This window comes from Ceratotherium simum, chromosome 29, assembly GCF_057802395.1.
Source record: "Ceratotherium simum simum isolate JZ-2026a chromosome 29, ASM5780239v1, whole genome shotgun sequence".
NCBI classification, from domain to species: domain Eukaryota; kingdom Metazoa; phylum Chordata; class Mammalia; order Perissodactyla; family Rhinocerotidae; genus Ceratotherium; species Ceratotherium simum.
Window position 1 is genome coordinate 36,700,114 of NC_141928.1, and position 144,179 is coordinate 36,844,292.

Sequence of the window (144,179 nt, forward strand, 5' to 3'; positions counted from 1 at the left end):
CACTCGAGAATTCTTGGTAGGGAAAGCGGCTATAAGGGGAACTATTGGGCCAATACCACATGCAGCAGATGTGTCAGTTGGAGTGTGTGAATACGCAGCATTATCCCATAACCAGAAATATCCAGCAGGTAATCGTGAGGGGGTAGGAATACTAACAGGGATAGTCTTATTACAATAGAATGGAATATATGTACAATTAATACAGTAACATGTAGTGGAAGTCACTCCTGATATGGGCATCGTTACTAAAGAAGGAGGAATAGTAACTTTAGCATGTAACACATTAGGTAAAGTAACACCTAGACCCAACAGATTAGCTTGCAGAAGTCCAGAAGGATTATTACTGTTTCTGAGACAAAAAGCAGTTTCATTAAGAACTGTATGAGCTAAATGTAACCACAGATTAGTGTTTTTAAGAGGAGTAGTGGCATTAGGAAGGATGCTAATAAATCGAGTTTCTTTAAGAAACGGGGAATCTGGATTTCCCTTCTTCCATTTAATACAAGAATACCAGCCCCCATCACGGAGGGTAACAGAAGACAGAGCAATGGAGAAATTATAACTAGTTCTGTGTGACTGGTCAGATATAGGCTTGTACCGAGAGATTGCTTGATGTTTCTGAGACCAAATTTCTCGGCCATTCATAGTCTAGGTTATAGGTCCCACTGGTGTAGAGCAGTTGGTCCAGCAGTGCAGGGTCAAAGGTTGTCCTACGGAGACATTAGTTGGCATGTAGGTCTGCAGCAGACATGGAAGTGCAGCACAGCATAGCAAACACAGCAGGAATATCTATTCACGCAAAGAAACAGAATTTTTAGGAACATGATATAATTGTTCATTTCCTGGATACATTACTATGAGCGTTGCAGTGGGCCCTTGGGCCACTACTTCTGCAGCACGTGGAGCCGCATTGGGTGGATGTGTCACCCACACCTTTGCTCCAGGTTTCCGTCCATCTGTAGACCCAAATCCTTGCATTCCTCTTTTAGTTAATTCACTTGGAGGTTGTCCTTGTGACACATTTGGAGTCAGGAGGGGAAGCACCAATAATTGTCCCACTCGTTCCCCAGACTCTACAGTTAGTACTGTGTCACTACCATTATATAACATAAATTTTATTTCTCCTTGGTAATCTGGATCAATAACTCCTCCTAGTACATCAATACCTTTTGCTGCCAGTCCAGAGTGTCCTTTTAACAAACCAAAGGTATTTTTGGGAAATTGTACCCCTATCCCAGTAGGGACTATAGACTGCTTCTTAGGGGGCAATTGAATAGAATGAACAGTAGATAAATCCAATCCAGCCGCTCCAGCCGTGGCACGAAAAGGCGGTTTAGCAGACTGAGTCAGGGGCCAATAGGTTAAGGTCATAAACTCATGGGTGGCAGCTGCCACTTCTGTAATCTTTGCTGGTAACAACCTTGACAGAGGAGTCTCATTAGGGCCTAGTGGCCTGTTATTTAACACATTTAGAGCAGTACTTAAATGGTTGTGCCACCCCTTTAATGAGCCATGACCAAGTTTCCTCAATTGTTGTTTAAGCAATCCATTCATTCGTTCTATGAGGCCTGCAGCTTGGGGGTAATAAGGTATATGATAAATCCATTCTATATAATTCTCCTTGGTATAAGTTTGAATCAACTTACCTGTAAAGTGGGAACCGTTGTCACTCTGAATTTGCCTTGGTGTTCCATAATATAACTTGATTATATCTAATAATTTTATGGCACTCTGTTGGGTGGCCACTTTAGCTGGTATAGCCAATAAATAACCAGAATATGTATCAACAGCAGTGCAGGCATAAGTATATCCACAAGAATTTGGCAATGGTCCAATAAAATCTATTTGCCAGGTATGGGCAGGAAATAATCCCTTTTGGATATGACCTTGGTAGGGGTGTGGAACTCCCCGTTTATTTAACTGTTGGCATAACTGACACTGTTGTACTGCAGTGGCAATATCACCGTGAGTGACAAGGATTCCCCTTTGTTGTGCCCACCTGTATGACGCTTGTTCTCCCAAGTGTCCACTCTTTTCGTGGACCCATTGTGCTAAGCCTGGGTTGTGCATTGCACGAATCTGCACCAGCTGATTAGCATGAGAATTATGCTTTCGTTCTGCAGAAATTAAAGAACTGTGAGCATCAACATGAAATACAGTAACAATTGTGTTTTGACACCATAACCATATGTCTTCCCATAATTTCTTTCCCCATATTTCTTTATCATTAATTTTCCAATCATGTTTTTTCCATTGTGGCATCCACGTTGCCAAACCTTGTGCCACTGCCCACGAATCAGTATATATATGACATTGTTGCCCCTGTTCTTGTTGAAGTGCCTGATACACCGCATAGAGTTGAGCATATTGGCTGCTCATATTATCTCCGGTGGTGACAATTGTTTGTTGGGTGGATGGGTTATAGGCAACTGCTTTCCATTTCCGTGAGCTTGATATCATTTTGGCAGAACCATCTGTAAACCACGTATGGTTTTGTTGTTCTTCAGTCAATTGATCATATGAGACACCCCATTTAACAGGAGATTCTGTTATATCAGTCTTAGGTGACACAGTTGGCTCACTGCTATGTTGAGACACTTGTTCATGCAATAGAGACAACCCCTTTGGGCCAGGTTTGGCCCGGTCTTGAATATACCATTTCCATTTGATAATATTAAATTCTTGTGCTTGTCCAATTTTATGAGTAACAGGCGTGCTATGAATCCATTGCATGATGGGTATTTGAGGTCGCATAATTACCTCATGTCCCAGGGTAAGGCTTTCTGAGTCTATTAGAGCCCAGTAGCAGGCTAACAACTGTTTTTCAAAAGGACTATATCTTTCACTGGAACAGGGAAGCTTGCGACTCCAAAATCCCAGAGGATAACGTCGGGCACCTTGTTTTTGCCATAGACTCCAGCTGGCATACTGATCAATGACATCTACCTGTAACTCAATGGGTCCCGGTTTAATTGGCCATAGATCTAAAGCAGTCTGAATAGCATACTTGGCTGCTTCAAAAGCTTCTTTTTGTTCCATTCCCCATTCAAATTCATATTTTTTCCTGGTAACTTTATATAAAGGTGCAAGGAGCCGACTTAAATGTGGAATATGTGCCCTCCAAAATCCAAATAATCCAATAAATTTTTGTGCTTCCTTTTTGTTGCGGGGTGCTGCAAAATCTAATATCTTTTGTCTAGCTTTAGGTAAAATTTCTTGTTTTCCATTATTCCAAAGTACTCCCAAAAATTTAACATTTGAACTCGGGCCCTGAATTTTAGCTGGATTAGTTTTCCATCCATCCTCCTCAAGTGTGTCCATTACTTTTTCTAACTGTTGTTGTACCTTTTCTTCTTCATTTCCTTGGATCATAATATCATCTATATAATGTACTATTTGGACATCATCAGAAGCAGGTACCTTTGCCAAGGTCTCAGCAACCTGTCGATGGCAGATAGTGGGACTATGCACATATCCCTGAGGAAGTCTAGTAAAGGTATATTGTTGTCCCAGCCACGTGAAAGCAAACTGTTCTTGGACACTTTTAGGTATAGGTATGGTGAAAAAGGCATTAGCCAAGTCTATGACTGCATACCAAGTGCCTGGATAACATTGCACTTTTTCTATAAGAGTAATCAAATCAGGGACGGCTGCTTGAATAGCCGGAGTCACTTTGTTTAGCTCTCTGTAATCTACAGTCATTCTCCATGTCCCATCACCTTTTTTAACAGGCCAGATAGGATTATTCCAGGCTGTAGTTACTCTGCGAAGGACTTTTACAGCCAAATAATCTTCTATGGTCTCAGATATTTCTTGTTGTCCTCCAGGGATGTGATACTGTCTTTGATTGATCACTTGCGTGGCAGGTGGAATTTCTACTTCATGATGCAAACATCCCACAATTACAGCATTAATATGAAAAGACAAAGCTCTAATAGCAAATTGGTATTGTCCATCAGCCAAATTTAATGTCAATCCTTTTAGAATATCAATCCCAATTATATATTCTGGTATTGGTACAATCATAACTAGATATGTGCGTGGGGCTAGTTGCCCAATTTCCATAGAAAGATTAGTGGTAACTGCCTGGATTTCTTTTCCTCCCAATCCAGTTATTAGAATTGATGTACCTTGAAACTTAGTTGGATTCCCATAGATAAGGGTGGCCTCTGCCCCTGTATCTACAAGTGCCTTCACACTAGTTGTAGATCCATTCTTCCAAAATATTTTAATTGGTACATGTGGTCTAATATCTTTTCTTATAGTGGCACTAATCGATACAGAGGTTTGGCCTTCCCCTCAATCACATAAGTCAGCAAGAAGAGGATCCAAGGGAGGAGGTGGTGCACTAGGTGCAGTAGGCACTGGGTTGGAAGCATTCTCTATACTGTCCCTTCTGTTCACTTGTTTTACATTCAGCCCTTTTTCTTTATATAGTTTCCATAATTCTCTAGTGTCAACTCCATCAATCTGGTCTTTAGGTACTCCTGCCTGGAGTAGGGCCAAAAACATATCACCTCGAGTTATTTTATCCTTTTTAAAGAATGTTTCTCTTTTTTCTCTTCTTGGAGAGTTTTCAGTTGTCTGCCAGTCTCCCAAGTCTGCTAGCTGCATAATCTTATCTGCAAGTGTTGATATAGGGCTTTCAGTTTCATTCATGAAAAGGGTTGTAATTATTTGTTTGTATGCCAGAGGTGCAGTTTTTATCAACTTGTTTCGCACCTGGACACTTAAAGTCATTTCATTTAAAGCTTCATCACACCCCAGAAACACAGCCCGTTTCATGGTTTCTTCTCTCATCTTTTGGACACAATCTTTTAAAGTATACCATGGTCTATTAGTGTCTGGCCACATATCATCCGTGGGGTATTTATCCTGAGCTCCTTTTACTGCAAGAGCCAATAAAGTTGTACCATCAGTGTCTTGTCCACGATCATTTGGGGGGTGAGCGTTCATGCTCCAGTCTCTGAAAGCTCCCCGTATTACTGGATCATTGGACAAAATTACAAATTTAAAAGCATCTCCTGCATCCAGATTAATTCCTGTAGCGCCCATATCATATAGGCGAACAAGCCAGGTTATAATGGCTTCTCCAGGCTTTTGTGTAGCCCGGGCTAAAATATCAGAAATTTCTTGTTGGTTAAAATCCTCAATCACATCTTTCCTTACAGGATGATTACCATCCATTTCCATCCGCCGACGGCGAAGAGGACGTGCCTCTGTGTGTTTGAGTGGTTTGTCCTCTTCCTCATAATCAGTTTTAGAATCATCATCCCAGATATCACCATCCCATGTGTCTGGGTCCCACTTAGGACCGGCCGATGCTATGGCCATGTGAACTTTTCGTTCATTTACCTTTCCTCTCCTCTTTCTATATTTATATTTGGCAACTCTTACAGCAGCCTTTTCTGCTATAGCTTGGTAGTTACGAGCCTGATCTCCCAGTGCATGATATTGACATTGAATCATAGCCAAGTGAAACTGCAAATCTGAATTTTCTTTTTCCAAGAGTGCCTTCTCTTTCTGTATCTTATCCCTATCTTCTATAGCCCGACGATAAGCAGTCAGCAAACACCAACCTCGCCGTGCCAAAAAAGAAACATCATCTTTCTTTTTCCTTTCCACCGTCTGCAAAGCTTTGGTCACATCCAACGGTTCAAATCGTCGCAGATGAGCATCCCAAGCTTCACATAACCCTGACCTACGAGCCCACTCCCCAGCCAGAGTGCAAAAGGGAGGGTCCTCCCATCCTGGAATTTCTTCCACCTGGGCTTCAGTTACCTTTCGTTTGAATAGGAAAGGCATCTCCTTAATCGAATCCTGCTCACAGCGCCAATTATGTTATGAGAGGTTCGGGGATTCGATCGGAGACGTAAAAGACACTTTCCACTCCAAACAAATGGACTGAAGGTATATTTTATTATATAGAGGATAGTAAAGGTGACAGTCTGCAAACAGATCCAAATAGGTCAAATATTAAGAGGGAAAAAACATCAGCCCGACTGGAAAGGGAAAACACCCACATCGGCTGAAGAGAAATGACACAAATCAACCAGAAAGAGAAACACCAGGTTAACCGAAAAGAGAACACATCAAATCAATTACTTCATATCAAATCAATTACTTCACATCAAATCAGTTACTCACAACATCCACGCCCCACTGCCGGGAGAGCTCTGTCAATCGACGCGGCTGGGCAAGGATCACACGTCCTGGGCAAGGTGTCCCTTCCACAGGTGGAACTCTCCCCGGGGCTCAGTTTCCAGCAGTTTTTATACCATCAGTAATTTTCAGAGTAAGCAATTACAGAGTTTGCAGAGCAAGCATTTAGTGTTCCCATGCACAAAATGGTTATCAGTGGCGTACGTGCACTGAGCCCCCTGGCTAACATCCCAGCCCAGTAGTTGTGTACGTGCATTGTTCTCTCTGGTTATCGTCTCAGCCCGGCACAGATGGCCAGTCCATTCCGGGCTACGACACTCCAAGAGCCTTGAAATATTACAACTTGCAACTCTCTCCGTGGGAGAAAGGCCTGTTCCCGGGAAAAGGCCAGTTCCCACCACACAGAAAGCAGCCTTGTATTTCTTTTTTGTGCTGGTGGCTGTAGGTCAATGGAGCGGCCAAACATGGCTGTACTCATGTCAAGACAGTCACCTACCTAATATTTTCAGGAGAAAGGTTGTCCAGGCGCATCCTTGGCCCTCTCTCCCAAGCACACTTTCCCAACAGTGTATTTCCTCATTTTTTCATCCCTTGTATCTGGATTGGCTCGGAACCTTCCAAATAATCAAGTGCTGGTCCCTTTTTGCCTAGCAATTTGTTCCTCAATTTATGTCTTTCCTCATACATTTTACTATAAGCAGAAAGGAGCTTTGCTTGGAAATCTCCTCAGCTAAATATCCAAGTTCATCGTTTCTAAGTTCTGTTTTCCACTGAACAAAAGAACACAATTCAGCCAAGTTTTCTGCCACTTTATAATGAAGACTACCTTCTCTCCAATTTCCAGGAATATGTTCCTCATTTCCTTTTAAGGCCTCACCAGAAGCACCTTTAACATTCACTTTTATACCAAGATTCTGTGCATGAATAACAGGATGATCATGATGAGAAACTTTCTCTACAGCGCTTCTCACTTCTTTCTGAGCTCTCACCAGAATCACCTTTAACATCCATATTTCTACCTTCTCATCAAGACACTCTGGGCCTTTCCTATCACCAGCCTCAAAACTCTTCCAGCCTTGACTCATGACTCAGCTCCAAAGCCACGTGCACATTTTTAGGCATCTGGTATAGTGGCACCCCAGTTCCCAGGACCAGAATCTGCATTAGTTTCCTAGGGCTGCCGTAAGAAATTATCACAAGCTCGGTGGCTTAAAACCATAAAAATGTATTCTCTCCACAGTTTTGGAGGCCAGAAGTCCAAAATCAAGGTTTTGGCAGGGCTAGGGCAGGGTTAGTTCCTTCTGGAAGCTCTGAGGTAATCATCTCTTCACCTCTCTCCTGGTTTCTGGTGGTTGCCAGCAGTCCGTGGCATTTCTTGGATCGTAGATGCATCGCTCCAATCTCTGCCTCCGTCTTCACCTGGCGTTCTCCTGTGTCTCTGTGTGTGGCCTCTTCTGCTTCTTAGAAGGACAGTCTCATTTGACTTAGAGCCCATGTTAATCCAGTAGGATCTCATCTCGATCCTCACCTTAACTACATCTTCAAAGACCCTGCTGTCAAATAAAGTCACATTCTGAGGTTCTGGGAGGACATGAATTTCGGGGGGACACTATTCAACCCACTACAGTTAGTTATACTTCAGGAAAGCTACTACTAAAAACAAACAAACAAACAGAACTTGCCCCGAGCTTGCCCATACAAGATAATATTAAGGCATCTTTCTCCTGCTGAAATTTTTGAGTGAGCTCATCTAGCCTGTTTTGGCCTGTTTTAAAGTCGTGTTATCCACACAGTGATGTAAACTAATCTTTCTTTCTGTCAAGTAAATTAGAATTTTTGTCTCCTTATGCTCCCAGCATTGAATTTTCTTTTTGATTTGGTTGACTTCTAAAGTAACCTCACAGTTTGTTTTGGTACTTTGAACATATAGATGTTGTTTCATACATCAGGGCTTATGGCCCCTGAGGGGTTTCTATGATTTTCCCAGGAATCTTAGCAGCAACTTTCCTTCATATTTTTACACCATATTTACTATTATTTCCTAGACTCTGGCTCATTTGACCAATTTGTTGCATTTTCACTGATGTATAAACGCTAATTTCTCCTCTCTCAGTCTCCCTGTGGAGCACAGAATGACCGTACCCCGCTTCTCACTTTCACAGGGCTGATGCGACTGGACCGGTCCCTACAGCAGACTTCCGGCCTTTCCTGCCTGTTTCCCCTCAGATTCGTCAGTTATAAAAATGTTCACCTTATGGTAGACTTGATGATGAAGTCTAACATAACACTTGTAGCCTCAATAAAGCTGCTTAAAAAAACCCTGTAATTTCCCAGCATTTCATGAAATAAGCAGCTAAACAGTTTTGGAAAATGCTTTCAGTATCATAGGTTGCATCTTGCTTTATTGTGCTACCTGACCGTTACCAGTGTCAGTGTTGTTGTGGTTGTTGTTTTCAACAATGATCAAGAAGAGTATGTAAGCAACTTATGGGACCAAGTTCTTTCTCTCCCGTTTAGCATTTAATCTGGCCATGTACATACACGTAAGAAAAGGCAGTCACAAATGTTATATAACACACTGATCTGCTTCGAAATTCACAGAGCTCTGTTCTTTCATCCCATAACAGGGCTGTTACCGTCTTGTCCAGAGCCAAGTGTTACTTGATAATACACATTACTATCAACGCAGCACCTACGTGGAAATCCCTGAGGATGAAGGTTCGTATAAACCTTCCCAATCCCATGAAAGCAGTATCCACGGTGTTTGATTCATGAACAGCGAGTGTGTGCGGTCAATTGTGATGGAAGCTGGGAGAAGATGTGAAACAGAGTGCAATGGATGGAGCAGCAAATGAAACAAAATGTGACGTTTAATATAACTACTGGTAGGATCCTGATCTGTGACAGCTGTAGATCAAGGCATACGAGAATTATAACAAAAATGAGTGGTTGTGTTAAGTTCTGTCTTTGAGCCGGTGGAGGAGTTGTCAGGAAGACTCCTGTAATTCTATCATGGAGGCGCCATCCCCACCATGTGGGGCCCACCTCTGTCTTTTCATGTGAGAGAAAAAATAAACCTCTAATAAAAAACACCCTAATTGTTTTGAGGCTACTATATCTTGCAGTTGAATGCAATTTCTAATTAATTCACTCCCATTCTTGCTTCCCTTCCAAGAATAGTTCTTAAGCTTACATAGCAGTTACCGAAAATCTCAGTGTAATTTCGCTATTATTCTTCTTGAGATATGTATAGATAAAACCAATCAGCATTACATTGTATAACTGTGTGGCGATGAAATGCAATTTTACTTAAAATAGTCATGTGAAGTCATATATTCTATATTCTCATATAAAACATCAATAAAACAAGTTCCACGTAGTTAAAAGTAAAAAAATATATATATATAAAAACTAAATATTCATTGGGGGGTGGGAGGGTGGAAGAAATGGGTAAATGTTTTTTTTTTACTTTAAATAAATTGAACAAAAAAAAGAAAGAGGAAAATTTTTTATTCCTATAACTTTTAAATAGCTGTAGTTGTGCTAAATTAGAATATTTTAAAAACTTGGGAATGTCTTGATTAAAGTGTTTTGTTGTTTGATTGTAAATAAGTATCTATTTGCTTGTGATTTCCACATCTTGGCAGGTGTGAATTCATTAACTGCAAAAATGCTATTGACCGGGTGTAACCTGAAAATATTCAAGGAAGAAACACAGCACCTAAGAAAAAGGACTTTTCCAAGCAATAGGCTTCATTTTGACCCTTCAAAAGACAATCACTGTGTTGGGGTTTTTTCCCATTATGTGTGGTGATATAATTTCAGCTGGAAAGATATTTTGCAATAAAGATGACAATCTACTCCAATATGCATGACTGAAATAGCAACACAATGTGGGAAATACGTTTCACAATGGAAAAGCTAAGCTTGTTTTACTTTTTTTTTTGTTTTTATTGTCACTGCACGGAGTAGAAAGACATTTCAGCACATCTGGCCAAATTCTTTACAATGGAAACGCGAATTAAATTATTTTCAGAATAGTCAGATCACTTAAAATATGGACTGTATACATATTACAGCTTGCAGAAAGAACATGCATCACCTTTAACAATTATACCAATTAGTGTAAGTGAAGGAGCATGGGGCAGAATTATAGCGGATGAAAGATCAGATTTCTTTTTTCTGCCTTTCTCATCCCGCCCCTCCCCCCCAATAGACTTTAATGCACAAAAATCTTTCTATGGATAAAGGGGATTACTACATAACGACAAAGGTTCAATGCACCAGGAAGATCCAACAAGGAACACGTATGCACCTAATATTGTCTCAAAGTATGCAAGGCAAAAACTAACGGAAGTACAGGACAAATGGACAAACAAGGATAGCCCCTCCTCCCCCCCAAAATGGACAGAGGGTGAACTCCGAATTCTGACAACTCTAATTGAAATACTGTGGGAAAGAAACACTCCCAGAGAAGAAAAGAGTTTTGAAAGCCACAAAGGAAAACCTGTAAAAGGACGCAGAGAAGGTGGCAGAGCAGAGGGGAAGGCCAAGGGATGGTTATAGGAAGAACAGAGTATTAGCAGGGAAACCTTCCTGAGAAGAGGGTGGACTTCAGGATGTGCACAAAGAAAACACCTTAGAGGGGCTGCGGGGAGTTGATCCGGGAGGAGGTGGGCGTGTCCTGCAGGGCGTCTCGCCTAAACGCGCTCAATAAAGGTCACGCTCAAACTCCAGGGCAGGAGGGGCGGCGCTTCCCAGGAGAGCGCCACCAGCAGGAGAAACTCAGCAACACACTCTGAAGGATTCAAAACCAAACAGAGCTGGAATTTGTTGACTAGGATTATGGAGGACAAAGACGGAGTGGGGAGAGTTAAGAAGAGGTTTGTGACCCTGAGAATTATAAGAATGAGGACGAGCAAGTTCTATCTTGGGAATTAAGACTCTCTGGAAGAGAGGAAACATGAAAGTCTACAAATATGTAAAGAAAAATAAAATACACAGCTGGAAAAAAATACATAGAAAATATAACAGTGAACTGAGTGAAGTGAGAACAATGACAACTTGAAATTGATGTTCAATATTTGTGGAAATTTAGTTGGCATCAGATTCTTAAGAAATTCTGAAAATGTTAGGGGAAGAAACTCCCTAAGAAATTTATTTCATTCAACAAACATTTATTAAGGTTCTACTGTGTACGTCTGACTTAGTTTTGAGTATAAACCAATGAATAAGGCTGCCTCTTTGTTTAAGGTGGAAGTCAGATATGTAAACATTTCAGGACAACAAAATATTTCACACTCTGTGGAAAAAAAACATTTACGCCACTGAAGAGAGGTAAGGTCATGCTGCGGTACGAAAACTCCAAAAATCTTAGCAGTTAAACAACAAAAGTTATTTCTTATTCACCTTGTATGTCAAATGCAGGTTGGCAAGTGTAGGAGGCAAGACTTCATTCAACTGAGAAGAAAAAAAAAGATTTGATGTCCAGTGATTTTTTTTATGTTATCTGTCATTGAGAAGGGAGGCATTTGTCTACAAATAATTCTCTGAGAGCTTTGCCCTTCAATATATGAAGTCGTGTAACATTGAATAGGAGTAAAGAAAAGTGCGAGCCTCAACATGAAATTGGCTTGAATATTGAAATAAAGAGGGCACAGCTGAAGCTTTAAACCTCAAGTGAACACTTCTATCTACAAGAAGAGGAGCGGGCCCCATGGACATTTACTACAGTTATCATCTTGGTGTTAGAAATGTGTCAGGTAATAATCTTTTCAAAAAAATTTGTAGAAACCCAACTTGAATGTGCTAAAACAAACAAATAAAAAGAGATTGTTTTCTCTTTTCTCTGCTTCCCTCTGTGAGTGTGCCTTATTCTTATCCCTCTGGGTGGCTTTCTTGTTCCTTCAGTGAAGGTGGCCACCTAATTTTATATTTTTTGTTCAGGAGATGAATCAGATGGGAACGGGGAAGTGAGGCATTTTAGTCCCATTTCGAATTCCTAGGGAATAATTGTGATCAGCCCACCTTGTGTCAGACACTCATCCCTGGATTAATCAAGCCAGGGATGTGTCAGCTAAGAACATGTCACCTTCAGTGGAGATCATGTGGATGGAAGGGGCTGCAGAGAGTGAACAGGAAATTCAGAGATGGACGGGGTGGGAAGTTTCTCCCCAAAAGGAAACACTGAACAGACAGAACAATAAATGTCCAGGAAAAACAAAAAACGAATAAACAAGACAGCACCACCCCCAGAAGAGAGGGTGAGTTACATGTCCTTACAGAGTCAGCCAGCAGGACAGTTCCTTGGAAGCTTCCTTGCAATAGGCCTGTGGGTGGAGAGCAGCGGTCGAAGGATGTTGTTAGACCCAGGGTCTCCTCTTCTCTCCCAGAAGAGCTTTAGACCTAAACTCACGAGTGCTCCTGGTGTCAGCAGGAAGTGGACACCACCTCCCCCATACCCACTCTCCTCTTCCTCCTGCTCCTAAATGGCCAGATTGGTCTAAATTTTGCCCATTGCCTCCTACTGTGTAGTGTATGTTCTTGTTGCTTTAACTTTCTTAATTTATTATATTTGGAGTATATTTTCTTGTCTCTTAAAATCACAGATTATCTCAGAGTTTATCTAAGTAAAACAGAAAGAAGATTTTTAGCAACTTGAGGATTTTCTTGTCTACATCCAACACCATCATGGCTTATTCTGAAATCTGAAGAACACGATGATTTCCAGCCTTCGTCTAACAAGGAGCTAAGTAAATCTGCAATAAAACAAAATTCTAGCTATTTAGCATTACTTTTCTTGTTAAAATTGTTTTCAAAAATTTGGTTTTCTTGGGGCTGGCCCGATGGAGTGGTGGTTAAGTTTGCGTGCTCTGCTTTGGCGACCTGGGGTTCTTGGGTTCGGATCCCGGGTACGGACTGACACACTGCTTGTCAAGCCATGCTGTGGCAGTGTCCCATATAAAGTAGAGGAAGATGGGCACACTGTTAGCTAAGGGCCAATATTCCTCAGCAAAAAGAGGAGAACTGGCAACAGATGTTAGCTCAGGGCTAATCTTCCTCACACACACAAAATTGGGGTTTCTTGGTGTTTTCTTACTGCTTTCCTCCACTGTAGCAGAGAATGACCCACTAACAATGAAAAGAAGCAGGCAGAAAGCTTGGAAGAGGCGCTCGAGAACACATAAAGAAAAGCAAAATATTTGCATTATTGGTGGAATTTTTCCCATTTTGGTTTTTATAGTCACTATTTATTTATTTCCTTTGCTGAGGAAGATTCACCCTGAGCTAACATCTGTGGCCAATCTTCCCCTATTGTGTATGTGGGTCACCACCACAGCATGGCTGACGAGTGGTGTAGGTCCACACCAGTGAACTGAACCTGGACTGCCAAAGCAGAGCACGACAAACTTAACTACTATACCACTGGATGGCCCTACATTCACCATTTAAAGTATGCTTCTTACAGATAGAAGGGCAGCAAAATGCAATCGTTTTAACAGCTAATTTGCAAACGTAAAGTGTTAATTAAAATTTGAGGCTCTCAAAGTTTCTTTTTTTTTTATAATTTTATTTATTTATTTTTCCCCCAAAGCCCCAGTAGATAGTTGTATGTCACAGCTGCACATCCTTCTAGTTGCTGTATGTGGGACGCGGCCTCAGCATGGCCGGAGAAGCGGTGCGTCAGTGCGCGCCCGGGATCCGAACCCGGGCCACCAGCAGTGGAGCGCACGCACTTAACCACTAAGCCACGGGGCCGACCCTCAAAGTTTCTAATTAGCCTGTAAAATTCATCCTGCCATTGGGATTTCAGTTCTTATTCTCTTTTCCTGGTTGTATCTCTAATTATAGACTGTAAGCTAAAAGGATTTTTTAACATATATATATTTCATGAGAGCATTATAAAATAAAACTACCAAGGTTTTAAAAATATAAACAGCTTCCTAAGATTCAGTTGGTGCAAATACTGTTAAATAACTTGGTTTCACTGTGATGCGAAAACTTCTAATAGAAATTATTGAGCTTTTACCTTTTGGATTAGAATTCAGGGAGAATAACTTCAAATGTTGATAAGGCCTAGCTAAATCATGGACATAATTCCATCTGTATGATGATTTCATATCTTCTTCATATTCATTTTTTATCTAAATGGCACAAGAATATGGGGAAAAAAGAAGGGTTATTACTCCACTTTTTTAGTATACATACAAGATTGGTCTCCTAGGATAATAATCTTGCATAGTAGTTAAGAAGTTGAAATGATGACAAAGAAGAATCAGAAATCAAGTCAACAGCAGTACTGACGGCTGCCATTCCTTGACCAGCTCCCGTACACTACGCTCAAACTCCACTTCTTCCAGCAACCCCGAAAGTTACTATTTTACTTTATTTATATAAATACATATATACATCTCAATAAATCTGGTTTATTATATGTATTTATATACCACAAAGCCACCCAATTTTAAGTGTACAATTCAATGATTTCTAGTAAATATGTAGTATTGTGCCACTATTTCCACAACCCTACTTTAGAACATTTCCATCACCATGTAAAGATCCCTCAGTTCATACGCAGTCACTCTTCATTCCCACTCCAGCCCTAAGTGATGACTGATGTACTTTCTGACTCTATAGATTTGCCTTTTATGGGCATTTCGTTTAAATGGGATTTAACAATCTGTGCTTTTTTTAACTACTTAGCATAATCTAGTTGAGGTTCCTTTATGTTGTAGCATGGATGGGCATCTGGATTATTTCTATCTTTTGGCTATTATAAATCATGCTGCTACAAACACTCATGTACAAGTCTTTGTACAGACACATATTTTCAATTCTCTTGGGTGGATACTTAAGAGAGTAATTACTGGATCAAATAATAAATTTGTTTTAATTTTCAAATGTGACAGATTGTTTTCCACAGTGGTTGCATCATTTTATATTCCCATGAGCGTGAATGATTCCAATTTCCCCGCATCCTCTCCAGCTCTTGTCATTGTCCATCTATTTATTATAGTCATCCTCGGGATTGTGAGGTGGCATCTCATTGTGATTTTGATTTGCTTTTCTCTGATGGCTAATAATATCGAGACTCATGTCATGTGCTTATTGGCCATTCCTATATATATTTTGTTTGATGAAATGTCTACTGAAAATTTTTGCTTATTTTTTGTTGCATTTGTGTCTTCTGGTAATTGAGTTGTAAGCTTTTAAAATATATTTTGGATACAAATCATTTATCATATATATGCTTTGAAAATTCTTTCTCCCAGTGTATGCCTTGTGTTTTCATTTATTAACAGTGTCTTTTGAAGTTCAGTATGTTTGAATTTTGATGAAGACCAACTGATCTTTATTTATCCACTTGTGCCTTGGGTGTTGCATCTGAGACTTTGCCTTACTCAAGGTCACTATTTGACTTCATTTTTACTAAAGAGGAGACTGAGGCTTGGAGAGGCCGAGGAGACCCTTGAGTGCGGGCATGTTCACACGCAGGATATCGTCCCTACACCACCTCCTCTCCCCTCACTGCTACCCGTGTAGAGCTCAGGTGAGCTCAGAGACTGAAGTCTGACACAGGCCGAGTTTTCCCGAGCTCAAAGGTTTTTATAGGCAGCAGAGCCACCTGAGTGAAGTACACGCAGAAGGGACAGATGTGTCTTCCCGGAAAACTCTCTGCAAGCTTCTGCATACCTTTGGGATGAAGGTAAGAAGCAAAAATACCTAGAATATAGCTCTTTGCTGGGGAGTTCGAATGAGATAAGGCAGCTGCACTTTTAGAGCAGGAACTCATGGGCCAGCCCCATCTGCAGCCACGGAGCCGTGGTCCCCCTGGGAGGGAGAAACCCCATCTTGACTCCCCAGTCTCAGGTGGGCCCTGCGGGTTTATGAAGTGTGAGCTCCATGCCAGGTACCGATGAGATGGTATTCTACGTGAATTTGTCCAAACTAACCATTTCACTTCTGCCAAATTAGTATTTGAAAGTTCAACTGCGTACTCAAACTTGAAAGAAAGGTTTCATAAGCAAACACATGGTATGAATAAGTTTCTGATGATCATTTAAACATCCTAAAATAGAAAATGCTTTTTCAAAATTTTAAGATCTATAAAAGTATACATTTAAGTACAAATTTGGCCTCTAAACTTTTAAAAATCTTCTATAGAAAAAACTTCTATAGGAAAAAGAGGGGACAAATGATTAAATTTGGAGTGATCGAAAATTTCAACTACATTACCCAACTTAGAAAAATTGACTATTGTGTTAGGCCAGTAATGAAGGCTCATCACAGTGTACGCTGGTTTAACGTTAAAACTAACCAGAGACATTTTATGAAGGATAAATTGTGGATACTGGCTCATCTTTTGAATTTAGAAAGCATTTCAAAAATGCTTATAGCAGGCAGCCTCTAAAATGACCCCCGATGACCCCTATCTGCTTGTATTCCCACCCTTGTGTAATCCCCCTCTCCTTAAAGGGGGCTAGACTTACTGGCTTGCTTCTAGCAAACAGCATATAACAGAAACATGTAGAGATATCACTTCCAAAATTAGATGACAAAGTGACTGTGGCATCACCTTGCTCTCCCTCTCTTCCTCACTTGTGGAAGAAGCCGGCTGCCATGTTGCAAGCTGCCCTATGGACAGGCCCACGTGGTAAGGCACTGGTGTCTCTTGCGAACAGCTGGCAAGGACCTGGGGCTGGGGAATGTCACACTGGCCCTGGGAGTGGTCATATCTCTCAAGGGATCCTCACCGATGAGAATTTTCAAAGCTTGGAAAAGCATAAATATCTTTTAAATCAACGTGACATTTGGATAAACTAAATACTCAAATTAAATAGAGATTGGTCAAACCAGGAGAGGGTGAGCTCATCTTTGGTATCCCTCTGTTATCCAAGCCTGTTACAGGTAAGGGCTGATGAGAGAAAGGCTACCAGCAGCCAGTGTTGCTGCACTGACCTCTGTCGGGGTGAGGGAGCTGACTCTGCCATGACAACATCATCATCAACACAGTCCCTGCATTTTCTTTACTTGAGGGCTGCACTGAAGTACCAAGACTATCTTGTTCATTCAAACTGCCCATTCTTAATTCTTGATGTTCTATTAGAATTAAGGAGTTTATTTTCTATTCTTGTGACCAGGAGTAGTTTAGCCAAGGATGCAATTCAAAAGCAATTAAAGGGAGCAAAATTTCTTACAACTTACCTCTCTTTAGTTATATCTTCATGAGTGATTCTGATGAGCAGGTACGGAAGGCATAACAGTAAGGAAGGTGGAAATAAACAGGGAATCTTAGAAAGCAGCGCTGCTCCAAGTGTAGTCTGACGGACTGCAGCATCCACAGCATCTTTTGTTAGAAACGCAAATTCCCTGCCCCCGCCCCAAACCACTAGACCAGAATCTCTTGGGCTGAGGGCCCCCACTGATTCTCATGTCCTTGAAAGTTTGAGAAATACTGCTCTAAAGCTTTTGTTTTTATTTTTTTCATTTTTATTTATTTTATTTTATTTATTCATTTTTTTCCCCCAAAGCCCCAGTGGACAGTTGTATGTCATAGCTGCACATCTTTCCAGCTGCTACATGTGGGACGTGGCCCCAGCATGGCTGGAGAAGCGGTGCATCGGTGTGCGCCCGGGATCCGAACCCCAGGCCGGCAGCAACGGAGCGCGCGCACCCAACGGCCAAGCCACGGGGCCAGCCCAGCTTTTGTTTTGTTTTGTTTTTTTTTTAAAGATTTTATTTATTTTATTTTTTCCCCCCAAAGCCCCAGTAGATAGTTGCATGTCATAGCTGCACATCCTTCTAGTTGCTGTATGTGGGACTCGGCCTCAGGATGGACGGAGAAGTGGTGCCTTGATGCGCACCCGGGATCCGAACCCGGGCCACCAGCATTGCAGAACGCGCACTTAACCACCAAGCCACAGGGCCGGCCCCCAGCTTTTGATTTTAAAATGTGGCCTTGTCCTAGAACCAAGACAGTCTTCAAGACTGGCTAAAAATTGATACCAAAATGTAATATGCAATTCTGTATTCTTAGTTTTTACATACTGCTGAGGATTAGATATTAGTAAACTAAACTGGACTAATTAATGGCTATTCGTAATTTGATTTCATAACCCAAGATCAATTATTAGAGTTTACTGATGAGACCAATTTCACCACATATTTTAGAAATCTGGTTGCAAAACTCCGGTGCTAGAAAATAATTGAAAATCTACATTTTTCCGAGAATGACCCTTGGTTGTCAGTGCATCACCAGGATACATCACGGGGCTGGTGAAAGGTGTTGCTGACTGAGAGGCCGGATGTGGAGAGAAGAATTCAGCCTTAGTAGGAATAGCTCAACAATGAGGTCATGCAGAGAAAACAATAAATCAGGTTTTTAAAATGTATTCTTTTCACATCATTAAGAAAGATTTTCTGAAAGAAGAAATTGAAGGAGTTTGGATGGGAGGTTTACAACTCATATACTTTTCTTTTCATTTTTTTTTTTTAACAGTGGGTTCAATACCATTTATAACAACCCATTGCTCTATGATTAGGTGTGACCAAAAATAAACTTCTTTGCCCCTGTTGAGAGAAGTGGTACTGTCTGGGAGTTTTCCTGGTCCCCAGGTTTTAGAGGATTTGAGGTGGGAGGGAATGAGAAGGAGGGTTGGTACCTCCCCAGCCTGAGTTCAAGGACCTGGAGCCTTGTATGGGGCAGGGCGGGAGCACAAGGGGAGTTCTGATGGTTCAGGACTCCGAGAAGACTGTGTGAGGAATTCCTGGAAAGAAAGGGGAAAGATTGAAAGAAATTTTCCCGTCTGCCCCCAATGAGGTTGTGAGTCGCTCTGAAATATTCTTCACATTACTGAAAACATTTTGTGTTGTTTTTTGTTTGTTTTTAATCTGTGCGGTGATGGTGCTCAGGGCAAGCTACCCCAGGAGGCACCACTCTGGTATGCGGATTATTTCGAGCTGAAGACAATAAGGACTCAGAGAACTCAGGAAGAATATTTGAGTTTCCCCTCCCAAACTGCCTAAAGAATTTAAAACAAAAGATCTGTTTCAGGAAGGAGTTATTATCATGATGGCTGTAAAGATAATGTAGGATAGAGGTTACAGTAGGAAAGACACCAAGCCCCTTTTATCAAAAACTCTATCTCTCCCTGACCACGTTATCTATAGATGACCCTGAAAAGAATTGTCAGACAAACATTTGCATTTCTATCTCCACGTGAGTTGTCTTCTTGCCCTCTGAAGTCCCAGACCACTACCCACCCCCAACACCTTCCTCACCTTTAGCTGCAATACTTAAGCAAGCAGCTTAGACAGAGGGACGAGTTGTTCATTTCTGAGTTTCTCCCATGTATACATGTTGTTAAACTTGGTATTATTTTGTCCTGCTAACCTGTCTTGTTGATTATTTGGCCAGCCATAAGAATCTTAAGGGAAAGGGCAGAGGGAGATTCTCCCTCTCTCCCGACAGCAGCAAGAGCAACTTTTTTCGTCAAATACAAATGTGAAATGAAAAAACAAATAAAGGAGGAGGGGTTAGGTGGGCAGGGGATTTGCCCAGATTGATCTGCCTGGGGTCCGCCCTAGCTGCCCATCTTAATGTCTTTCAATTCAGTCATGAGGAGTTTCCGTGGCTTCTGAGGTGGAGGCTCCATATGCTCTACCCTGGGCATTTTGTTCTCCCCTCCAACTCAAGACATCTCTAATCCATCTCTCTCTTCTCCTCATATTTTAATCCTCCTTGTGTTATGGTCAGAGACGGCCCCTTTCCCCTGGGTTTCTAGGATAGAAACATCTGGCTCCTTCCTCATTCTCATCCCCTTTATTCAAATGTCCTAAAGATGATGGCTGTGTTTATCCTTAACTCGCCACTCCCGGCTCACCACAGAAGCAGAGGCCGTGGCGGAGGATGTGAGGAGGAGCTCTGTGAGGAACAGGCCTGAGGAAGGAGGACTGAGGAAGGAGGCTTCAGGTAACATCTCAGAGAAGAACCTCTGGAAAGGGCCTGCTTCCTGCCTCCTCCTCAGCTTTATTTCCAGGTTCCATCTGTCTCCTCCTTCGAGAGTCTTCTGCCTCAAGCCAACCTTGCTACTGAACTTAAATCTCATCTGCTGCTTTTCTAGTATCTGGATTCACTTTTATTTCCAATACTGATCTCTTGCCTTTTCCCCATTTCAATAGTTAGAACAGCTTCCTTCACCTTTAGAATCCGCTTGAAATGCTGATGTCTAGCTCCTGAAACCTGCCCTGTTCTTGCCTACCTCCATTTATTCAAATGTTTGCCTCCTGCTCCCACACACACCATTTCCACCACAGACAGGGAGGCCCCATCCCTCGCTCATGCCACGCTCTTTGCCTCCTTCACATCTGCTCATGTTATTCTCCAATGTGGAATGTCGTCCCTCCTTCTCTACATTTATGTAATTCCTACACGTGCTTAAAAGCTAGTGATTTATTTTCTAGTCTTTCAAGTCTCTCCAGTGACTTCTGCCCAGTTGAATCCTTCTTTTTCCCAAATACTTTCTGCATTTCTAGTGAATTACAAATGGTTTGAGATACTTGAGGTTGTAGCCATGATTTGTGTACATTTGCTGTTGGTCACTGGGCTGTCAACAAATGACATATTGCTGATTGAGATAGCAACACTTGGAAGATATACTGTATAATGGTTTTTAGTATCTGATAAATAGAAATTGCCCCCAAAATATGTGTTAAGTGGTGAAAAATAGGTGGTGGGCATGCAGAGTAAACCTGCTTTTACTCAGAGTAAATATTTCTGTGTTAAAAATCATTGCCAAGGGGCCGGCCTGGTGGCATAGCAGTTAAGTTCGCATGCTCTGCTTCGGCGGCCCGGGGTTTGCAGGTTTGGATCCTGGGTGCTGACCGATGCACACTGATTGTCAAGCCTGCTGTGGCGTCCCATATAAAGCAGAGGAAGACGGGCATGTATGTTAGCCCAGGGCCAATCTTCCTCAACAAAAAGAGGAAGATTGGCATCAGATGTTAGCTCAGGGTTAATCTTCCTCACAAAATAAAAGAAAAAAAAATCATTGTGAAAAGCAAGTACTATTTGGGTCACATTCTCTTGGGATTGGTAAAGTGCCAGAATTTTATAGGGACAGTGAGTTCCCTGGGTTTTCTCTTTTTGCCTCTAATATTCTAGACTTGGTGCTATAGAAGTCAGCACCCATAAATGCCAATTGGTGCAGGAAAAAAAATCCCAATAAAAGCCTGATCTCTCTGCCAAAGGACCAGAAAAGGGGAGGCCTAAAGAGACAGAAAACTTTTAGACAATAACTGCTCTACTCTAGGCAAATACCACAGAAAAACTGCAGCCCATACCCAAACCCATCAGCAAAAGCCAAGTGGGAGCCTAGACTTCCACCCGCACCAGACTGTAATGAGGCAGCCCAAAACGGACAGCCCCCCTAGCCCCTGGGTGGCAGAGAAGGCTTGAGGAGGAGCCAGGATGTTCATCCTCAGCAGGTGGTAAGGCAGGTGGAAATGAGTGACCCTCCTGGCAGTGTCCCTGAAGACCACAGAGACCCTGGACTTCTACACCCACCCAGCAGGAACAGAGCACCCAGACCCCTCCCTACTGAGGTGGTTTCAGAGTAAGGACTCTCACGTCATCCAGAGGTAATGAGGCTTCCCGGTGGTGTCAGGGTAGGCCACATGGGGAGCAGGAACAAGGCACTCCTGCCCCTCCCTTCAGGGTGGAATCAATGAAGGCCTAGGGGGCCAGGACTCTCAACCCCACAGGGCAGCAACAAGGAGCTCCCAGCCCCCAGGTGTCAACAGAAACAAAACCAAGACCCAGAGACCAAGACCTGGACTCCTTCTTCCACCAGACAGTAATGAGGTGGCTTGCTCGTCCCCTGCTGGAGTGGTGTCAGAAGAGGCCAGTTAAACAGAAGGTTTAAATAAGATCCAGAGTCTCATAAAGTAATACCCCAAACATCCAGGTTTTTATTGAAAATCACTCATCATAGTAAGAACCAAGACAATCACAACATATATGAGAAAAGACATTCAGTGGATGCTAACACCAAGACGTCAGAGACACTGGAATTATCTGATTCCAACATTCTTGCATAGCATCGATATTTCACAGCAAAATGAAGGGATCTGATTTATTTGCAGCAAGAGCAATCAATAAGTAGCAAATGGGAGGACACGAAAGCACGCACTGCAGATCTTGCTAAACTGTCTTAATTTACTGAAATCTTTACGTTGTTTTCTAAACTGCTGTGCAAACCCTCGCATTAAGAATATGAAATCTAAGGCTGTAGGGAATCCAACAGGGCCTGCAGTCCAATACCAATAAATAATACTAAATACAATACCAATACTAAAATACCAATACCGATAAATCGTAAGAATTTCTTTGTTCCGGAACACGTCACACTGCCTGGGATGTCTACCTCTACAGTCCAGGGTTTGGGGAAGATTCTTAGTTTACCCTCCTGTGGGTTTGGGCAAGTGACATAGAGGCATGCAACGACTGCGGGAAATTGCGTCCTGGACCCTTGAGTAAGCTTCATAAGTAGGAGTGTTGATCACAAAGGACAAGGCAATGACACACAGTGTGTGGTACTGTCGTGGGTCCTGAACCTCTGCAGACAGGCCGTACAGTGAAGAGGAGGGAACAGCACTGAGTCAGAAGGATCCGGGTTCTGGTCCTGGCTCAGTGTCTGACTGACAGGAAATTACCTGATCTCTCTGACCATGTTTCTCCATCCAGTGTGTGAGGTGGGGAGTGTGAATGCCAGCTGTAAAATGCTATCATTCTGTTTATTCTATATAAACACCTGCGATCTTCATAGTTTTTTACAAAAAGGAACATGTTATACATATGTATATTCAGGATTATTTTATTACAACTACACTATCAAAACAACCTGTATGTACAAAAATCACATTTAAATTTCTATGAGGATAGTTATGCATTTTAGTTTTTATTCTTTTCAGTAATGTGTATTTTCTCTCTTAAAAGTGTCTTTTCTGGCCACTGCATAGATGCCCCCCGGGTTGGTTAACCTAGGGAGCCGCTGGCCTGAAGTCACACACATTTGATCAGACGTGTCATTGCCTCTCAGCTACGGTGAATTCAGTGTTTCTCTGTCTTTGTGAGGGTCACCTGATCCCAAGAGGCCCTGCAGTGGCACACCAGGGACCAGGTGTGGTCATGTCATGGCATGAGACCATATCTATAGAAACAAGCACAGTCCCACTCCAAAACAAAGAAGCAAGAGGCATGTGTCAAAGAAGAAACAGAATTCCGTATTGTGTTTTAGGTTTAGAAACTGTCAGAAGTACCTTTATTTGTATCTAGCTTGTTGTAAACAGGGCAGCAGGGAGGCAACAGAGAACCACTGCTTCAAAAGCTAGACATCTCACTGAAATCGTGAAGATGTTGTGAAACAAAGCTTTGGCTCTGGTGCACAAAGTGGCCATTTGAATGTGTTGTCTGTATCCTATGTAATACTTTCTAGCAGATAGGGCTCACTTCTTGTTGAGCAAACAAATATTTGCTATATTCTGTTTTCCCAATTCTTTGTTGACATTGTTATTTTGCTTTTTTTTTGTGAGGAAGACTGGCTCTGAGCTAACATCCACTGCCAATCCTCCTCCTTTTGTTCCCCAAAGCCCCAGCTGATAGTTGTACGTCATAGTTGCACATCCCTCTAGTTGCTGTATGTAGGACGCAGTCTCAGCATGGCTGGGCAAGCGGTGCGTCGGTGCGCGCCCAGGATCGGAATCCAGGCCGCCAGCACGGAGCTCGCGCACTTAACCGCTAAGCCACGGGGCCGGCCCTATTTTGCTTTATCTTTTAAAACTTGCAAAATAATGTGAGTTACACAGAAAATGTAAGGAATAAAAGCAAATCAACACCCATGTGTGACCACTCAGCCTAAGAAAGAAAACTAACCCATATCTTTGAAGGCCTCTGTTGTTCCTTCTCTAATCTGATCCTGTTTATTATTTCCATTGTTTTTCTTTACAGTTTCATCGATATGAATATACTGCCAAATAAGATATTGCTTTGATTTGCATACTTTTCAACTTCAAATAAATGAATTATACTGTTTATGTTCTGAAATTTGGCTTTTTGCTCAATATTGTTTGTTATATTCATTCTTATGAAAGTTTCACTGTGGCCTATTGTCATTGCTCTATTTTATCCCATCATAAAATTATATTAAGCAAATGTATTCATTCTGGTTGATTGGATTGTGTTTTTTCCCCATTTTTGATATTATAATAAAAACAGCTATGAATATTCTGAGATAGGTTTTCTGGTACAGGGGCTGGAATTGCTCTAGAGTATATACAGTGGAATTGCTGTGTCAAAAGGTTCACACATCTTCACATCTACTAGGTTCTGACAAACTGTTTACCAAAGTGGTTGTATCCGTTTACATCCTCTGAGCCATTAAAAGATTCAGGAGCTCCATGTCATCACGTAGTTAACAGTGTCACCCTTTTTAAATGTGTCCACTTTGGTGGTTGGGAAATGGTATCTCACTGTGTTTTAGTTTGCATTTCCATAATTACTAAGGCAGCAAACAAAGAAAAGGGATTTTATTTTTTTTATTATTTTTTTTTGTGTGAGGAAGATCAGCCCTGAGCTAACATCCGTACTAATCCTCCTCTTTTTGCTGAGGAAGACCGGCTCTGAGCTAACATCTATTGTCAATGCTCCTCCTTTTTTTCCCTTTTTCTCCCGAAAGCCCCAGTAGATAGTTGTACGTCATAGTTGCACATCCTTCTAGTTGCTGTATGTGGGAGGCGGCCTCAGCATGGCTGGAGAAGCGGTGCGTAGGTGCGTGCCTGGGATCAGAACCCGGGCCGCCAGTAGCAGAGCCTCGCACTTAACCGCTAAGCTTTGGGGCGCAAAAAGGGATTTTAGTTAGTAATAAATGCCATGAAAAATAAACAGGCCAAGGAGGAAAAGATGGGAAGGGGCTACTTCAGACAAAGGATCAGGAGAGGCTCCCTGTGGAGAAACGTTTGTGCTGAGACACGAGGGACAAGACGGGGTGAGACAGGCAGTGAGCTGGGGAGGGGTTGCAGGCAGAGGAGTGGTTTCTGGTTCCAGGAAGAGGCAAAATAATTTCCTTATAAGTGGTAAAACTAAGTATTTTTAGTTGATGATTTAGAGAGCAGGCCAGAAGGTCCTCAGCTAGACTGGGAGATGTCAACAGATGGTGTTGGAGAGGAAACAGTGCTCGGGTATGAAAAGGGGGTGTGTAGGGAGCCACAGATGGCGCCTGTTTATTCTCTCAATTAGGATCTGAATTACTTTGCATTATAAAAAAAATCACATGTAAAAAAAAATTTTAAATCCTTGAGAAGAATTACCCTGGCATGAATCATGCAAATATTTTAAGCTAAAAAGAACAATTAAGATTTTTCTAGATCTGTGGAATTTAAACAATTTTGATCTACTGAATTTAAGATCTATGTGGTTTTGCAGAACAACGCCTGCCTGTGTTAAATCAATATGAAGCGTTTGCAGCCTTTGGCGATGCCTCCTATTATCCCCAAGTTTTATTACATGTAGCCACCATGGGTCATTCATTTTCTGGAGTGAAAAAGAATCCTTGCTTCTCTGCCTTGTATGTTAAGCTGACTTGAGTGTCACCATTCATTCCAGAAAAATGACCCACTTGCTATAGATCAATGGAGTCTGGAGGAGCCCAAGGGGAAGCTTTCTTGTTTTTCTTAGTGGGTCATGTTGAGCTCTCTGGGAAGCAGATGCCAAGATGAAATCAGACACGCAAGTGATTTGTCAGGAAAATGCCTGTGGAGAATAAGGAAGCGCCAAGCAGGAGAAGGAGGGAAAACATTTGAACTGTGAAGCAGGTCTGACATCTAAGAAAGGAGACAGGGAAGGAGAGACAACTGTGGAGGAAAGCTTTAGCCTTCAGTGCAGCTCTGAGAACATCTCAGCCAGGCGATGGGGACCCCCAGAGCAGAGGCTGCCAGCTAGGGCAATCCCACACGGGGCAGGGTGGGCCATGCTCCATCATCCAGGCATTGGCTGGGAGTAGCCTGGAGAGAGCATGGCCTTAGCAGGAAGGCTGCGGAGGGGCCCCAAGGTCCCAGAGGCGGTACAGCTGGAGGCTGTCACCTCCCCACAGCCCTCACAATAGGTTCTTTTGAACAGAGAGCTGAAAAATGTACCTCCCTAGCTGCCTCACTTAGAAATATAAATCTATTAAACTTGCTATGTCAAGATGCTTACAGTCTTCAATGTCTGCATAAGGATGAAATATGATGAATACATCGTGGCTTCTAATCAATCTGCTGACCCATCAATTATGATGTATAAAAATATCTCACTGGTTTTCCTAATGATATTGAAAGGAAATAAAAAATTATTTGTCTGGCTCAAGGAATAATTTTAAAGGACTTTGCTTTGTCTCTAAACAAATTAAAAACTTCACAACAGTTTGTAAAATTTACAAATGAAACCAATGGAGGCGTATATAGTATTGTAGTCTCCTTTTTCTATTTCTGTCTAAGTCCAGTGATTCTCTTTTGTGTTTCTATCCTCAGGCACTGTTAATTGGTTTACTGTGACTAGGGTTTCTTCTGCATGAAAACATACTAATTATTTGGACACTTCACACACAATGATTGCTATTCCTGACCCAGTAGTCCCCAACCACTCATGTGTCTCTAGAATGGTCTGTGCCTAGTGATGGTGACACACAATTGTGGAAACCAGTCCTCCTTCAAAGTTTCTTATGTGATGTTCAGACCTCTCAGACTTGTTTGCCTCATTGACTTTATTCCTATTAACACCACATCCCATTAAAGCAGAAACATAGCCACTGGATCCAGATAGAAGAGGCCAAGTTTAACTAAGAGCCTGGTTGTTTATCCCTCCCTTTGTTTCTAATGTTCAGTTTATCTAACTTACAAAAGGAAAAGGGGTGACCACAGTGAAGCTTCTGGGAGGAGAGTAACTTTCCATTTGGACATCAGTATTCTTTGCCCTCCTGACAGCCTCACCCTCCAGGCCGCTGACTCCTGCCTACGCGCCTTTGGCCTTGAGTGGCTCTCACTGACCACCTGACTTTTCTTGCTCCTGTCAAGACCCCTGACCCCCTTAATGGGAACAAACAGCATTCAATGACAGCTGCAGAAATGCCCAGCAAAAATGAAACCCAATTCACTAACCTAGTAGAAGACTTACTACAAACCAAAGAATCAACTATTCTCAAAATCAAAACTCGCACTAAAAGCCAGACCTCCTGAAGCCAAGGAAACTCCCCGACGGACAAAGATGCTGAGAGCCACTTCCCAAGAAAACTCTCCCCCTACCACCCACATACTTCCCCTTGCTCCACCTCCTTTAGAGACAGAAACCCTGCTTAACTAACCTGAGGCACAAGGACCGCTAGCACCTGAGCCTGAAAACGCTCACTGGAAACCAGCTGGATGTTTTGCCACACCCAGATGGCCAGTTGGTCTCTCCTCGCCCAAAACTTAGTCCACAGCCTCCATAAGATGACACATCAGGGCAAGGAAACCCTGAAGATCTCCTCCACAAGTATCCGTGGGGCAAGGATGAGAACTGGCTCTTCTATATGACCCGGGGAATTTGTATCTCTGTGCTTCTGTCTGAACCATGGTTGAAGTTTTACAACTGAAGTGTCTGTCTGTACGTCTTTGTGTCTGTGAGTGTGTAATATCTTCCTACTTTTGGATGACATTATGAAATCAGACCATAAAATTTCTTAAAGGGACTTCTATTCTGATTGGCTTAAAGATAAGTAAAGGCTTATATAAACTGAATAGTTCTAAAATTCCCAGAAATTACAGAAACTGAACTTCCAATATTTTCAAATGCTTAAAGAAGGTATTCTTATAGAAACTTAACTCAAAGGTTTTAAAAATTCAGGTTTACATACTTTAGGTAAATCTGTGGCAAACAAGACTAGTTTAATATTGTTGGTTTAATAAAAACAGCTATGTTTTCTGTGGCAAGTACGATACAGGAATACAGTCTTACTCTACTTGGGTATGTTCTTTCTAAACGTACAAAGGTTTTCTGATGGAATAAACTAGCATTGTATCTACCAGATGTTTCGGATTATGAAAAATGTAAATCTGTGTTCAACCAAATGGAATCATTATTCAGACCAACCTTATTTCAACAGTACTTATGATTTATAGTATGAAGATAGTTTCCAAGTTCTTTAGGTAATTTAAAACCTTAGACTTATGCTAAATTGACTTAATTAATAGATGTTCATTAGGTACCTAGATCATTATAAATAAGACAAAATACTGAAAATTAATTACGAAGCATAATTTTAAGTTTATATGCTTTTTGCCTCTAATTTTTACATGGTACAGAGGCTACAGTCTCTTTAATTACTACAACATTTTATATTAATATTTCTCTTTTTCATTTCTGACATCCCTCTTTTAAGATGTCTGATCTCCAGGATTCTAAAACAACTGATCTTTTTCAGTGCCTCTCAACAGAAAGTTCAAATGATTTTGCAGGAACAACATTAAACTAGAGTCCTCAAGAAACCATTCCTTAGACCCCACTTTGCCGCCCTCAGGTTTATAGTCGCCTCTGAGTTGTTCAGCAATGAATGATATTACGTGGTCTTCACCAAAACTGGGGCCTGACAACGTTGAATTTTACCTGTGTCCTGTGATCCCAGAACATAGCAACAGTTAAGAAATCACCCCATCCCTCTGTTTTCCGAAATTCCTCCACCCTTTGTGTTCCCAGGTACAGCCCACCACAGAGGACCACCCTCTCCGTGTGGCTTAGAGCAGACTTGCTGTCCCTGCTTTCTCAGGACTCCCTGAAGACCCTGTTTACCTGTGACCAGGAAAAACACCTGCCTTTCCCATTCTGCCTAAACCTGCTAAGAAGGCCAGGCACTGACCTCTCGACTTCCCTTTCTTTGTCTCATGAATAGTTGGCCGAGCTTAGAACTGTGTGTCCTTCTGAAACTAGCCAGACACAGAGCTAACCATTTCTGTTCATCTAACTGAGACTTCCCCCAACTGCAGGACAATCCCAACTGTAAATCAGACCACCTGTGACTTTTCTCCTGCTCCCTGTGAGAGCCTAAGGCAAAGCCACCAGGCCGAGACACTCGGATCTTTGGGTCTGGGGTGCTCTTCTTATTGCAAAAGCTTGAATAAAATCCGTCTCCTTACTTGTGTCCGGGGGTACGTGATAGCAACATGACTTACCATCGAGGATGTTATCTTGATCACCTGGTTTGGGGTGCCTGCCAGGTTTCTCTACTGTAAAGTTACTGTTTTTCTCTCTCAGACCTCTATTAGTTAGAAGCCAATCACCGAGTCCGGGACACTCAAGGGGAGGGGCATTAAACTCCACCTTTTGGAGGCAGGAATATCCATATCTATATATATTATTTATAGTTCTTCTGTAATTTATTTTTAGGGTCAATAATTTATTTATATTAGTATGGACTCATGGATATTCATGTTATTCTTTGGGTTATAATCCAGTACTTGGCGGTTTGTTTTGTTGCTCAATTTGTTAAAATTTTCTAGTTTAATCTTTTTGGGGGCTCATAACTTATTCAGAGTGTCTGTTCTAAGTAAGCAAATGCTGAGTTCCTGTTTCCCCCTGTGGGGGCCTGTCTCTCTCTAGAGTTCATGTTGGTTGTTCGTCCTCTAGCCTCAGTTCTCTGACGGGTTCAAGACAAGTCATTAATTTCCAGGATGCTCTTTCCAGCTCTGTACATCTCTGAAGTCAATTGTTAAACTTTTGATATCTGTCAGAAACACCTTTCCATTTATTCATAAAAATGTCTCAGAAAAATTCCTGGTAAAACATGATCTAACAGCTCACATGAGAATAATGGATGTATAACTACAATATAATTTCTGACTCATTGGTTCTGTGTCCTTTGAAGTCTTCTGATCCAGGCTGGTGCCATTAAAGAAAACAAAAACAGATTATTTCTTAGCGCCATCTCCATTCTTTCTCTTTGCCTCACTTCCACGTGTCCCTCACTTGAGGGAACCCATAACACACACGAGGACCACGACTCTCGGCTTGTTCTGCATCCCCCCTCTCTATCATGCTTGTTTGCCTTGCAGCAATACGCTCACTCTCTGCTTTGTCCTCAGTGAAGAACATAGTCAATTACCTAAAAAAGAAAACTCATATTATTCTCATAAAGTGTAGAAAACAAGGAGGGGGAATGTTCATCTAACACCCCCATCAACCAGCCCCACGCAGAGATATAACGGTCAATATCAATGGCAATGAAAAACGAAGGTTTATCAAGTGGGCACACCTCCCAGGATCTTAGAAAGAAATGCAACATGCATTTAGGACTTGAAGATGTTTAAAGGTTGAAACAGGTCAGAGAGAGTAAACCTAATACCATATTGTAGATTTGAGCAATTACCTGAGGAAAAATCCATTACCTAATGCACCTGACAGATGCTGAGCAAGTGGTATGGAAATGTACCACCACATATGATAAAACACTATCCAACTGGATTCTGACAGGAGATAAATGACATTTAAACTGTAGAAAGCTCTTTTCCTCTTCCTCTCCAGAGAACATTAATTACAAAGAGATCCACACCCATGGAGCGTATCACCTGAATGAACCAGTGACCTATTGGCCACTGGAATTAATAAGAAACTTACGGTTGCTGAGGACTCAAACTATCTGATAAAGAACAGAGAACTTAAGTTTTTCAATTGAATATTAGCACAACATTAAATGATGATACCAGAAACACCAGACTTGGAAAAGGAAGCAATAAAATCTGCTATATATTTATGGCCTTCCTATGGCTTCTCCAGATCCTACTGAAATAAGTAATAATTCAATAAGAGAGAAAAGAGACTCTTTCTGAAACCTGCCTTAATATCTGAGCGGCAGGCACATTCCATACTTATGTTTTCTTTTATTACAGAGACAGAAATCGTCATATAAGTCAGGGAGATAATCCAATGTAATATGGCTAATTGGGGGGGGGGCTTTTATTTAATACCAGACATTTCTCTCCACTTTACACACTATTCTAGTTGGATTAGGCTTTCTGGAAGAGTTTTCTTATTGATTTACGTTTTAAAACACGTGCCTCACCAAACTTTTTCTGATGTAGGCCAGCCAATTCAGCAAACGTGCATGTGGACTGAGTCATGTCAGTGCCTGCCTGAGAAGCGGGCTGTGAGGGCCTGGCAGTCCCAGAACTCTGGTGGGGGAGAGCCTGAAGCCAGGACTCCCTGATCACAGTCATCGCTCCTACCCTAGGGTCCCCATTCGGAGGAAAGTCTCCCCCGCTGGCCTGCAAACCCCCAAAGGCAGCTGCTTCTTTGTATGCAGCTCCAGGCCTGGGGGACGAGCCCACCGGGCAGTCAGGAGAGCTGACCCTGCCTCTGAGCAGCTGCCAGCTACCAGAGTGGTGTTCCTTTAGTTTCTGCTTTCCTTAGTGGTAACGTGAGGCCCCATGCCGCATCTGAGAGAAATACCAACAGCTGGCATCCCTGGTAATGCCCTGACTTGAGGACCCATGTCCTTAAACCCTCCCCTGGAAAACGGTGACTTACCTGGAGTCACCACTAGACTCTGCAGGGAGTCAGTCTCTCATGGGGTGTCTTTAAAAAGAGGCCCAACGTCTTCACAGGAAATGGACATGTAGGCCTAGAACAAGTACCGAACAGGATTAGGTTATTGAGTTTGTTAAATATAAGAAAGCCAAATTAGGATTGTCAAGAATATGATGGCAATAGGAAAATAAGTCATTTAACATATTGAATTGTACCAAATTCTTTTTCTGCGCCTACTAAGGTGATCATTGGATTTTTCTCCTTTATTCTGTTAAAGTGATGTGTAATAATGATTGATTTTTTTGAATGTGAAAACATTGCCTTCATGAAATAAACTCTCTTTAATAGTTTTTGTGTCCATTCCCATTTCCCCAAGACTTTTCATTTCTTTATTTGTAGCAGTGGTGGATTTCTCTCATCCTTTCATTCCTTCCACTTTGGTGGAATTTACCATGTGTTACAATCTAGACATCAGCGTTGCACTTCACAGCAGAGAATGCTGAGACCAAAGAAATGTGCAACATGGAAGACTGGGGTGGAGGTCATAGCACAGCTGTTAACGAGACCAGGAAACTTTCAGTCTCCCTCATGAATATAGATGCACAATTCGTAAACAAACCATAAGCAAAATACAGCACAGTGAAGATGAGAAGATCTGTGATACTACAATGAACACATACGTTGTTTTCAGACCCAGTGACAATCCATATCATTTGCAGTTCATAAACGAGAAAAGGTAGTAGGATATGTCCTCAATTGGTCCTCAAATGGTCCTCTATTATATGGATAAAGGGTAATTTGTCTATTTGTTGGCATATTAATAAATACATGATGGTTCTTTTTAGTTTTCCCTTATTTCCTCCTTAGTCCCATGTTGCTATGCGAGGCATATTTTAGTACCCAATATCTACTTATTGGCTTTTTGGAAGGCCACCTTTATGATACAAAGACAATCAGGTTAAAATTGTGTTGAGCTGTGTGGTGTAAAGAATGGAGAACTAACGGTCATGGGACTGTATCATAGGCCTACCGTTGCCAGAGACTAGACATGTGACCTTGGGCAAGTCACCTGGCTCAAACCTTACCTAGGCCTTGCCTAGAAGAGGTATGACTGGGCCCCCAGAATCTCAAGGTTCCTCCATGTTGCTTGAACCTGTCCTAAATAGTTCCTGCTGTCCAGAAATTTGCTATCTAGGAGAAAAGCCAGACATATCCATACACAATTCTGCTACCAAGCAAATGCTAAGAAGTGGTTTAATGGAAGTAGAATGATGCATGTGGGGAAATTTACTCTGCAAGCTTCTCTGAGATTTTTTTCTTTTTGCTGAGGAAGATTCTCTGTGAGCTAACATCTGTTGCCAATCTTCCTCCATTTTGTACGTGGGTCACCACCACAGTATGGCTTCTGACCAGTGGTGTAGGTCTGCATCCAGGAACTGAACCCGGGCCACCAAAGCAGAGTGCACCAAAGTTAACCACTACACCACCAGGCCAGCCCCTGAGATTCTCTTAAAGGTTTTTATGGAACTGGACTTTGAATCATGGTCAAGATGTTATAGAACTGTCGGGAAGGTGCAGAGAGAAGGAAAACCTTGATCAAAACAGCAAAGCAGGGTCAAGATGCATAGCATCTTCAGAAGTAGTGAACCCACAAACTGTTTTGGTGAGAAGTGATGCACTGGGAATTCGTTAGTAAGGATGCCTGGACAAAATGCAGAACTATGGGTTGACCCGCTGCTAATAGTAATTCTACTTTCAGACATGTTCGAGATGCTCTTTTTTGCACCAGATCCCACAGATACACATTATTTATGCCACACTTGAACTACTAAACTATGTGATGGTCACTATTTTAAATGGAGCCAAGCCTGACACTTCATAAATAAAGTGCTATATGAGTGTTTTTAAATATAAAGTAAACAAAGTAACTACCCAGTGTGCCCAATACCTTTCTTGATATGCTTCTATGTGCTTCTTAATTTGTCCCTACATCATTTGATCATATGAGGCAACAGAGTGGCAGACGTGAACTTCAGTCCCAGCTCCAGGAAAAAGTCCTTGTTTGAATTATTAAGAATAAAGTTGTTTTATCTGTTGAGAAAGACATTAAACATGATTCTGGTGACTGCTAAAAGAGTTAACTATGCAGCAAATTACACTGTGATCAAAAATATGCATAAATTGAAGTCAATTTACCAGCTGAAGGTAATAAGAACAACTATTACAAAACCTCTTTTGAAATCAACAAGATTATCTTTTAATCAAGTACAAGATTATCTTTCCATAATTTACAAGTTAGTGTATGTATAATAGTGTAATAGCTATAAAATTGGATATCTAAGCACTTATGTGTACGAAAGGGTTCACAGAATCAATTTGTACTCAGGAGATGGTACCTCTGTTCTCCTGGTGGATTTCTAGAATATTAAATCCAAAGGAGGCTTCTTGCCCACTGAATCCATGCTGCCAGCATTCTCCTACCAGCCCACATTCCCCCACTTACCTTCCTTTGATAGGAATTAGGAAAGGAGGATGAGCAGGGGCTTCACAAAGGCTGATGATCAACACGTGCTGTGAAATGAACTGAGCTCTCTAATGACACAGACACACATTTACCATGAGAAGGCTGTGCTGCCGAGGGTGTGTGAATTTCTTGTGTATGCAATGTGAGGGTCATTTGCAGGAACTCAAACTTCATAATGTGAAATGTCTGTGTGGGTATATCTGTTTGTTTTATATACTGAAGGATGATCAAAGAATACAGAAAAAAAGTGCTATACTGCCAAATGGAAATTCACTCTCCTTTTCTGAGGCTGTGTTTCTTTCCTCTCCTTCTCAGCAATGGAAACATGTGGGAGAGCAAAGCTGTGACTCAAGCCCACACCAGAGACCAGGAAAATTTCCAAGACCCTAGGGATGCCCAAGGACCAGTTAAAGGGCCTGTTAAACGCAGGAAGAAGGGTCTTACCCGCACTATGAGTGTTAGCAATGAACTATAGTAAAATCCCGACTGTCAAGAGCAAGGAAGCCAAAAGAAGGCCCCCAGGTCTGCCCGCCTAGGATGAGATGCACAGCTCTCCCAGAGAGGGTGTCACAGCCTGCAACAGCCCCCGGGGATCTATTATGGGCCCAGCAGTGTGGGGAAGTGTGGGGGGCTCAGGAAAGGCCTTAGGTCCATCTCATCTGCAGCAGCAAGGTGATGGAGGAGGGGCTCACACAGGATAGAGTCACTGTCTGTGTAGCAGACACACGAGATGAGCTGTTGGATGGACAGCAGTTAAAACTTGTGTCAGCAAAGTAAAGTCTGTGGTGGAGACATACACTGATGAAACCATGCACACGTAAACCATGCGGTTCTCTTGTTTATCCAGGAAAGGGAGCACAGGTTTTGAAGAGGCATGGGTCCTGAGATAAATCTTTTACCTAAATGTGGAGCTAATGTGGCCAGCTCTCTCTGCTCTCCAGCTCCTGTTCCCTCACACACAGCTCACCTGCTGGCATAGCAGTGGCCTGGCGGGAGTCGGTCTTAGAAAACCCAGTCTTTCCCTCTTGACTTGGGAAACCCCAGTTCTCCACCTGCTGTGGGTCTCCTTTACTTTTACACAGAAGACTTCACTTCTGACACTTCCAGCCACCAAATGTATGGTTTTTTCCCCTACACCAAGCAATTCTCCACGACACCAGCTGAGTGTCCTACAATTTAACTCAATTCTGACACAATCTACCTGGAGATAGTGTCGGATCCCACAGGTTAAGGGCTCGGTCCCACAAGACTGCTCCCACCCCACTTCAGGCACCAATCACAAGAAGTAGGTCCCCAGGTTACCTACAACTTCTGTCTGACTTGGCTACAAATTGGAGGTTCACATGACCCCCTCCTCAGGTTCCTTTAATTTGCTAGAGTGGCTCACAGAATTCAGGGAAACACTGACTTATGTTTACCAGTTTATTAAGGATATGATAAAGGATACAGACGAACATCCAGATGAAGAGATACGTAGGGTGAAGTCTGGGAAGGTCCCAAGCACAGGAGCTTCTGTCCCCATAGTGTAGGGTGTGTCACCCTCCCGGAATGTCACTGTGTTCACCCGCCTGGAAGCTCCCCGAACCCCGTACTTGTCAGATTTTTATGGAGGCTTCCTCACGTGGGCATGATCAACCATTTTCAGCCCTTCTTTCTTCTCAAGAGGATGGGGAACAGGTCTGAAAATTCCAAGCTTCTATCATGGCTTGGTCTTTCCAGTGACCAGGTCTCATCCAGGAGTTCACCTAGAGTCATTAGAACAAATTCATTAGAACAGGAGACACTCCTATCACCCAGGAAATTCCAAGGGTTTCAGGAGCCCTCTGTCAGGAATTGGGGTCAAAAAACAAATATTAGAACAAAAGATGCTCCTAGTGCTGTTATCACTGAGGAAATTACAAGAGTTTCAGGAGTTGTGAGCCAGGAACTGGGGGCAGAGACCGATATACATTTTCTCTTCTCTTTCTCTTATCTCACAGAAGGTGATTCCTTGCGTACCCAAGCCTGATTTTCTAGGTCAAGACGAGACCCACATCTCAGCCACAAGTCTCCCTGCAAATGAAGCAGAAGTCAGGACCCCCCCCACGCTCCCCACTGACCCTAGGTGTCCAGATTGGGACCCTCCATGCTCCCAAGGTACCCTCGTTGTTCACACTTGGGACTGCCATGCCCCAGTGACAAGATCATAAAGGGTGAAGAGACTGCAGGCAGATCAAAGCAACAGTAGATGTCACAGACGTGCTCTTGAACACGTGCTTTCACGACAGTCCAGGCAAATGAACTCAAATGCTCTCGTTCCCATGAAAGCTGTATGAGACTCTATGACCAACGGAGAATGTACATTATTTTCAAGCCTGTATTTCAAGTATTATGAAAAATTAACCATGCAGTGATCAAAAAGTACAATCCCTAAGGGAATCCCCAGTTCCTGCTGCCAGAAGGGATGTCCAACGATGTCACAAGGGAATTTCCTACAGGACTCAAAGTGCCCTCTCTATAGGGCACAGGCACAATGTTAGGCTCCAGGGGTCTGGAGGGGGCAGGAGGGGGAAGGCAAAGCGGAAGCCAAGAGAGAGAGGACGTGTAGAACACACTCGGGATATCAGAAGGGCTGCCTAAGACTAGACTCAAACCCAGGCCTTGCCCCGCCAGTCCCAGTGTCCTCTCTACAGACCGGGACTTTAGCTCACCTTACCCACGCCTGGCTTCTGGGCGTGCCACACATGTTCTCAACTCTAGAGAATGAGACTGTCTATTTTGGGCAGAGTAAGAAGAAATGGGGTCAAGACAACATATAATAGATATAAAGAAAATGAAGAAATGCTTAATTCTTGGATTTCAAAATAATAAATGGGTCTGTCAAAATGAGTATGTATATGTGTGTATATGTGCGTGTGTGTGTGCATGTGTATCTGTGTATGTGTAGGTATGCATGTATGTGTTTTTGTGTACCTGTGTATGCGTGTGTGTCTGTGTGTGTGTACATGTCCCATAAATCTTTGTGAAGCTTTTCTAACTTCATAAGTATAAATGCTACTAACATAAAATATACTATCTGGAGGTTAATTATTTATATTCTTATTATACTTAGTTATTTTTGTGAATTTTAAATAATAAATCATTAGTTTGAATTTTTGCATCAGTCGTTCTGAGTAAAACAGCAAAAGTTGATGGAAATAGTAACAACTTAAATATTCAAAATTAAATAAGTATATAAAATTCTACTTCTGGGATAAAAGTGAAAAACATATGTGGGAAAAATGGAGTTGAGATTGGCGACAACACAGACGAACCTGGAGGGCGTTACACTAAGTGAAATAAGCCACAAAGGGAAAGACAAATACTGCATGGTATCACTTATGTGTGGAATCTGAAAAAAAAAAAAAAAAATGAACTCTAGAAACAGAGTAGAAAAGTGACCGCCAGAGGCTGGGGTTGGGGGAAGTAGGGAGAAGGCTGGTAAGAGGGTACAAACTTCCAGCTGTAAGATGAAGAAGGTCTGAGGATCTAATGTGTAACATACTGACTATAGTTGATAACACTGCATCGTACAACTGAAATGTGCTAAAAAATGGAATTGAGGACAGAAGAGATTCTGAAAGTCCCATGAAATACCCAAAATTGTTGGGAAAACTTCAGACTTTCAAAGAATATGAAATTGGTGGGTTCAAGCCAAGCTCTCCAAGAGATACAAGGAACCAAGTATTATCTGAGTTCCAGGTGGAACGAATAGAAAATTGACTAAGGTTTGTCTCTAACAGGGTGAGAGGTGCTATTGGATGGCTCAGAGAAGGGTGGAGGGATCTGCGGGGCTGGATGGTTGGGGAGGGGCTATGGTCCAGCCCCCTCCTCTTATGGCCCCCTCCCCGCCCTCAGGACCCTTTGTGACCAGACCTCAGCCCTGTGATGTGGGCCTGGGGCTGTAGTCCCCAAGTACACTCCCAGTGCTCAGTTGCCTGGTGGCAGCAGTGCGATTCAGATGATGGAGAATCCTCTCCTTAATCTGAAAAGCGTAACTGATACCTGGCTGAGCTCCAGTTCCACTTGCTGGGCAATTGATACCATCCTCGCCGTGCTGTGTGCACTGGGATTCCTCCTTGTGCTACGTCCCTACCTCCAGAGTAATCCATCCTTACCACCACCTAGGAAACATGGAAGCATCAGGAAGGTAAGGAACCCTTGGCGCAGACTCAACAGAATATGATTCTCTCTTCCTTTCTATTGTTATTTCCACTTTCATGAATCAACTAGAGAGACTCCTGGGATGGGAAAGAAGAGAACACCTATTCTCAGGAAAGAAGAGAACACCATCCTTCTAGGGACAAGCCAGGCTGGGCGGGGGTTAGAGTGGGCACTAGGATTTCCATCTGAAGATCTCAGACCAGGAGTCCAGGTGTGCTCCAGGGCTCCAGGACAAAGTCCCAAACTCAGTGACCAGTGGCCGAGGACTGCATTACTAAGAGCCCGATCTCTGCGGGAGGACAGACCCCTGAGCACTGGGTCACCAGCCGCCTTCCCGGGACAGGTGTCTCGGGCTGGTCTGAGGGCAGTGCTGAGCCCCTGAGAGACTCTGGGCAGGGGCTGGAGTGGGGCTCTGGCCTCCGGCAGCAGAGTCCTCTCTGATGAGGCTCAGATACGCACCTGTAGGTCTGAGAGTGTGTGTTTCTGGAGCAGAGGAACAGTGAGGGAAGAGATCCATGGTAGGTCTCACACAGAAACACCTTCTTTGCGTTCTTCAAAGAAGGAAAACAGAATATTTCTATTCACTTTAAAAATGAGTAAAAGGAAAGAAACCTCACAGCGCTCCAGCAGTTACGTGTAGAAAGTCACATGGTTCATGGACACTGAGCGTCCCCAGCTTGTCCAGAGAGAGAACGGTGAGAACTGGCTCCCAGCCCCTCGTTTTGTCTCGTCTCGTCTCAGCGTCACGGGGAGCCGCGGGGGAGGAGCAGCAGAACGAGGAAGAGGAAGAAAAGTGGAGCTGTGAGAGGTAAGTGGCTGCCATTCAGCCCTGCCCCGGAGCTAGCCTCCATCCCACCCGTCCCTGAGGGCTCCACGGTCTCCAGGACGACAGTGGTAGAAAGAGATTCCCGTTTCCCTCAGGAAACAGAGCCCTTGAGGAGGCTCCTGGCAAGGAGATCAGAACCCAGATACTTCCCAGATTCTGTGCCCGGAACAAAGCCATCAGGGGCCTGGAGTGGGCGTTGCCCAGCAGGAGCCAGTGGGCTGTAGTGGATCAATAGTGTCTGGATTGGGAGGTGGAACCTCCAGGTCCGACTGTGGACAAGTTGTTTAACTTGGCTCAGATTCCACTGTGAGGTGACTCCTGCCCTTTCTCCCCCACAGGGCGGTGGCGAGGGCTGTAGGGGGTAATGGATGTGGAAGTACTTTGTACTCGACAAAGTGCTCCCTAGTATGAGCCTTGCCATCCCCGTCAGGGGTCACGTGGCCTTGGACGCTATCTTGGGCTCCAGAGTCTCATCTCCCCACTGTCTCCCCTAGAGGGACTTTGCCCTCAGCCTCCTGTAACACCCCTAGGCCTCTGCCTTCACCACCCTGACCCATCTCCTCATTTCCAGCTTGCAGAGACTGCCTGAAGGAACTAGAGAAGGCTCGGGGCCTGGTTTTACTTGTGCAAAGGTAAAGAATCTTCCCCTTCTCTCTCGGGTCCTTCCTCCTCCCAGAGCCTATGACGTGACCCCTGCAGCCTGGGGCCGATCTGGGAGGGGGAGCCACAGGGACAGGGTGTGGCTAAAGCCCTGGGGAGACGGACAGCAGGAGCACTGTGAAGTCGATGTGGGGGCTGTGGGGGGTCGCGGGTGCCCACCCCTGCCCGACCTGCCTGGCCCTCCTGGCCCATCTGCTCCTGGCAGCAGCCTGTGCCTCCTGTCTCCTGCAGCCACCTGGGGAGGCTCCCTGACAAGGGCAGTTTCCATCAGCTCTCACGTCAGGACCCCCGCGGTGAGGTGTGCGAGGCAGCGCCTGCTGGGGCCCAGCAGCCACACGGGGAGTGGATGGAGGATGCTGCTCCCACCGCGTACCTGTCGGCTTCCTCGGCTCTGCTGACCAAGCGCCCTCCACCTCTGGCCTGCACCCTGTCAGCAGACCCTCAAGAAGACCGACCTGACTTGCAAAGAATCCCTCCGGGCACGGTTGCCGGGAGCTCACCTCCAGGTAACTCCGGTTTGGCATCCCCCATCTCAGGCCTTGTCCGCACAAGTTGTCCCATTTCGTTCCTCTGCCAGTGGTGGAAGATTACCAAGGCCTTGTTCTTCACCTCATCACAGCACGAGTCCCACCACGAGCACCTGTCCCACCACCCACCGGAGGCCTCCTTCTCGGGAGCACCCCCAGACAGGCAGGTAGAGGCTGGTAGCCCCTCATTTGTCAACGCTGAGGTCCAGAAGATGCTGAACATACAGATCACCCAAAGAGTAGAACTGATGATTGGGAAGAAGAAAGAAAAGGATGTGTCATTTTTGAAACAGCTGAGCTCAGACTACCACCTGAACTCTTCAGGGAATACGTGGAAATCACTGGGTGCTGAGCGGGACACCACAACCTCCCAATCCCTCTGGACCCTGAAAGACAAACCAGAGCAGCTGCCCGGTTCTCAGCAGCTCTCCTATCCCAAGGCCTTGGGGGACCATTTACAGCAGAAATGCAGCCAGCTCTACTGGGGTCTCCCCTCTCTGCACAGCGAGTCCCTAGTGGCTACTGCCTTGGTCTCTAGGAGCTCTTCTCAACTACAGGCTCTCTCCGTTTTATTCAATGGCATCTCTAATCGCTTTCCGGTTCCCACCTGGCCTGAAATACCTTCACAGCTTTCCCAGGCCCCACCCTTGCCCTATCCTGGGGCCCAACCTCAACCTTTGACTCCAAACTTGCCCCAGTTCCAGCCCCCACCTCCGCCCCAGACCCAGACCCAGACCCAGGCCCATCTGGCATCCTCTCCCCCAACCCGAACACCTTCTTCTCCACTTCTGATGAGGACCTGTGGGGTATCTTGCCTGACACACCAGAATAAGACACAATCTTTCATCCCAACTAAAATACACCTGGAATTGTTCTCGCTGCAGAAGCAACTGAAAAGGGAGAGGGCTTTACCCTCTGTGGTAAAAAGATCTGAAGAAGTCTTTAGCCAGCTGATTCCCAATCTTCCCCAAGACAGTGGGGCCTCCCATGCCCACAAGTCAGTTTCCACCCTTCATGGGGACTTGATCAGCCCTAATCTCCAAAAGCAACATCTTCAAAAGAGGCTCATCAAAGATGAACACCAGGATGTCCTGCCCCACAGGATCCAAGTGTCTCTGGAACTGATGCAGCCTCAGGATGAATTCCCAGAGGCTTATCAGGCACAGGGCAAGCAGGAGCCCTCACAGCCCTCTGCATCTGTAGACGAAAGCAGCCAGGACACACAGAAAATGGGGTCCAGGTGCCCTAGAAAGTCCCCTGGGAGGGATGAAGTAAAGTTCCAGCTAGGGAAGGCCATTAGCAGGGGTCTGGGGCAATGTCTGAAGGGGATCCCAGATCTCTCCAGGGGCTCAGCCAGCTTCCCAGTGAAGCTTCCAGGAATGAACTCTGAGGAGTCTGAAAGACACTTGGTGAGGCCCTTAAAGACAGACTCAGGAAATTGCTTACCCAGGGGCCCAGATAAGAAACATCTAGAAAAAATCTTGAAAGTCCATTTGGGCATGAAGTCAGTGCAGATCAAGGAGGGTTTGATCCCTGTGAGAGTGCGTCAGTCCTGGCTTGCTGCCAATTATGTTGGTCCCAAGTCCCACACTCACATGGAAACAGGAAATCTGGCATCCTCGAAGGGTCCGGAACCCCGTGTGAACACCTCCTGTGAGCATTCCATCCTCAGTCCACGCACCCGACAGGTGCTGGTAGCACATATTATAAAGCTTCAAGTGAAACATCGGTGGGGCCTACCCCTCAAGGTCCTCAAGTCCATCAAAGTCTTTAAGTTGAAAAAGATTCAACCCTCACCCCTTCTACGGTCCGCCTTTTCCCCCTCAGCCACTTGTGTATCTGGGGCCCACTCAAAATCCAACTTCACCAAGGTCTTAGGAAAACCTCTTCAGCCCCGCCCAACAGAGAAACTTATAACAAAAGAGTCCATTCCCACCCTGGCGAGTCCCCTCCCTGCCCCCTCACCTGTGTGTGAAGAAATCCAGAAGGCCCTAGGAGGGACACCACCTGGTGATGGGCCCTCAGAGGCCCCTCTTACTGGACAACAGGACAGGCCACCTTCTCAGTCCCTCACATGCAGCCTTGTGGGCAGAAACTGGCACAGTGAGATTGTCATGGGGGCCGAGAAAGGTAGCCTGGAGCCACGTCCAAGTTCAGCAACGGCCGGGAATGAGCCAAGGTTGGAAAGTGGGGATCAGGACTCACGAGACCCCTGCCGTAGTTCCAGTCCCCAGAAGGAATGCACCAGTGGGGACACCCCAGCTTCCCAGGTGCCATATGACTTCACATCGAGTGCACAGACAAGCCAGGGGCAGCAGGAGCTCAGGACACCAAAAGTTAAGGACTCATGTGAGAGCCAGAGCAAGATATTTGCCCAAACTGACGAGAGGGATGACTGTAGGAGGCCCAAACCAGGAGAGTATGAAGACATGTTTGCAGGACCGAGGGCTTCCCAAGCCAGTGAGATGAGCCACCCTCCTCAAGTCAGGGGAATAGGAGACACTGTTGGGAGCAAATGCCTCCAGCTCCTGCTAGAGAAGGCACACTCTAGCCACTTCAGAAAACAGATGAAGCACTCTCTGCAGCATCTTGACCCCAGTCAAAAAGATGAAGGACTAGAAGATCTCCCTCAAAAAGGCAAGCCTGCATCAGCCACTGCCCAGAGCCCTGGACCAGTCAAAAGCAGATCTCTTACGGACGGCAGGGCTGTTGAAGCTCAGATGATTGTGACGTCTGTTGGACAGATCCTGGCAGAGAAATTGGGGCTTCACCAAGGACTCTGTGCCTCGAGAAAAGTCAGCACAAAGCAATTCCAGGCCCCAGGAGGTGGGCATTCCTGCTACCAGGAGGTTCTCTCCTCCCCAGAGCCGAGAAGACTGATAACAGATACGGTCTATAGTCACCAAGCCACCCCCAGGAGCCCCAGCTGTCCAAACAAGAGCAGGTGGGCCAGAGAAGGGGATGGGAAGTGGGCCTTCCCACCCAGGGAGCCAGGGTCCCCAGGCAGACCCTGCCAGCAGGGGCCGAGGGTGGCAGGTGCCTCAGCCCACCATCACCCAACACGCTGTCTTTGAGAGTGCGTCTCCCGTCGTCAGCTAGAGTGTGCTTCTCACACCTTTCCTGGAAGGGAAACTTTCCACCAATAAAAAATATAGTTTATGTGGAGAAAACCTGGTTTTTCTCATGTTAGCACATCTTCTATATGCTAATGGCTTCTTCCTACCACAATTTTTATTGTTTCACAAAATATGTCTTTTCTAAAAAGAGGTAGTGGCCTCTGTTGCTGGCTGGGGGGAGGGGAAGGACTCAGGGTCCGTGCTTCCCGAGTGCCTGCTTTGGCTTCCAGAAGGGATGGGGCCATGGAGGAAGGGTAACCACAGCGTGGTATACCCACCCTCACCGCCATTCCCTCACTGCACCTTAAGTTTCCATAATTCCATCACTAAAAATACAAACAAAAGCATTCAGGACTTGCCAAGATGAGCAAAACCTATAAGACCCCACCCCAGGATCGGGCTCAGCCTGTCCTCCCCTGCTTTCTCTCTACCTTGAACTTGTGCAGCTGTAGGGAGGAGGCTGCAGAGGCTGAAATTCCCCTCAGGCTCCAGGAAGTACTGGAGACAAGTTCTCGTGTCACAGAGTGGGGAGGGGAGTTTGGGGGCAGTGCTGGCCCGGAGTCCAGAGGTGGGAAAATCTTGCCTCCCAGACCTCTTGGTGGGAACAGATGGTGCCTGTCCCGGGAGCCCTTCCCTCCCTGATGAAGCCGGGATGGAGATGGGCCGGCGAACCCCCTTAGCTCAGCATCACCCTCCCTCTGCCCTTCTCACACTCTGGAGCAGCAGCAAGGATGAGGACGGGGCGCCCAGCTCCCAGGATGTGCAGTGCGGGGCATGGAGGCTGCCGAGGGCCAATCCACCCCCACCCGAGAGGAGAGAATGGCCCTGCTCATGGGCGTCCGCCTTCCCTTTCTGCAGGACCGAGGAGAGCTATGACTGTGCGGTGCTCACCATCTGACAGTGAGACACTGTGCACCTAGAGCAGGATGTGGGGGAAGGAGGCACACTGGCAGGGGTGCCCATGAATGGTGCGGTGACCGAGGAGCCCCTGGCGTCCCACCGCCACCTGCAGGCCCAGCAGGGAGGAGAAGTTAGGGGCCCGGGGGCTCCACCCAGCGTCTCCGCCCCACGTCAGCTCCCAGAGCCCAGACCCAGAGCAGCAGCCAGTAGCTCCTCCACAGAGGGCCAGGCTCACAGAGGCGGCACGGCCTTCAAGCAGAGGGTTAACTTCTTCACAGTACATTTAATAAGCTCGCACAGGACTGGGGACCTCAGGACTCACGGTCTGTGACCTTTACTTACACATGTGGTCCTAGGATGGCTCCCCAGGACAAGTGGTACTTCAAGGGCTGAGGGACTGGCCTGGGGTCACGTAGCAAGTCTCGCCTGGCTGCCAGTCTCGCCTGGCTGCCAGTCTCGCTTACCCCAGAGCCCGGAGCGAGGAGAGGCCATCAGACAGGATCTGTCACACAACGGGCCGGGAGTGACCTGCTCAGAATGAGGGTGTGGTCCAGGAGGTCCCGCTGAGTGCTCTGCTCTGAGCCCAGCTTTCCTCCTCCCCAGGCCCCCGTCCACACAGGAAAGCTGGGAGACAGGAGCAATTTCTCTAAAATGATTCCGAGCTCTGTGCCACACGCAGGGCACACACTGGGCCCAGCTCCAGGGGGCGTCACTCCTGTGGTGGAGAGTCCTGCTCTAGGAGGTGCCCCTGATGCAGGTGACAGCAGGAATGGGCCCTGCCCCCTTGCCTGTCAGATGCCACCATGTGGGACCGGGACCCGGGGTGGAGGGGTGGAGTGGGCACAGGCCTGCTCGTGCTGTGGTTTCTCCCTGGAGCAAGGTCCTGCCTCTGGGCCCTCCCCATCAGCACAGCAGGGAACATCCTGCTGAAAATGCAGTGATTCTTGATCTACAGATAAAAGGCTCTCTACATGATATTCAGGATATAGTACACGTTCAGTTTTGACATCGGTTTATGTTTAAAATGGTTCTCACAATAAACAAGCATTCTGTAACAAAATGCGGAGGGCAGCAATTATGTGATGACTTCTTAACACTCCAAGGGGTAAAGAGCTTTCCCAAATAGGAAAAAAAAAAAAAATAGTAGTCAGTCCACAATGTTAACCCTGAGAGTGATTCCCCTTTTAGATTACAATATTATTTTCAGTTTCATACACTTTATATCGAACTCCCACAGGAATAAACTTCTGGAAGTGTTTCCACATATACCCAGCTACACTTTCTGTGGTGCTCACACACGGGCACAGTAGGGAACACCCAGATCCGGATGATCCAGGGGCTGCATAACTGCCGCAGCCTCTCTGAGGTTGGTCAGATTCACAATCATTCCTGGAGCAGGGTCGGTCTTGATAACTGCGCCCCAGCCACGTGGACGGTCGCACTTCCAGACAGGCGCCAGTCCCCTAGCTCACGGGTGGCGCCCTCCCTGGCCTGTGTCAGGCTGGCGTCCACGCGCTCTGGGCACCAGAAGAGCTCTTTCCCCAGGGACACGCACTCTGTGCTCTCCACAGCAACGAACCACCACAGATCCACACGTGGCGCCAATGCAGCTAAACTCCAGGTGGCTGTAAACCAGTGCTGTGCCAGACCCAGTAGAGGAGGATGCAGAACACGCTCACACCCTTCCTGGCCAACGTGGCTGACACAGCTCTCCGGTTCTGAGCGCTTTTGTGCACTCGAGTTTCACCCCCTCGGTCACTGTAATGACGTCCGCAGTTCTCCCTCCCTCCTGAGTCCAGAAGCTGGACTCGCCACCACCTGCCCCCTGTGGGTTCACAATCTGCCACTAGTTTCCAGGGACCACTTCAACCAGACAGACCTCTCTCAGCTCACACACCACCCTGAAACTTCAGAAGCAAGACCACCATCCTTCCTGTTTACCCCCGCCATAATTTTACACTGGCAACACTTTCCCTGCCTATTTCAATGTCAGTAAGTATTTTGTAGAGTGTGTAGATTTGTTTTGCAGAGTGTGGTCCCCTGACTGAGATAAACTTTCCACCTACCAGGGCTGAGACTTGGGCAAGTCACCCAGTGCCTCCAAACTTCATTTCCTTGACCTGGAAAACGGGGGTTAAAGTAAGTAGTGTTGCAGTGAAGGGGAAATGAGTTAAAGGGTAAACACTTTGCATAGCAAGTAATGAGTGACTTTGCTATTGTCATTGCTTTCATTTTTCATTTTATTAGTATCAAGGTAGTTTTTATTTGTTAAATAAAGTACACACTGCTTATTTTGTACAGAATTAAGCAAAATTTTCTAGGATAAAAGCTAGTATTTTATATGTATTAAAAATTAAAAATCTCTGAGAAAATAAACTGAATATTCTTTCAAGTAATTTTCAAACCATTTTTCGCCACACAGTGTTTAGTAGGTCTTTACTAGCTTACTTCGATTTTAAAGGATTCTTTTCACCATCCCAAAGCTACTATTTCTTTGCCTTTGAACAAGCTGGACTCGTGGAACTTCAAAACCAACTCTGTTCTCTCCACCTGCCTGTTCACACCTGCTTCCCGGTGCCGCCCCCCCAGCCCTTGGGTAGCATCGGGGTCCTCTGGTTATCTCCAGTAACCAGAGGTCTGACTTCAGTAATGAGTCGTGCAGTCCAGAGTAACAGTCAAACGCCACATTGCATTTCAACGTAACACTTCTCTCCTCCAAGAGAACAGCCCGCCTTAGATGGGAACGCTGCCCTGGGAGCCGGGGAGGAACACGTGGACTCCTCCACTGGCACTTGGTGCTGCTTCCTCTTCTTCCAAGCCCTGTCCACTACCCTCACCTGCCCACCCAGCTTACTGACCTTGAGTTCTGACCTCTCATCGCCCAGCAGGGGACTGGAGCGATGGGGATTAAAAAAGCAAGAAATGCTCATGCGACTGGCTGCACTGCTGCGAGCCCACAGTGGTGCCGCCTGAACTTGGTGGGTTCGGAGTGGACTTTCTCTCGTGGGCATCTGCTGCCATTTCCAGGGGCCTCGCACCTGCAGTTCCTTGTCATGGGCAAGCACCTCCTCTGGCGGTCCCCACAGTCCCCCATCACGGGGCAGTACTCTTGCTGTACCATCTGCTCCCCTCTCAGTGCAGCTCCCTCTCAAGCTGGGCCACATTCTGTCAGCGTGGACACCTTCAACTGGCGGCTGGGAGAGCACTTCTCCCAAATGCAGCCCCTCCTATCCTGTTGCAGCATCTCAGCCCACCCCTTCCCCCGATGTCTCTGGGATGGTCAGACAGTCTGCCCTGGGTTCCCCAAAAGCCAGGGAGGCACAGGCAGGTTCTTAAAGTTGGTTCCTGGATGCCCCCTGTGGGGACAGGTGTGAGGGTATACTCACATCCCTGAAAACTCTCTCTAAAAAATCCTACTCCATCTCCACCTCTCTCAGCCTTCCCCCAGTCCCTGGAGGGCTGCAGGGGTGAGCTAAGGCCTCCTTCTTCATCCAGGAGCCCTCACCTCCTAGGGCTGGTGTTAGGCCTTTGAGCGGCTGTAAAGGGATCTTAATTTATAAGAGTTTTCTGTACATTTTCAAACAACTTTGTTACCAACTTTTACCAGTTCATTTAAAAGAGCATTTCTCGTCTCACGAAAAAGAATTAAGATATAAGTGTCTAAAATTTTGATACCGAGCCTCTTAATCTCAAGTTCGTGTGCCCGCATGTGCAGTAAGACAAACACTGAGACATCAGTGCTTGGAGATGGAGAAAAGTTTATTCAAATTGGCCAAAATGAGAAGGTGGGAGCTTGGGTTCACCCAAATCTGCCTTAACAAGAGCAGAAAGCACGGGTTTTATAGCTCTAAGGGGTTTGGCAGGAGGAGCTTCAGAGAAACAAGGGGGTCACTCCGATAAGCTCCTGGGCAATATGACTTCTAGGTGTCAAGAGTAGCTGGGGGCCGGCCATCCAGTGATGGCAACCTCCCGAAAGGCATTCTCTTCCTTCTGCAAACCAAGCTCACAAAGCTTCTGCAAAACTAGCTCGCATATTCTCCAGACCCCTGAGTCACCCCTCAAGTTAAACAGGAAAACAGCAAATTGCTTACTGAATATGTACAGTAACCTCCCTCTACCCAGCTTCAATTTTATATAATCTGGAAATTTGGGGATTTGGGCTTGGCTATTATTATTTATTTATGTAATATTACCTATAAAGATATTTACCAATTTTTCTTCTTTCTTTACAAAAAACAGAAAATATGTTAAGAATTAGCTGTGAAAACGCCAATATGGGGTTGGGGGGGATTCACTTGTGTATTTCTTTTTGTGCTAAAATCTCTATTTTGCCTAGCAAGGAAGAGAGTGAGTTCCTTGGGGGGAAAAAATGAGCCTTAAGGACAGACCAGGTTGAAGCCTTTAGATTTGAAGGTTACCTGACCTTTCCAAGATGTTTCTCATGGGCTGGTGAAAAGTTCTAAAAGCTTAGGAACAGAAAGAAATTGAGAATTAGAAGCCAAGTCATTGAAATGAAGAGCCGTCTGACAAGTGTGTGAGGCTCCCACACCTCGGTGAGTGGGAAAGATTCCTGTGTGAAGAGCACTGCTCGAGGGGCTTCAGAGAAACCAGCAGGAGGACAGCGCATCCCCAGAAGTGAGGCTGGCCCGCTCCCAGGGCTTCTCACCAAGAGGCTTTACTGCTGAGAGGTGACGACTTCACAGGGAGGACACGGAGAAAAGGCAGAGCCCCCAGTGCCTGTCATCACCACTGTGGCACTTTGCCATATTTCCCTTCAGATAATAAATGTGACCAAGTGTGGTCACATGGGAATTAAATCACATTCAAGCACCTGTTTACCTGCTGGTGAGTTCCTCAATATTGTGGGCCAGACGACATTTGGGGGACACAGGTCCAGGGGCGGTGTTGGCAGGATGAACTCTTCTCTGAGCGATTTTGCAATGGTGAAAGTTCATCCAAAGGAGATGGTAGGAAAATGAATTTTCTACTAATTTCCTAGTAGGGAAAGCATCCAGCACTATATTTATTTGGGGATAAAAATATGTATTTGTTTAAAAATTTTCACAAAAGAGCAGTGACTGGAGGAAATGATGCATCTGGGCCTGTCTAATAATATTCCTCCTTCACAATTTTCTTGTGGGCTCCCAGGCATTGCGTGGCTGCTGCCGTCCTGGTCCGCAGGCCATGGGTCTCTTTGTCAGGCTCGAGGCAACCCAGGGAGCCCAGATGGACACATGAGATCATCCCCAGCTGAGAGGTATTTATTTTATTAACTAGCTCTGTTTCATAGGACACAGTACAAATACCCTGTAGCCATGTTTATCACTGCCTTTTACAATCTCCAGGTAGGAGTAGATAACCAATGTTAAAATCATCCTATTTGAATAACAAAGTAGGTGAAATTTTTTTTCTGAAACAGTCGTCTTAGTTTTTTAGACAACTGAGTCTGATCAGAGGTCACAGGGGCCCAAGGATGACGCAATGACAGCCGGTGGCTAACGTTTCACCAAAGCCCCTAAGCTCGGTAAGGTGCACAGGTGGCTCCTCATAGATTCAAGCCGTCTCACAGAATCACAGAATTTAAGACCATTTTTCCAGTCTGAGGGAGCCCCGAAAGGAAAGTGAGCTGAGAGCAGAGAGCTGGCAATAATGCACTAATATCACCGATGTACTTTAACTGCATCCTCTTGCTGACAAATGTCTCATCCAAAAATGACTTAAAAGTACAATCGTTTTTTTGAAAGCAGAAAGGGGGTTTGATATGCTTATTCAGCTCTAATATAACTTGAAAACTGTCTCTAATGCAAAAAATAAACCTTCTAATATTTTCATTCATTCTGTTTGCTCTGAATCTTCCATTTTATGACCACCTTCTAGTGGGCCGGCCACACTAACTCAGTGATGCCGTGCCGTGCATTATAGAGCAATATCTCTCAAAGCAGATAATAAAGAATACTGTTTTATAAAAAGATTCTGTGGCCAAAGCAGCTGGAAGTTTGGGTTAAAGAAAGCAGTTTGTGGCCATTCTTTCACTGTATGCGTGTGTGTGTGTGTACGTGTGTGTGTCTGTGCGCGTCTGTGCATGTGCATGTGTGTGTGCACGCACATCTGTGGTTATGTGTGGATATTCTCAGAGACGTGACTATGCTGCAAGGAGGACACATGAGTCAGAATATTTCCCGAGTCCATGGAAGTTTCAAAACTTGTCTTTCTTTGGTTTTTCATGGAAATATTTCAGGAACTTTGAGGTCACTGTTTAAGAAAGGTTTGAAAGTTTCTAAGGAAGACAACCAATACTAACTATATACACTAAACTGAACGAGGTTTAAGTCAAAATTAAATGGAAGGACCTTCCAGTGTTTTTTGGTGACATTAATTAGACCCAAGTAAATTTAGATTTTAATGAGTGTAAAATCCTTTTCTCCTCTGTAACAAGATGTAAGTGATCGATCTCCATTTGGGGAAACTCAGAAAGAAGTCATTTCCATGCCCAGTGTCAGCCTCAACTTTTTGGTGAAGGAGAAAGTACCTAGTATGTTCTTGGGAATAAAGTGAAATTGAAAAAAATTTATCTTTATTTTTTTGGAGCAGTTTAAGATTCACAGCAAAATAGAGGAGAAAGTACCCATACACCCTCTGCCCCCTCACACACACAGCCTGCCCCACTGTCAACACCGCTCCACCAGGTTGGTATGTTTGTTACAGTTGATGAAGCTCCATGGACATGTCACCACCCAAAGTGCACAGGTCACGTTACAGTTCTGGGTGTGGACATTCTGTGGTTTGGACAAACGTATAGCAACATGTGTCCCTCACTGTGGTATCACACAGAGTATTTTTCACTGCCCCAAAATCCTCTGTGCTCTACCCATTTATCCCTCCCTTCCCCGCAACCCTGGCAACCACTGATCTCTTTACTGTCTCCATAGTTTTGCCTTCTCCAGAATGTCATACAGGTGGAATCATATAGTACGTAGCCTTTCAGATTGGCTTCCTTCACTTAGTAAATACGCACTTAAGGTTTTTCCACGTCTTTTGTGTCTTGATAGCTCATTTCTTTTTAGGAATGAATAATATTCCACTGTCTGGATGTACCACAGCTGATTTACCATTCCCCTACTGAAGGATATCTCGGTTGCTTCCAATTTTTGGCAATTATGAATAAAGCTACTATAAACATCTGTGTGTAGGTTTTGGTATGGATCTAAGTTTTCAACTCCTCTGTGTACACATCAAGGAAAGACATTGCTGGACGGTAAGGTAAGAGTATGTTTTCATTTCTAAGAAACTGCCAAATGGTTTCCCAAGTCAGTGTGCCATTTTGCCTTCCCACCAGCAATGAAGCAGAGTTCCTGCCGCTCCACCATCACCACCATCTGCTGTTGTCAGTGTTATGGATTTTGGCCATTCTAATAGGTGTGTAGCGGTACCCCACGTTGTTTTAATCTGCAGTTCTCTAATGACGCACGATGGTGAGAATCTTTTCATACGCTTATTCGCCATTTGTATACCTTCACTGGTGCAGTATCTGTTCAGATCTTTTGCTCATTTTTAAATCTGGTTGCCTGTTTTCTTATTGTTAAGTTCTTTGTATATTTTGGTTAACAGACCATTATCAGATGTGTCTTTTGCAAATATTTTCTAACAGTCTGTGGCTCGTCTTCTCATTCTCTTCACATTTTCTTTCGTAGAGCAGAGGTTTTTAATTTTAATGAAGTCCAGCTTATCAATTATTTATTTTGTGGATTGTGCCTTTGATGTTGTATCTAACAAGTCATCACCATACTCACGGTCATTTAGGTTTTCTCCTATGTTATCTTCCAGGACTTTTATAGCTTGCATTTTACATTTAGGTCTGTGATCCACTCTGAGTTAATTTTTGCGAAGGGGTAAGGTCTGTGCCCGGGTTCATTTGTTTGCCTGTGTATGTCCAGTTGTTCCAGCACCATTTGTTGACAAGACAAGCTTTGTTCATTGTATTGCCTTTGCTCATCTGTCAAAGATCAACTGACTACATTCATGTGTGTCTATTTCTGAACTCGCTGTTCTGTTCCATCGATCTACTTGTCAATTCTTTTACCAATACCACCCTGTCTTGACTACCATAGCTTTATAGTAAAACCTGAAGTAAGGTAATGTCAGTCCTCAAACTTTGTTTTCATGCCTCAATATTGTGTTGACTATTCTGGGTCTTTTGTCTCTCCATCTAAACTTTCAAATCAGTTGTTGATATCCACAAAATAACTTGAGATTTGGATTGGGACTGGGATGAATCTACAGGTAAAGTTGAGAAAAACTGACATTGACAATATTGAGTCTTCCTATCCATGAATATGAAATATTTTTCCATTTATTTAGTTCTTGTTTGATTTCATTCAACAGAGTTTTGTAGTTTTCTTCATATACATCTTATACATATTTTGTTAGATTTATACCTATGTATTTCTTTTTTTTTGGTGCTAATGTAAATAGTATTGGGTTTTAATTTCAAATTCTAATTGTTCTTTGCTGGTATATAGGAAAACAATTAACTTCTGTAATAAACTGTAATTTTAAAAGTACTGAAATTCTTTTAGAGAAATTCTCACTTTCTGTGGATTAAGTTAAACAGCTTAACTTAAGAGAAGCTGAGTCCCTGTGTCAGCAGTGACGTGTCCCCATTGTCATCATTACTCCATCGCCAAAATGCCATTGGGCTGAATGCTTGAGAGACAGAACCATGAAAAGTGGGTTCTGCCCTTATAATTCATAGTCTCAAAGTGTCAAACTACTAATTTTTATTTATTGTCCACTTTGCATAAGTAATAAGTTCTGATGCTTTTCCAAAATATAGAAAGAATAAGAAAATTATTTACTAACTATAGTACTAGAATTGATGGTAAGACACTTACATTTTTCCTGAAAAGAATTCTCATTCTTTATGGTTGTAAGGAAAAGATCATTACAGAGAAGATAAAAGAGGAGAAGTTACAGAGGTAAAAGTCTAAAGTGAGAAAGTAGGCAGGAACACAGAAAAAGCACCCAATCTCTTTCTATCTGCAGTGTTCTCTCTCTCTCTCTCACTAATACAGACATGAACACACCACAATTTGAGGAACTGCTATGTGTCAGGCATTGTGGTAAAACTGAGGATATAGCGGTGATTTAAAACAAATAATTTTCTCCTTCCATGAAGCATATAGTTCAGCGTAAAAAGCAGATACAGAGTAAATAACCCCACAGCCATAAAACTGCAACTACAACTAACGACCATAACCATGAGGTTAAGTGAAGCTATTTCAGATTCTTTTGTGCTGAGACATCAACTTGTTCTCTCTCAACACTCAGAAAAGTGTGTTGCAGGTAAAGGCCTGGATTAATCCTAGTCTGTTGGGGAGATGGAGGAAATTGCTCAATCTCCCACATCTGAAGTTGTGCAGTTTGGAAGGTCAAGAACAAAAGTGAGGAAAAGAGCCCATCCAGAACCTCAACTCAGCATCTCTCTCTCTTGGCAGCTGCAATAATCTCGTAATCAACCACTCTGTGTCCACTCTTGTTCCCCTGGCCTGTTCACAGAGTCGTCAAAGTGACGCCCTCAAACGTGAGCCTGACTGTGCCATCACTACTCATAGCATCCAAGGGTGATCCATCTGATTAGAATAAACCCAGAGTTCTGGCGTGTGCCTCCGAGTCCTGCTTGGTCGGGCCCCAGGCCTCTTGTGGCCTCACTCTCATCTTCCTCCCTTCACTCACTCATTGCATCATAGCCATCCTAGGCTCTGCGCTCTTCCTCAAACACCCTGGATACTCCCCTTGCCCTGAAACGCTGCACTTGGAACGTTCTTCCTACCCACAGCACATGCCTCCATTGCCCACCTCAGTGGGGTCTCTTGAGTACCCATCCAAAACAGCTTCCTGTCTCTGTTGTCCTTGCTAGCATGCATTCCTGCCTGATACAACATTATACACAGTATTTATGTCTTCATAGTGTGCCCTTCTTCATGAATCCCAGCTGCTCTGCACTGACACGCCCCCACCCACAGGCCCTCCCCTGTCTTCATTGCCTTTTTCCCATGTCTGGGTCCTTGGAGATTGCTGGCACCATCTGTTGATTGTGTGTGCCCAGGGAACCCACAGCAGAGCCCAGAGCCTCCCACAGGGCCCTGGCATCTGGAGAGGGGGATCTCTGTCATGGCCGTCCATGTGCAGCACGGAGTAGCTGGCCAGGCAAGCACCTGGGACATGGGTGGGATGCGGGACCATGGTTGGTGGAACAGGAATGGGGGGTGGGGAGACTTGGGGAGGTCCAGGGTCTGGCAGAGTCCAGGTCATCCCAGTTGGATCAGCCCCTGCCCTGAAGCCTTAGACACATCCCTGAGAGCACATGGTCTTGATGCCCTTGGGCTGGGGCCCAGAAGGTCCAGGCACAACATGCCCAGACTCCTTCCTGCATGCCCTGGCACCTGCTCCACCTGGGGTCAGCAAATGGGACAGCAGACTCCCTGACAAAGATCCTCTCCTTGAATAAATTTTGGTCAGCGTCTCCTCAGCAATCGTTTTTACTAAGCCCAGGCTTTGGCTCCCATGTCCTTCCTTGTAGAGTCCAGTTCTGGCAAGAATCCTGCTAAGTCAGTTTAGCCAGAATCCCCCATCCCCTGATCACCCTCAACATCTGATCAGGTTCCTCATCCTCCATCATCCCCCAGGTGATGTCTCATCACTCCAGCCTGCCTTCAGCAGGAATCCTGTTAGGAACCCTTATCACTGATGTTTCGTCCTAGTGATTTTCCATTCACTGACGCTCACCCTGTGCCTTACCCATAAATCTCACCTTTCCTTACTGTATTCAAAGCGGAGCCCGATCTCTCTCCCCCACTACAAAACCCCATTGTAGTAGCCCCCGTGAATAAAGTCAGCCTCACAAGCGTCATGAATAACTTTTTCTTCAATACCTTAGGGTCCCAGCACAGGCTTTCTGCCCTTGTCACAAGGCCTGCTCAGACCTAAGGTCGAGTCCATGCGTGTGTGGCTCTGTTTCTGGCTGCACTGTTCTTTCCACAGGCTCTAGGATCACTTTATTATTCAGCTGGGGAGCTAGCCACACAGGGAGTATGACTGCAGGGCCAGCCCCAAGAGAGGGGCGCTCCTGCCACATCATTTGCACCTGGTACCACGACCAAGCGCTTGTTCAGAATCCTCCTGTGGGCGAGGGTTTGGTTTCATTGGTTTTTTTCCTAGTTCACTCTACAGAGCTCCTGGTTTCTTAAGGGGTTTTTGATACACTCCTGAAACCTATGCAGTGAATAGAGTGTTTCTTCATCCTACTCATTAACATCATTTCACGTTGCACTTTGGTTCCCAATTACTGTTTATCATTACAGAAGCCCAGTGTCTTCAAAGATTCATTCTCAAGGACTCTTGTTAACACTTCTCTAGAGAAATGCTGATCTCTTCCAATCATTGTTTTCTCCATCATTTTCTCAGTGTCCTCCCCAGACTCTGTCCTTGCCTCCTGGGTCACGGTCAGTGATGTCTCTGTGCATATGTCACTCTGGCTCAAGGGTTCTGCTGGCCCAGGCCCACTACCGGGCTGAGCCGAGCCTCTGAGTTAGGAGCACCTGAGGCCCCAGAAGCAGAGGCCTCTTATCATTTGCCTGGGTTGCAGAACTCAGAGGCCTCAAGTAGATCAGCATGACATAGTAAAATTAAATAACTACCATCAGCAACCTGTGCTCCATTAAATGTGTGTTTCCTATTATCTTTCCCATTAAAATAAGTATTCTCTGAGGAAAGAATTTCAAAGTCATAGCACAACATATGCCGACGTTCAGTGCAAAGGAAACATCAAACGAAGGTACTGGGCATCGAGGTTAGTTCTGAGGTAGATTAACTGCACAGATACTTTAAAAAATCAGTACAACTGCTTACTGATATTGAGTACACCTATCATGTGATTGGAATTCTATTTTGCAGGTTATTCTTTTGGTTTTTAGCAATCAAACTATATGCATGGTTTAACATCTATACTTAATTGAAAACATCCGAAAGCACGTACAGTATCTTTGCATTTAATGTCAAAAGATAAATATGGTACCCATTCTTATTTCCTCCTCACCATCATTTCTACTATAAAGGAGGGTAAAGTCAATTTCCAAGGAATTACTAACAATTATAAGGAAGTTTAAACAATTAGTCAAGAAGTGACTTAACACAATGATGTCAGCATCATGCCGCGTGAGATAGTCCCTTTGTCTCTCCTCTTCAGTCTATAATGAGTAAAACCTCCATAACTCAGCAAAGGTTCCTTTGCCCAACACACCAGAGAAATCCACACATCAGTACAGACAAAGCAGGTGGACTGGAGCACACAGAGGAGGCGAAGAAGAGGAACAGTGGAGGCAGTGCGCACGACCCGGGACCCAAGCCATGGTGGCTAAGCCAGCCACCTGTAGCCCCAGAGAACCTGGTGTGCACACAACTCCGGTCTCCTCACCACAGCAGCACCTGCAGCCACAGGGGAGAGGACAACAACAGAGGCAGAGCCCCACAATCCCAACCCCTGACTGTGGCTCAGACCCCAGTATCAGCAGCAGAGGTGCATACACAACCCCAATCTTCCAACCACAGCAGTGCCTGCAGCCACAGGGAACAGGACAACAGCAGAAGTGAAGCCCCACAATCCTGACCCGCTAGCTATGGCTCAGAACCTAGTAGCAGCAGTAGAGGCACACACACGACCCTGACCTCCCAACCACAGCATCACCTGTGGCCACAGGGAACCAGGAAATAGCAAAACCAGTGCCCTGCAATCCCCTGGCTGTGGCTCAGAACCCAGTAGCAGCAGCTGAAGTGGTGCACGTGACATCAGACTCCCGACCTCAGTGGTACCTGGAGCCACAAGGAATGAGGCAACAATGGTGGCAGTGCCCCACAAACCCTACTCTCTCTCCCTCCTCCCCCTCCCCTCACCATTGCGCTGGTGCTTGCAACCTGGGACCCTGGACCCTGGACAAGGTGGAGGTGCCCACCATCCCTGCGCGCCTGGTGGGAAAGACAGAAATTGCAGCAACAATGGCAACAGCAAGGCATTGGTGACCCCCGGAGGTGCAGGTGGCAACAGCAAGGGCATTGAAATTCCAATTCTCAAAGAGGGCCAGAGGCAGCTCAGGAGAGAAAAACTAAAAACTGGTGTTACAGCCCCACCATCTTAAAACAAAAGAAAGGCCTCAAATTACACACTGATTGAATAGTTAGAATCACAGCAAACAAAACTGTACCTAAATAAGAAAACTATTGCTACAGCAAATGCACCAACAGAGGAATAACTAATCAAGCCCTGCAAAAATACATGGTAACATGGCATCACAAAATGAAAATGATGAATCTCCAAAAATTAGACTTAAAGTCATGGAAGATTATGATCTAATTGATAAAGAATTCAAAATAGCTGCCACGAACAAACTCAATGAGCTACAAGAAAACTCAGAAAAACAGTTCGATGAGCTCTGGAATAAAATGAATGAAGAGACAAAACACTTTACCAAAACGATTGAAACTCTAAAAAAGAACCAAACAGAAATTTTGGAGCTGAAAACTCAATAAATGAAATGAAGAATGCATTAGAAAGCATTGGAAATAGAGCTGACCACGTGGAAGAGAGAATCAGTGAACTGGAAGACAGAAACATAGAAATGATTCAGCTAGAAGAGAGGAGAACTAACATTTAAAAATAACAAAAAATTCTACAGGAACTATTCAACTCCCTTAGAAATGGCAACATAAGAATAATGGGTAGCTCAGAAAGAGATAACGAGAGAGAGAAAGCAGTAAGTGATTATTTAAAGAAATAATAAGTTAGAATTCCCCTACCTGGGGAAGGAACTGGATATACAAATCCATGAAGTTAATAAAACACACAGTTATCTCAATGCAAAAAAACCTTCTCCAAGAAACATGATGATAAAATTGTCAAAAATAAATGACAAGAAAGAATACTAAAGACAGTCAGTGGAAAAAAATTAACCTGTAAGGGAACCCCCTTTGGCTATCAGCACATTTCTCAGCAGAAACTCTACAGGCCAGGGGACACTGGAATGATACATTCAAAATATTCAAAGACAAAAACTGTCACCCAAGAATACTCTACCGAGCAAAGCTATCCTTCAGATATGAAGGAGAAATACAGGCTTTCCCAGACAAACGAAAACCGAGGGAGGTTCACTGCCACTACACCTGCCTAACAAGAAATGTTGAAAGGAGCTCTTCTACCTGAAGCAAAAAGGCAAAGGTATACAAAACTTTGAGCAAGGTGATAAATTGACAGACAGAATCAGAAAATTGCAACTCTACATCAGAATAGGTTGGTAGTAAACACTTACCTATAACATAAAGGTTAAAGGGAAAGAAAGCCACTCCAATTTCATAATGAATTCACAACATAAAATGGGATAATTTGCAACAACAAAAACATAGAAAAGGAATAGGAAAAGGGACAGAACTTGTATAGATAAACGAAGATAAGATGCTATCAGCAGAAAAAGGACTATTTCACCTATGATACCTTATATACAAACCTCAAGGAAACCAGAAGAGAAAAATTCAGAGCTGAGACAAGAAACATGAAAAAAGAATAAACTGGCGGCCAGCCCAGTCGTGTAGTGGTTAAGTTCGCGAGCTCCACTTCAGTGGCCCGGGGTTCGAAGGTTCAGATCCTGGGCATAGAACGACACAGCGCTTATGAAGCCATGCTGTGGCAGGCGTCCCACATACAAAGTAGACGAAGATGGGCAGGAATGATAGCCCAGGGCCAATCTTGCTCACCAACGAAGAAAAAAAAAGAGGAAACTGAGAAAAACATCACAAAAAAACAACAAACTGAAATGGCGGACAGAAACACATGGCAGAAGAAACAACAGAGACATAGAACAATCAGAAAACAAAACATAAATTGGCAGTACTAATTGCTCATGTATCAATAATAATCCTAAATGAAAATGAGTGGAATTTACCAATCAAGACACAGAGTGGCTGGATGGACTAAAAAGGAAGACCCATCTATATGCTGCCTCGAGGAGATTCATCTCATCTTTAAAAACAAACATAGGCTCAAAGTGAAGGGATGGAAAATGATACTCCAAGCAAACAGCAAACAAAAGAAAGGGGGTTTAGTCATACTTATATCAGACAAATTACACTTCAAGCCAAAACGATAACAAGAGATGACAAAGATGGACATTATAGAATGATAAATGGGACAACCCATCAAAAAGATTTAACATTTATTAATATATATGCACCTACCATAGAATCACCAAAATATATAAACCAACTATTAACAGACCGAGGGGAAAACTGATAGCAACACAATAATAGTAGGGGAGTTTAATGCCCTCCTTACATCAATGGATAGATCATCCAGACAGAAAGTCAACAAGGAAACATCAGCCTTAAATGAAACATTAGACCGGATGGAATTAATAGATATATATAGAACATTCCATCCAAAAGCAGCGGAATAAACATTCTTCTCAAGTGCACATGCAACATTCTAAAGAACAGACCATATGTTGGGACACAAAACAGTCTCAACAAATTTAAGAAGACTGAAATAATACCACACATCTTTCAAATCACAATGGTATGAAACTAGAAATCAACTAAGAGAAGAAAGCTGGGAATTTCACAAACACGTAGAGACTAAACAACATGCTACTGAACAACTACTGGATCAAAGAAGAAATCAAAGAAGAAATAAAAAATACCCAGAGACAAACGAAAATGAAAAAATAAACACACCAAATCTATGGGATGCAGCAAAAGCGGTACTAAGAGGGAAGTTTAGAGTAATACAGGCCTGCCTCAAAAAAACAAGAAAAATATCAAGTAACCAATCTAACACTACAACTAAAGGAACTAGAAAAAGAGGAACAAACAAAGCCACAAATCCATAGAAAAGAGGAAATACTAAAAATCAGAGTAAAAATAAATGAAACAGACAAAAAGACAATAGAAAGGATCAATGGAACTCAGAGCTGGTTCTTCGAACAGATAAACAAAATGGACAAACCTTTAACTAGATTCACTAAGAAAAAAAAGAAAAGGTTCAAATAAAATCAGAAACAAAAGAGGAGAAATTAAGATGGATAACAAAGGATTAAGAGACTACTACAAAAAGCTATACGCCAACAAACTGGATAATATACAAGAAATGGATAAATCCTTAGAATCATACAACCTTCCAAAACTGAATCAAGAAGAAAGAGAATCTGAATAGACTGGTCACTGGTAAAGAGATCAAAACAGTAATCAAAAACCTCCCAAAAGACAAAAGTCCAGGACCAGTTGGCTTCCCTGGTGAATTCTACCAAACATTCAAAGAAGGCTTAATTCCTATCCTTCTCAAACTCTTCTGAAAAGCTGAAGAGGAGAGGATGCTTCCTAACTCATTCTACAAGGCCAACATAACCCTGATACCAAAACAAAAAGAAAATTACAGGCCAATGTCACTGACGAAAATAGATGAAAAAATCTTCAACAAAATACCAGCAAACTGAATACAACAATACATAAAAAAGATGATACACCATGATCAAGTGGGATTTATTCCAGGGATGCAAGGATGGTTCCACATCCGCAAATCAATCAATGTGATGCCTCACATTAACAAAATGAAGAACAAAAATCACATGATAATCTCAATATAAGCAAAAAAGCATCAACAAGATGCAGCATCCACTTATGATAAAAACTTTGACTAAAATACGGTATAGAAGGAAAGTACCTCAGCATAATAAAGGCCATATATGACAAACCCACAGCAAACGTACTCGATGGTGAAAAACTGAAAGCTTTCCCTTTAAGAACAGGAACAAGACAAAGATGCCCATTTTCACCACTCTTATTTAACACAGCATTGGAAGTCCTAGCCAGAGCAATCAGGCAAGAAAAAGAAATAAAAGGGATCCAAATTGGAAAGGAAGAAATAAAACTGCCACTATTTGCAGATGACATTATTTTATATAGAGAAAACCCTAAGGAATCCACCAAAAACTACTAGAAATAATAAATGAATACAATAAAGTTGCAGAGTACAAAATCAACATACAAAAATCAGTTGTGTTTCTATACACTAACAAAGAAATAGCAGAAAGAGAAATTAAGAATACAATCCCATTTACAATCACAACAAAAACAATAAAATGCCTAGGAATAAATTTAACGAAAGAATTGAAAGACTTGTACACTGAAAACTATAAAACATTGTCGAAAGAAATCAAAGAAGACACAAAGAAATAGAAAGATACTCTGTGCTCATGGATTGGAAGAATTAACATAGTTAAATGTCTATACCTCCTAAAAAAAGCTACGGATTCAATGCAATTCCTATCAAAGTATCAATGACATTTTTCACAGAAATAGAACAAAGAATCCTAAAATTTATACACAACAACAAAAGACCCTGAGTAGCCAAAACAATTCTGAGAAAAAACAACAAAGCTGGAGGTATCACACTCCCTGATTTCAAAATATGCTACAAGCTACAGTAATCAAAACGGCACAGTACTAGCACAAAAACAGACACAGATCAATGGAACAGAATCAAGAGCCCAGAAATAAACCCACACATCTGTGGACAGCTAATTTTCAACAAAGGAGCCAAGAACATACAATGGAGAAAGGAAAGTCTCTTCAATAAATAGTGTCGGGAAAACTGTACAACTACACACAATAGAATCAAAGTAGACTATTATCTTACACCATACACAAACGTTAACTCAAAATGGATTAACGACTTGAATGTAACACCTGAAACAATAAAACTACTAGAAGAAAACAGAGGCAGTATGCTCCTCGACATTGGTCTTAGCAGCATCTTTCTGAATACCATGTCCCCTCAGGCAAGGGAAACAAACAAACAAAAAAATAAACAAATGGGACTACCTCAAACTAAGAAGCTTCTGAACAGGAAAGGAAACCACTAACAAAATGAAAAGACAATCTACCCACTGGGAGAAGATATCTGCAAATCATATACCTGATAAGGGATTAATTTCCAAAATATATAAAGAACTCATACAACTCAACAACAAAAAAACAAAAAAAATGGGCAATGGATATAAACAGACATTTTTCCAAAGAAGCTATACAGATGGCCAACAGGCACATGAAAGATGTTCAACATCACTACTTATTAGGGAAATGCAAACCAAAAACACAATGAGATATCACCTCATGCCCGTCAGAATGACTGTAATTAACAAGACAAGAAATAACAAGTGTTGGAGAGGATGAACAGAAAAGGGAACCCTCATACACTACTGGTGGCAATGTAAACTGGTGCAGCCATTATGGAAAAGAGTGTAGAGATTCCTCAAAAAATTAAGAATAGAACTACCATACGATCCAGCCATTCCACTTCTGAGTATTTATCTGAAGACCACGAAAACACGAATGTGAAAAGATGCCTGCACCCCTATGGTCACTGCAGCATTATTCACAATAGCCAAGACTTTGAAACAACCTAAGTGCCCATCGCTGGATGAACGGATAAAGAAGATGTGGTAAGGCCAGCCCTGTGGCTTAGCAGTTAAGTGCATGTGCTCTGCTACTGGCGGCCTGGGTTCAGATCCCGGGCAGGCACCGACGCACTGCTTCTCCGGCCATGCTGAGGCCACGTCCCACATACAGCAACTAGAAGGATGTGCAGCTATAACACGCAACAATCTACTGGGGCTTTGGGGGAAAAATAAATTAAAAAAAAAAAATTAAAAGAAGATGTGGTATATACACAATGGAATACTACTCAGCCATGAAAGAGATGAAATCTTGACAATTGCCACAACATGGATGGACCTTGAGGCTATTATGCTAAGCAAAATAAGTCAGACGGAGAAAGTCAACTACCATATGCTTCCACTCACAATGGAAAGATAACAAGAACAAACAAACACATAAAAAAAGAACATCTACAAAAAAACTACTACTAACACCATACTTAATGGTGAGAAACTTGAAGCTTTCCCATTAAGGTCAGGAACCAGATAAGGATATCCTTTCTCACCATTCCTTTTAACATCATAGTGCAAGTCCTAGCTAATGTAATAACAAAACGAAATAAAAGGTATACAGATCGGGAAGGAGGAAATAAAACTGGCTTTCTTTGTAGATGACATGATTTTCTATGTAGAAAACTGAAAGAATTGGCAAAACAACTCCTGGAACTAATAAGAAATTATAGCAAGTTTGCAGGATACAAGGTTAATATATACAAGTCAATCACTTTTCTGTGCACTAGCAATGAACAAGTAGAATTTGAAATTAAAACACAATACTATTTACATCAGTACTAAAAAAAGAAATATAATGTAACAAAATATGTATAAGATCTACACGAGGAAAACTACAATACTCTGATGAAAAAAATTAAAAAGAATAAATGGAGAGATAGTTCATGCTCATGGACAGGAAGATTCAATATTGTCAAGACGTCAATTCTTCTCAAATTGATCTACAGATTCAACACAATCCCAAGGTATTTTGTGGATGTCAACAAACTGATTTTAAAGTTTATATGGAGAGAAAAAAGATCCCGAATAGCCAACTCAATATGGAAAAAGAAGAACGAAGTTGGAGGACTGACACTTCCCAACTACAAGACTTACTATAAAGCTACAGAAATCAAGACAGGGTGGTATTGGTGAAAAATAGACAGATCAATGGAACAGAATAGAAAGCCCTAAAATAGACACACATAAAGACAACCGATCTTTGACAAAAGAGCAAAAGGCAATACAATGAAGCAAAGATATTTCCTTTCAACAAATGGTGCTGAAACAACAGAACATCCATATCTAAGAAAAATGAATCCAGACACAGACATTACACTCCACACAAAAATTAGCTCAAAATGGATCATAGACCTAAATGTAAAACACAGAACCGTAAAACTCCAGAACATAAAAGATAACATAGGAGATAATCTAGGAGATAGAAGATAACATAGGAGAATCATAGAATCAAGAATCATAGAAGATAACATAGGAGAAAACCTAAATGACCTTGGGTATTGTGATGACTTTTTGTATACAACACCAAAGGTACGATCCATGAAAGAAAGAATTGATAAGCTGGACTTGATTAAAATTAAAAACTTCTGCTCTGTGAAGGACACAGTCAAGAGAACTAGAAGACAAGCCACACACTTGGAGAAAATACTTGCACAAAACATACCTGATAAAGGATTTTTATCCAAAATATACAAAGAACTCCTAAAACTCACAATAAGAAAATGAACAACCTAATCAAAAAATGGGGGAAATATAGGAACAGACACTTTACCAAAAAATATATACAGATGGCAGATAAGGTGAAGAAAAGATGCTCAACATCATAATGTCCAAATGCAAATTAAAACAACTGTGAGATGCCACTACACATCTATTAGAATGGCCAAAATCTGGAACACTTGACAACTCCAAATGCTGGTGAGGATGTGGAGCAACAGGAACTCTCATTCACTGCTGGTGGGAATTCAAAATGATACAGCCACTTTGGAAGCCAATTGGCTGGTTTCTTACCAAACTAAACACACACACTCCTTGCAATCCAGCAATTGCACCCCTCGGTATTTATAGAAATTAACTGAAAACTTATGTCCACATAAAAATCTGAACACAGATCTATAGTAGCTTTATTCATAACTGTCAAAACTTGGAAGCATCCAAGATGTCCTTCAGCAGGTGAATGGTAAGTAAACTGCAGTACATCCAGATAGTGAATATTATTCATCACTAAAAATAAATGAGCTATGAAGCCATGAAAAGACATGGAAGAACCTTAAATGCATATTACTAAGGGAAAGAAGCCAATCTGAAAAGGCTATATACCATATGATTCCAACTATGTGACACTCTGGAAATGCAAACCTATAGAGATAGTAAAAGACTAGTGATTGCCAGAGGTTAGGGGACACGGAAAGGTATATAGGGAGAACACAGAGGATTTTTAGGTCAGTGAAACTATTCTTTATACTACAATGGTGGATACATGTGATTATATTGTTGCCAAACCCACAGAATGTACAACACCAAGAGTGTCCTATAACGTAAATTACACACTTGGGTGATAATGATGTGTTGATATAGATTTATCGATTGTAACAAATGTACCATTTGTAGGAGACGTTCACAATGTGGGAGGTTGTATAACTAGGAGGTATATGGGAATTCTCTGTACTTTCCACTCAATTTTGCTGTGAACCTGAAAGTCTCTAAAAATAAAATCACAAAAATAAAAAACACAAGATGTGGTACCCCTAGAGACCACTAGTCTTGAATAACAGGTGAAGAATTCAAGAAATCCTCTCCCTAAAGAGCAATTATAAAGCTGGGCAAAATTGTCAAAAACAATAATTTCAGCCCTGTAATAAATGACGAAAAAAACATGATAAATTGAGAAGTGATTATTCATGAAAAATGCTGAACTGTAGGTAAGAACAATTCAATCTGTGGCATTCTTCCCAGGGGCTACTAACAATCCCCCAATCCCAAATTCTATCATTAGGATAGTTCAACCAGGCTGGAGCAAGCAATGAAAACCAGCCACTGCGCTGTCACTAGCAAAGGGTCTCACGTAATTTGGAGCATTTTTCAGTCAAAGTAGTGATATTTGATGGCAAACGAACAGAATGGAGCAGCAGCTCTGCTAGTCTCAGCAGAAACCAGAGCATGTCCAAACCACCTACACATCCCTGACTAACGAAAGAGCCCATCATTAGTTCATGTGCAGAAGAAACAGGGAAAGTGGAGGCACCTGGCAGAAAGTAAATACCAGAGAAGTATCGAAAATGATCTGAACTTTGAAGCATGCCCCAGCGCACACATAGATCCATCAGCAAACAGTGGACACCTCGCTGGCTCAAGGTGTTTCTCAAGGCATTTGTGTACAACCTCAGACAGCTGGTGGCTGAATACCAAGCATGCAGAAAAAGGGGTGACTCCTGAGAAGCTATGCATAAAAATTTAGAAAAATAAAAAATTAAGCAGAGACATCTATGGCCACACATTGCTGACAGAATTCACAGATTTAGTCCAGGAAAGTTACTAAACAAACAAAATAATAACAACAACAACTCTCAGGAGGGAAAAATAAGAATCTAGAGTTGCTACAACATATTATCTGAAATGTCCAGTGTTCAATAAGAAGTTACAAGACATGAAAAGAAATAAGAAAGTGTGATGCATACTCAGGTAGAAAAAGACAGTCAGTAGAAACTGTCTTTAAGCATCCCCAGATACTGTGTTTAGCAAACAAAGATTTCAAAGCAGCTCTTTTAAGTATGATTAAAGCACTAAAAGTGGCCTCCTCCACCTTATCCCCCTAACCCCCTCCAAATCACCAGCGTCTCCCTGGAAGAAGCTTGTACACATCTGTGCCCTAGCTTTAGTGGCTGCTGCCTGAAAGATGGGTCCCCAGATCACCTGGCTCTGATAGCCAACAGGGCTTGCATTCACAAATCCCACAGAACAATAGCAAACAAAGAGCCGGTTCTTAATCAGCTATCCTCCCAGGGCTCTGAGCAGAGGGAGCAAACAGAAACACCCATCTCTTAGTCTTTCCCTGAAAGGAGTCTATATACTTTAAAAGCCAGTGCCCAAGGGTCAGGCTTTTAATTTACCATGAATCTAGGGGCTGACTGAGACCCTCCCCAGAGACCAGAGAAACCTGTGGACACCTCCCCTACCCTCTTCCTCTAGCTCACTCCAAGTTGCTAGTATCTCCCTAGAAGAAGCTTGTCCATATATCTGGTGCCCCAGCTTTTGTGGCTGTCACCAAGGGATGGGTCCCTGGATCACCTGGCTCTGACAACCAGTGGGGTTTGTATTCATGAGTCCCACAGAACTATAGCAAATATAGAAGCAGTTCTTAAAGGTGCAGGAACAACCCCCCTCACAGCTATACAACCACAAAGGGAACAAGCAAAAATGCCCATCTCCCAGTTTAGCCCTGGAAGGGGCCTAACTACATACTTTCCCACCTGTTGACTGAGGGTCCAGTTTTCAACCAACCTGTATCTAGGTGCTGACTGCGATCCTCCCTTTTGGGACACCGATGGGTCTTCGAACGCACCCAACTACTGAGAGGCACCAAGAACAAAGAAGGTGGCTTGGACTATCACAAAGGTTTGAGAGACAATGCAGAGCTGAGGCCTGGCTGATTGATAAGGTTCATCTCCTACATCAGACCACTCTGTCAAGACTTGGAGAGGTAGCTGTTTTGTCCGATGTGCAGAAACTAAGAAAGAGAGTCAAAGAAAATGAAGAAACAAAGGACTAAGTTCCAAACAAAAGAATAATATAAAACGCCAGCAACAGACTTTAATGAAACAGAGATAAGTGATTTACCTGATAGAGGCTTTAAAATAATGGTTATAAAGATATTCATCAAGGTCACAATGCATGAACAAAGCAAGAATTTCACTGCAGAGATAGAAAATATAAAAAAGCACCAAACAGAAATCACAGACCTGAAGAATACAGTAATTGAACTGAAAAATTCAATACAGCGGTTTAACATCAGAATAGATCAAACAGAAGAAAAGATTAGCAAACTCAAAGACAGAACAGTGAAGTTCATGCAATCAAAGAAAAAGGAAAAAAAAAATTAATGAAAAAAAGTGAAGACATTTAAAGACCTTATGGGACACCATCAAGTGGACCAATATATGCATTACACAGGTCCTAGCAGGAGATGAGAGAGAGAAAGTGGCAGAAAGCTTATTCAAAGAAATAATGGCTGGAAACTTCCCTAACTTGGGGAAACAGAATTCCGGATTTAGGAAGCCTAACAAGTTCCCAACAAGATGAATCCAAAGACACCAACACCAAGACCTATTATAATTAAACAGTCAAAAGTTAAAGACAAGGAAGAATCTCAAAAGCAGCAAGAGTAAGCAACCTACTACATTCAAGGGAACCCCCATAAGATTATCAGCAGATTTTTCAGCAGAAACTTTGCAGGCCAGAAAAAAGTGGCAAGATATATTAAAATTACTGAAATAAAAATACTACCAACCAAGAATTCTGTACCCAGCAAAGTTGTCTTCCAGAATTGAAGGAGTGATAGAGTTTTCCAGACAAGCAAATGTTGAAGGATCTCATTACCACTAGACCTTACAAGAAACGTTAAAGGGAGTTCTTCAAATTGAAATTAAAAGATGCTAATTAGTAACAGGAAAACATATCAAAGTACAAAACTCATTGGAATAGGTCAATAAATAGTTAAAATTCAGCATACTCTAATGTTGTAATGGTGGTGGGTAAATCACTTATAACTCCAGTATGAGGATTAAAAGATAAAAGTATTAAAAATAGCCTTAAGTACAAAAAAAGAACTAAAAGAAACCATGTTTAAAAAATTAAATGAAAGTAAGATGATGAAAAGTCAACAAATAGAGAAACCCAATAAAGAACTACAAATTATAAAAATGGAAGTAAACAGAAATTCTGGGATTGAAAACTACGATAATTGAAATGAAAAACTGATTAGAGGGGTTTAATAGCACATTTGAGATGGCAGAAGAAAAGCAGTAAACTTGAAAATGGAATAATAGAAACTACACAATCTGAAAAACAAAGAGAAAAGACTCTGAGGAAAACGACCTATGAGACATCATTTAGCACACCAACGTATGTGGAGAGTCTCAGAAAGAAAGGAGAGAAAAAGTAAAAAAAAAAAAATACTTGTAGAAATAATGGCTGAAAACTTACCAAATCTGATGGAAAATGTTAAACTACAGATTCAATGTTTACCTCTAGCAAAATAAAAACCAACAGATCCACTCTTAGACACATTATAGCCAAACTGTGAAAACATAAAGGGAAAATCTTGAAAGTAGCAGGAGAAAAACTGCTTTTCATATACAAGGGGACCACAGTAAGATTAACCACTGACTTCCAATCAGAAACAATGGAGGAAAGGCTGTGGAATGACATTCAAAGAGCTGAAAGAAAAAAACTGTCAACCAAGGATTCCACATATAGCAAATCTATTCTTCAAAAGTAAAGGAAAAATAAAGATATTCTCAGATCAGCAAAGACAGAGAGACTTTCCTGCTAGCAGTCCTACTTACAAGAATCACTGAAGGAAGCCTTTTGAACTGAAAGAAGTGCTTGATTCTTAGATTTGAAAATGCTGGCCTGATGTGTAAAAGGATGTGTGTGTGTGTTTGCCTGGTTGTGCACGTGTCTGGACAGAATGTTCCAAGTTTCTATGCGCTTTAACCTTTACTGATTTCAAAAGCAACAATGCTAGAAACTTAAGAAAACTGAACTTTGAGGGTTTAACTATTTCAATTTGTTTTATACTTATTTAGCTTTTTGAATTTTGAATAATTATTAATTTAATTTTTTAAGTCTCTCTAGCTGAGGATAGTGAAGATTAATGGAAATAAAAATTTTTTAAATGTTTTCAAAATTCAAACAGCTAAGCAAATATAAAAGAAATTTAAGCTCTATGCCTGGGTTGATGCAAGGCAAAAATATATTACATGGGAAAGTTGGAGTTGCAGACAGAGGGCACCCTGAAAATAAAAATCCCTGGGAAATAACCAAAATTCCAGGAAGAACTCCAAATTTTTAAAAGCTATGAAACTGATGGAGTTCAAGCAGAGATCTCAAAGGAACCAGGTACTATCTGAGGTCTAGGTGGAACAAATAGAAACTTGACTAAGGTTTGTCTCTAACAGGGTGAGAGGTGCTATTGGATGGCTCAGAGAAGGGTGGAGGGATCTGCAGGGCTGGATGGTTGGGGAGGGGCTGTGGTCCAGCCCCTCCTCTTATGGCCCCCTCCCTGCCCTCAGGACCCTTTGTGACCAGACCACAGCCCTGTGATGTGGGCCTGGGGCTCTAGTCCCCAAGTACACTCCCAGTGCTCAGTTGCCTGAGGGCAGCAGTATGATTCACATGATGAAGCAGCTCCTCTTTTCTCTGAAAAGCATAACTGATACCTGGCTGAGCTCCAGTTCCACTTCCTGGGTGATTCATACCATCCTCGCCGTCCTGTGTGCACTGGGGTTCTTCGTCCTACGTCCCTACCTCCAGAGTAATCCATCCTTACCACCACCTAGAAAACATGGAAGCATCAGGAAGGTAAGGAACTTTTGGCACAGACCCAACAGAATATGATTCTTTCTTCCTTTCTATTGTTATTTCCACTTTCATGAATCAACTAGAGAGACTTCTGGGATGGGAAAGAAGAGAACACCATCCTTCTAGGGACAAGCCAGGCTGGGCGGGGGTTAGAGTGGGCACTAGGATTTCCATCTGAAGATCTCAGACCAGGAGTCCAGGTGTGCTCCAGGACAAAGTCCCAAACTCAGTGACCAGTAGCCGAGGACTACATTACTAAGAGCCGGATCTCTGCGGGAGGACAGACCCCTGAGCACTGGGTCACCAGCCGCCTTCCCGGGGCAGGTGTCTCGGGCTGGTCTGAGGGCAGTGCTGAGCCCCTGAGAGACTCTGGGCAGGGGCTGGAGTGGGGCTCTGGCCTCGGGCAGCAGAGTCCTCCCTGATGGGGCTCAGATACACCCCCGTAGGTCTGAGAGTGTGTGTTTCTGGAGCAGAGAAACAGTGAGGGAAGAGATCCATGGTGGGTCTCACACAGAAATACCTTTGCGCTCTTCAAAGAAGGAAAACAGAATATTTCTATTCACTTTAAAAACGAGTAAAAGGGGCCGGCCCACGGCTTAGAGGTTAAGTGCGCGCGCTCTGCTGCTGGCGGCCAGGGTTTGGATCCCAGGCGCGCACCGACGCACCGCTTCTCCTGCCGTGCTGAGGCCGCATCCCACATACAGCAACTAGAAGGATGTGCAACTATGACATACAACTATCTACCGGGGCTTTGGGGAAAAAAGAGGAGGAGGATTGGCAATAGATGTTAGCTCAGAGCCGGTCTTCCTCAGCAAAAAGAGAAGGATTAGCACGGATGTTAGCTCAGGGCTGATCTTCCTCACACACACACAAAAACGAGTAAAAGGAAAGAAAACCCACAGCGCTCCAGCAATTACGTGTAGAAAGTCATATGGTTCATGGACACTGAGCATCCCCAGCTTGTCCAGAGAGAGAACGGTGAGAACTGGCTCCCAGCCCCTCGTTTTGTCTCGTCTCGTCTCAGCGTCACGGGGAGCCGCGGGGGAGGAGCAGCAGAACGAGGAAGAAAAGTGGAGCTGTGAGAGGTAAGTGGCTGCCATTCAGCCCTGCCCCGGAGCTAGCCTCCATCTCACCCGTCCCTGAGGGCTCCACGGTCTCCAGGACGACAGTGGTAGAAAGAGATTCCTGTTTCCCTCAGGAAACAGAGCCCTTGAGGAGGCTCCTGGCAAGGAGATCAGAACCCAGATACTTCCCAGATTCTGTGCCCAGAACGAAGCCATGAGGGGCCTGGAGTGGGCGTTGCCCAGCAGGGGCCAGTGGGCTGTAGTGGATCAATAGTGCCTGGATTGGGAGGTGGGACCTCCAGGTCCGACTGTGGACAAGTTGTTTAACTTGGCTCAGATTCCTCTGTGAAGTGACTCCTGCCCTTTCTCCCCCACAGGGTGGTGGCGAGGGCTGTAGGGGGTAATGGATGTGTAAGTACTTTGTAAACGACAAACTGCTCCCCAGTCTGAGCCTTGCCATCCCTGTCAGGGGTCACGTGGCCTTGGACACTGATCTGAGGCTCAAGTCTAATCTCCCCACGGTCTGCCCTAAAGGGACTTTGCAGTCAGCCTCCTGTAAGACCCCTAGGCCCCTGCCTTCACCAGCATGACCCAGTCTCCTGATTTCTAGCTTGCAGAGATTGCCTCAAAGAACTAGAGGAGGTTCGGGGCCTGGTTTTACTTATGCAAAGGTAAAGAATCTTCCCCGTGTCTCCTGGGTTCTTCTTCTTCCCAGAGCCTAAGATGCGACCTAAGTTGTCTCCACTGCGCTTCAGCCAAAGGGAGGGGCAACAACTGGGAAACGGGTCCTAGAGTGAACATGTCAGCTCAGTTTCCTTCTATAGATGTCTGACTACTGCCCCATGAAATGACTTCCCAGACAGGGCTCTGGTATAGGCTAGTGCCAGGGCCACTCCGTGGGAAGAAGGCCACTTAGGCTAGCCATCCAGTCACTCTTCCATCTGACAAGTGCTTAGTGAGCATCTCTGCACAAGGCACTTGCCCATCAAGGAGTCAACTACGGGGCGGGGGAGATGATCTCCGATCATGGCTAATGAACACCCATCGGGACTGAGAATGTGACTGTGCATTACAGGCTGCTCCCTTGTGACACAACAAGATCTCTGATTCATAGAGAACCTCAGATGGACAGACTAGTTCTTTCTCATGATGGAAGTGGAAAGCAGAAAGGAGGGCAAGGTTCAGGCTGCAGTCCACAGAGAGAAAGAAGTATATGGGAAGAAGCTCTGGGAGTGCTGGGACCAGCTTGTGAGAGGTACTCCTTGGTTATCTACACTGTGCCCAGGGGTACAAAAGTGAATCAAAAACACATGGTCCTGGTAGTGCATGAGAAGACAAGGCCACCCTAGGCTTGCAGAGGACAGAGGCAGGCCTTGGCCTGGGTGCACACATGTCTACTAGGTCAGGGAATGGGCTAGAAAACACACTAAATATTTTTCCAAAAGGTGACACACTGAAGGATATGAAAGGCAAATTGTTAAGTAGATGTAAATACAGTGAGGTGTTAAGACACCAAAAAGAAAAGTCACAGGAAGCACACACCGTAACAGAGTATAAACAGGGCTGGATTAATACAATTTTGATGGGATGCGTTCCCCAGTTTGGGAATTTATTTACCTAGTGATTTTCACTTGGAAGATAGAAATTATTATCAATTTGTTTATTATCAAAGATTTTTTATTTTGCAATGACAATTTGTTTATTACCAAAATTTTTAAATTTTTCAATGACAATCAATTTGGTGCCATTATTTAAATCAGGTTCTGGGCAGAGTCGCCTAGGACTATAACATGGGGCACACAGGCACGGAGGATTTAATCTGTGAAGACATGTGTACCTGGCCCCTCGAGGACAATGAAACTCACCACGGTCTAATGACAGAACTGTCGCTGTACAAAGTTGCCAGAGCACCAGAACCGTCATGGGGTCACTATCTAGGGAGAGAGTGATTTTTCAAGCTGGGCTTACTTGACATTTTGGGATCTGATTCTTAGAAATCCAAGCAACACTGTGAGGACCTAGAGGAGGCAGAGTCCTGAGGTCTGGAATGGCCACTCCCAGGAACGGGACGTCTGTGAGTGCCAAGAGCCCAGGTGACAACCATAAATGTGCAGTGGCACCAGCTCGTGTGCTTCATCCTCTTTGTCCGGCAGCCCCCAGCCACCCGGGTTGAGTAATGGGGAGGAAGGCAGGCTGTGGTGCTGCTCCCGGGAGGGAAGGGCAGGGGTATGGGGGAGCTGTTAAGAAAGCATTTCAGGTGGGCAACTGTGGGACTCCCACTGGGAAGACCAGGAGTGGAAGGAAGTGGCAGGCTTGGGGGCCTGGAGGTCCTCATGGGGCTGAGAAGGAGGGTGATGGAAGTAAAGGCCCCCAGAGACCCCCACAGAACCACCTGGTGAGAGCGGCCACCCTGCACAGGCGAGCACACAGCTCCACATCACTGACAGTGGGGCCGCTTTCATTATTCACAACGAGGATGTTGCTTTCTTTCCCCCTCATCTAATATTTTAAGTTGACAAGGTTTACCTGCTGATATTCCCTAGGTAGGTAGGATGTGACAAATATTCTATGGAAAGGAACTGAGGAACACAGGCACAAAAACAGGGAGAGGTGGTGTGAGGAGGGAGAAAGGAAGGAAGGGAGGGGCAAAGGGCTACATGAAGTAAGAGATTTTCTAGTACTTCAGGGTCAGTGGTGATCTGGCCCCCAATCACGTCTCTGACCTCATCTCCTTCTATTCTCTTCCTCCCTCACTCCGCTACAGCCACACTGGCCTTCTCACTACTCCTCAAACACATCAGCCATGTTCCCGGCTCAGGGCTTTGTACTTGCTTCCCTCTGCCTGTAAGATTCTTCCCACACCTGGCTCACTCTCCTCTTTCAGCTCAAATGTTACCTTCTGAGAGAGGCCTTCAGCAAGCCCTCTGTTTAAAACTGCCACACCTCTGTCCTGCTTTATTTTTCCATATAACATTTATCACCATCTGGCATGTGATTTACTTAATTCTGGCTCCCTCCCCTTTCCCTACCACGACCACCATGACAGCAGATTTTTTTATCTGCTTTGTTCACTCCTTCATCCCCAGTGCCTAGCACATAGGAGGTACCCAGCAAATACCTACTGAATGAATGGGAGGAAGAAGAGTGGAGGGGCAGATGGAATTGGAGTCAGATTTAAACTAACCCTGGATCCTCAACAGTCTGAAAGAAACCTGTTATTATTGATCTGATTGAAGGTGTGGGGCAAGTTCCAAAAGCAAGGATCAGACACCATCTGAGGCCTTCTCTTTTGCTCCCAAGAACTCCCTGAAAGGTTCCCCCAGAGAGCATACTGTCTCAAATATTAGTCTGGAAAAAGGCTAGACCTAGAATCTCCAACTGCCATGAAAGGGATGCTCTAAGACCGTCTTAAAATAAGAACAAGGATGAGCCAAGTCACCACCTGTGCTTGGAGGTAGCTGAGCCCTGTAGGAATTTCCTGCTGCCACTGTAACAAATTACCACAAACTTAGTGGCTTAAAACAACACATATTTGGGCCAGCCCCGGTGGCCTAGTGGTCAAGTTTGGTGCACTCTGCTTCAGCAGCCTGGGCTCAGTTCCTGGGGGCGGACCTACACCACCGGTCTGTCAGAGGCCCTGCTGCAGCGGCAGCTCACCTATAAAAAGAGGAAGATTGGCAACAGATGTTAGCTGAGGGCGAATCTTCCTCAGCAAAAAAAAAAAAAACCCATATTTATTCTCTTACAGTTCCGGAGGTCAAAAGTCCAAAATTAGTTTCAGTGGGCCATAACCAAAGTATTGGCAGGGCCGTGCTTCTTCCAGAGGTTCTAGGGGAGCATTTGTTTCCTTGTCTTTTCCAGCTCCTAGAGCTGCATTCCTTGAATCCCTTGGCCTCTTCCTCCCACTTTAGAGCCAGCAATGTAGCATCTTGCTGCAGTAGTCACACCACCTTCTTCTGTATCACATCTCCCTTCCCCTTCTTCTTAAAAGGACACTTGTGATTGCACTTAGGGCCCACCTGGACAATCCACGATAACCTCCTCATTCCAAGATCCTTAACTTAATCATATCTGCAAAGTCCATTTTGCCACATAAGGTAGCACCCACAGGTCCCAGTGGTTACAGCCTGGATATCTTTGGGGGCCACTACCCACTCTAACAAAGACAGACTCTAAGAGTTTGGAAGAAACCTAATTCAAACCTCTGGTCCCCATGAAAGAGGAGTCAGATTGGGAGTCTTGGCAGCATCCTGGACCAGAGTCTTTCTTTTGCTGTAATTGCTTGCTAATTAACTAGGGCATGCGGAATTAATGTCATGAAACTGAGCATTTTAGCCCTTGAAGGTCCTCCTTAAAAGAGAAGGATAGTTTTGTCTTCTCCAACCTGAAGTCCCCAATGGACCACTCAGGAGTCCATCCCAGGACGTGCGTGCTGAGGGTCAACGGGAACCCATCAGGTTCTCTAGACTGTTCCAAAGGCTTTTATAGGAGGGGAAACTGCAAAGAAACCGTCTGAGACAGATGAACAAGCTTGAGATCAGGGAAGGCAGGTAAGCTTTCTCTCATGAGAAGCCTGGGATGGAGGGTTCCAAGAACCCATCTGGGTTTGGAGAGGAAGACCGCTGTGATTAGAGTGCCAGATCAGCTGGCAATGTCTGACTCCAGGAACAGACAGGTTAATGACAGTCCACATGCTACATGTTACCAACTCTGCTCTACATGGTACCTCTGGGAGCTACAAGAAAGTGGCTTCTGCCCAGACACTAAAAGACTTGAAGAAGAAAAGCAAGAGAAACACAACCACTCCAGGAGATGGCTTTATACCTTAGACATTGTCCCTCTGTTGTATAGACATCATAAGGTTTCTTACTTAGTTGGAACATGCTGCTCATTGTGAACCATTTCACTCCTCAAAGCCCTCAAGGGCCCAGTGAGGTGACTGAGGAGGGTAAATTTCCAACATAAGAACTACATGCTTATCTTATTGGTTTTATTGATGTGATCTTTACCAGTGGACCTCGCTGGCAAGAAATATTTAGCAGGGAAATGATAGAGCAGTGGTTTTCAACCAGAGGTGATTTTGCCCCTAGGGGACATGTGGCAATGTCTGAAGACATTCTTGGTTTTCACAACTAGGGGTGGGGGTGCTATTGGCATCTAGTGGGTAGAAGCCAGGATGATGTTAAACATCCTACAATACACAGACAGCCCGCATAACAAAGGTTTATCCAGCCCAAAATGTCGATAGAGGCACCCTATGTAGAGAAAATGGAACTGGAGGCAAAGAAAGTAAAGTGTGAGTTGTGAACAAGGAAATGTTTTAGGCAATTAAGGGAAACTGAGGAAAGGCATACCTTGCTTGCTTGTTTGGAAACAGGGATGATCAGTAGAGCTCTGGGTTCCAGCAAATTCAAGGATGGCCTGTTTGTGAGGAGACAGTGGGCCCGCAGACTGCTGTGTATGCAGGGCAGCCTGCTTGGCTAATGCTGCTGTTGGGAGAGCAAAGCTGACCTGCACTTCCATCGGAGTGGTAGCCAAGGAACTCTGTGCCTCTGAGGTCACAACTCTTAGATGAGGGAAGTGCCAAAAGCAGTGATAAGGATCAAGGAGTGACAGCAGATTACAAATGAAAGCAATGGAAATCTGTTTTTAAATACCTATTAGTATAATAATATAGACACGAACTGAAGGATGAGGTGGTTTTCCAGTAACACCTGGGAGTCTCTCCCTCGGTCTCCTCCTCATGCGAGAGCCCTTTCAAAGCTGTGTCACTATTAGCTGTGGAGAATTTGGTAATGGTCTCAGGAGAGCTGCTGAGATGACAACAAGGCTGAGTAGAAGTTAAGCTTTGAAGACTGGGCTCGAAAGAAAAAGAAGGGGTGCTGCCATGCACTGCCCAGATGCCAACACTGTTTACCAGGAGATGAAGACTCCCCGTTCTGAGGCTGGGCTCCTGGTGCCATGGCCTGTAAATCAGGGAAAGATCTGGTTCAGACAGGCCTTTCTCCCCAGCTCACCACCTCAGAACCTAGCACAGCAGAAAGGGGACAAACCAGCACTTACCGAGGCTCATTTTAATGATTTAGGCATGAACCCATACATTAGAGCTAAGAGTCACAAGCGGGTTTGCCCAACACTCCAGCTCTTCCCATGGCCTCTTCACAGACAGAAAGAGCTCCAGAGACAGGGCCAGGACACAAGGTGCTAAAACCCAGAAGCCAGGGCCCCAGGGAACCACAGAAGGAGCCATTTCTTTGCTAACACTGTAGTCCATGTAGAGTCTGCTCTCAGTCTCAAGCAGTTCCTCCAATCTTGACCTCCTGCAAATTCTTTTTGCTGTTTTCACCTCTTGACCCCTTCTTTCCCTCTCTTTCTCTCTCTCTCTACCATTCTCTAATTTGTCCCCCTCTTTCTTCTTTTCACTCTTCTCGCTTCCTAATCGTCTATGATACTGAAACTGAAGTGTATCTGAAACACTGTTAGTGGTGTTACATGAAGCTTTAGCTTTCCTGCTTTTTCTTTTTGAATAAATTATGATTAACTTTTTAATGTGCCTTGACAATAAAACATAAATTTAGTTGTGTTTTAACTTTTGTGAACCCTTTAATCTCTCCTGAGTATCAGCATTCCTAAATAAAGGGGGAATGGGGGGTTGTAATCCACCCATGCTCACTGGGTACTTAATCTGTGTGGCTGACAGATCAAAATTAATAATTTTAACAGCAACCAGAAGAACTCAGATTTAATATGAGGAAGAATTTCCTTACATTTAGACTACTGCAGTAGTCTCCTACTTAATCTATCTCCATTCTTTCTCCATTCAATCAACCTTTTTGCAATATTAACACAATCACTCCTTACTCCAAAACCAACAATGACTACCCACTGCCCAAAGAACAGAGTGAAAATTCCTCACCTGGAGGCCGGCCCAGTGGCGTAGTGGTTAAGTTCACGCGCTCTGCTTCGGCTGCCTGGGGTTCGCAGGTTCGGATCCCGTGTGCAGACCTACACACCGCTTGTCAAACTATGCTGTGGCAGCATTCCTCATACAAAATGGAGGAGGATTGGCACAGATGTTAGCTCAGGGACAATCTTCCTCAAGCAAAAAGAGGAAGAGTAACAACAGACGTTAGCTCAGAGCCAGTCTTCCTCAACAAGAACAACAACAAAAAAGTTCCCTCACCTGGCATCCAATGGCCTCTGTCAAACTACTAGGAATTTCCTAAATAACAGTGGTTTTCCAGCATGGAAATTGTGAAAAGATGCACTTTTCTCCTGGAAGTATTCATATTCAGGCCAGGTTACCTCACATAAGGGATGCTAAAAAGAAGTAGCTAGTCTCCAAGGAGGCCTCTCTCCCTCCCAATGAACTATGCTTCTTGGCATTCACACCCTTGTGTAGTCCTCTCCCTGAATCTGAACTGGTCCCGTGACCAACAGGAAATACAAACAAAATACAAACAAAGTGACACTGTGTGATTCCCAAGGCTAGGTCATAAGAAATCTTGCCATTTATGCCTGGTTCTCTCAGTATACTCACTCTTGGGACGTTTCTGCTCAGAATCCAGCCATCATGCTGTGAGAAACCCAAGGCACATGGAGAGGCCACATGCAGGCACCCAAGTCAATAGCCAGCATCAAGTGCCAGCCACGTGAGCGAGCCAGGGTGGATGTCCAGCCCAGCTGAGCCTTCAGATGACTCCTGCCCTGGGTTCCATTGGACTGTAGCAACATGAGACACCCCAAGTGAGAACTGCCCAGCTGAGCCCAGTCAACCCACAGAACCACGACAGATAATAAAGTACCAATTTCACTTAAGAATATCCTAGATGAACCAATAAAAACTAACTTTATTAAATCTTGACCCCTGAGTACACATCTTTTAAATATTCTGTTTAACAAAATAGGAGTTACATGATTGTCTCAAGAAGAAGCATCTGTGCGATTGTTTGAGTTGCAAGCTAAATTAGCCACTTTTTTTCACGAAACATCATTTTTACTTGAAAGAAAAGACTAACAGACAAATTATAACTATTTAGACTTGGTTATCTGACAGACTTTTTCTTGAAAATGAATGAAGTGAAACTGTTACTTCAAGAAAAAAACCTGACAGTATGTTACCAATGATAAAAATCAAACTTTTAAGAGAAAATTCAAATGATGGAAAACTTGTATCCACCACTGTGAGCTTGACAGCTTCCCAGTACTTGAAGAATTTTCTGATGAGATCAGTGGTGATATTAATATCATTTATTGATGTCGTAAAACGAAATGTCAACGTTTAGATCTATGTAACTCAGTGAACCAATATTTCCCAATGACCAATTCAAAGCGTAAGATGGAACAACGCATTTTAATGTCACAAAGTATGAAAAGTTTGTTGATAAAATTTCAGACTCCACATCCCAACTAACCTTTAAGATGAAACTACAACTTGTTGAGTTTTAGTATAGTATCAGAGAAGAATATCCACAATTATCTGCAAAAGCTACTAAAATGCCCCTCTCTTTCTCAACTACATAGCTGTGTGAAGCCAGATTTTCTTCATATCCTTCACATAAAACAATATATTTCAAGAGAATGAACACAGAAGTAGCTATGAGAATCCAGTTGTCTTCTATTAAACCAGACATTAAAAGAGATTAGCAAAAATGTAAAATGATGTCACTCCTCTCACCTTTTTTCTTTGAAAAACAGTTATTTTTCATTAAAAATGTCATTTATGATATATGTAATGGGTTTATTATTACTACATTAAATCAATTAACAAATTAGTGATTTTTAAAAATTCCTCAGTTTTAATTTCTTATATGGTAAACAAAAGTTCTTGGGGTCCTTAATAATTTTTAAGAGTGTAAAGGGGTCATGAAGACAAAAAGTTTGAGAATCACTGTTTTACAATATGCTCAAGTTGACTTCAAAATTAACCAATTTTCAAGGCCCAATCTGAAACCCAGTTTCTTTAGGGACAAAGTCAATCCTCAGTGATGACTTGCTTCCCTAAGTGATTACCCTTGTATAGCACCATGTTCTTAGTACCCACCAGCTCTCTAATATTTTAAAAATCTTTTTGTGCATCTATCTTCTCTCCCCAACTAAGCTCCACACACTCGGGGCAGGGGGGCAGCCAAGGACCACATCTGAAACATCTGTCACAGCACCTGGCCCACACAAGCGCCTCAAATGGAACGACTAAGATGACAACACCACAGTTTTTGAGATTAACACTGCAAAATCTGACAAAGCTAAGAAAGAAAACTTCTGCTGGGACTGGGAGCTCAAAGCTCAGGGATATTGACCCCTGGACACGCACCACTGCTGCCACTGTAGCTAGCTGCCACTGACACAAACGACAAAGCAAATCAACTCAACTCAGGAGCTCTCCTGCTCAGCAGCAACTTCTACCTCATGCACTCTCAGGGAACCTCAGAAACCTTCCAAACCCCTCTTCTTCCTCCTTCACATTTCCTTCAGAGGAAAGGACTTGATATTGGTTTGAGAACAGGAGGGGCCCCCACCTGAGGCCTTCCTGCAAGATCCACAAACACCTAACTTCCACAGACTGACAGACATACGGGCTCAGCACCCCGTTTGGCAACAGCAAAACCTGCAGAGTGCTAAAGGCAGAGAAACGGAAGTGAAGCTCATAAACAGCTACTGGAAACACTGAATTTCAGAGATTAAAACAAATGAGACAGGAGTCCCATGTTTCCCCTGCCCTCCAGCAGGGACCCCACCATAGCCCAGCCTCCCAAATAGTTGGGACAATGAACATCGAATTCCCAGAGCTCCCCTTCTGAGAGTTTACAAAACCTACCAGGCATCCTGAGAACAAATAGCGAAACAGCAACGGGAAGCCCCGAGCATCGTTCACACTCTGGTGACGACCCACTACCCCAGCAGAGATGGAAGGAATAATTCTGTGTATTATGCCCAGCTCTCATATGTCAGTAAACTATAGACATGTGACAGGGACTGAATCCAGTTTTTTACCATCACTTCCCAAGTGCCTAGTACTGTGCCTGGCACATAATAGGCACTCAAAAATGTCTGTTGCATACATCAAAGAGAATGACGGACACCATCTTTGTGGCTTGGCACGCATATGGGCAAAGAAGAAAGTCTGTTCATTTGTTCATTCAATAAATATTTATTTAGCATCTCCTCTGTGCCAAGTACTGTCCTAGACACAACAGGAAACAAAATAAGTCCTTGCCCTTTTGGAGTTTATGCTTTAGTGGTGTAAAGGTAAAAATCTCAATGTTCCCAAAAAAACTATGTTAAGTCACTGACATTCAATAATTATTTAATAAGTGCCCACTACATGTGTGATGAGTACCAGGTGCTATGACAGGCACCTGGGATCTGGGACTCGGCCCTAGTGAAATTATTTTATCTTCTAGGCCAGGATCCTAAATCTGAGACGTGTCAGTCAGTTGTCAGAGGCCTCTCGGTAAGGAAAATGGGATTACCTCTTTGGTGCATCTGTTCTCCTCTGCTGGTGAGCAGAAGGCACTGCATGAGTACCATGGACATGCCCAAAACACCAGGCAATACTGCAGGACAGAAAGAAACCCAACATCTTTAGCTGAGAGGCACTGGGGGGTCAGAAAAGCAGCTCTAATAAGTTACAATTAAACAAAACTCAAAGAGTACTCCTAAGGCAAGCTGGCTCCTCCACTGTCCCTCACACACACACCTTGAGATGTTGTTATTCTGAGCCTGAATCAGCAAATACTTCCCAATTCGAGAAGTACTCTGCTCATTTCCAAGGAAGCAGACATCGGCTTTGCTGATTTTCCCAGGGTGGGGCAGAAGGAGCTGGCAAGGTGAAGGACCTGGAGCCCAACACCCCGCCATGGGTGGCAACTCATAAACGCAGACGTCCTGAGCCGTGCTTGATTCCTTGACCAAAGTCCCAAGGAGACAGGACTGGAGTCACACGCTAATCACCAGTCTATGAGTTATGAAGGCCAGGAATCATCTGCCAAGGAAGAAGACCTACATGTCTGAAACCTGACATGTCTGAAATGGCAAGGGGCCATTTCCTCCCTGCCAAGCTCAAGCAAGTGCCCAGCTCTCTTCTAACACTGTGGGAGCCAGCTGCTGCAAGTAGCTCCTCCTCTTGGATCGAAAGGCACAGAAAAATGCTCAGGGGCATCAAAACATCTACAAGAAGCAGCCACTGGGCAATCTGGGACAACACGGCACAGGCAAGGGCGTCACACACAGAACTTCTGACACGACACAAGCAAGAGCCTGGCAGTACAGACAAAGTCCATGGAGATACTGGGTAGGGAGGAAGAAGAGAGTGTTCCCAGTGTGGACAACGCTGGGCAGCGGGGCGGCTCTTGGCACTTCCAGGCCCTACAAAGGCACTGGAGGAGGGCCCCAGTTTAGCTTCCCAGTCTGGCAGGGAACACCCAAGGAGGTGGTTCTCGGTGACAGGATACAGCTGAAGCCTTTAGAAGGAATAGGTCCAACTCCTCCTCAGAGAGAGGAGCTGCGCTGTCCCAGGACGTGCCAGGATCCGCAGGTCCTGAGGACGGCTTGCACAACGGCCCGGACAGCTGCATTCTATCCAAACAGAGGCCTACCAGCTTCCCAGGCCAGTGCCCAACACTGGCTGTCCTCTCACCAGGCCCTTGGGGAAGGGACCTGAGGAACCACAGGTGGGCTGGAAGGCTGAGTAAGGGCAGTTGTCCCTGAGTGGGTTGAGGCATACTCCAAAGGAGGAAGCAGTGGTGGAGAGGCAAGGAGAAAGGCAGCCAAACAACAGAGCGGTTCGTTCAACTACGGAGTTGATGGGCTACGCCATCTGTAGAATAACGTCCGGGGCCTCGCTGCCCACACCTTTGAAAAAGAGAACGGGCTGAGCAGGCGCTGCAAAAAGCACTGAACGGGACCTTGGTAATTGATAATCACGACTACCCACGCAGAAGACAACAGTGTGGACAAACTGCAAGATGCTATCTGGCCAGGGCTGCTGGTGGCCAAGCTGCTCCACAAGGGCTGGGCTTGATCGCTCCTCCAGCCCTTCTCACCTGCCGCCTCGGTGCAGAGCACTCCTAATGGGTAAGCAAAGACAGAGGAGCAGTGAACTGCTCAAGAGAGTCAGGTAAAGTCCTTGGGAGCCAGAGACTGACCTAAATTACCACCAAACACACACCCTCAACTTCGTCAGAATGACCCATTAAAACTACAGAGGGATGTTTCTTTCTTTCTTTTTTTTATGAGGAAGATCAGCCCTGAGCTAACATCCATTGCCAATCCTCCTCTTTTCTTTGCTGAGGAAGAGTGGCCCTGGGCTAACATCTGTGCCCATCGTCCTCTACTTTATACAGGACACTGCCACAGCATGGCCTGAGAAGCAGTGTGTCGGGCTGCGCCCGGGATGCGAACCTGCAAGCCCCACGTTGCTGAAGCAGAGAGCACGCATTTAACCACTACGCCACCAGGCCGGCCCCAGAGGGATGTTTCTCATAGAAACAAGGGACCCCTGTTGGTCCTTTCTGCCCAAGTCTCCCACAAGTGCCGCTTAGGAGGGGGCTCAGGGGTCAGTGGAGAGGGGACTGGCTCAGCCATCCACGATCCTATTCCTTTCACACAAAAGGGTCAGTGCACAAGAGGAAACCTTTAAAGTCTGGTCCAGCTGGTTCAGTTGGCTCTCCAACACAGCTCTTGAAGGTTACCAATTCTGTGTCCAATTCTGGCTCAAAGACAGAGAGCATGATCCTCAAAAGAGGAGACCTAGAAACCCAGAGCCAGGTGAAACAACAGGCCTTCATTTCTAAACTTCAGAGTGGGTCATGCTTTCAGAATCCTCCAAGCTCATATGGGGCAGAAACAGAGGCTATGTTATTTCCTGAAGCTCTCTCTAGGGGACCGGCACCAAATAAAGGAGCTCAAATTGAAGGCATCGGAAAAGAACTTTCTGCCTGGCAAGAAGGTGTTATGAGAGGTTCGGGGATTCGATCGGAGACGTAAAAGACACTCTCCACTCCAAACAAATGAACTGAAGGTATATTTTATTATATAGAGGATAGTAAAGGTGATAGTCTGCAAACAGATCCGAATAGGTCAAATATTAAGAGGGAAAAAACATCAGCTCGACTGGAAAGGGAAAACATCCACATCGACTGAAGGGAAATGATACAAATCAACCGGAAAGAGAAACACCAGGTTGACCGAAAAGAGAACACATCAAATCAATTACTTCACATCAAATCAGTTACTCACAACATTTGATTCAAGAGCCTTGAAATGTTACAACTTGCAACTCTCTCCCTGGAAGAAAGGCCAGTTCCCAACACACAGAAAGCAGCTTTATATTTCTTTGTGCGCTGGTGGCCATAGGTCAATGGAGCGGCCAAACATGGCTGTACTCATGTTAAGACAGAAAGTTAAACACCCAGACACATCACAAAGGTGGTGGGCTCTCTAGCCCCAGAAAGGATGATCTCTGTGACTGGAAGCAACTCAAGTTCCTCACACGGACTAACTAATGCAGCCCGCAACCTGCCCAGGCAGATACTGACCTGACACCCTACGCCTGGGCAAAGGGACAACAGAACTTCAGTGTCAGCCTCCCTCTTGGATCCACAGGAAATTAAGCTCCCAAGGAAAACAGAGGGAGAAGAACCTTCAAGAGAACCTGCTCAATGACTGATATCAGAGGCCCTGACACATTCAGTGGGTCAGAGATGCGCAAGGGAAGATCAGCAGCTGGTTCAAGCCACCAATAATAAAAGGCACAGATGCCTGCCAGCCCCAGGGCTATTGGCTGGCAATCCATTTCAAAACTCAAACAGGAAAAAACTGTTCTGGAGCCAGTACAGAGGAAAAAGGTTGAGGACCAAAGGCATTCTCTGGGGCACAGCTTCTGGAGACTTAGCTCTTTGGGATGGGGCATAGGGTGGAGGGTGGGAATGAGGGCTGAGATGGACTAGGGCATCAGGGTTTAAAAGTGTTCAAAACATCCAGAGTGGAAAGACACAGAGCCCTGCTTCCTGGAAGGGGACAAGAGTTGGATGAGGCCTCCAGCTACGCCCAGCACACACCCAACTCAGCCGAGGGTCTCTCCCTAAGAGTTCCTGGAAGTCAACAGACCCATAAAAGTTCCGTATTAAAGCTGTGATTAGACGAATGGTCTACAAATTGGACATCATCCCTGATGCAACACTCCAGTAAATTTTCCCAGAGACATACCTGCTCTTTACCTCAGACATTCAGCCCCTTACTTCAGTCAGAAGCTGAACATCCCCACCCCACGGGCACCTCAACTACAGGCCAAGGGAAAGCAGAGAAGTGTGTGGAGCTAATGCTTCTGCCTGAAGCAGAGGCAAGGAACGGGAGGGAAGGGGAGGCGGGTGACAGGGATGCAGGGGACGGGGCTGATAAGAAGGTAATCAGAGAGGGGCAAAAACGACCTCTGGGAGGAGCCAGGACAGGAGGGGCTTAGGTAGACAGGGACTGCAGGCACGGGGCTGAAAAAGCCCAATACCACCGCGAGGAAGATGATGGGCAGCCGTAACGCCGAGAGGGGCCAGGCAACGCGGGGGAGGCGGGGAGAGGGATGGAAAGAGAGCCAAGACTGAGAGGGCAAGGATGGGAGGACGAAGGCAGGAGACAAGGACAACGTGGGGGCCAGAGAAGATCCCCAAGGAGACCCTGGGTAGAGAGGGCAATGGATTTGGGGACACCAGAGAAAGGGTGAAGGAAGAGGTCCGAGACAAGCGGCGTGGGAGAGGACCCCGAGCCTGAGACCGGCTCTCAGAACACAGAAGTGGAGGAGACGGAGCCCCGAGGCCCAAGAGGGGGCACAGGGTCGCGTGGGGGAGCCCCGCGCTTCGGACTCAAAAGCGATGGGGGTCCAAACGGCTGTGGGCGCGGGGGCGGCGGGGCGGGGCGCCAGGGGAGCAACCGCCGAGCGCCGACCGGCTCCTGCGGCCAGAGCGCCGGGAAGCGGCAGCGGCTCGGCCCGCGGCCCCCCGCTGCTCCCCACCCCACTCCCCGCCGGGCCCTGCGCCCCAGCCCTGGTGGCCGCCTCAGCCCGGGCCCGCCGCTTCCCCCGACCCGGACCGACCTGTCCCGGCGACCTCCCGCGCCACCGCCGCCGTCCCGCAGGCTCCACAGGACCCTCCGGGGTCGGACACAACATCTCGGCTAACCCCAGGGGCGCTTCCCGGCCCCGCCCCCGCCAGCGCGCCGCCGCCGCGCAGTTCGCCCCGCCCGGCCGCAGCCAATCACCGCGCCCCCTGGAGACCCCCTGATTCTGCCACTCCGCCCACCGCACGCTGCCCGGGGCCCGCCTGCAGCGCCCTCTGGTGTGGGATGCGGGCGCGGCGGCTGAGGGAGGCGCGGGACGGAGCGCGGGGCCAGTAAACAAGGCAGGCAGGTATCGCAAAAGCGAATTTAAAGCTGGAAGGGAACTTAGAGGTCATCTGGTACAGCCTCCTCATCCTTCCAGCGAAGGAACAGTCCCGGAGGAGGTGCGTGACGTGCAGTGCGAAGCAATGTCGCAGCTAGAGCCCGGGTCTCCAGACTCCGCTGGAGGAGACCGTGCTGCCTGTAATTATAATAAAAGGGCTTTCCTCTCTCAAGAGGCTTCTGCAACTAGAAATTTATGGTTCTGGACTTCTTACCTATCTTCCCATGTGCTTATCTAATACGATTGCCCACCTAAAGGGGAAGCATCCTCCCTACTTTTGCAGACAATTCGGTTCTCGCTTCTTAACCCGGGTCTTTAGGACCTGGAAGGGACCTGTTATTCCAACCTGTCCCTTCAGATATATCACAAAAAGGTACTTAGCAGCTGGGAGGCAGTCTGCTGGAAGAAGTTGGGTCTGTCATCCTGATCCCGGCCCTGATATCTGTTCCCCTACGTTGAACCCAGCATATATGGGGTTAAAAACCAAAAAGCACTCGTTACCCCTTACCTGCTTCTCTAAGGTCCGTTCACATGTAGATATTGGTTGTTTTAGCCTTTGTGTCCCTGAATTCTACACGGCAAATGGAAGTAATAAATTGTTCCACACTGAAGTTCTGGCAGTTACCAGTTCTTGAAGTTTGTTACAGGGAAACTGATATCTAAAAGTTATCAAGAAGCTGAAACTCCCCAACTCCTGGTTCCTGGCACCGAATCCACCATTCATGTGGAGACAGACAAATGGAGGACACCTGCAGCTTCCCTTATCTCTGCCAAACGCCTGTTGTTGGGAGGACACCGGACTGCAAATCCACAGGTCCCCCTCCCCTAGCTAAAACCTTGTAAAATTTGTAATCATTAATTGGTGGCAGTTTCCTTCCTCTCCCCAGGGCCCAGTTTCGGGTGGCACGGGAACATTGATCTATGGGGCCCTAAACCTGCTGTAGGTAGATAACAGCTGGCCCAGTGCCAGAGGGCTGGGACCGCTGCAGTACTTTCCCAACAAATGGTTGGACAGTACGTTCTTTCCCACAGATTTTCCTTTAAAAACCCCAACTCCTATTGCCTCGGGAGGACTGTGGGTCTTGGGGCACCAGCCCACCACAGCCTCATTTTGCTGGAAAAATTAAACCATTTTTCTTTTCCTCAATCCCTGGTCATTCTGTTCATTGATTCAGCTCTGGTGACAGGGTCCCAGGTTTTTCCAGCTACAATCTGGCGATGAACAAAACTTGACTCGGGTGTGTATGGTCAATAGGTAACTCCCTCCTTTCCGCTGTCTGTAAAGTAAAGATTACCTCTCATCTCTCCAACGCATAACACGCCTCAGGCCACACCGTCAGATATCTGGATGGTAGAACTAGAGTGATTTTTTTTTTTCTGCTTCTCTTTTTTTTCCCTACTATTTGAAATGAATTTGCATTACTTTTGTAATTCAGACATCAAGCTCCTTGCCCTTTGAGATTGAAATAAGAATGGATTGTGGAAGTCAAAGCTTTCTCGCAAATTTCTGGGGATTTTTATTCTCCCACATATCTCTGCCTCTGGGCTCCTGCTTCTGCCAGGCTGGGCTGTTGCAGTTCCACAGTTCAGAAATGTGGAGATGAAACTCAGCCCTTCCTGAGGACTGCTCATGCCTCTTCCCACACGAAATATCCATGGGTATAGAAGACATGATGATCCTCTGGGCACTGGGGCAGAGTCACATGATGCATTGCAAACAGTTTAAACTCACACATCAGACGTTCTTGCAAGTACTTTCCACATCCCCCACTGAAGTTTTCTAATTGGCCCTTCACCCCTCAGGGTCTGGCTTTTTCCCAAATCACTACCTCTCCTCCCTGTCCCACCATTCTCTCTTTTATCCCACCCTCTCTGGAGAAAAAGCAAATTCCTCTGGCTTTCCAGGCAGAAAGAGACATCTTAACCATCTCTCTTTGTTGCTAGGGTTCCTGCCAGCACTCGTGCCCTGAAGAGTTCACTTTCAACCCCAAAGGGGCTTAACAGCTCCCTCCCTAAAAGAAATTCTGGGAGCGCTGTTAGATATTACATTTTTCACTTCATTTCATTTTTATGTTAAAAAGGATATATATAATATTTAATATAACATTTAATAAGTATATTTAATGTTTAGACCCCATAATTCCATTGCTCATTGCAATATTACTTAAAACAAAAAACCGGAGGTAACCTAATTGTCCAACAACAGAGAAATGTTTAGGTAAATTATGCCGCATGCTCCTGACAGAATATTATGCAGCCATTAAAAATGATGCCTACAGGGGCCAGCCCAGTGGCCTAGTGGTTAAGTTCGTGCACTCTGCCTCGGTGGCCCAGGGTTCACAGGTTTGGACCCTGGGCGCAGACCTACACACCACCTGTCAAATCATGCTATGGTGGTGTCCCACAAACAAAATAAAGGAAGATTGACACAGGTGTTAGCTCAGGGACAATCTTCCTCAAGCAAAAAGAGGAAGATTGGCAACAGATGTTAGCTAGGGCCAATCTTCCTCACCAAAAAAAAAAAAAAAAGATGCCTACAAAGAGTTGGTAAAAAAGTGGAAAAATGTTATGATCTGATATTCAGTGGAAAAAGGCAGAATCTGACAGTATGTATAGAATATATCGATATGTATACTGTTTGGAAAACAAAAAATTAGCATAGAAAAAACTGGAAGGAAACACACTAAAATGTTATCAGCAGTTATCTTTGGGTTGTGGTTCTGTGAGAAATTATCTTTCTATATTTTTATTCTGAGTATTTCTTTTTTCATAATGAAAACATGGGTTTTCTTTCTTCCTATATTTGTTTTTTAAGAATAGAAAAGAAAAATCTTCCTCATATTGAGGAAAAATTTACATCTTCTGGTGCTCCTACTCAATAGTCTCACCTCTATCCTTTGGAGGTAAACTAACTCACATTGTTTTCCATATAGAAGCCCTTCTGACGTTTCACCCCAGTCCCTTATGTTTTTTCTTCTTCAAGCTACAACATCCCTAGTTCCTCACATAAAATGATCATAGTTCCCATTACCACCCAGATTGCTGGCCTCAGAATGTGCTGTTTTCTGTATATCCATCTTCGTCCAGGCTTTCCACGTTTTGGGCCACCTAACTTCAGAATCCCCTTCCTACATTTGGGGAATCTCCCACTTTAGACTCTTCCTCTGCTGTGGAAGCTGAAAATGTCAGGCATTTGCTCCCAGCCTCCTTTGCAGCTAGGGTGCAGCCACGTGACCAGGCTCCACCAATCAGATGCTGGGAAGAGGAAAACTGGAGAGCACACATAATCCATTCAGGTAAGTGGCAGAGCAGCAGCTCCACCTAATTTCCAGCTGTAAGAAGCAACAGTAGTAGGAGCAGAGTCCAGCCCTGGCAATATTAGCCACAGAAGCAGGGATGTCTATACCCAGAGGTGGCAGCTGGGGTGTCATCATAAGAACCGTTGTGTGCCATGATTTGGGGTGGTGTTCCTGGCTATACAGCCTCCAAGCTTGCTCTCTTATCCTCCCAATTATTTAAGGGGCTCCTCTATACTCTATTAATAAATTCCTTTTTTACTTAAATCAGTCAGTTTCTGCTACTTGAATCAAAAATCCAGACTAATACAGTTTCCCCGAATCCTCATTTTGACCAGACTTGCCCCCAGGCACAGCTCAAAGTGGGAAAAGTTGGTCCCTCCCAAGCCTCTGCAACCGTTTCCAGAGCAGCCAGTGATCTCAGCTCCCAAAACCCGCTCTGATGCCCAATTACGTTATAACTGGACGATAACTTACAGTGTGGAACAAGGCTACACCTGCTTTGAATTAGATTCCAACCTCCTCCACAGCCATTTCAGGCTCCAGCCAGCAGGTGGGGGCCTCCTTCCTCCCCCTCTCACCTACTACAGCAGGAGCCAGAGAGGTAACTTGCAGCTGGTACCTCTTCTGCCTGGGCAGACACTGTGCGTGAGGAGGAGGCACCTTGTATATCCTGGCAACAATGTGCAACAAGCCTCTTGCACTCCAGCCAGCAGCCCCACCCCTCCACCCCTCCTCACATGCAATCCACAGAGGGATGACCTGGGACCACAATGTGCTTCCCGCGTGGCCCCCAGTGTTTACGGTATCTCTGAGGGCACCAGAGATGGGATACATTCTCCTTCGTCTGGGATGTCGGAAAAGTCAGAAGAGTTATTTTCTAACCCTGGAATTGAAAGACTGGAAAATATCTTCCCCCTAGTGATGTCCCCCAAGACTGACAGCTTCTCGTGCCAGTCCCAATGTGGATTGCATCCAGGCATCAAGGTGATCTTCCTTCCACTGTCTCACACCTCAACCATCACTGCCTCCCTGTGTCCCATTGTAGAACATTTAAAGGCTTGAAATGGACCCCATTTATGGGTGAGGAAACAGGCTTAGGGGTTGGCTTGCAGCCTCAAGTCTAAATTCGACCCAGCTTCCAAGAATGTCTATAATCAGGCCTCATTCTACCTCTCTAGTTATGCGGCCTTCAGAGTAGTAGCCTTCAAAATTTTTTGCCCCTCTACTTAAAAAAATATATATAAGAACCATGCAGCTCCTTGCACATTTTTAAGGTGACATCTAATATTTTTCATCATTAGTTTAAAACTCGATAGTTGCAGAGGATAGGTATAATTCTACTATTTTATACATACTGACATTTTAATAGAAAACTGCTGTATTATCCTTTAAAATGTATTGAATAAGACTCAGATCCCATAGTGATTTGATGCTCACCCTCATTCATCTTAAAAATACATGAACAAGCTCTTCTTTAGCAACCAAAAATTTTACATTGTCTCTTTTCTCCTTGTACTTGTGTTTTCATTCCACTTTCCCCTCAAAAATCTAATCTTAATGTAACATATGTGCTTGAAAGTCTTTTGTTGATCATCCTATCATACATCTGTGCAACCAAAATATGTATATAAGTTGAAATTTAAAAAATTTTTAAGTTTCATGTAACTATAAAGCTTTAAGTGAGACATTTTCTTCTGGTTTGAGTGGTCATTATAAATATTAGTAATATCCAATTGATCAAAACAACATAAATATTGTAATTTTTATAAATTTTTTTTTGTGTGAGGAAGATTAGCCTTGAGCTAACATCTGTTGCCAATCCCCCTGTTTCTGCTGAGGAAGATTGGCCCTGGGTTAACATCCATGCCCATCTTTCTCTACGTTATATGTGGGACGCCTGCCACAGCACCGCTTGATAAGCGATGTGTAGGTCCATGCTGGGGATCCAAACCTGTGAACCCCTGGGCCACTGAAGCAGAGTGTACAAACTTAACCACTATGCCACTGGGCTGGCCCCGGAAATGTATTTCTTAATGAAATGGATGAGGTACTTTATAGTTGAATATTACTTATTGCTATACTGAGACTGCATTCAGCATCAATTCTAGTCCTATTTTTTCATTTTTAAGCTGAGAAACTTTGTTCACATAAATAAGTAGATGAGAATTGAGAAAGTTTTGATATACAGTAGCAATGGCATGTAACTGAGTTGTTTGCCCAAAAAAATCACAGAGATCTATTATAAAAAAGTATTGTTAATGATTTTTCAGCTGACAATGCCATTCAGTCCTTCCAGCTTTTGAAAGCAAAGATTTGGAAACCTCCTGACTTGAAAACAAAACAAATTTGTTGCCCAGCTTTTGAGCCATTCACTTTCTCAGCACCCACAGTCCTACAACAGCAATTCAACAGTGTTCCAGGAATGTTACCCCTCTGGGTTGTCCATTATTGAAAGACAGTGGATGGGTGAGTGGTGAGCCTTGCTTCTGAAAGTAGGGAAGGAGAAATTGCAAAAAGGAAAAGAAGATTTGGTATAGAGAACACTTGGAAATTGAGGATCTGCAAATTGATTTTCTTACAATTCCTTGTACCATAGAGATATCCCACTCCAATTAGAGGACCATTGATCCTCTCATCCAATATCCAGAACCCAGACTTCTTGTGCCCATGAATGTGTTATGCTTCTTTCTACTTGTGTTGTCCCCATATTCTCCTACTCTCCTTTCTTATTTATTAAAAATTTTAAGGGCCATCTCAAATCCCAGCTCCTACCCAACGCTTCCCTTTTTTCTGAATTCCTACTGCACTTAGAGTTTGAACCTCACTTCGCATCCCCGAAATCCCTGCATTGTGCTATACTGGCAGCTTGGTTTCATGACAGTTTAAATAGACTGTAATGAAGTTCCCTGCAGTAACTTGCAGGTGTACTTGCAAAAGATGAACTTTGATGTCAGATGGCACATAAGCTCCAAGATGGCAGGGACTCTGTCTGTTTTGTTTGGTGCCATATAGCCAGCACCTAGCATAATACCTGGCATATAGTAAGAGCTTAATAAATAATTTGTTGAATAAATGAATGGACTTGAGTTTGAATCTTAGCTACTTCATCACTTTTAAGTTGAGTGACACCCACTCATTCATTTCAGAATTTGTTCCTTCATGAATTCATTCAACAAACATGTATTGCATGCCTACTAAGAGCCAAGCAGTGTGCTAGGCACTGGGGACAGAAGTTGAAGAAGATACGTCCCTGCTTTCAAGGAACTTGAGCATCTAGTTATGGAGGCTGTTACGTGAAGTAAGGTGGAAAGGACAGCCAGTGTGCAGGCCCAGAGGAAGAAAAAGGAGGGAGCTGCTAGTAGATGTCTAGAGCAGAGGAGGCCCCTAGGAGGCCCTCCTGGGCCAGATCATCCTGGGCCTTGTATGCCATATATGAGAATGTGAACTTGACTGTCCAGGGTACCACTGAGAGACTGGAAAGTGGGAAGAGTCAAGAACAGATCTGCATTTTAGAAAACCCATTCAGGCAGCTGTGGGGAGAAGGGTTTAGCAAGTAGATAGGGTTACTGCTCTTATCTAGTCAGGAGTGATGAGGGCCAGAGTAGGGCAGTGGCCACGAGATGTGGCCCCAAAAGGGTGGATTTGAGAGTGACCAAGAAAATCCAATCAATCGGACTTGGAGACTGAGTAGATATGGGCAAGATGGAGAAGGAGTCAAATGTGCACATGCAGGTAGAGGATATAGAGGCCTCAGCCACGGCAGTAGCCATGGGATAGACGAGGGATAGAGATGAGAGTATGAAAGAGAGAGAATCTACTGGATTTGGTGATGATAGGTTTTGCATGAGGGGGATGAGAGGGAGGGAGCAAGTCATCCTACATTCCCAGATCTCCGTCTTAGGTAACAAGATCAGTGAGTCAGGTAATATGGGAAGAAAAGCAAGTTTGGAAGACTCTGAGCATGTCGCCTGACCTCTCTGAGCCTCAGTTTCTCTGTAAAATGAAAATAATAATATCCACTTCTCAGGGTTATCATGAGAATTAAATAACCTGGGAAATTTCAGGGCATAGAATAGATGTTCAATAAACACTTTTGGGTGATACTAATAGTAGTGATTGCGCATATGCCAAGCACTTAATCCTCATAACAATCCTATAAGGTAGGTACTATTATTATCCCGATTTTACCAACATGGGCACTAAAGCAGAGAGGTGAAGAAACCTGACCAGAGTCACCCAGTTAGTAAGAGGCAGGGTGTCCTTTCCCAGCCACTGCACTACACCTTACGCCTTCTGGGACCTATCACTGGACTTGAGGGAGGAAGAGAGGAAATGACAGGAGAGATGGACAGCAGACTGATCCATAATTCATTCTAAAAGCAGTTTTTATTTGGAAATGTGCCTCCACAACTTGGTGGCAGTCTAGGGGCAGATGGCCCCTGGCTTGCTTGTTTACTCTCTTTCCCAGCCCAGGGCACGGGGTCTTTGGAGTTAAAGCAGAGTGTAAGGTTCTTAAGGATCAACATCCCAGACAGCCTCAGTGGTCTGGGGCCTGGGGCTCGTGCAAAAAATGAAGGTTCCTTTCTAGATTGTGTAATGGTTGGAGGGCCAGGGCCCCTGGCGCCAGGAACTTTGCTCCCTCTTCTGCAGGGGCCAGCTGTGGCCAGGTCCTGGTGAGCACGAGGTTGGGGAAAAAGGGGCTAGCAAAGGCTAATTTTCTGGTGCTGGGTGCAGTTTATCTTCCAGAGGGGTAGAAGCCAAGATGGGAGCCTCATCCCCACCATTGAGGGACTTCTGCTGTTCACTGCTGCTGGGCGAGGGCTCCTGTTGCCCTGGGATCCCCAGAGGGTGAGGCTCTTTAGGGAGGAGTCACGGGGGGGGGGGGGCAAGTAGAGAGGGCTGGGAGCCTGTGAAGGAGCTGCTGGGGCTGGGACATTGGTCTGGCAGAGAAAAGGCAGGCATGAACAAGGAGAAAGGTGCTGCGAAGTGGAGAGGCTGAGGGGCTGTGCCTCAGCCCTTGGGGGAGAGGAGAACCTCCTGACCTTCCATCCTAGGCTGGCTCTGTAGATGTGGAGGGATCCCTCTGTCCCTCCCCCCTCCCTCCCCACTCCAGGGTCCACCCCTTCTCACCTCCAGGCTCAACTGGATGCGTGAGCCGGTTCACCTGGACATCCCAGGGTTTCACATTGATGCTGGCCTGGCGCAACTTCCGCTGGGCAGCCTGTGGGGGCAGGGCCAGGGCGAGTGGGTCAGAGCCACCACCCAAGACAGGGTGTCTTAAACTTTTCAGGTTCACAGGCCCTTTAGAATCTGACAAAGGCTATTGATCATCCCCCCAGAAAAACTCACATATGTTCATAAAGAGTTATGTATATGAACAGAATTGGCTTCCAATTTCAGGGGACTCATAGACCCCCAAAGGGTCAAAAATAATCATAATTATGGTTTCCGTTCACTAAGCAGCTAAGATGTGCCAAGTATATTTATTTTCTTATTTAACCTCCAGAGCAGAAGTTAACAACAAACAAGTGCAAAAGAGGGCCAGGGACTTGCCCGGGGACACACACTGGGCTCTGAACCCCTGCACCACACCCCCTCTCCAGGACCAGACGCAAAAACTTCTGCTCCAGTGTCCACCCACCCAGTAGCAGGGTTGCAGGGTGGGGGAATCACAGAGGAACTTTCCCTGTCTATGTCACCTATTTCTGTGTTTGAATTTTTTGAAATGACCACGTAAGCCAACAAAGCAAAATAAAATAACAATAAAAACAAAACATCAAAAATTAAAAAAAAAAAAGCACCCCTCTTCTGTGGAGATTTGGGCTCCAAGGAGTGGAGCCAAAATACAGGGACAGAAACATGGGGGCTCGGAAGAGCAGGAGGAAAAATTTTGCCCAGATTAATAATAATGATAAAAATAGCAGCTAATGTTTCTTCAGCGCTTACTACATACTCAATATCACGTATTATCTCGTTTAATCTTCACAACAATGCTATTACCAGTCCCCTTTCCCAGACGAGGGACTTGAAACTCGGAGAGGTTTGGCCATTTGCCCGAGGTCACACAGCCAGGCGCTGACAGAGCCCGAGTGGGAGGGAAGGCTCCAGAGCCTGCGCGTTAACGCGCTCAGCCGCCAGCCTCCCTCCTCTCCTGCCCCAGGCCTCCCCTCCACGCGCTGTGCAGCGCCATCTCCCGCTGCAGCTCCTGCGTCGCAGCTGCGCCCGCTCCACGTTGCGCTCCTGTTCCTCCTTCGGCGGCAGCAGCTACTTCAGCTTCCCCTCCTCCTGCTCCAGCAGTCGGCCGGGCGTGCACCGCGTCGTCTCCAGAGCCAAGGCACCTCGCAGGTGCTCAGCAAGTGGCACGGTAGGGGAGTCAGGGAGGGGAACCAGAAGGGATCCCTCAGTCCTACCCGGTCTGGGCGAGGCGCACGCCCTCCTCGTCGCGCGGAGCTTTCACCTCCAGTTGCAGGGCCTCCTGAAGCCTCTGCTGCATCTCCTCAGCCCCTGGATGCGCTGCCGCTGCCGAGCTGCCTCCTCCTTCTTCAGCTCCGTCTCAGCCGGCCTGGAGGCCCGGGCCTGTGCGGGACGCAGGGCCAGGGCAATGGGGGCACGGGCAAGGGAGGCGGCAGGTATGCTGCCCCTTCCCCGGGGCTCTGTTCCGCCGCCCCAACTAGCTATCTCCAGGTGAGGGTCTGGGGAGTTCTTTCATGTCGGGGTTTCCTGATCTGATCCCTATCTGACAGCTTGACTAGCTCAGATAATAATCAGTGAACAGAGGTTACATACGGGAAAGGGGCTCAAGTCATCCCCTTCCTAGCACCAGCCTTAATGATTATTATTATATATTTTAATATATTATAATTGTAATTAGTGCTAGCAAGGGCGTGACTAATATAATTGTTACAACAACTAAAAGTGTTTCCTCATTTGATCCTGTCGGGGGAAGAGGGAGAATCTCCCTCTGCCCTTTCTCTTAAGGTTCTTTTGGCTGGCCAAATAATTAACGAGACAGGTTAGCAGGAGAAAATAATACCAAGTTTAATAACATGTATACATGGGAGAAAGCAGGGACACTGCGTTTTTCAACACAATAGCAGAAAATTTTGTCTTAAATATCTTTTTTAGCCAATGACAAAGGAGGATTTTGGCGGTGGGGGGAGTCAGTTACAGGAGATTATCACTAAAGCACAGTAAACAAGAGTAAGGTTTATTATGTAGCTCAAGGCCTCACCTTTTACATTGATAAGTCACTAGAAATGAGCTCATCCCCCTCTCTTCTCCAAACAGAGAGGGAGATATCTTTATAAATGGAGATTTCCCTTATAAATGTAAATGATTGTCTGGCAACTCTTCGCAGGGTCATCCAGAGAATGTGGCCAGAGAGACAGAACTTTTGATAAGAGGGGCTTGTTGGTGCCTTTCCTATTGTAACATTTACCCTACGTTATCTTTACAGCCATCATGATAGATCTGTTCCAGGAAGGAGCTACCATGTCAAATTCTTTAGGCAGTGATGGTGCTCAGGGCAAGCTGCCCCAGGAAGCACCACTCTGGTATGCGGATTATTTCGAGCTGAAGACAATAAGGACTCAGAGAGCTCAGGAAAAATATTTGAGTTTCCCCTCCCAAACTGCCTAAAGAATTTAAAACCAAAAAATCTGTTTTAGGAAGGGGTTATTATCATGACTGTTATAAAAGATAATTTAAGATAGAGGTTACAATAGAAAAGGCACCAACAAGCCCATCTTATCGGGAGTTCTGTCTCTCTGGCCACATTCTTTGTATGGCCCTGCGAGGAGTTGTCAGACAATCATTTACAAGGGAAGTCTCCATTTGTAAAGGTATCTCCCTCTCTGTATTGAGAAAAAGGGGGGGTGAGCTCATTTCTAGTAACTTATCAATGTGGAAGATGAGGCCTTGGGGCTGTATAATAAACCTTACTCTTGTTTACTGTGCTTTAGTGGTAATCTCCTGTAACTGACTCCCCCCACCCCCAAATCCTCCTTTGTCATTGGCTGAAAATGATATTTAAGATGAGAATTTCTGCTATTGTGTTGAGAAACGCAGTGTCCCTGCTTTCTCCCATGTATACATGTTATTAAACTTGGTATTATTTTCTCCTGCTAACCTGTCTTGTTGATTATTTGGCCAGCCAGAAGAACCTTAAGGGAAAGGGCAGAGGGAGATTCTCCCTCTTCCCCCGACAGCAGTTAGTTGGGGAGGTCAAATGTCCTCAGAGAAAACAACCAAGGTAAAGAGATAGATTTCAGGGTGGCCAAATCTTGATCTCTCACAGTCCCGCCTTTGAAACTAAAAGTTTCACAGTCCTTTTGAAACTTAAAGAAGTTTCGTAGTCCAGAAGCTGAGTTGGTAGATTGTTTTATCTCACTGAACCCATTTTTTAGTCCTGATAATAGATCAGTTCAATTAAGTTCCTTTTGGAAGGTGGTGATGTAGGTGGGCTCTCAAGGTTACGCCTATATTGTGGAAGCAAGCAATCAAGTATTTAATAGAAGCATTTTTATAAAAGAAAAACAAGGTTAATGGTTGGAGCAAGTTGTAAAGCAGTTTTTGAGTTCAGAGGACAGCCAGTGAAGAAGAATTTTAGATGTCAGCGTCAAAGCATCTTTTGCAGTTTAAAATGTCTCGGATGGTGTCGTCAGGTCATCTCAAGTTTATATCAAGTCCATCAGCTTCAGTTTGTAAGGCTTCAGGAAAAAGGGCAGGTTCAGTTCTCAGTGATTTTAAATGAAAATGATGGGAAAAATCAAAAACGTTAGTTTGGAGATCTGTAGCCAGATATTTCAGGAGACTAGAAGAAATCAGGATCCAGTCTAGTCAACAGATATAAAACAAAAACCTCAAAAGACAACAAAACTAGGATCTAATATCTACAAATGTATACTATAGTTTTTACTGAAATATAATTTTTTTCTCTAAAATCACCCTCATTTTTATTAAGATAGCCAAATTAAAACTAACTAGTTTGTAAAATAAGTCTAGTTCTAATAGAGTTGGCCCAATTATTTACATACGTACAGCAAGAATAGCAATTAATCATATAAGCTCTTTTAAATCTGCTTTGCTGAAACTTTTTATAAGGAATTTCAGATTGAACTTCAAAGGCCTCTTGAGGCCAGGAAAGCCAAGCCAAGGATTTTGTCATCAGACTTTGCCTGCAATACCTACAGATTTGGGTGAATTCCTCTCTTTCAAGGTTCCCCCAAAATGTTTCGAGATTCCTTGTACCTGTCAGATAAGTGACATTCTTTACTTATCCTGGTAAGTGCTGCTTGGAACATAAGGTACCAGGCCAATAGTTCCACGTGGCTTTATTCTATAAAGTCCAATCTTTATTTCTCAAAAGCTGTATGGTTATATTGCAAATATGATGTTTCAGTCACAACCTTGGTAATTAGAACCAGTGTTTCCAATTGTGTCCTGTTATAAGGAGAACAGATTCTTATTGAACTTATGCAAATAACTATATTGCCATGAAAACAACAATACTCACTTACTAAGAGTTTCTAAATTCGAGGGATCAGGTAGAGAGAAAAAGATAAATATCTTAATTTTACTTACAAAAGTATCATTTACCAAATTGCTATAAGTCATAGCTAGCTCAGGAGAAAAGAGAAAAAGTTTTCTTTAAATCTGAAAAAACAAAACATTAAAAATTCAGCAGTACTTCAAATGAAAAATCATAAAAATTATAATCATCCTTATCAGTTCATTCAGTCCTGTGTAATCCATTTTTGATCCCAATCTTTTTGTTAGCAGCTTCATGAAGTTATCAGTCTCTCCAACAGATTTTTGTAATTTTTTACCAAGTTCAGTTTTATGATCAGAAAGTTTGTCAGAAACCTGTATTTTAGTGTAAATATCAGAGTCCTTTCTATGAATTTTTCTGAAGTTGAAACATATTTTGTAAAAGCATTAGAGCAAAGAAATAAGTCTGTAAACAACAAGACCTCAAAATGGCAATTGTCAAAGAAATTTGGTTAATTTTGTGACATACAACACTTTAAAATAATAATAACCAGAATTATGACTGATAATCAGGACAGATCAGCATTTTAGTAATGTTATACAATTTTAAAACACCTATATATGGGCCGGCCCTGTGGCTTGGTGGTTAAGTGCGCGCGCTGCGATGCTGGCGGCCCGGGTTCGGATCCTGGGTGCGCATCGAGGCACTACTTCTCTGTCCATCCTGGGGCCAAGTCCCACATACAGCAACTAGAAGGGTGTGCAGCAGTGACATACAACTATCTACTGGGGCTTTGGGGGCAAAAAATAAAATAAATAAAATCTTTCAAAAAAAAAAAAAAAAAAAAAAAAACCAAAGCTCCTTAAAAAAAAAAAAAAAAAAAAAGGGCCGGCCCTGTGGCTCGGTGGTTAAGTGCCTGCGCTGCGATGCTGGTGGCCCGGGTTCGGATCCCGGGTGCGCATCGAGGCACCACTTCTCCGTTCATCCTGAGGCCGAGTCCCACATACAGCAACTAGAAGGATGTGCAGCTACGACACACAACTATCCACTGGGGCTTTGGGGGGGAAAATAAAATAAATAAAATCTTTAAAAAAAAAAAAAAAAACACCTATATCGATAACATTTGCCCACATAATAGCACTTAAGCAGACTTATCATCACTTGTCTGACAATGCTTTCTATGTAATTTAACATACTGAATAAGCCTAAGTTAAGTATCTTTTTCCTTATAGGAAGAGAGCAAATTTCTTTGAGAAGTTCCAGGGCCCTTTGAAAATTCTCAAAGAAAAAAAGACTTATTTTAAGATATGAATTTTGGGGAGCTTGTCAAAAATATAAAAAGTCAAAGCAAACATAGCATTAACAGTCCAAAGAGCCTTAATAGAGAGACCTCAGTCTTTTGAACACAGGAAATTATTTTAACAGGGTTTTTTTTTTTTTTTTTTTGGTAGACTTTCTCAAAGGTAAAGAAAAATCTTTTATAACCTCTTTATCAAGTTTAAGCAAATTATCTTTTTACGAGAAATTTTAATTTTGCACCAGCTTACTTCTGCTATTAAAACTCATTTACTTAATTAAATTCATTTCAATCTTAGCCAACTTGACCATGTAAAAACTCCTTTTCCAGAATTCCTCTTCCACAAACCTTCTATAACTTTCTTTTTACATTCAGAATTTGTCCCATGTCTTTCTTTTCCCTTCTAGTACTTGAGGACAAATTTATCTTTCTTAATCAACCAAACAAAATATTTCCATTCTTTGTTCTTTTTTTATATATCTTATTTTCTTTGTACACAGACATATATTTTTTAATTTTTAATCACATATACTAATTAGAAATTTTAACCTTTAGAAACCTCAATTTGTAAGTAAAAACTAAACAATTATAAACTTTCTTTTATATTAGTATCTTGTGGCTTGGAAAATTTATAAACACTTTATAACTTCTAGAAACATGTTACTTTATAGTATAATCTTTTAATAAAACACATGTTTACCAATAGACCCAAAACACCTTTTAGTTTTCCTGTAATGAAAAGCCAAAAGTAGACAAACGTACATTTAGCAATCAATGTCTAATATCTTATGTTATTTGGAAATGATGATACTCAGTGAATTTTTTTTAATAAAATTTAGCAAAACTCTAAAGCTTTAAGTCACCAAAAAGAGTTTAGAAGCAGTAACTACCATAACACATAATTATTGTTTAAAGTTCACCCAACATTCATCTTTTTCACAATTATTTAGTTACTTATTCCCAATAACTATTTAGATTGGCTACAAGACTTCATAAGACTTGAGATAAAATTAGCCATCATTTAAATTACTATTTTTGTTAACCAGTTCTGTAATAGAAATAACATCAGTTTTTTTCTACAAAATTTCATCACCTCTTATACCTTTAAACATAGTTATCATTAAGATTTTTATCAATAGGTCTTGGTCTTCTAATTTTGGACAAGAGAAGCATTCCCAGTCAGACATTTTAAAACATACTCAGGCAAAGTTGATGTAACCTCTATATAAAATAGCTCAAACATTCCAACCTTTATAATCTTATCAACACTTACACTTTTACATGTTCTCAATTCATTTGTAACCTGAGTCAAGGTCTTAAGGCTAGTCAAATTTTTTTCCTTCTTTTTTTTTGGCCTTTTTATAGGTACCAAATAAATAATTATGTGAGAGCTCTCAAAACATTTTTTTTTCCCCAATTTAGAAGTTTTTCCAATTCAAAGGATCCATCGTCTGGCCATTGACGAGTAGGATCTTCATTTGTATATTTATTCCAATAGTGACTCGAACCAATAAGCCTTTTTAAGGAAAGACCCGGAGGTAACTTTCCACGCTTAGAATAAATCTTTACCATGGACGCAAGAGGCGTCCCTGGTGAGGGCGCAGATGATGTAGCCCCCATGATCCACAGAATTCACTCCCAAAGATATTGAGAGAAAGTAAAGACCTTCGTTGCACAGGCGGTGAGGATGGTGTAGTGAAAACGGTGTCTCCGGTCTCCCACAATAGTGTGGGACGCCTCCAGTCACAGACCCGCTAATCTGTGACACCGGGCAGGCGATACTGGAATGGGATTTTTCCAGCACTAACAAGCAACGAAGGTAAAGACAAAAGCCCTTATGGACTGGGCCTTTTATGACAAACTCCCCTGAGAACTTGGCACAGCCGGACAAAGAGACAGTTCGGAACCCCAGTCTACTCGACTGGCCACCGAGGTGCACCCGGTAAATGCACCTTCCGTATGGTGGAGACCAAGGAGAAGATTCTCACTGGTCACAAAGCCAAGTTCTCAGGACACAGAACAAGACAGAGACTACTCTGGGAGGAAAAGGGATCAAGATCAAAACCAAGAGAACTCTACCAAATTTAAACCAAGAGTCACTAAAAGCCCAAGAAATTAGTTTCCCAAATATTTTCTCCTGCCAATCTAAATTTAGAAAGAGAAAAAATTCTCACCATTTCCTTCCGCCGGACTCCGCAGATAGAGATTCCGGGAGGCTGACATGGTAAGAAGTCTTACCTTTTGCCGGCTTTTGTCAGGTGTTCCCGTATCTCACCATTTGCAGTAGTCCAGGGAGAAGGCAGGTCTTCCAGCCAGAGAAGGCAACTTGCCAGCCAGTGTGGCTCCTGGCGACTACGCCAAAACTGTCGGGGGAAGAGGGAGAATCTCCATCTGCCCTTTCCCTTTAGGTTCTTCTGGCTGGCCAAATAATTAACGAGACAGGTTAGCAGGAGAAAATAATACCAAGTTTAATAACATGTATACATGGGAGAAAGCAGGGACACTGCGTTTTTCAACACAATAGCAGAAATTTTCGTCTTAAATATCTTTTTCAGCCAATGACAAAGGAGGATTTTGGCGGTGGGGGAGTCAGTTACAGGAGATTACCACTAAAGCACAGTAAACAAGAGTAAGGTTTATTATGTAGCTCAAGGCCTCACCTTCTACATTGATAAGTCACTAGAAATGAGCTCATCCCCCTCTCTTCTCCAAACAGAGAGGGAGATATCTTTATAAATGGAGATTTCCCTTATAAATGTAAATGATTGTCTGGCAACTCTTCACAGGGTCATCCAGAGAACTTTTGATAAGAGGGCCTTGTTGGTGCCTTTCCTATTATAACATTTACCCTACGTTATCTTTACAGCCATCATGATAGATCTGTTCCAGGAAGGAGCTACCATGTCAAATTCTTTAGGCAGTTAGTTGGGGAGGTCAAATGTCCTCAGAGAAAACAACCAAGGTAAAGAGCCAAATCTTGATCTCCCACAATCCTCACCATACCTCTTTGAGCAAAGTCCTCTTAGCATCAGCATGTCCCTGATAGGTAACTGAGGCATAGAGAGGCTAAGTAACTTGCGTGAGATCACAGGGCTCTTAAGAGGCAGAGCTAGAATTGAACCCACGTGTCTCTGACTCTAGATCTCTTAAATCCTAAATCTAATTGCCTCTACACACCTAGTCCGCCTCCACATTCGTATCACCTTCCTCCCACCCTGTATTCCCCAAACTGGTTTCATTGTAAACTCAGATCAAGTCTAGTCTAACCCAGTCCAGTGTTGGTCCAAACCCATCCCCAATCCCTCAGTCTTCAGCGGCTCTTATGTCGAAGCCCTGTCCCCAGCTAAGGTTTCGGAGCATTCAGCTCCGGCTCCACCAGTCCGTCGGCTCAGGCCCCGCCCCACACCGGCTCTCATCTCAAGCCATCCTTTGGCCAGGTTCCTGCACCCCCCACTCTCTCCTTATTCCACAGGTCGCGCCACTGGCACAGGCCCGGTCCCATACCCATCTTTCAAGCCAGCGGCCTCTGTCTCTCCAGTCCCTCATTCCGAGCCCCGCCTCCACACCCCTGCCTCAGCCCACAGGCTCCGCCCTCGGCCCAGGCCCCGCCCCCGGCCCTCAGCTCCCAGGCCTCGCCTCTCAACATCGCTCAGCGCCCCGCCTCGGCCCCGGGTGCGGGCCCCACCTGCTCCGCCCCGCGCAATTGGTCCTTGAGCGCCTGCTGCAGCTCCGGGTGCTGGCCGCCGCGCCGCTCCCCCTCCTGCTGCAGCAGCGCCCGGTCTGCCACTGCGCCTCCTGCAGCAGCTCCAGCTCCTGGAGCTTCCGCTCCTCCTGCTCCTGCAGCTGCTGCTGCCGCAGCAGCTCCTCCTGCTTGGCTGCCCGGCGCCGCTCCCGCTGCTCCCGCTGCTCGCGCCGCTTCTGCTTCAGGTTCTTGTGCAGCGACGTCTTCCCCTCGGCATGCAGCAGGATCGCCGTCTGGATGGCTGCCGAGGGAGCGGGAGGCGGTCAGCAGGGGGCTAGCCGGTGGCAGAGGGGACCTCGAGGCGGCCCACTGCCGGAAAGGGGCCCTAGGAGTTGCTCGAGTCCAGTCTCCAGCCTCCTGCTGGGGAAAGTGTTATCACCTCCTTTGCACAGATGGGGCGACTGAGGCCCAGCAGGACCCAGGCCACCCAGCCAGCACTCACCAGCCGTGCCCTCCTGGCGCCGGCGCCTGTCTGAGGCGTCGTCTTGTCCGTGCCGGCGGCCGTCGGCACACAGAACATGCTGCGCTTCCCCTCTCTGTCGGGCAGCACCTGGGAGAGAGCAGGCGGCCCCAGACAGGCTGGCTTCACTGGCGTCAGGGCCACACGCGCCCCAGAGCTGCTCCAGCTCGAGCTTCTACCCCTCCTGGCTGACCGTCTTCCCTGGGCACCCCTCCCACTCTGCCAGGAGCCTGCGTGGCCCAGCTTGGAGGTTAGTTATGGGGGTACTTGTGTCCCCGCAACTCTTGTAGCCTTTGCTCTTCGAAGGTGAGGTGGGGCTGTTTTCATCTTGGTATCTTTCGACGGGGGCCGATTTTGTCTTTTTTTAATGGCTGAGTAGTATTCCATTGTATATATACCACATCTTCTTTATCCATTCATCAGTTGATAGCCACTTGGGTTGCTTCCACGTCTTGGCTATTGTGAATAATAGGGGTGCACAAGTCTCTTTGAATTGTTGATTTCAAGTTCTTTGGATAAATACCCAGTAGTGGGATAGCTGGGTCATATGATATTTCTATTTTTAATTTTTTGAGAAATATCAATACTGTTTTCCGTGGTGGCTGCACCAGTTTGCACTCCCACCACCGGTGTATGAGGTTTCCCTTTTCTCCACATCGTCTCCAACATTTGTTGTTTTTTTCTTGGTAATTATAACCATTCTAACAGGTATAAGGTGATATCTCATTGTAGTTTTGATTTGCATTTCCCTAATGATTAGTGATGCTGAACATCTTTTCATGTGCCTGTTGGCCCTCTCTATATCTTCTTTGGAAAAACGTCTGTTCATATCCTCTGCCCATTTCTTGATCATGTTGTTTTCTTATTTGTTGTTGAGTTGTATGAGTTCTTTATATATTTTGGAAATTAACCCTTGTCGGATATATGATTTGCAAATATTTTCTCCCAGTTGGTGAGCTGTCTTTTCGTTTTGTTCCTGATTTCCCTTGTTTTGCAGAAGCTCTTTAGTACCATGTAGTCCCATTTGTTTATTTTTTCTTTTGTTTCCCATGCCTGAGTAGACATAGTATTCAAAAAGATGCTGCTAAGATGAATGTCAAACAGTGTACTGCCTATATTTTCTTCCAGGAGTTTTATGATTTCAGGTCTTACCTTCAAGTCTTTAATCCATTTTGAGTTAATTTTTGTGTATGGTGTAAGATAATAGTCTACTTGCATTCTTTTGCATGTGGCTGTCCAGTTTTCCCAACACGATTTATTGAAGTGATGTTCCTTTCTCCATTGTATATTCTTGGCTCCTTTGTTGAAGATTAGCTGTCCGTAGATGTGTAGTTTTATTTCTGGGCTTCAATCCTGTTCCATTGATCTGTGTGTCTGTTTTAGTGCCAGTATCATGCTATTTTGATTACTATAGCTATGTAGTATGTTTTGAAATCAGGGATTGTGATGCCTCCAGCTTTGTTCTTTTTTCTCAGCATTGCCTTAGCTATTCGGGGTCTTTTGTTGCCCCATATGAATTTTAGGATTCTTTGTTCTATTTCCGTGAAGAATGTCATTGGGATTCTGATTGGGATTGCATTGAATCCGTAGACTGCTTTAGGTAATATGGACATTTTCACTATGTTTATTCTTCCAATCCGTGTGCTTGGATTATTTTTCCATTTCTTTATGTCATCATCGATTTCTTTCAATAATGTCTTACAGTTTTCAGTGTATAGGTCTTTCACTACCTTGGTTAAATTTTTTCCTAGATATTTTATTCTTTTTGTTGTGATTGCAAATGGGATTATATTCTTGAGTTCTCCTTCTGCTAGTTCGTTATTAGAGTATAGAAATGCAACTGATTTTTTTTGTTGTTTCTTTTTTTGTTTTATTTTGTGAGGAAGATTAGCCCTGAGCTAACATCTGTTGCCAATCCCCCTCTTTTTTTTTGCTAAGGAAGATTGGCCCTGGGCTAACATCCATGCCCATCTTCTTCTACTTTATATGTGGGATGCCTGCCACAGCATGGCTTGATAAGTGGTGGGTAGGTCCGTGCCTGGGATCCGAACCTGTGAACCCCCAACCGCTGAAGCAGAGCACGGGAACTTAACCACTACGCCACCTGGCCTGCCCTAAATGTAACTGATTTTTGTAAGTTGATTTTGTACCCTGCAACTTTGCTGTAGTTGTTGATTATTTCTAATAGTTTTCTGATGGATTCTTTAGGGTATTCTGTATGTAAGATCATGTCATCTGCAAACAGTGAGAGTTTCACTTTTTTGTTGCCTATATGTATTCCTTGTATTCCTTTTACTTGCCTAATTGCTCTGGCCAGAACCTCCAGTACTAGGTTGAATAAGAGTGGCGAGAGTGGGCACCCTTGTCTTGTTGCTGTTCTCAGAGGAATGGCTTTCAGTTTTTCACCATTGAGTGTGATGTTGGCTGTGAGTTTGTCATATATGGCCTTTATTATGTTGAGGTACATTCCTTCTATACCCATTTTATTGAGAATTTTTATCATAAATGGTTGTTGGATCTTGTCAAATGCTTTCTCTGCATCTATTGAGATGATCACGTGGTTTTTATTCCTCGCTTTGTTAATGTGGTGTATCACATTGATTGATTTGTGGGTGTTGAACCATCCCTGCATTCCTGGTATAAATCTCACTTGATCATGGTGTATGATCCTTTTAATGTATTGCTGTATTCAGTTGCCAATATTTTGTTGAGGATTTTTGCATCTATGTTCATCAATGATATTGGCCTGTAATTTTCCTTCTTTGTGTTGTCCTTGTCTGGTTTGGGGATCAAGGTCATGTTGGTCTCATAGAATGAGTTAGGAAGCATTCCATCTTCCTCTATTTTTGGAATAGTTTGAGAAGGATAGGTATTAAGTCTTCTTTGAATGTTTGGTAGAATTCTCCAGAGAAGCCCTCTGGTCCTGGATTTTTGTTTTTTGGGAGGTTTTTGATGACTGTTTCAATCTCTTTACTTGTGATTGGTCTATTCGGATTCTCTGTTTTTTCTGGATTCAATTTTGGGAGGTTGTGTGAGTCTAAGAACTTATCCATTTCTTCTCGGTTATCCAATTTGTTGGCGTATAGTTTTTCATAGTATTCTCTTATAAATTCTTTGTATTTCTGTGGTATCCTTTGTAATTTCTACTCTTTCATTTCATATTTATTTATTTGAGACTTCTCTCTTTTTTTCTTAGTGAGTCTGGCTAAGGGTTTGTCAATTTTGTTTATCTTCTCAAAGAGCCAGCTCTTAGTTTCATTGATCCTTTCTACTGTTTTTTTGGTTTCAATTTCATTTATTTCTGCTCTAATTTTTGTTATTTCCCTCCTTCTGCTGATTTGGGCTTTGTTTGTTTTTCTTTTTCTAGTTCTGTTAGGTGTAGTTTAAGATTCCTAATTTGAGATTTTTCTTGTTTGTGGAGGTAGGCTTGTATTAGTATGAATTGCTCTCTTAGGACTGCTTTGGCTGTATCCTGTAAGAGTTGGTATGATGTATTTTAATTTTCATTTGTCTCCAGATATTTTTTGGTTTCTCTTTTGATTTCTTAATTGATCCAGTGGTTGTTCAGTAGCATATTGTTTAGTCTCCTCATATTTTTGACTTTCCCAGCTTTCAATTTCTAGTTTCATAGCATTATGGTTGGGAAAGATGCTTGATATGATTTCAATCTTCTTAAATCTATTGAGGCTTGTCTTGTTTCCCAACATATGGTCTGTTTTGGAGAATGTTCCATGTGCACTTGAGAAGAATATGTATTCTGCTGTTTTTGGATAAGATGTCTGTATATATCTATGAAGTCCACTGGTTTAGTTTTTCATTTAATTCCACTATTTCCTTGTTGACTTTCTCTCTACATGATCTGTCCATTGATGTAAGTGGGGTGTTGAGGTCCCCTACTATTATTGTGTTGCTGTTAATTTCTCCTTTAGCTCTGTTAATAGTTGCTTTATGTAATTTGGTGCTCCTTGTTAGGTTCATATATATTCCTAAGTGTTACGTCCTCTTGGTGGAATGTCCCTTTTATCATAATATATTGCCCCTCTTTGTCTCTCATTACCTGTTTCATCTTGAAGTCTACTTTCTGATATAAGTATGGCAACACCTAGTTTCTTTTGGTTGCCATTTGCTTGGAGTATTGTCTTCCATCCCTTCACTCTGAGCCTGTGTTTGTCTTAAGAGCTGAGGTTTATTTCCTGGAGGCAGCATATTGTTGGGTCTTGTTTTTTAATTCATACAGTCACTCTATGTCTTTTGATTGGAGAATTCAATCCATTTACATTTAGAGTGATTATTGATATATGAGGACTTAATACTGCCATTTTATCCCTTGTTTTCCGGTTGTTCTGTATTTCTGTTGTTTCTCTTCCTGTGTATTTCTGATTGCCATTTCAGAATTTGATGATTTTCTATGATGGTTTTCTCAGTTTTCTCTTTACTTATCATCTGTGTCTCTGGTCGGATTTTTTGTTTAGTGGTTACCATGAGGTTTGTATAAAAGATCTTGTAGATGAGATAGTCCATTTTCTGATAGACTAATCAGGTTCCATCTCTTTCCTCTTCCCCATCTAAGTTATTGTTATCACAAATTATTCTAATTTGTGTCATGAGTTTGTGATTAAAATGACGTTTATAGTTATTTTTGATGCTTTCCTTTCCTTTATCTTTTATGTTATAATTAAGTGTTTGCTAACCTGTTCTGATAAAGAGCTGCAATCTTCTGATTTTGCCTATTTATCTCCTTGCTCAAGGCTTTGTGAACATTTTCCTTTTTGTTTCAGGTATGATGGCATTCTTGATCATCTCTTGTGGAGGGTGGGGTGGTCTTGTGCAATGAACTCCCTCAGCTTTTGTTTATCTGGGAAAGTTTTTATTTCTCCATTGTATCTGAAGGATAGTTTCATTTCATAGAGTGTTCTTGGCTGAAAGTTTTTGTCTTTCAGTATTTTTTTTCCTTTATTGTGAAATTTTTGTTGAACATTATTGTTTGTCAGTCACCATCTAAATGCATCCCTTCACCCCTTGTGCCCACCACCCACCCCCCTTGCCTCTGGTAACCACCAAACAGTTCTCTCTGTCTGTGTGTTAGTTTATCTTCCACTTATGAGTGAAATCATGCAGTGTTTGTCTTTCTCCTTCTGACTTATTTCACTTAACATAATACCCTCCAGGTCCATCTGTGTTGTTGCAAATGGGACGATTTTGTCTTTTTTATGGCTGAGTAATATTCCATTGTACATATATTCCACATCTTCTTTATCCACTGATCAGTCGCGGGACACTTGGGTTGCTTCCATGTCTTGGCTATAGTGAATAATGCTGTGATGAACACAGGGGTGCATAAGCTCCTTTGGATTGTTGATTTCAGGTTCATTGGGTAGATACCCAGTAGTGGGATAGCTGGATCATAAGATATTTCTATTTTTAATTTTTTGAGGAATCTCCATACTGTTTTCCATAGAGGCTGTGCCAGTTTTCATTCCCACCAGCAGTGAATTAGGGTTCCTGTTTCTCCACAGCCTCTCCAACATTTGTTGTTTTTTGTCTTGGTGATTATAACCATTCTAACGGGTGTAAGGTGATATCTTAGTGTAGTTTGGATTTGCAATTCCCTGATAATTAGTGATGCTGAACATCTTTGCACGTGCCTATTGATCTTCCGTATATCTTCTTTGGAGAAGTGTCTTTTCATTTCCTCTGCCCATTTTTTGATCAGGTTGTTTGTTTTTTTTTTGTTCAGTTGTGTGAGTTCTTTATATATTATGGAGATTAATCCCTTGTCGGATATATGATTTGCAAGTATTTTTTCCCATCTGGTGGGTTGTCTATTCATTTTGATCCTGGTTTCATTTGCCTTCTAGAAGCTCTTTAATCTGATGAAGTCCCACTTGTTTATTTTTTCTTTTGTTTCCCTTGTCAGAGTAGACATGGAATTCGAAAAGATCCCTTTATGACTGATGACGAATAGTGTACTGCCTATATTTTCTTCTATGAGTTTTACAGTTTCAGGTCTCACCTTCAGGTGTTTGATCTGTTTTGAGTTAATTTTTGTGTATGGGAAAAGAAGATGATCTACGTTCATTCTTTTGCAGATGGGGCTGTCCAGTTTTCCCAGCACCATCTACTGAAGAGACATTCCTTGATCCATTGTATGTCCTTGGGTCCTTTGTCAAAGATTAGCTGCCTGTAGATGTGAGGCTTTATTTCTGGGCTTTCAGTTCTGTTCCATTGATCTGTGTGTCTGTTTTTGTACCAGTACCATGCTGCTTTAATTACTATCACTTTGTAGTATATTTTGAAGTCAGGGATTGTGATGCCTCCAGCTTTGTTCTTTTTTCTCAGGATTGCTTTAACTGTTCAGGGTCTTTTGTTGCTCCATATGAATTTTAGTATTCTTTGTTCTATTTCCATGAAGAATGTCATTGGGATTCTGATTGGGATTGCATTGAATCTGTAGATTGCTTTATGTAGTATGGACATTTTCACCATGTTTATTCTTCAATCCATGTGCATGGAATATTTTTCCATTTCTTTATGTCATCATTGATTTCACTCAGTAATGTCTTATACTTTTCATTGTATATGTCTTTCACCTCCTTGGTTACATTTATTCTTAGATATTTTATTCTTTTTGTTGCAATTGTAAATGGGATTGTCTTCTTGAGTTCTCTTTCTGTTAGTTCGTTATTGGCATGTAGAAATGCAACTGATTTTTGTGAGTTGATTTTGTACCCTGCATCTTAGCTGTAGTTGTTGATTATTTCTAATAGTTTTCTGATGGATTCTTTAGAGTATTCTGTATGTAAGATCATGTCATCTGCAAACAGCGAGAGTTTCACTTCTTTGTTGCCTGTATGTATTCCTTTTACTTGCCTAACTGCTCTGGCCAGAACCTCCAGTACTATGTTAAATAAGAGTGGTGAGAGTGGTCACCATTGTCTTGTTCCTGTTCTCAGAGGGATGGCTTTCAGTTTTTCACCATTGAGTATGATGTTGGCTGTGAGTTTGTCATATATGGCCTTTATTATGTTAAGGTACTTTCCTTCTATCCCCATTTTGTTGAGAGTTTTTATCAAAAATGCATGTTGGATCTTGTCAAATGCTTTCTCTGCATCTATTGAGATGATCACATGGTTTTTATTCCTCGCTTTGTTAATGTGGTGTATCACATTGATTGATTTGTGGGTGTTGAACCTTCCCTGCATCGCTGGTATAAATCCCACTTGATCATGATGTATGATCTTTTTGGTGTATTGCTGTATTCGGTTTGCCAATATTTTGTTGAGGATTTTTGCATCTATGTTCTTCAGGGATATTGGTCTATAGTTTTCCTTCTTAGTATTGTCATTGTCTGGCTTTGGTATCAGGGTGATGTTGGCCTTGTAGAAAGTGTTGGGAAGTGTTCCATCTTCCTCTATTTTTTGGAATAGTTTGAGAAGGATAGGTATTAAATTTTCTTTGATTGTATGGTAGAATTCTCCAGAGAAGCCATCTGGTCCTGGATTTTTATTTTTTGGCAGGTTTTTGATTACTGTTTCACTCTCTTTACTTGTGACTGGTCTATTCAGATCCTCTATTTCTCCTTGATTCAGTTTTGGGAGGTCGTATGAATCTAAGAATTTATCTATTTCTTCTAGAGTGTCAAATCTGTTCGTATATCGTTTTTCATAGTATTCTCTTATAATCTGTTGTATTTCTGTGGTATCTGTTGTAATTTGTCTTTTCTCATTTCTAAGTTTATTTATTTGAGCCTCCTCTCTTTTTTCTCAGTGAGTCTGGCTAACGGTTTGTCAATTTTGTTTATCTTCTCAAAGAGCCAGCTCTTAGTTTCATTGATCCTTTCTACTGTTTTTTTGGCTTCAAGTTCATTTGTTTCTGCTCTAATTTTTATTGTTTACCTCCTTCTGCTGACTTTGGGCTTTGTTTGTTCTTCTTTTTCTAATTCTGTTAGGCATAGTTTGACGTTGCTTATTTGGGCTTTTTCTTGTTTGTTAAGGTGGGCCTGTATTTGTATGAGTTTCCCTCTCAGGACTGCTTTTACTGCATCCCATATGAGTTGGTATGGTGTGTTTTCATTTTCATTTATCTCCAGATATTTTTTGATTTCTCCTTTAATGTCATGAATGATCCATTGGTTGTTCTGTATTATGTTGTTTATTCTCCACATCTTTGTCACTTTCCTAGTGTTTTTCTTGCAGTTGATTTCTGGCTTCATGGCATCACGGTTGGAAAAGATGCTTGTTATGATTTTAATCTTCTTACCCTTATAGAGGCATGCCTTGTTTTCCAACATATGATCTAATCTTGAGAATGTTCTGCATGTGCTTGAGAAGAATGTGTAATCTGCTGTGTTTGGATGGAGTGCTCTCTCTATATCTATTAAGTCCATCTCATCAAGTTTTTCCTTTAAGTCCACTATTTCCTTATTGATTTTCTGTCTGGATGGTCTATCCGTTGGTGTAAGTGGGTTGTTAAGATCCCCTAGTATTATTCTGTTGTTGTTAATATCTCCTTTTAGGTTTGTTAATAGTTGCTTTACGTACTTTGGTGCTCCTGTGTTGGGTGCATATGTATTTAGAAGTGATATGTCTTCTTGGTGGAGTGTCCCTTTTATCATAATATATTGCCCCTCTTTGTCTCTCATTAGCTGTTTCATCTTGAAGTCTGCTTTGTCTGATATAAGTATGGCAACACCTGTTTTCTTTTGTTTGCCATTAGCTTGGAATATTGTCTTCCATCCTTTCACTCTCAGCCTGTGTTTGTCTATAGAACTGAGATGTGTTTCCTGGAGGCAGCATATTTTTGGGTCTTGTTTTTTAATCCCTCCCACCACTCTGTGTCTTTTGTATGGTGAGTTGAGTCCATTTACATTTAGGGTAATTACTGACATATAAGGGCTTAATGTTGCTATTTTGTTGCTCATTTTCTGGTTCTTTTGCATTTCATTTGTTTCTTGTCCCATGTGTTTCAGACTACCAATTCAGTTTGGTAGTTCTGTATGGTGATTCTCTCAGTTTTCTCTTTATTTATCATGTGTGACTGATTATTTGATTAGTCGTTACCATGAGGTTTGTATAAAAAATCTCGTGGATGTGATCGTCTATTTTCTGATGGCCTCTTATTTCCTTAGACTAAATCGATTTGATCCCTTTCCTCTTCCTTTTCTAAGTTATTGTTGTCACAACTTATTCCATCTTGTGTTGTGAGTTTGTGTTTAAAGTGATGAGGTTATATTTATTTATGGTGTTTTCCTTCTCTTCATCTTTGGTTTTATAATTAAGTGTTTGCTAATCTATTCTGATAGAGACCTGCAATTTTTCTGATTTGATCTACCTATTTTTCACCTTGTTCAAAGCTTTGTATCCCCCTTCTCTTATTTTCTCAGGCATGAGGGCCTTCTTGAGCAATTCTTGTAGTGGGGGTCTTGTGGCAATGAACTCCCTTAGCTTTTGTTTATCAGGGATAGTTATTATTTCTCCATCATATCTGAAGGATATTTTCACTGGATAGAGTATTCTTGACTGGAAGTTTTTGTCTTCAGAATTTTGCATATATCGTTCCACTCTCTCCTAGCCTGTAAAGTTTCTGTATAGAAATCGGCTAAGAGCCTGATAGGAATTCTTTTCTATGTTTTTTTTTTTTTTTTTTTTTTTTTGTCTAGCTGCCCTTAATATTTTTTCTTTGTCATTGACTTTTGCCAGTTTTACTACTATAGGCCTTGGAGAGGGTCTTTTCTTGTTGATATATTTAGGAGATTTATTGATTTCATTCACTGGTATTTCTAGTTCCTTCCCTAGGTTTGAGAAGTTCTCAGCTATTATCTCTTTGAACAAGTTTTCTGCTCCTTTTTCCCTCTCTTCACCCTCTGAAATACCTATAATCCTTTTTTTTTTGTGTGTGAGGAAGATCAGCCCTGAGCTAACATCCATGCTAATCCTCCTCTTTTTGCTGAGGAAGACCAGCTCTGAGCTAACATCTATTGCCAATCCTCCTCCTTTTTTTTTTTTTTCCCCAAAGCCCCAGTAGATAGTTGTATGTCATAGCTGCACATCCTTCTAGTTGCTGTATGTGGGACGCGGCCCCAGCATGGCTGGAGAAGCAGTACGTCGGTGTGCACCTGGGATCTGAACCCGGGCCGCCAGTAGCGGAGTGCGCGCGCTTAACCACTAAGCCACGGGGTCGGCCCTGAAATACCTATAATCCTTATGTTGCATTTCCTACTTGAGTCTGATGTTTATCAGAGAGTTTCTTCATTTCTTTTTAGTCTTAGTGCTCTTTCCTCCTCTATCTGGAGCATTTCTGCATTGCTTTCCTTAGTATTGCTAATTGTTTCCTCCATATTGTCAGCTCTGATCCCTAAGGCTTCCAGATTTGTCTTTATCTCCTCCATTGTGTTTTTCATCTCCAAGATTTCTGACTGGTTTTTCTTTATAGTTTCAATCTGTTTTGTGAAGAAATTCCTGATTTCATTGAATTGTCTATATGTATTTTCTTGTATTTTGTTTAGCTTTTGTACAAAACTTTTTTTTATTGTGAAATTTTTGTTGTACATTATCATTTGTCAGTCACCATACAAATGCATCCCTTCATTCCTTCTGCCCACCCCCACCCCCTTGCCCCGGGTCTTTTAGCTTTTTTATGATAGCTATTTTGAATTCTCTGTCATTAAAGTTATACATTTCTGTGCTTTCAGGGTTGATTTCTGGGTGCTTGACATTTTCCTTCTGGTCTGGATATTTAATATATTTTTTCATAGTGCCTGACAGTGTTGGCTTGTTTTTCCTCATACTGAAATTATCTGGTCGCAGTTTCCTCCTGCTGCCACTGGATGGGGGTCAAGAGTTGTGTATTCTGAGCCTGGCTTGATCCTTCACACTCAGGTGGGCCCACAGCTGAGCTGAAGCACTGTTGAGCTGAAGCATTGCTGAGCAGAGGCTGCTGGGGCTGGAGCTCAGGAACAGCTGGGACTGGAGCGTGGCTAGGCTAAAGCAGCTGGAGCTTGGGCGTGACTGGTCCGAAGAAGCCAGAGCTGGAGTGCGGCTAAGCCTCAGCACAGCTGAGCAGAAGCAGCTGGAGCTGGAGTCCGGGAACTGCTGGAGCTGGCGCACAGCTGGGTTGAAGTAGCTGGTGCTGAAGCAGCTGGAGCCAGGGCACGGACAAGCCAAAGGAGCTGGGGCTGGGGTGAGGTCAAGCCGATGCAGCTGTGGCCAGGGCACCAGGGAGCCAGTGCCACTGGGGCCAGGGTGTGGGTGCACCTCAGCCACTGGGGCCAGGGCGCCTGGGAGCCACAGCCTCAAGGGCCAGGGTGTGGGCACTCTGCAGCTGCTGGGGCTGTGGTGTTGGGCAGCTGCCGCGGCTGGGGCTGGGGTGTGGGTGCTGGGGGGCCTCTGCCACAGGGGTGGAGGTTCGGGCACACCACCACCACTGGGGCCAGGGCGCTGGGGAGCTGCTGCCACTGCCGCTGGGGCTGGGGCCGAGCTGAAGCACTGCTGAGCTGAGGCTGCAGGGCTGCTGTGCTGAAGCGCCAGGCAGGCACATGGGGAGGTGCTTACTTTCACCTCCCTGATCCCAGTGGTTTCTCGCTTCCCTGTCACTCTCTGCTCTCCTGAAGTGCTAGCTTATTGAAGGCATCTCTGCAACAGTCCTGCTCCCTCCATAGGGGACTTCCCCATGGGCTGTGAGGGATTGGAGAGTGATAGTTTTCCCACAGAAGGCTGCCCTTCCCCCCTCTCTCTGAGAGCCGTGTGGTCTTGGTCTCAGGGTCGCAGTCCTTAGGGAAGGAGGGGAGCTCCTCTTACCCTGTTCCACTTCCCCTGGGGATTCCAGCTCCTCCACCCTTGGATGTATGGCTGTGTGGGTCCCTCAGATGTCCCTTGTGTTGTGTGAATAACTTCTGTTGGTATATGAATGTCCTTTTTGTTGTGTCTTAGAGGGGGAGAGTTCATTGGGGAAAGCTCAGTCTGCCATGATGCTGACATCACTGCTCTGTCTTTCAGTATTTTGAACATATCATTCCACTCTCTCCTGGCCTGTAAGGTTTCTCCTGAGAAGTCTGCTGAAAGCCTGATAGTGGTTCCTTTGTAGGTTATTTTCTTCTGCCTTGCTTCACATAATATTTTTTCTTTGTCATTGACTTTTGCCAGTTTTACTAATATATGCCTTGGAGAAGATCTTTTTGCATTGATGTAATTAGGAGTTCTATTGGCTTCATTTACTTGTAATTCCAGTTCCTTCCCCAGGTTTGGGAAGTTCTCAGCTATTATTTCTTTGAACAAGCTCTCTGCTCCTTTCTTCCTCTTTTCTCCATCTGGAATACCTATAATCCTTATGTTGCATTTCCTAATTGAGTTGGATATTTCTTGGAGAATTTCTTCATTTTTTTTTTTTTTTAGTCTTAGTTCTCTCTCCTCCTCCACCTCAAGTATTTCTATAATTTTCTCCTCTAAATTGCTAATTCTTTCCTCCATAATATCAGCTCTTTTTTTTAAAGGATTCTAGATTTCTTTTTATCTCATTCATTGTGTTTTTCATCTCCTGCATTTCTGGGTTTTTTGTTTTTGTTTTTGTTTTTTAGATTTTTAATCTCTTTTGTGAAGAGCTCCTTGTCCTTAGCAATTTTATTTCTGAGTTTATTGAGCTGTCTTTCTGAATTTTCTTCTAACTTATTGAGTTTCTTTATGATAACTATTTTGAATTCTCTGTCACTCAGATTGTAAATTTCTGTATCTTCAGGATTGGTTTCTGTCTTGTCATCTTCCTTCTAATCTGGATTGTTAATGTGTTTCTTCATGGTATTTGATGAAGTGGATTTTTGCAGGACATAGTGGTAGTGTCCGGTCACAGATTCCACCTGCCACCACTGGGAGTAGGGCAGGAGCTGTGTTTTCTGAACCCGGTGCATCTGCTGGAATTTGTGCCTGTCTGCTGGAAGCTGTGTTGGTAGGGCTCATCTACATTTGCTGGCTGCTGCTGCTTGGTGGGTCCCACATGCAGGTGCAGGTGCTCTGGTGCAGGTCTGCTGCCCTGGCTGACTGGCTGAGCTGGTGCACTAGGTGGGAGGGGAGGGGTGCTTTTTTGCACATACATGCACCCTCTCAGCACTCACTGGTGGCATGCCTGGGCCGCTGGACTTGGTGGGAGTGCCCATGTGGTGGCCTAGCCACCTTGGTGTAGAGCATTCCTGTGGGCTGGGATGCAACTCCAAAAGCAAAAGTGTCCCCGTGGAGGCCTGCCTGTTCCTCCACCTTCTCCCAGAGTCATGCACCAGCTGCTGTGAGAGGTCCTGCACCACAGATTGGTGCCACTGGGGAGGGGGAGGAGATCCGCTTACCTCCTTCCTTTGCTTCCTGGGGATCCAGCACCCCCACCTTCAGATATATGGCTGCATGGATTTCTCAGACGTCCTGTTGTGCTGTGTGGGTATCCTCTGTTGGTTAGTGAATATCCTTTTGGTTATATCTTAGGGGGAAGGGGCTACAGGAATAGCTCACTCTACCATGATTCTGACGTCACTCCCCTCAACAAGCTGTTTTCTTATAAACTTATGCAGATTTTTCATTCAATGGAGTAGGCTTTTTAAAAACTCTGACACATGGAGAAATATCTTCATTGTTTTGAAGTTGAAATTATTTGTGTAATTTCTGCCAGGTTTATTCTTCTCAGGTTTGTTTTGTTTTTGTTTTCTGTTCTGGTGTAGTTCATGGTTTAGATGTGATAATCCTCCTCTCATAATGCAAATTAGTTCAGAGCCAAAAACAGGAATAAATAGCACTATGAGGAGGCTCCCTACCCACCCCCATTTTTATGCCCAAAACAGTTTCCTCTCCAAACACCACCTGTTTAATTCCCACTCTGGCTGAGAATCTTCTCCGTTGCCCTCTTACTCACCAGATAAGAACACTGAGTTCCAGTATTTAAAAGGAAATCTCTTAGAAAGAACTCATAGAGCCAGAGACCACTCCCTCGGCATCGTCTCTCAACTCCCAGGAACCTCCCAGGGAGATCTTTCTGACACTCAGTCTACAGTGGGCCCTCCCAGCTCCTCCCAGATCTTCTTCTACCATTTTATTTTCTTTACAGTACTTGTCACTAACTAAAAGTATATTTTTCTTTTCTGTCTTAATAATTTGAAAAATGCAAATTAAATCAAAATGGGAAACCATTTACCACCTACCAAAATAGCCAATATTTATAAGTGTGTCAATATCAAGGAACCTACTGCAGTTCTAGCTGTGGTGGGGGTGTAAATTGGTACTATCTCTTTGGAAAGCACTCTATTATGACCTGGTACAGGCTGAAGAATATAAGCCTCTTGACAGAGTGATTCCACTGCTGGTTGTATGGCCTAGAGAAACTCCCACAGTGTGTAATCGCAAAAAATAGGAAACAACCCAGTCCAATCAAGTAGAAAGTAAGTACTCTGTAATATGCTGGAATGTCTTACTCAAGTTAAATGAGCTACAGCTAAATAGCATAAGAGTAAATCACATAGACAGACTATTGAGCAAAAAATTAAAAAATGACAAGTTGCAGAAAAACTGTATAGGATGATTCCATCCAAAGTTCAAAACTATACAAAATGAAATATATTATTTAGCAATGCATTTATTTTGGTAAAAATATAAAGGCAACAATGAGATTAATGAATGGGATTTGGTGGAGGGGACCTATAGATGCCTCCAAAGATGTGGATGATACTGCATTTCTTAGACAGTTTGGGATGCCTGTAGTTTTTATTTTATTATTCCTTATATCTTCTACATAACTTATACACATTAATTTGTAACTTTTAAATGCTAAGGCACAATAGTAGTGTAAACAACCTATAGGAAATAAAATTGAACAAAGAAGAAAAAAAAGGCCAACAGTTAGTCCCATAGAAGGCATGACAAAGAGAAGAGAGAAGCAAATTCTAAAGATAGCTTTGTACTCTAGAGCAGTCTTTGTTCCCAGCACCTTAAAGATTCCAATGTGACTTTCAGTTTTAAAACAGAACTTTGCTGCTGCCTCCCCATTGCCCTGTTTATAACAAGCTAGATTCAAGTGAAATCACTTCGGACAGGTCTGAACCTAAAATACAAAATGCAGATCTGTGATTCTCAGTATATGGTGCTTGCTTCCTCTTGGCTAGAGATTTTCACCAGTAAATGAAGGTGTTGGACTGTAGCTGTCTCCCTGGCTGCACTCTGATTGCTCCAGGCAGCAGTACCTGGTCTCTGGCTGGCATACAACCCAGATGCTCGGAGGAGGGAAACCTTGACTAGACAGAAAATGGATCAGACCAGGCCTCGCACTTGTGCATGAGCCTTTATTAAAGCAAGGAAGAGAAGGTGCAAATGAATTTGAATTTAGGCCAGTGACTCTTGAAGGTAATGAGCCCTGAGCTAGTAGTCATGTGACAGGGAGAAAGGTGCTTTTGGGGAGCTAAAATGGGGAGAAATCTTTGGGGAGAAAATTTGAGATATATAGCTGCCTTTATCAAAATTTAGATATGACTTCCATGTTTGGAATATTTTGTTTGTTTCATTGTACACATTGATCTAAAATGTTTATGTGTCGTATGTACCTTTTTATAAGAAAAACACAAAGCTTCTACGTATTTACTCTGGACAGACATTAGAATTGCAGTGCTTTGGAGCTGGTGTGACATCCTGCTCCTTACATGCTTTGTAATGACACTGATGCTCAGGAAGATGGATTCCCTCCCTGTCAATGACTGAGCTGAGACCAGACCCAAGCCCCTAGCACTTGGTCCACATGTTTTCCTCTTCCTTGTGCCTCATCTGAAACATTACAGGATCTGTTCCAACGTAACCACGGGCCCTCCAGGACCAGCTCAACTGATCCCATCCCTTATCAACAGAGTGATTAAGAACTGCCTTTCAGGGGCCGGCCCCGTGGTGCAAGCGGTTAAGCGCACGTGCTCTGCTGCAGTGGCCCGGGGTTTGCCGGTTCGGATCCCGGGCGTGCACCGACACACCACTTGGCAAGCCATGCTGTGGAGGCATCCCATATAAAGTGGAGGAAGATGGGCATGGATGTTTGCCCAGGGCCAGTCTTCCTCAGGAAAAGAAAAAAAAAAAGGAGGATTGGCAGATGTTAGCACTGGGCTGATCTTCCTCAAAAAAAAAAAAAAAAAAGAATCTCCTTTCAGAAAATTGGCAAAGTTACATAGCCAAAGCATGCACAAAAGAAGAAATTGTGACCTGATGTGACCTCAGAACTAAAGATCCTTCTTCCTATGGAACCCAGTGGTTGGAACACGACCAGAACTTGAAAATCAGACTCTTATCAGAAGCAATAGGTCCCTCATTCAGGAAGATCTGGTGTTAAAATTCCTTCCCCACCTCATCAAAAATGTTTAGAACTCTATGGGCCAGCCCCAGTGGCCTAGTGGTTACGTTCAGTGCACTTTGCTTCAGCAGCCTGGGTTCAGTCCCTGGGCACAGACCTACACCACTCACCTGTCAGTGGCCATGCTGTCGCAGCGGCTCACATACAAAAAGAGGAAGATTGGCAACAGATGTTAGCTCAGGGCAACTCTTCCTCAGCAAAAAAACAAGTTTAGAACTCTATCATAAAAGTTTATAATCTCATCATAAATGTTTAGAACCCTACCATAAATGTTTAAAACCTTACCATAAATGCTTGATGCCCATCAATCAAAAGCTGTCCCACCAGCATTTCCATGTGCCAGCCTATTACCCCTAACCTCTTAAATTTTGATCCAAATGCTGAATGGGGGAGACAAATCTGAGGGCACATGCCCCCTGTCTCCCTGCAGATCAATCTCACAGAGTAAAGCTGATCTTTTTTCCCAAATGCGGGTGCTGTAATTAATTGGCTTGTTTATGTGTATTGGGCAGAGAACCCCAATTTTGTGCAGTAACACTGAGAGAACACATGGTGTGCCATCTCATCTTTTCTGTAATGAACAATGGGTATGATACATGCTTTACTTGGGAGTAATCACTCAGCAGCCCAGGTTGTAACACTGAGGGCTTTTAGTGCCTCTGTGTCATCTATCCAAAGGTACATTGATGACCTGCACCAAACTCTGGACCAGAGAGACATATGTCCCAGATTGTAGAACATTCCCTGAAATAGACACTTCCAAATGATTCCACATTTCTCCCAGGCTTGAAATGAAATGCTACCCAAGAACCTAAATTCCTTAATATTCATTTTAGTGTCTAGAGAGTAGTTTCGGTTCCAATAAAAATATTTTTGTCGATAAAGCCAGTTCAGTAAGCTCTGAAGTGTTTTTATTGTCCTTCTTTTCACCACACATAGAATGCTTTTGCTGCAAATAATCTACATCCTTTAGCTTGCTATGCTCAATTAAATTGTATCCAATTTGCCTACCTACCCAAGGATATCATCAACAGAGCAAGTTGGACACACTGGATAATATGGTAATGCAGTTTTTAATCATCAGATTGGCCAAACTAAACAATAATGCTGGTGAAGGTGCAGGATAAGAGGTGCTCTCATTTTGTTGGTGAGGTGTGAATGGTTGTCATCTACTCCAGAATATTCAAAGAGTAGCTATCAGATTTTAAAACACATTTATGTATATGTTTTCAGAGCACCAAAGAAGCATGGAGCACAGCAAAGGAAACCATCAACAAAATGAAAAGGCAACCAAGGGAATGGGAGAAAATATTTGCAAATCATATATCTGATAAGGGGCTAATATCCAAATACATAAAGAACTCACACAAATCACACACCATGATCAAGTGGAATTTATTCCAGGGATACAGGGATGGCTCAACTTCCACAAATCAATCAATGTGGTACACCACACTAACAAAATGAGGAATAAAAACCACATGTTCATCTCAATAGACACAGAGAAAGCATTTGACAAGATCCAACATGCATTTTTTGGGGGGGGGGGTCCAAAGTAAGTTTTATTTAATTAATTAATTTATTTATTTTAATTTTTTGTTTATTGCAGTAACATTGGTTTATAACATTGTATAAATTTCAGATCTACATCATTATACTTCTATTTCTGCATAGATTACATCATGTTCACCACCCAAATACTAATTACAACCCATCACCACACACACCAACATGCATTTTTGATAAAAACTCTCAACAAAATGGATATAGAAGGAAAGTACCTCAACATAATAAAGGCCATATATGACAAACTCACAGCCAACATCATACTCAATGGGGAAAAGCTGAAAGCCATCCCTCTGAGAACAGGAACAAGACAAAGGTGACCACTCTTGCCACTCTAATTCAACATAGTACTGGAGGTTCTAGCCAGAGTAATTAGGCAAGAAAAAGGAATAAAAGGAATCCAAATAGGCAATGAAGAAGTGAAACTCTTGCTGTTTGCAGACAACATGATTTTATATATAGAAAATGCTAAATAATCAATCTGAAAACTATTAGAAATAATCAACAACTACAGCAAAGTTGCAGGGTACATAATCAACTTAACAGAAGTTAAGTTGCATTTCTGTACTGTAATAACAAACTAACAGAAAGAGAACTCAAGGAGACAATCCCACTTACAGTCACAACGAAAAGAAAAAAATATCTAGGAATAAATTTAACCGAGGAGGTGAAAGACCTATACAATGAAAACTATAAGACATTATTGAAAGAAATTGATGATGACATAAAGAAATGGAAAGATATCCCATGCACATGGATTGGAAGAATAAACATAGTTAAAATGTCCATACTACCTAAAGCAATCTACAGATTCAATGCAATCCCAATCAGAATCCCAATGACATTCTTCACAGAAATAGAACAAAGAATCCTAAAATTCATATGGGGCAACAAAAAAACCCCGAATAGCTAAAGCAATCCTGAGAAAAAAAACAAAGCTGGAGGCATCACAATCCCTGATTTCAAAATATACTACAAAGCTATAATAATCAAAACAGCATTGTACTGGTACAGAAACAGACATACAGATCAACGGAACAGAATTGAAAGCCCAGAAAAAAAAAACCCATATCTACAGACAGCTAATCTTTGACAAAGAGGCTAAGAACATACAATGGAGAAAGGAAAGTCTCTTCAATAGATGGTACCGGAAAACTGGACAGCCACATGCAAAAGAATGAAAGTAGACCATTATCTTTCACCATACACAAAAATTAACTCTAAATGGATCAAAGACTTGAAGGTAATACCTGAAACTATAAAACTCCTAGAAGAAAATATAGGCAATACACTCTTTGACATTGGTCTTATAGGGATCTTGTTGAATTCCATGCCTACTAGGACAAGGAAAACAAACGAGAAAATAAACAAGTGAGACTTCATCAGACTACGAGCTTCTGCAGGGCAAAGGAAACCAGGATCAAAATGAAAAGACAACCCACCAACTGGGAGAAAATATTTGCAAATCATATACCCGACAAGGGGTTGATCTCCATAATATAAAGAACTCACAGAACTGAATAACAAAAGCAAACAACCTGATTAAAAGATAGGCAGAGGATATGAACAGATAATTTCCCAAGGAAGATATACAGATGGCCAATAGGCACATGAAAAGATGTTCAACATCACTAGTCATCAGGGAAATACAAATCAAAACTACACTAAGATATCACCTTACACCTGTTAGAATGGCTATAATCACCAAGAGAAAAATAACAAATGTTGGAGAGAATGTGGAGAAAAGGGAACTTTCATTCACTGCTGGTGGGAATGCAAACTGGTACAGCGTCTATGGAAAACAGTATGGAGATTCCTCAAAAAATTAAAAATAGAAATACCTTATGATCCACCTATCCCACATCTGAGTATTTATCCAAACAACTTGAAATAAACAATTCAAAGAGGCTTATGCACCCCTATGTTCATTGCAGCATTATTCACTATAGCCAAGAAGTGGAAGCAACCCAAATATCCCTTGACTGATGATTGGATAAAGAAGGTGTGGTATATATATACCATGGAATACTACTCAACCATAAAAAAAGATAAAATCGTCCCATTTACAACAACATGGATGGACCTGGAGGGTATTATGTTAAGTGAAGTACGCCAGACAGAGAAAGACAAACACCGTTTGACTTCACTCATATGTGGAAGATAAACTAATACATGGACAGAGAGAACAGTTTGGTGGTTACCAGGGGGAAGGGGGTGGGAGGTGGGCACAAGGGGTGAAGGGGTACATTTATACAGTGACTGATAAATAATAACTGACAAATGAAATCTCACAATGTTATAAACTATTATGACATCAATTAAAAAAAAGAACTCATACAACTCAATAGCAAAATACCAAACAATCTGATTTAAAAAATGCACAGAGGATCTGAATAGACATTTTTTCAAAGAAGATATACAGATGGCCAACAGGTACATGAAAAGGTGCTCAGCATCATTAATCATCAGGGAAATGCAAATCAAAACCACACTGAGATATCACCTCACACCTGTTAGAATGGCTATTATCAAAAAGACTAGAAATAACAAGTGTTGGCGAGGATGGGGAGAAAAGGGAATGTGCACTGTTGTGCACATTTCACTGTGCACTGTTGACTAGAATGTAAATTGGTGCAGCCACTATGGAAAACAGTATGGAATTTCCTCACAAAATTAAAAATAGAATTACCGTATGATCCAGAAATTCTACTTCTGGGTATTTATCTGAAGAAATTGAAAACACTAACTCAACAAGATATATGCACCCAATGTTCACTGCTGCATTATTTACAATAAGCAAGATATGGAAACAACTTATCTGTCCATTGATAGATGAATAGATAAAGAAAATATGGTGTATATATACAATGGAATACTATTGAGCCATTAAAAAAGAAAATCCTGCCACTTATGACAACATGGATGGACATGGAGGGCATTATGCTAAGTGAAATAAGTCAGACAGAGAAAGACAAATACCATATGATCTCACTTACGTGTGACATCAAACAAACAAACAAAAACTCCACAAAAAACCCTGAGTTCGGAGATACAGAGACCAGATGGTTTTCAGAGGCAGGGGATGGAGTGTGGGGGAAATGGGTGGAGGAGGTCAAAAGGCACAAATTTCCAGTTGTGAACTAAACAAATCATGGGGATGTAATGTACAGCATGGTGACTATTGTTAATAATACTATGTTGCATATTTGAAAGTTGCTAGGAGTGTAGATCTTAAAAGTTCTCACCACAAGAAAAAAAATGTGTTACTAGGTATGGTGATGGATGTTAACTAGACTTACTGTTTGTAATATATACAAATATCTAATCGTTATGTTGTACACCTGGAACTAATATAATGTTATATATCAATTATACCTCAATAAAAAGAAAAGGAAAAGTATGGAAATGTGGATCATTAATATTAGCCACTTCTGTGTACCAGGATTGGAAAAGGTTGTCGGAGATAGTTATTTTACATCCATATGTTGTTTAAATTGATAAAACTAGCTGCACTGATGTATTTTTAACCCAATTTTTTAAAAGACACTAAAATAATGGAAAGTAAAATCATGAAATAATAACAATTAGTTGGCTTTCAAAGGGCATTGGAATTATTTCTAATTTAACTCACAATCTACTTTATGTCTCTCTCTGTTTTGAAAAGAACCAAGAGACCACAAAGAAGAAACCACCAGCGACTCCCCTGACCTGGACAACTCTGCTTCCCCGACCACTCTGTGTCTCCGGCTACTCCCCAGTCTATGTCCCACCCTCCAGTTAGACAAATCTATTCAATATGCCCGCTTGTGTGACCTGTGCTTTTTCATCTAATTATGTATTTTCTTTCTGTCTATTAGTCCAGCTTTCCCCCAAATGTATTCTTAGTATAATAACAAATTTTGTGTGGATAAAAGGCATACTAGGGGCTGGCCCCATGGCATAGTGGTATAGTTTGGCACACTCTGCTTTGGCAGCCCAGGTTTGCGGGTTCGGATCCCAGGCATGGACCTACACCCTCATCTGCCATACTGTGGTGGCGTCCCACATACAAAATAGAGGAAGGTTGGCACAGATGTTAGCTCAGGGCAAATCTTTCTCAGCAAGAAAAGAAAAACAAGAAAGGAATTCTAATGTAATTAAGTTTGAGAAATGCTTTTAAAAAAATTATATTTTAATATGTCAATTGCTTTACAAATAAGTATATATTTTAATTTTTTTCTTATCAGTTAACCCACATTGCAACACAGTAGATGTTGTCTGCTATATTTTCAAATGTATTTGACCACAAGGACCCTCCTGTGCACTAGCACACCATGCTACACACTGTGTGATCCCTGTATCTACCATCAGTGAGAAGCCCTTGGCCAGCTCGGTCTTGCTCAGGTCTGTGATGGGCTGCTGTAGAATTTTAATCATGGCTTCTCATCAACAGTGGGTTTAAGAGATGAGGGTCAGAGCTCAGCCTTCTGAATTGCAACATCCTGAATCTTTCTGACTTGTCCCCCCTGTATAAAAGTATTTTTCTCTTGGTCACCACTGAAGGCATAACAATTGTCTGTGTGGGAAAGATGACGAGGATCAAGTGATCAGCCATGACAATAGATGCCTGACAAACTCAGCATACAGAAGAAGCATGGCGGTCAAAGACCAGGAAACAGCTCTTTTAAAACATTCTGCATTAGACATACTCTTGTTACAACTTATTTTCATTTTTGACCATGATTTTGTATGAATTCCAAAAATTCCTGAGTGGGTCCCAGGAAGAACAATCAAAATGATTATCAGGATCAAAATAGGATATGTGATGAAAGGTTCAATGATTTGGGGTATTTTAGCCTTTAGGTGACAAAGTAAAGAAGTGATTGTCCCTCACTGTATATGATATTAGGGGATTTTTATGAAAATGATACTAATTAGTCTCTTGCAACCTGAGAGGATCAAGCAAGTTGAAATGGACTTGAAGGAGATTTTACTAGGATATTAGAATATATTGATTATCAGGTTGATAAAACCTGTTTTATTAAATCAAGGCATTTATAGATTCTGATTCTGATATTTAAGAGAAAAGAAATGATGCTTGAATTTTTCTTGACATTGAAGTATTTATTTGTATTTGTTTGGGGCTGGAGCAGGTAAGTGCCCAGGCTCCTTTTTCAGTTGATGCTTCCAGTATGATGTTTATGTTCAATTCCAGCAAATTTCCTTTAAAATGCAGTTTTCTGGAGAAACTCAATGCAGACTAACTCACCTGGCTCTAGTGACTCCAGTCTTGTGACTTGTTTGTCGCATGTTTCCACCTGTACGGTTGATTATGAAATTGTATATGAATTTTGTTTGGTTGTGTTTTATATGATCATAAAGATGTTTGTCCTTTTCTGGAGGACATAGAACACAGGCCAGGAGTTTTCACAGGTTTAATGCAGAAAGTGACAAATCACTATTGTTGCTATATTCTCTGTACCCTTTTTTAAACTGGGCAATGTGAGTTAGAAAGGGATTGAATCTAATTCCTAATTCTATTTAGCTTAAAAAAAACATTATTATGAGCAAATGCGTGCTGCTCTAGAGCTCCTAGGGTTCTTAGGACTTCACTCAACAACAGACATCTGATCACCCACTGTGCCCTGACAGTGCCAAGTGCCAACTGTCCCCTCAAGTGGCATATAACATCAGAAACTGAAAATAATATTTAGACTCTTCAAAGAAAGCTCTTTTAGATTATTGCTTTAATGGAAAAGAAGTACAATTTATTTAACAATTCTAAGCTATGGGCATCTCCCTAACTGGATTAGAGAAGATGAGCTGTAGCCAGTGACTTTGGTCCCTTAGCCTTGTTGATAAGGGGACAGCCCCCATGGATGCCATCTTCTGCAGTCACAGCTGCATTGACCTCTGGCCCTGATACCAAGAAACCCTGAAGCAGCAGAGGTTGCATTAGTGACACATTCCCGATGCTGTGTTGATTGCTCCTGCCTGTTTTCATATTCATGCTCTGTGTAAAGGCATTCATTATGTACCAGTGGCATGAATGTTCAGAGGGAATCCAATGAGTAGATAAGAGGAGAAGATTTCCTTGCAAATATTTTCCAAGGGAAAATTTTTTAAAGGGGAAAGATTCTTTCCAATGTTTGGCACATTTTGGAGGTTGGATTGTTCTCCATTTTCTTCATTATTATTTTGAGAACTCAAATATCATGATGACTCATTGGCATTTCATGATTATTCTCTTTTTTTTTTATGTATCAGTGAGTCATGAATTGCCATATTTATTTCTTCAATATGTGACTCCACTCTCCTCAGTATAAGTCACTCACTACCCTGAGAATGTTGGTAGTCAGAGCTCCCAATTCCATCCCTTGAACAGGTGACCCCGTAGCCATGCCCTGTCCCTGGTGTGAATTCCAGTTGAGGGCTTTGCTGCAGACCTTCCTGACAGGCTTGTTGTGTCTATGTGATAATATTGTGCCAGCTTGCGGATGAGAGCCATTTGTAATATTAACCATTTTAGTTGACACTGACACTGCTATTCTTTAATGCTCAGGCTTACACTGAGTACGTGATGGATAGTCTATCAATAATTCACCAAAGGAAAGAAAAACACTGATAAGCCCTTTAGCTTGTAGCTGAAGCAAGACTTGGACCCAGGCTGGCTTGCTCAGACGTTGGAGAAACTGAACATCTTGGCTCCACTTCCTCTAGAAGACACATATTATATTCTCATATTTCTTTTATGTATAGTTACACATTTCCTTCTTATTTCCAGTGTTGTATGTTTTTCATTTGATTAATTTTATCCTTATTATTACCTTTCCTACTATTTCATTTTATTTAGTTACTGGATTTTCATTTTGTCTTTTTCTAGGTTTTATTTTATAGTATAGTCTTTCCAAACTTTATAGGTGAATTATTATGAATTTACTAGAGATTTTTTGTTAGAAACTTTATAATGTAACTATTAACTTAGGTATATACCAATAATTTCTGAGTAAATATGATTCCCATTTTTCTCATACTTTATTCATCCTTTTTTTCCTTAATTATAAATGTTAGGTACTTTCTCTATTAGGGTTCTAGGATGTGTGTATGTGTGTGTCTGTGTCTCTCTCTCTCTCTCTCTATATATATATATATAGAGAGAGAGAGACACCGACAGAGACAGAGTGACAGACACAGAAAGAGAGATTTATTTTAAAGAATTAGCTCAGTAAGTGGTGGAGCTGGCAAGTTTGAATTCTGCGGGGTGGTGGCAGACTGGTGACCCAGGGAAGAGCTGCATGTTGCAGTTTGAGTCTGAACACTGTCTGGAGGCAGAACTCCTTCCTTGGGGAACCTCAGTCTTTTCTCTTAAGGCCTTCAGCTGATTAGATGAGGCCCATCCACATTATGGAGGGTAATATACTTTACTCAAGGTTTATTGATTTAAATGTTAATTACATATAAAAAAATACCTTCACAGCAACATCCAGACAGATATTTGACCAAATATATGGGTACCCTGGCCTAGACAAGTTGTCACATATAATTAACCATCACAGTACAACCCTTGTTGATTTAGCACCCATACACATCTCCTTAAGTTGTGCTTACTCTCCAAATAAAGACAATAACAAGGTCATTCTTCTGCCTAACATGATACAACATAAAATGTACTAATACATTCCCTAGAAGAGGATGCAAAGTCCTTGGAGATGTTCACTCTTCTCCTTGATAGCCTATGACTTAAATACTGTGATGTAAACTGAATACATCTTACGTTATATGATAAGAGAATAAGAGAGGAAAGAAATCAAAGATACACACAGACATACACAAAAATATTCATAACAAAATAAGGAAGAAATACTCATAACAATTATTGTCCTTATTTCTGTAACTGGTCACGAGGCCATAGCTGGTATTGATAACTACCTCTTCTACTACCCTTTCTATATTTCATTTGCTCTCAGCAAACACCTCAGCTGGTATGGTTCTTTATCTGGTGGAGTGACCCAATCCTTCATTCCTGGATGGTCTGGGCTATTAGTAGTCCTGCTTGGATTGAGTTTTGAAGTTTTTCATTGATTGTAATCACAGGGCATGATGGTACTAAGAGACACCTAAGGGATCTCCCGTATTCCAGTCCTAGTCTTCCTGACCTCCATTGTGGAGTAGCAGTCCCATTTTTCCTTGGAAGTCAGGATCATCAAACACCTTAACTCTCTTGTTTGCGTGTTCACTCGGAGCCATGAGGAGCCCAAGGTGGCCAGGTAGCAGTCTTAACTTCAAGTTCAGTGGAATTATCATTGTGTCTCCTGGTGGTATCATTCCTCCTTTTGGACTAAGACCTCTGGCTCAGCAGATCGTAAGGTCACAGGGACAAGAAGCAAAAATTTGCCAGTGGGTCACTAGGGGTAGTACTGGTGCCACTCCCATTTCACCCTTTGATTCCTGGACCCATGAATCCTGACTAAGGGAGAAACAGCATCATACAGTGGATAATGTATTGATTTAGAGCATACATGGCCCCCTGAAGAATCTTAGCCCAGGACAAGCCTTCCCTGCAAGGTATTGCCACCTAGCCAGCACTGTAACTGAATCTTCAAAAGGCCATTTCACTGTTCTAACAAGCCAGCTGCTTCTAGATGGTGAGGAACATGGTAAGACCATGAATTCCATGACCATGGGTCCATTGCCGCACTTCCTCTTCTATGAAATGCGTTCTTTGATCAGGAGAAGTGCTGTGTGGAATACCATGCCAATGGATAAGGCATTCTGTAAGTCCATGGGTGGTAGTTTTGACAGAAGCATTGTGTGCAGGGAAGGCAAATTTATATCGGAGCAGGTGTCTATTCCAGGAAGGATGAAACTTCCCCTTCCATGATGGAAGTGGTCTAATGTAATCAACCTGCCACCAGGTAGCAATCCACCCAGGGAATGATGTCCTCTTGGAGACTCAGTGTTGGAGTCTGCTGCTGACAGATTGGGCACTAAGTGGTGGCCATAGCCTGGTGGGCCTTGGTGAGTGGAAATCCATGTTGCTGAGCCCATGCATAACCTCCATCCCTGCCACCATGGCTACTTTGTTGATGAGCCCATTGGTGATGATGGGGGTGCTGGGGAAAGAGGAAATCGTATCCACAGAATATGCCATCTTATCCACTTGATTATTACAGTCGTCCTCTGCTGATGTCATCCGTTGGTGAGCATTCACATGTGATACAAATATCTTCATGCTTTTCACCTGTTCAGAGAAGTCCATCCGTATACGTCTTCCCCAGTTTTCCTTGTCATCAATTTTCCAATCAGGTTTCTTTCAAGGCCCTGACCACCCAGCCAAACCATTGGCCACAGCTCATGAATGGGTATAAAATTGCATATCTGGCCACGTCTCCTTTCAAGCAAAAGGAACAACCAGGTGTGCTGCTCTAAGTTCTGCCCACTGGGAGATTTCCCTTCAGGAATGTCGCAAAGAACGGCTATAGTGCTGCAGCCGTCCACTTTCAGGTGATGCTTGTATATCGTGTAGAACCATCTGTAATCCAGGCACAAGTTTTCTCTTCCTCTGTCAAATGATTATAGGTAACTCTGCCTGAGGAGGCCATAGGTGCAGGCTGAGAGAGAGAAGGCAGTGTAGCAGGAGTGGAGACCATGCACATTTGGGCCACTTCCTTATGCAACTTACCTGTGTCTTCTGGGCCTGCCCGGGCCCAATCGAGTATATACCACTTCGATTTGATGATAGAGTGCTGCTGTGCATGTCTTACTTTAGGGCTTGGTAGGCCGGATAACATCTAGTTTATGTTGGACAGCTCAGGTCACATGGTAACTTGGGGGCCCAAGGTTAAGCATTCATTCTCTACTAAGGCTCTCTAACAGATCAAGAGCTGTTTCTCAAAAGGAGAGTAGTTATCTGAGAATATGGCAGGGCTTTGCTCCAAACTCCTAAGGAGCTGCACTGTGATTCACCTATAGGGGCCTGCAAAGCTCCAAATAGCAACGCTATCTGCCACTGCCACTTCAAGCCCCATTGAGACTACTGGGTCACATGGCCCAAGTGGCAGAGCAGCTTGCACAGCAGCCTGGACTGTCGCAGAGCCTTCTCTTGTTCTCAGCCTCACTCAAGGCTCGCAGCTTATTGGGTCGCTCAGTAAGTAGGCCAGAGTAACACACCCGAATGAGGAATATGTAGCCTCCAAAACTCAAAGACGGCCCCTAGGCATTGTGCCTCTTTCTTGGTTGTAGGAGGGGTCAGATGCAACAACTTATCCTTTATCTTAGAAGGGATATCTCATTATGCCTCACGCTACTGAATCCCTAGAAATTTCACTGATGTAGAAGGCCCCTGCATTTTGTCTGATCTACTTCCCACCCTCTGACACACAAATGTCTCACCGATAAGTCTAGAGTAGTTGCTATCTCTTGCTCACTATGTCCCGTCAGCATAACGTCATCAATGTAATGCACCAGTGTGATGTCTTGTGGAAGGGAAAGTTAGTCAAGATCCCTGTGAACTAGATTATGACGTAGGGCTGGAGAGTTGATATACCCCTGAGGTAGAACAGGGAGGGTGTGTTGTTGGCCTTGCCAGCTGAAAGAAAACTGCTTCTAGTGGTTTTTACCAACAGATGTGGAGAAGAAAGCATTTGTCAGATAATAGCTGCATGCTAGTTACCAGGGGATGTGTCAGTTTGTTCAAGCAATGAAACCACATCTGGTTTCTAATTACAGGAGCTGTAATTAGAGTCATCACTTGGTTAAGCTTATGATAACCCATTGTCATTCTTGAAGATCCATCTGTTTTCTGCACAGACCACATAGGCGAGTTGAGTGGGGATGTGGGAATCCTCACCCCCGCATCCTTCAAGTCATTGATGGTGGCATAATCTCTGTAATCCCTCCAGGAATGTGGTATTACTTTTGGTTTTCTATTTTCCTAGGTAGAGGCAATTCTAGTGGCTCCCACTTGGCCTTACTCACCATAATAATACTCACTCCATATATCAGGGAACCAATGTGGGGATTCTGCCAGTTGCTGAGATTATCTTTCCAAGTGTGCGTTCCAGACCTGGGAAAAGAACCACAATGTGGATTGAGGGACCCACTGGGCCCACTCTGAGATGAACCTGAGATAAGCTCCATTGATCACCTCATCTCCATAAGCCTCTACTCTGACTGTGGACCACAGTGTAGCTTTGAGTCTTCTGAAATTAATGTCAGTTCAGAGCCAGTTGTCCCATATTCCCTGAAAAAATTTTCTTTTCTGCAATGCACAGTAACCCTGTCAAAGGCCAGAGGTCCCTTTGGGAAAGACTAGGTGAAAGATTAACAGTAAAAATTTTTGGAGTGTAGCAGAGGCATTCCTCCTGGCTTCCCTTCATTCAAGGGGTTTTGGGTCTGTAAACTGGCTCAAGTCTGGGAATTGATTGAGGGGCTGTGACTCTCTGTTTTTATGACTCAAGTTAGAATTTTGTTAACTTGACCTAGCACTCTTCTGTTCATATAGGTAAAGTCAGAATTTATTTGACTTCCCATCTATTTCTAGAAACACAATGATCAAGTGGCTAGTGCCATAAGTCTCTGTGAGTCACACTGTTCTGATTGCTGCTTTGGTTCTGCTGGCCACTACGGTCACCGTGTCCACATTGCTTTTGGTGTTGAATGCTGCCACTTGGTCCCTGTCACCTTGGGATCCAATTACTCTCATTGCATTTAGGTTTCCCACTTCTGTACCCACAGTTTCCACTGTTAGGTCAGGCCTACAGAGAAGAGGAATCAAGGAGTATCTAAGGATTTGGGGTTCCCCTCACAAATTTACTTCTCACGGTCCTGGTGAAAGGTGGGTCTTCTGGTGTCTTCCACGGTGGGTAAGTGTGTCTTAAATGACAAATCCACTCCAACGTTCCCATCTCTCTGGAATGGACTGAATGTCCCCTAAAATCCATATGTTGAAATCCTAATCCCCAACGTGATGGTATTAGAAGGAGTTCCCTGGGGAGATAATTAGATCATGAGGGTGGAGCCCTCATGGATGGGATTAGTGCCTTTATCAAAGAGACTCCAGAGATCTCCCTTCACCCTTCTGCCATATGAGGTCATGAAGAGAAATCAGCATTCTGCAACCTGGGAAAGGGTCCTCACGAGAACCTGACCATGCTGGCACCCTGATCTCAGGCTTCTAGCCTCCAAAACTGTGAGAAATAAATGTCTGTTGTTTATAAGCCCCCCAGTCTATGATACTTTGTTGTAGCAGCCTAAACTGACCTGAGAGACTCCCTAAGCCTTCAAATCCCCCCTTAGTAGTACAGCAAGGCAAGTCTTGCTTCTTGACTTCATTTAGTGTAGGCCACTTTTTGGTTTCTGTTTCAAGCCAACCAACCAACCAACCAAACTGTTAGAGCACATTCTAACCCCAGCCTGCAACGTTAAATGCAGAATCTCTGCTTAGTGGGTCCATATCACAAATTTGGCTTAATCTACTTTTTGTTCCTTCTACCATTTTTTCACACTTTTAACATCCATTCCCACACACATTTCCTTTTTTTTTGGTCTGTATATATTGGAAAAATCACATAGTCCTTTTGGGGTTTAGCACACCTCCTCATGGGTCACACTTTGTACTTCACCTTTTGGAGTCTGCTGGGACTTGAGTCTGGTTACAGGTTGAGAATCAAAGAGGAGAGAAGAGGTGGGTCCTGAAGAGAATCAGCAGTGTCTTGCTAAGCAACTACCTCAGGGGAGGCCATCACAGTTTTATAAGGCAAAGCAGAATTAATCTCTTCAGATGGGAGTGGATCAACTCCTTCTACTGGCAAAGCAGACTTGTCAGAATTTAGGGGGTTCGATGTCCCCAACTTCATCAAGATCTTCCCTCCGTTCCTATTTCAATTTTCAGGATCCCATTCCTTCCCAATCAGTGCTCTCACAGAGACACGCTGCAGGACTGGGAATTCAATTCGCACAGTAATCCAACCACTCACAGGATGAGCTTCTGGGTTTTGTTTTCAGCGATCTCAGCTCTGCTGCTGCGGGAGACAAGGGTTTCTTTCAGGGCAGACATAGACACTTTATGCCCATTTAGGTTGCACTTGAGCTGAGAATTCCAATCCCTGAGCTCATTCTTTTCTTTTCTCACTCTGTCCAGCACAATTAGGAGCAACCAGCCAATCTCATTATACTTGTTAGTTTGACAAAAATATTCTAACGCATCAAATGCACAGTCACCAAGAATCTTGCTTCTTATAAGAACTTGAGTAGGAGTATCCAATATTTTGCATATTTCCATTGCCACATAATAAACTTTCAGTGCTCTCTTTACTACTGGAAATAGTCATCAGTGCCTTTAAATCTAATCAGATTAGAGAACGAATTGAGAAAACTCTTGCTTAAGATTCTGGTCCTCTAGAACCACGCTCAGTACCAAAATCTGTATTAGTCAGGGCTCTCTAGAGAAACACAACCTCTGTGTGTGTGTGTGTGTGTGTGTGTGTGTGAAGTGGCTCACGCAATTGTGGGGACTAAGTCCATAATCTGCAGGGCAGGCTGGAGACCCAGGGAAGAGTTAATGTTGCAGTTTGAGTCTGAATGCTGTCTGGAGGCAGATTCCCACTTCCTTGGAGGACTTCAGTCCTTTCTCTTAAGGTCTTCAACTGACTGAATGAGGCCCACCCACATTTTGGAGGAAACTTTGGTTTACTCAGTGTCTGCTGATTTATATGTTAATCATATATATAAAAAATACCTTCACAGAAACCTCTATCTAGACTGGTGTTTGATCAAAAACTGGGTACCATGGCTTAGTTAAGTTGACAAAAATTAATCCTCATGCTCTCATTTTTAAAAGCTTCGGATAACACATAACTATATAACAAAATCTTGACTGTTTCCCCCAATCCCTCACTCCACCCAGAGGTGGCACTGTATCCATACATCGTGGCATCCTTCTAGGTCACCCTCTTTCCTCTTCTTTTTAGGAAATGCATCATGGTGGCCCATTGGATACCTGCACCACACTCTACAGCAATTACTATAAAAATTTAGTTTATTTACATTTTCCCTTTTATGGTGAGATAGATGTATCTTTAGTTAATTGTTATTAATTGACTTTCTAGCTCTTCTTGAACCTACTCATTAAGATCATTTGTTCATCTCTCAGGGTTTTTAAAATTCTCGCTTTTTCATTCCTGTAGAGATGAGGAATTTGTATATCCCATATCTACTCTTCAGGTGACTGGTGCTACACACGAATTCATTTCCTCTTGTGTTTTTCTGTCTGGTCCAGGGTTAGTGAGCACCAGCATCCTCCACCTGAACAAGACAGGGACCTCCGTACACTGCCACCTCCTCCTCCTCTCCCTGCCTCACAGACACCTGCCAAGCTGAGGGCAGCTAAAAGTCGATTTTCAGATTGTCACTTTAAAATTAGTTGTAGATATTATATGTTGGTGAATATTTACACTTAATATTAATTTCATTGTTTGCTTTGCTTACTGTGATGCCCCCCAGATGGAGCCAGCCAGCCACGGTGGAGGCTCAATGACCCAAGGTGAAAATGGAAAACCAGTGAACCCATGGATGCCGCCCTTTTAGGAAAGCGCAACATTTGCATAGCACTGGTAAGTTTGTGTAACTGGATAGCCTATAGGAGAAGAGAGGGAAGAGCAGGATTTATCACCTAGACAAAAAATACATATAAATACATATTGTACAGTAGTGGCCTTAATGCCCGGGAAAATATGGCATTTATTCTCTGAGCTCTCAGGATGAAATCCCAAGCACAAAAATTAAACGTATTGAGGAACTACTGTGTATCAAGGCCGCACTGTAGGTGATTGTGACAAAGGCTCCATTAGAAATGTCCCCAGAATGTCTGCTGTTCTCCGCCTGAGCGTCTGCCCGCAGACAGCCTTTCCTCTAAACCACGCCTGGAGGTGGAAGCCTTGGCTCTCCTTGGTGTGACTTTTCTACGCCCTTCTTTTAGAATGCACCAACTTACCTACCAGCTTGGTGTACATTGGAAGTACCAGTGAAGTTTTAAAATTCCTGATCTCCAGCAGAGAGTGGACTTGAATTGGTCCAGGGTGGGCTGGGCATCAGGACTTTTGAAAATCCCCTGGTGATTCTAATCTAGTGATTCTCATCTCAGTGTGGGTTCACACTACAGTATCAAAATGGGTGAGGCACTAACCTTCCACATGTCGGTAAATTACAGTGCACAACTTAATTACAGCATCGTTTGTGGTCAGGTTAGTGCATCAGCCTAATTTGGGTTCAAATCTATTTCACACCCTGGGTATCTTGGCCCTGTCTTGGCTATCACACCCTTCTCCAGACAGGCCCCTGGGCTCGTGTCTGCTGTCTGTGTTGCTGCATCTGCAGCTCCTCAACCTGAAGACTGCTAAGAGATTAGAACTTAAAAGCTCTCATCAGAAGAAAAAAAAATTGTAACTATGTGAGGTGATGGATGTTAACTAAACATACTGTGGTAATCATTTTGCAATATAAACGTATGTCAAATCATTATGCTGTACACCTTAAACTAATATGATGTTATATGTCAATTACATCTCAATAAAACTGGGGGGGAGGGGGTGGAAAACAACTGTTGCCCTTTGGAGGCCACTTCCTCCCAATGACACACCTGGAGCCCAGTGCTTTACTGCTTGAGGATTATTTTTGATACTTACTATACAGACTGCTGGACCCTGCTCCTAGAGATTCTGATTCATTAAGTCTGGGATGAGGGCGGGAAATCTATATTTTTACATCTCCCGGTGATTCTGATGTAAGGTCAGTATTGAGAGCCACTGGGGCAGATGACCTTTGAAAGTTCCTGTCACTGAGACCGCGGGACTAGGAGCATTGGGTGGGCAGGTGCTGCCCTCTAGTGCCTCCGGCTGCGTCCTACACTTCCACATCCTGAGGAACCTGCCGCCTGAGCGCTGGTGGTCTCGTGCCTGACACCACTCTGGAGCCTCCTGCCCAACTCCCTGGAAATCTTAGCTCTTGGGCATTAATAAAAATGTTGCTGCTGAATAACAGCAACTATGCTGCTCTGTGCCCAGCACCGGACACGTCTAAGGTGTTCAGTAAGACTCGCTGAGAATGAGGCACAGCACGACCCCTTCGTAAGGCTTGTACCGAGGGACAAACACATCAGGGGCATGTGTGTCGGGATTTTTCTTTGGGGGCTATGAGGTGACCCATGGTACACACGAATCGGGAACTGTGAACAGTTTCCTGAAGAAATTCTATCACACTAAGAGTGGCGCTGTAGCGTTGTCATGGAAGCAGGGTCTGGCGTTAGCAAGCTTTCTGGAAACGAATATGAATCCCTGGCAGCTGTGCAGCCCTCTAGAGTCCACAGAGGCTTTCAGGTCCTTCGTCTCCCTTTTTGCTGTTCACTGTAAACGATGAGTCAGGAAGGGCAAATATGAGGATCTGTGCCCACAGGATTAATGTGACAGACAGTGTGTTCACGACCGGAATGTGCCCTTGTTAGGAAGACGCTGATCCCCCGGTCCCGTCCACACAACCCTCCGACGATGAGTACCTAACGCATAAATAAGCCTGTACTAAAGGCCCGCTCTGCAGAAGGGCGTAAGATCGTCCCTGGCTCGAGCTCCTCCGCTCTGAGACAGCGGAGCAAAGGCTGGGCGAGTGCCTGGGGAGAAGTTTGCAGCAGGAGGTTCCAAGGGCTTCCTGTCCTCCACTGAATGGACGACGGCGGCTGTGGGTACCTGTGAGGTAAAGAGTGCAGTGGCTGGAGCAGGCGTGCGCTGTGCAGACTCTGATGGTTTGGCCTGGGCAGGAGGTCAGGCTAAGGGGAGACTGTGAGCGGCCGCAGCGGCACAGGGGGCAGCAGCAGCTGCAGGAAGCAGGAGCTGGTTGGGTAGGAGACACAGTGTTCTGCTCACCTCCTCCTCATCCCACTGGTGAGGGAGAGAGTCCCAGCCTAAGGTTCTGGGGATGGCCGAACGCTCAGCGCCTGACGCCGGACCCATGAGATTGGCAGTTTATTAAACACATACGTCACAGCCGAGGGGCGGAGGACAGCAAAACCCGTGCAGGTGGCACTGGGTCAGGTTCGTGGGAGACAGAAGTGCTGCAGCGGCACGGAGGGCAGCAGCAGCTGCAGGAAGCAGGGGCGGGGAGGGCGGGCGTAGTAAAAGTAATAAAAGGTTCAAGCTACTTTGTAGGTATCTTGACCTGCTACTAAAACGCTGATGCAAGCTGCTTTTTCATTGATTTTTGTTAACTTGTCATTCAGTGCTCTTTGGTTGAAGGTCTTCTCATTCCTGTATTACAGAATTTGCAAGTTCAGGAAACGGCTCCAATTGAAATGGCTCCAATTCATCCCATCTTCAGGACGAGACTCTTCTTAAATGATCTTAAATGTAAGGATCTGTTTTGTTTTTATTTTTTTCTATATAAAAAGGACACATAAGAAAAACATTCACAAATCCATTTCTTTGTCAAATCATTTTCAGAATCTTCTTTGTAGCTAGTAAAAAAATCCCTCATGCTAATGACTGGGTTTTTTGCCTTTTGTTTTTAAAATTGTGGTAAAATATACTTAACATAAAATTTACTATTTTAGCCATTTTTAAGCATACATTTCAGTGTCATTAAGTACTTTCACAATGTTGTGCAACCATCACCACTATCCATTTTCAGAACTTTTTCATCATCCCAAAGAGAAACTCTCTACCCATTAAATAATAACTCCCTACTCCCCTCTTCCCCACCCCTGGTAAGGTTGGTTCTTGATTTGTGTGAATTAGTCTTGTCTTTGAAACTAGATTTTTAAGTGTCTTGAGAGCAGGCAGATAACATGACTCAAATGTCTTTGTACCTTTGACCCTGCCCAGCTCAGAGAGGAGCACAGACTGAGTGCTCACCACGCCTGTTCAGTGATGGACTGGATGCTGGGGGAAGGGCAAAATAGCCTCTTCAGAGATTTTGAGCCTAAGAATTTTTGGGCTGTGGGACCACTCTCATCAGGGCAAGAACTTCTTAAGGAAAACCCCAAGTCCTGGAGTGTTGGAGGTATTGTTGACAGGGGCCATGAAATTAACAATAATATGTGAATCAGTGGACATAGGAGTGGTGGGTACTGAGGTTAAACAGAAGAAAGCTTGCCCTGCCTAAAAGTGTTCAAATTCAGATTTTCATAAAACACTCAGCCAAACATTCCAACCATAGTGGCTTCAACCAAAGAGCCACGAGTTTGTGATCCTTAATCAAAAGTCTCACCAATAACCCATCTCCATGAAGAGGCAAGATGCTGTAAGATCTCTAGGGGCTGTTCTGGAAAATCAAGCTTCAGAAGTGAGCCTCATTCACGTGCCTCCATGGAAGGCACTGTTGATGGTTTCTTGTCACCCGTTTCAAGCTTGACAACAGGCTGGCAGGAGTCCTTATTGAACTCTCAGGAAGTTATTTAAAAGGACAGCACTGTGTCCTTTCCTTGCCACGTCAGACGTGGTCCTCTTTCTGAACCTCTCAACACTGACCACCTCATTACCCGTGACATCAAAACCCTCACTTTCCAAGACTTAACAGGACAATGTGTGCCCTATCCTCTTGGGTGTGTTTTAATTACCTTCCCAGCATAAGTGATGTAGTTCACAGGGTTTCTCCGGCCTAGCCACTCCCTCTCGTATAGGGCACGCAGTGATCCTAAAGATCCAGTTATCTGGGGATAGACGCCAGACTATTGTCTTAAGGAGACAGCTGAGCCATCAGGGTAAAGGGGCTAGAGAGACACGAAAGAGTATATGCTGCCTGTGACCTTGGCACCTTTAGGCCCAGGCTCTGCTACCCACACGGACAACCAGACACCCTCATCTGAACACTTGAGTCACGTGAGCTTCCCTAGACAGATAAAGGTCTGTGATGCTGTGCATGCCTTGGGAAACAGGAGGGCTTTATGATCAGTCTGGTACTCTGGTTCCATCCTCTGTGAGGCAGAGATGACAAGGTCTAGAATTTGGAGGCATTAGGTTCCAAAACCCTGAAAGCCTAGGCAGAAGGATGGCTAGTGAGGTTTAGGTTATGTTGAGCCCTACCTTTGTTCTGTGGGATGTTGGATATCCCTTATACACTTATGGCTCCATCATCATTATTGCATTAATTATTTGGCAAGTGAAAAAGAGCCGCCAAAGATTAAGGTTGGGACCTAACAGGAGCTGTTGCCGGGTAGGGAAACACTATGATCGTGACTGACCTGATTAAGCCTCAAACGAGATTTATCCCCTCACTTTCTCTTGTTACCCTTACTCCCTTCCTCACTGGATCCCAGGACAGCTCCAAATTTGGGTGATCCTTCTGGTTGGTAGACATTTGGGGCCTTGGATGGCTAATGTTCTTTGGCTACTAGACCACCCATCCTTCCATCTGTTCCCCTTTTTCTCCCGTCTCATTCTGATCTCCCTGCAGAACTTGTTCAGGGAATGGGGGTGGAGGTAGGGAGTATGGAAGAGCCTCGAAATGATCAGAAATAAGAAGAGAAAGGAAATGATGGGGTGGAAAAGGTAGAGTAGGGAAAAGAAAGGTAGGAGAACGTATAAAATTGGAACACAGAAAAACTTTGGGAAATATGTGCAGGTCATGTCTCATTTTAGACACGAAAAGAAAAGGGTGTTCCAGCTTCACATTCTAACTTTTTTGTGTTCAAGTGTCACCGGAGAGTCAGACAAAGGGCTACAGAAAGAACATCGAGAGGTAAAGTCCCAATCTGTGTCCTGACTCCCCTGCCTGTGGGCGAGGTTTTGTGGATCCCATCCCTCTATGACCCCTGGTGCCAGGAGCCCAGTGCTCTCACCACCGAAGGCTTCAATTCCCCAAGTTGACAAATTCTCCTAGAAGACTTTCTTCTGTGGGAAATCAGAGGCCTAGAATGTTCCCAAATTCTCTACCTTACCCCCCAAGGATGAGAAATTAGGAAGTAGGGAGAAATCTTTAACTGTTGTCATTCACTCATTTTATGACCCCGTGAAAGTCACTTCATCTCTCAGTCTTGTTATCCACGAAATGGGCATCTGATGATCCTGCCTCACTCACAGTGTGGTTGTGAAGATCAGATGAGATTAGGTCTGGGACAGCGCATCGTAACCGGTTAAGTTGTACACAGACGACCTTAGAGCACTGACTGTTGGGGTTTCCAGTCTCCTCTCATTCAAAGGCCTTCAGCTTCCTACAGGATGTCCCGGAGTCCTCTCCTGTTCCACATAACACAGTCTCCTGATTTCTCAGATAGGAGATGTTCCCAGGAAGAAGCTGAGAAGCCGAGCGAGCTGCTCTCTTTCATGAAAAGGTAATCTCTTGCTCCTTCCAGTCTCCCAACTCCCAGCCTGGCCTGTGATGATTTCTCTGCTTGGTCTGGAGCAAGGATGAGGAGAAGGATAATGGCTGGGAGAGAGCCAGACACAGCGGAGGCTGGAGCACTAGTTGAGAGGGTCCCAGAGCAGAGGGGGGATAAGACGTTTCAAGAGGGAAGAGTCTCCAGTTCTGTCCTGGACTAGGGTCACTGTGGTTCAGAAATTCAGGATTTGACTAGTGTGTAATTCATAAAAGACTCTACGTGGGTTTGCACTCAGCCATAAGACAAGTTCTCCAGTCCAGAGAATGGATAAATAAGTGCATAAATAAGTCATCACTGTCATGTTCTCTGTGCAGCTATACCCTTTCAAGAGCAGACCCCCTGGAGTCTGGCTGGACTCTGCTGACATTGCCTCCTCTGGTCTGGCTTCAGGGAGGCTAGTTCCCAGGACAGCCCTCAGACAGGAGCCTGTTATCTTATCCCCTTCTTAAGATCCCCAGAGAACAGCAGCAGGGCCACCCCATAGTCCGCAGAATACAAAGTTCCCAGAAGGACCTCATTTTCTAGTTTG

The 144,179-nt window shown here is 43.6% G+C and overlaps 2 protein-coding genes and 1 long non-coding RNA gene across 11 annotated transcripts in view; 2 read left to right on the forward strand and 1 right to left on the reverse strand.

The window, feature by feature from the left end:
- Positions 1–29,950: 29,950 nt before the first annotated feature.
- Positions 29,951–86,842, reverse strand: LOC147913260 (uncharacterized). 7 transcript variants are annotated; one of them, XR_015548988.1, is made up of 8 exons: positions 86,761–86,842; positions 78,592–82,231; positions 77,333–77,641; positions 77,030–77,241; positions 70,470–70,585; positions 33,699–33,841; positions 31,751–31,844; positions 29,951–30,329 (listed from the first exon to the last, which is right to left on the reverse strand). It is a non-coding gene; the product is annotated as an uncharacterized LOC147913260 (long non-coding RNA). The 7 variants fall into 7 exon arrangements; XR_015548990.1 differs by lacking the exon at positions 86,761–86,842 and having other exon boundaries at positions 78,592–78,767; positions 82,148–84,908; XR_015548992.1 differs by lacking the exon at positions 86,761–86,842 and having other exon boundaries at positions 29,951–30,106; positions 78,592–84,908.
- LOC147913261 (spermatogenesis-associated protein 31A6-like) lies at positions 40,243–43,627 on the forward strand. Its single transcript, XM_087419450.1, has one exon. The coding sequence runs from the start codon at positions 40,289–40,291 to the stop codon at positions 43,541–43,543; it is 3,255 nt and encodes a 1,084-aa protein (XP_087275576.1). The 5' UTR covers positions 40,243–40,288; the 3' UTR covers positions 43,544–43,627.
- An 18,069-nt stretch (positions 86,843–104,911) lies between the features above and the next one.
- The window catches only part of LOC101397310 (protein SPATA31F3-like), a 44,750-nt gene continuing 5,482 nt past the window's right edge, over positions 104,912–144,179 (forward strand). For 2 of the 3 annotated variants that reach the window (XM_087419451.1, XM_087419452.1), the window contains exons 1-5: positions 104,912–105,643; positions 137,791–137,900; positions 140,594–140,681; positions 142,965–143,010; positions 143,542–143,602. In XM_087419451.1, the coding sequence (XP_087275577.1) occupies positions 140,670–140,681; positions 142,965–143,010; positions 143,542–143,602 (119 nt within the window). In that variant the 5' untranslated portion in view covers positions 104,912–105,643; positions 137,791–137,900; positions 140,594–140,669. Of the gene's footprint in view, positions 105,644–137,790; positions 137,901–140,593; positions 140,682–141,421; positions 142,486–142,964; positions 143,011–143,541; positions 143,603–144,179 lie in introns of those variants that run through there. The other variant, XM_087419453.1, reaches the window with a different exon arrangement.

Bases quoted from the DNA above. Each gene is read 5' to 3' on its own strand.
- LOC147913261 (XM_087419450.1), top strand. From the start codon at position 40,289: ATGGAGGATGCTGCTCCCACCGCGTACCTGTCGGCTTCCTCGGCTCTG.